General features: G+C 43.7%; 6 protein-coding genes across 12 annotated transcripts in view; all 6 read left to right on the top strand.

Moving 5' to 3' along the window:
- The first annotated feature begins 7947 nt into the window (after positions 1–7947).
- LOC115170823 (myc-associated zinc finger protein-like) lies at positions 7948–20450 on the top strand. The gene is made up of 7 exons (XM_029727146.1): positions 7948–8996; positions 9304–9454; positions 15353–15723; positions 15889–16157; positions 17884–17947; positions 18601–18772; positions 18997–20450. Exons 1-7 carry the CDS (start codon positions 8964–8966, stop codon positions 19326–19328), a joined length of 1392 nt encoding a protein of 463 aa, XP_029583006.1. The 5' UTR covers positions 7948–8963; the 3' UTR covers positions 19329–20450.
- A 252-nt stretch (positions 20451–20702) lies between these two features.
- On the top strand, positions 20703–36760 carry LOC115170822 (serine/threonine-protein kinase NLK2). The gene is made up of 11 exons (XM_029727145.1): positions 20703–22237; positions 22416–22545; positions 23010–23065; positions 23408–23514; positions 23785–23870; positions 26205–26414; positions 30968–31069; positions 34101–34187; positions 34357–34555; positions 34698–34791; positions 34903–36760. Exons 1-11 carry the CDS (start codon positions 21924–21926, stop codon positions 34949–34951), a joined length of 1434 nt encoding a protein of 477 aa, XP_029583005.1. The 5' UTR covers positions 20703–21923; the 3' UTR covers positions 34952–36760.
- A 1329-nt stretch (positions 36761–38089) lies between these two features.
- Positions 38090–60435, top strand: LOC115170824 (protein FAM57B). Of its 2 annotated transcripts, none has more exons than XM_029727147.1 (7): positions 38090–39100; positions 41358–41977; positions 42276–42359; positions 46122–46347; positions 46809–46904; positions 56862–57223; positions 57341–60435. In XM_029727147.1, exons 2-7 carry the CDS (start codon positions 41853–41855, stop codon positions 57408–57410), a joined length of 963 nt encoding a protein of 320 aa, XP_029583007.1. In that variant the 5' UTR covers positions 38090–39100; positions 41358–41852; the 3' UTR covers positions 57411–60435. The 2 variants fall into 2 exon arrangements, with proteins under 2 accessions (XP_029583007.1, XP_029583008.1); XM_029727148.1 differs by lacking the exon at positions 57341–60435 and adding an exon at positions 47277–47386 and having other exon boundaries at positions 38313–39100; positions 56862–57152.
- A 3982-nt stretch (positions 60436–64417) lies between these two features.
- Positions 64418–89637, top strand: mvp (major vault protein). 2 transcript variants are annotated; one of them, XM_029727144.1, is made up of 17 exons: positions 64418–64755; positions 67609–67778; positions 71221–71416; positions 71741–71864; positions 75911–76042; positions 76183–76277; positions 77091–77327; positions 77520–77645; positions 77856–78059; positions 85413–85648; positions 85888–86085; positions 86246–86390; positions 86582–86793; positions 87521–87637; positions 87993–88119; positions 88402–88590; positions 88937–89637. In XM_029727144.1, exons 2-17 carry the CDS (start codon positions 67609–67611, stop codon positions 89057–89059), a joined length of 2631 nt encoding a protein of 876 aa, XP_029583004.1. In that variant the 5' UTR covers positions 64418–64755; the 3' UTR covers positions 89060–89637. The 2 variants fall into 2 exon arrangements, with proteins under 2 accessions (XP_029583004.1, XP_029583003.1); XM_029727143.1 differs by having other exon boundaries at positions 77853–78059.
- Positions 89638–90742: 1105 nt separating this feature from the next.
- On the top strand, positions 90743–109760 carry LOC115170820 (proline-rich transmembrane protein 2). Of its 4 annotated transcripts, none has more exons than XM_029727138.1 (5): positions 90743–91061; positions 101010–101262; positions 103200–103486; positions 104082–104214; positions 105095–109760. In XM_029727138.1, exons 2-5 carry the CDS (start codon positions 101094–101096, stop codon positions 105109–105111), a joined length of 606 nt encoding a protein of 201 aa, XP_029582998.1. In that variant the 5' UTR covers positions 90743–91061; positions 101010–101093; the 3' UTR covers positions 105112–109760. The 4 variants fall into 4 exon arrangements, with proteins under 4 accessions (XP_029582998.1, XP_029583001.1, XP_029583000.1 ...); XM_029727141.1 differs by having other exon boundaries at positions 90792–90850; XM_029727140.1 differs by lacking the exon at positions 90743–91061 and adding an exon at positions 91826–92169.
- A 6439-nt stretch (positions 109761–116199) lies between these two features.
- The window catches only part of LOC115170819 (endothelial zinc finger protein induced by tumor necrosis factor alpha), a 9146-nt gene continuing 3449 nt past the window's right edge, over positions 116200–121896 (top strand). The window contains exons 1-3 of one of the 2 annotated variants that reach the window (XM_029727137.1): positions 116200–116474; positions 116732–117644; positions 121221–121896. The exon at positions 121221–121896 is cut by the window's right edge and continues 340 nt beyond it. In XM_029727137.1, coding sequence (XP_029582997.1) covers positions 116267–116474; positions 116732–117644; positions 121221–121425 — 1326 coding nt within the window. In that variant the 5' untranslated portion in view covers positions 116200–116266 and the 3' untranslated portion in view covers positions 121426–121896. Of the gene's footprint in view, positions 116475–116731; positions 117645–121220 lie in introns of those variants that run through there. The other variant, XM_029727136.1, reaches the window with a different exon arrangement.

Below are 121896 nucleotides of genomic sequence, written 5' to 3'. Positions count from 1 at the left end.
TTGAGATGTTTCTACAACTTGATTGAAGTCCACCTGTGGTAAATTCAATTGATTGGACATGATTTGGAAAGGCACATACCTGTCTATATAAGGTCCCACAGGCCATGTGGTCGAAGGAATTGTCCGTAGAGCTCCGAGACAGGATTGTGTCAAGGCAAACCTCTTGGGAAGGGTACCAAAGAAGTTCTTCAGCATTTGTATTTATTATGGATCCCCACTCTTCCTGGGGTCCAGCAAAGTTTAAGGCAGTTTATACAATTTTAAAATACATTCCCAGATTTCACAACACACTGTGTGCCCTCAGGCCCCTACTCCACCACACTCATATATCTACATTACTAAATCCATGTGTCTGTATAGTGCATATGTTATTGTGTGTGTATGCATGTGTCTGTGCCAATGTTTGTGGTTTTTTTTATGTTTTTTAAATCTAATTGTACTGCTTGCGTCAGTTACTTGATGTGGAATAGAGTTCCATGTAGTCATGACTCTATGTAGTACTGTGTGCCTCCCATAGTCTGTTCTGGACTTGGGGACTGTAAAGAGACCTCTTGTGGGGTATGCATGGGTGTACGTGCTGTGTGCCAGTAGTTTAGACAGACAGCTCGGTGCATTCAACATGTCAATACCTCTCATAAATGAAAGTAGTGATGAAGTCAATCTCTCCTCCACTTTCAGCCAGGAGAGATTGACATGCAAATTATTAATATTACCTCTCTGTGTACATCCAAGGGCCAGCCGTGCTGCCCTGTTCTGAACCAACTGCAATTTTCCAACTGCAAAGTCCTTTTCTGTGGCACTTGACCACACGACTGAACAGTAGTCAAGGTGCGACAAAACTATGGCCTGTAGGACCTGTCTTGTTGATAGTGTTGTTAAGAAGGCAAAGCATCACTTTATTATAGACAGACTTCTCCCCATCTTAGCTACAGCTGCATCAATATGTTTTGACCATGACAGTTTACAATCTAGTGTCACTCCAAGCAGTTTAGTCATCTCAACTTGCTCAATCTCCACATTATTTATTACAAGATTTAGTTGAGGTTTAGGGTTTGGTGAGTGTTTTGTTCCAAATACAATGCTTTTAGTTTTAGTAATATTTAAGGCTAAAGTATTCCTTGCCACCCACTTTGAAACTAACTGCAGCTCTTTGTTGAGTGATGCAGTCATTTCAGTCGCTGTAGTATCTGACGTGTATAGTGTTGAGTCAACCGCATACATAGAAACTCTGGCTTTACTCAGTCAGTGACATGTCGTCAGTAAAAAAAAGCAAGGGTCCTAAACAACTAGCCTGGGGAATTCCTTGGTTAGGGAGGTGACCAAGAATCCGATGGTGACTTTTACAGAGCTCCAGAGTTCCTCTGTGGAAATGGGAGAACCTTCCAGAAGGACCACCATCTCTGCAACAATCCACCAATGAGGCCTTTATGGTAGAGTGGCCAGACGGAAGCCACTCAGTAAAAGGCACATGACAGCCTGCTTGGAGTTTGACAAAAGGCACCTAAAGAACTCTCAGACCATGAGAAACAAGATTCTCTGGTCTGATGAAACCAAGATTGAACTCTTTGGCCTGAATGCAAGCGTCACGTCTGGAGGAAACCTGGCACCATCCCTACGGTGAAGAGTGGTGGCAGCATCATGCTGTGGGTATCAGGTTTCAGGTAAGACCCAAGTGCAGACTGTGTTGTAGTAACAATGTTTATTGCGATAACAGGGGCAGGCAGACAACAGGTCAAGGCAGGCAGCGGTCGATAATCCAGAATAGTGGGGCCAAGGTACAGGACGGCAGGCAGGTAGGTCCAGGGTCAGGTCAGGCAGAGGTCGGTAATCCAGTGTAGGGGCAAAGTCACATGACGGCAGGCAGGCTCAGTGACAGTGGGGATGGTTTTCAGCGACAGGGACTGGGAGACTAGCCAGGATCAAGGGAAAGATGAATGGAGCAAAGTACAGAGATCCTTGATGAAAACCTGCTCCAGAGCGCTCAGGACCTCAGACTGGGCCGAAGGTTCACCTTCCAACAGAACAACAATCCTAAGCACACAACCAAGACAATGCGGGGGTGGCTTCGGGACAAGTCTCTGAATTTCCTTGAGTGGCCCAGCCAGAGCCATGACTTCAACCCGATCTAACATCTTTGCAGAGACCTGAAAATAGCTTTGCAGCGACGCTCCCCATTCAACCTGACAGAGTTTGAGAGAATCTGCAAAGAAGAATGGTAGAAACTCCCCATATACAGGTGTGCCAAGCTTGTAGCGTCATACCCAAGAAGACTCGAGGCTGTAATTGCTGCCAATTGTGCTTCAACAAAGTACTGAATAAAGGGTCTGAATACTTACATAAATGTGATATTTCAGTTTTACATTTTTAATACATTTGCAAACGTTTCTAAAAAACAATTTTTGCTTTGTCATTGTGTGTAGATTAATGAGGGAAAAATTAAGCTGTAACGAAACAAAATGTGGAAAAAGTCAAGGGGTCTGAATACTTTCCGAATGCACTGTAAGCTGCCTCCAATGTCATTTTAGAGAATTTGGCAGTACATCCAACCGGCCTCACAACAGCAGACCACGTGGAACCACACCAGCGCAGGACCTCCACATCGGGCTTCTTCACCTGTGGGATCGTCTGATGGGTGTGGGTTGCTGATGAGTATTTCTGTCTTTAATAAAGCCCTTTTGTGGGGAAAAACTCATTCTGATTGGCTGGGTCTGGCTCCCCAGTGGGTTGGCCTGGATGCCAAGTGGGTGGGCCTATGCCCTCCAAGGCCCATCCACTGCTGCACCCCTGCCCAGTCATGTGAAATCCATACATTAGAGCCTAATGCATTTACTGCAACACCATCATTAAGTCTAATGACACAGCAGTGGTAGGCATGATCACGACAATGACGAGACAGCCTATAGGGAGGAGGTCAGAGACCTGGCCGTGTGGTGCCAGGACAACAACCTCTCCCTCAACGTGATCAAGACAAAGGAGATGATTGTGGCCTACCGGAAAAAGAGGACCAAGCACGCCCCCATTCTCATTGACGGGGCTGTAGTGGAGCAGGTTGAGAGCTTCAAGAACCTTGGTGTCCACATCATCAACAAACTCACATGGTCCAAGCACACCAAGACAGTCGCGAAGAGGGCACGACAACGCCTATTCAGGAGACTGAAAAAATTTGGCATGGGTCCTCAGATCCTCAAAAGGTTCTACAGCTGCACCATCGAGAGCATCCTGACTGGTTGCATCACTGCCTGGTATGGCAACTGCTCGGCCTCTGACCACAAGGCACTACAGAAAGTAGTGCGTACTGCCCAGTACATCACTGGTGCCAAGCTTCCTGCCAGCCAGGACCGCTATACCAGGGGGTGTCAGAGGAAGGCCCTAAAAATTGTCAAAGACTCCAGCCACCCTAGTCATAGACTGTTCTCTCTGCTACTGCACAGCAAGCGGTACCGGAGCGCCAAGTCTAGGTCCAAGAGGCTTCTAAACAGCTTCTACCCCCAAGCCATAAGACTCTTTAGCATCTAATCAAATGGCTAACCAGACTATTTGCACCCCCCCCCCCCCCCCCTCACCTTTTACACCACTGCTACTATCTGTTGTTATCATCTATGCATAGTCACATTAATAACTCTACCAACATGTACATATTACCTCAATGACCTCGACTAACCGGTGCCCCCGCACATTGACTCTGTACCGGTACCCCCCTGTATATAGTCTCGCTATTGTTATTTTACTGCTGCTCTTTAATTACTTGTTACTTTTATTTGTTATTCTTTCTTTTTTTAACTGCATTGTTGGTTAGGGGCTCGTAAGTAGGCATTTCACTGTAAGGTCTACACCTGTTGTATTCGATGCATGTGACAAATACAATTTGATTTATTTAAATTGACCTTATATGAACTGTAACTCAGTAAAATCTTTGAAATTATTGCATGTTCCGTTTAAATTTTTGTTCAGTAGATCTAACATCGGAAACTTTATCATAGCCAAAGAGTGTTGAATATAAAATAAAATTTCAAGTTTGGTCACTATTCAGTTTGAAATGTCAAGCAGGCAAAATGTTTCAAAGAAGTTTTACTAAACTAAACGAGCTTCACCGAAATGTTGGTAACCAGTAGTGGAGGCTGCTGAGGGGAGAACGGCTCATAATAATGGCCGGAATGGAATGGTATCAAACACATCTTTTTGGGGAGGGGGGGTTCATGTGTTTGGTATCATTCCATTCACTCCATTTCATTTCAGCCATTATTATGAGCCGTCCTCCCCTCAGCAGCCTCCACTGGTATCCAGTTTAATGTATTGATCACTTCAACTAGGCTGGATGTGTCTATTCATAAAGTATTATCACAAGTTATAACAATAATTCCAGTAAATGCATTATAATTGTATAATATAGTTTTATCATTTCATCTTTGGTCTCTGTCTAGACATGGCTACCTGCAGCTGTCTGAAGAGCAGTTCCAGTGCTCTATCTATCTGGACGTGTTCACTGAGCCAGCCACCACTTCATGTGGACACAACTTCTGCAAGACCTGCATCAGAAAGTACTTGAATAGCAATTACGTGTGCCAGTGTCCACTGTGTAAAATTACTTTTGATAGGAGACCAGATCTGTGTCCATACCTTTTATTTCTGAGATGGCCGCTCAGTTCAGGAAATCAGTTCAATGGAAAGCTACCAGCAGCCCAGGCCAGCACCCTACTAAGTCTGGAGAAGTGGCCTGTGACGTCTGCACTGGGACGAAGCGCAAGGCACTACTTTCTTTCCTGGTGTGTCTAACCTCTTTCTGTGAGACTCACCTGCAGCCCCAGCCCCAGCCCTGAAGAGACACAAGCTGATCGGCCCCGTGGAGAGCCTGGACGACAGGATGTGTAAGAAGCGTGACAGACTCCTGGAGATGTTCTGTAGGACTGACCAGGCGTATGTGTATCCGTTCTGCACTGAGACACACTACAAGGCTCACCACACCGTCCCTCTAGGAAGAGTATGGAGAAAGGAGGGCTCAGCTGGAAGCACAGGTGCAGAAGATGATTCAGGAGCGATAGCTGAAGGTTGAGGAGTTCAAACACTCCGTAGAGCTCAGCAACAGAGACACAGAACTTGACATAGCAGAGGGCGTGCAGGTGCTCACTGCTCTCGTGTGCTCCATTGAGAGAAGCCAGGCTAACTACATTTTAGAATGTTAACGAGAAGAAGAAAAGTGCAGAGAGGTGGACTGGAGTGTGTATCGAAGAGCTGGAGCAGGAAATCACTGAGCTACAGAGGAGACGCACTGAGCTGGAGCAGCTCTCACACTGAGGACCTACCGAACATGTCATCCCTGTGCCCCCCCCCCCCCCCCCCACTCACCCAGGTCCAGGACTTGTCTGAGATCAGTTTTCACAGTGCTCTGTGTGGAAGGGGTGTGAACAGAGGAGTGAGGAGCTCTTTGTCTCAGCTGGAGGAAAAAGTGAGGGGGGCTTTTTCTGAGCTTGAGGAGAAATGTCTTAACCGAATGGAGAAGTTTCCTGATTTGATGCTGAAGAAGATGCAGTGGATGTGACTCTGGACCCTGATACAGCAAATCCCAGACTCATCCTCTCTGAGGACGGCAAAACAAGTGAAAGATTAATTCACAACAAATAAACCTTTACCTTATGAACTACAATATGATCCAGAGGTGGCACCAGAGGTGTATTTTCTGGGGCATGGAGTTTTCTCCTGATCTGATGACCTGGTCAGGTAAAACTCCTATTCGTAGGCTATTCTGGAAAAATAAGTATTTTCAACTTTCATTTAGAACTGAAAATGAACCCGGTTTCAACGTCCGGAAAATACTTATTTTTCAACGTCCGGAAAGATACCTTTTCATCGTCCTGGAAGAGATGTACACTGAACAAAAATATAATCGCAACATGTAAAGTATTGGTCCCATGTTTCATGAGCTGAAATAAAATATCCCAGAAATGTTCCATATGCACAAAAGGCTTATTTCTCTCGAATTTTGTGTGCACATTTTTTTACATCCCTGTTTGTGCGTGTTTTCCCCTTTGCCAAGATAATCCATCCACCTGACAGGTGTGGCATATCAAGAATCTGGTTAAACAGCATGATCAGTACACAGGTGCACCTTGTGCTGGGGACAGTAAAAGGCTCTAAAATGTGCAGTTTTGTCACACATAATACCACAGATGTCTCAAATTTTGAGGGAGTGTGCAATTGGCATGCCGACTGCAGGAATGTCCACCAGAGCTGTTGCCAGAGAAATGTAATGTTAATTTCTCTACGATAAGCCACCTCCAACGTTGTTTTAGAGAATTTGGCAGTACGTCCAACCGGCCTCACAACCGCAGAACACATGTATGGCGTTGTGTGGGCAAGCGGTTTGCTGATGTCATCGTTGTGAACAGAGTGCCCCATGGTGGTGGTGGGGTTATGGTATGGACAGGTATAAACTATGAAAAAATAACACAATTGCAATTTGACTGCACAGAGATACCGTGACGCGATCATGAGACACATTGTCGTGCCATTCATTCACCACCATCACCTCATGTTTCAGTATGATAATGCACGGCTCCATGTCTCAAGGATCTGTACACAATTCCTGGAATCTGAAATCGTCACAGTACTTTCATGGCCTGCATACTCACCAGACATGTTATCAATTGAGCATGTTTGGGATGCTCTGAGTCGACGTGTATGACAGCGTATTCTAATTGCAGCAAATTCGCACATTCCCCCAAGTGACGAAAGCACTCCACATGGATGCTGGTCCATGTTGACTCCAATGTTTCCCACAGTTGTGTCAAGTTGGCTGGATGTCCCTTGGATTGTGTACCATTCTTGCATTCTTGATGCACACTGGAAACTGTTGAGTGTGGAAAAACCTAGAAGTGTTGCAGGTTTTGACACAAATCGGTGCACCTGGCACCTACTACCATACCCCATTCATAGGAACTTAAATATTTTGTCTTGCCCATTATTCACCATCTAAATGGCACACATACACAATCCATGTCTCAATTGTCTCAAGGCTTAAAAATCCTTCTATAACCTGTCTCCTCCCCTTCCTCTACACTGATTGAACTGGATTTAACAAGTGACATCTATAAGGGATCATAGCTTTCACCTAGATTCCCCTGGTCAGTCTATGTCATGGAAAGAACATTGTTCATAATGTTTTGTACACTCAGTGTATTTATCACAGAACCACCAAGAAATGAAGAGTGACATCAAGGCTGTCTTTTAGGGCTTTTATGTAGCTCTGCAACGATATTATGAAAAGACAGGACAGGAACACATCAGTCTTCAATGCACAAGTTGTTCTTTCTTGCTCAGTGTTTTCAAGGACTGAGAAGAAATGGGGCTACGAGTAGTACCAGGGTGCTAGCAGGGGATGTAAGCACCCAGATTAAATAAAATACATTCAATGAACTAAAAACAGAAGATGGTATCTTCCAGCTACTGTAGCTGCCTCCTAAACATCAATTGGCACTACTAGTAGCGCAACAAATGAAAATATAAACCAAAAGTTAAGTTCCTGGAGATAATAGCAATCTGATTCCCCATCCTGTCTAAACTGGGCTTGGGCCACTGACCATTAACCTAGATGTTCTGTTCTGCCTTGTGTACTGTTCCAGTAATTTGAAGTTTGATGGAATAACCATTGTAACTCTCCTACAACAGTCAAATTTGCAGCAGCATTATTTTACAGCCAGAGATGTAGATATGAGTAAGAAGTCCAGTATCTCTGGAGCATTAGCCTACCTCACTTCTAGCCTTAACAATCTATTGAAAAAAAAACACATTTTTGTCATTTTGATGTATATTCCTATTACTATGAAGCTGTTGCACCTGAAGCATGCATATTTACCTTTAAGATGCGTGTGATCTTGTTTTATTGCCTTAATACATTTCTATTGATGTCACACAGTTGGGTATTCTCAATATTATCTCACTATAAGGATGTTGTGATATGTAAGTTTGGAGTTGGGCAATCTTACGCAATTCTATTGCATTACTAGCTGTTGATAAAATATGTATTTATGTCGGCCGAACTCGCGGGGGCAAGAAGACGGATGCACAGGTCTATTGAAAACAGCGCGCGCCACGGAGGAGACGGGAACAGGGAGGAGGGTGCATAAGCTACACTAAATACGTTCCCTTTAAACAGGGGACACGGCGGCGGGGGATAGATAGAGAGGGGAGAGGAGAAGAGATTTAAAAAAATAAAAGGAAGAAAGACAGCGAGGGTGGGAGGGAGAGAGAAATAGAAAAAAAAAGAAAGATGTCGTCTTCTCGTTTGAAAAGCCGAGGCGAAGCTTTGGATTGCGGCCGATCGGGGACTCTCTAGTTAGGGACACGATTTTACGCAACACCGAGGCTTTGGAATTCACCACCGCTTTGGCCTCTCGGAGCTATCGAAATAAATAACTCTTCGTCCACGTATTTACAAACAACTGCGGACTTATTATTATTACTTTTTATACATTTTTCGTTATTTGTAATAACCACATTTTGCATGGATTTGAGAATAGGATTTCATCTTAGGCTATAATATAAATATACAATGTAAATTGCATTGTAAATGCATCATTAAAAGCATGCATCAACCATTTTGTCGCATTTTAGTTATAATATCATGTTGCATCCTTTCGTCCCACAGCATATAACAACATTTTAGTTGAACATTATCATTACTGTCATAATATTGTCATATAGCTGACAGCCTTTCAAAATGTATCATTCATCTTCAATAATAATTTATGCTATTGAATGCACCGCGATTTAAACTTTCACACTGATATATTCACCTTTGATATTTGAAACTGCAGAGAGGAACTAGGTAGACTGCAGACATTGTAGCAGGTGGAGTGATTCATCAGTTGGCCCCAGCCTATGGTTGGTTGGCCCCTAAGTCTCAGGCGGATATATATTTCTAGTTTTGACTCTTGGACTAAAAGTATCTGACATCATCCTGCTTCAAAATGGATTCTTCTTGGAGTAACTTTCTGTTTCAGGTAAGTTTGTGTGTGTCTAGGAAAGATATACATTGTGTTTAGTGTCTCACTCATTAGAGTGCTATGGATGCAGAAGTGAATGCACTTGGGATCCTGGGATCATACACATGCTTATTATGTTTGTGATGTCACATAAGTCTTAAGCTGACAATTTGCCAACTGTGCCCCTTACAGATTTGTTGTAGTATTGATTATGAGGGCAAGAGTGAGAGCTTGTGTGTGTTCTGACTGGGGTCAAAGGTGGCATGATCCCCCAATTATGTGTATTTCAAGCCTCAGCAGCTAATTCTTGCTTTCATTTCCCCAGACTCCGCCCTCACAGACCCAGTCCGAGACAGCCCTCCAATCAGAGCTGCTTCCGGACATGACTGGCTCCGCCCAGAACCCCCCTACAGAGCACATAGCCCCGCCCCCATCCACAGTGGACACAGCCGCCCTGAATGAAGAGCCTTTACCTGGTGAGCATGCAGGTTCTATATCCCAAAAAGCACCCTATTCCTTATATAGTACACCACTTTTGACCAGCAGCCATATGGCTCGGGTCAAAAGTAGTGCACTGTGTATGGAATAGGGTGGCGGTTGCCATTTGAGATACAGCCAGGATCAGGTACAATTTACTCAATTGACCAATTCTACACAGTCTATAAGGATAATATTAGAATAATAATATATGCCATTTATAAGACACTTTTAACCAAAGCGATACACATACATTTTTTGTATGCGTGGTCCCAGCGGAAATCGAATCCTGGCATTGCAAGCGTCATGCTCTACTGACAGAGACACGGAGGACCACTATGTTTATTCAATATTATTCTAATTCAATAAACACATATGGAATCCACAATAAACTATTGGATAGGAGGGGAGTGGAGGGGCAGAGAGAGTTTTTCTTGTTGTCAGGAGTCACAGCTGCTGCAGACTCAGCGGAAGCACCTTGATGTCCTCTCTTTACATATCAAAGCTGAAAACAAGCACATACAATCTGATATCTCTTCAGCCCCACCCTGAACCATGGGATTTCTTACCTCAGGAAATAATGTCCTTTTCACACTCCCTGTGTCTGTTGCATATGTTTGTGACAGACAGAGAGGGGCGGAGAGAGAGAGGAGGACGAAAGAGAGAGGTTGTGAGAGAGATGAAAAGACAAAGAAATGTAATAAAAAAATTATGATTGAATCGTCTACATCTGTGATGGTGAGAGCAGTGCAACAATGCTACATCACAATTTCTGCCCAGCACGCACATAATGTTCTGAGAACCAGACACTACCGTTCAAAAGTTTGGGGTCACTTAGAAATGTCCTTGTTTTTGAAATAAAAGTACATTTTTTACCCATTAAAATAACATCAAATTGACCAGAAATACAGTGTAGACATTGTTAATGTTGTAAATGACTATTGTAGCTGGAAACGGCAGATTTTTTTATGGATATCTATATAGGCGTACAGAGGTCCATTATCAGCAACCATCACTCCTGTGTTCCAATGGCACGTTGTGTTAGCTAATCCAAGTTCATTATTTTAAAAGGCTAATTGATCATTAGAAAACCCATTTGCAATTATGTTAGCACAGCTGAAAACTGTTGTTCTGATTAAAGAAGCAATAAAACTGGCCTTCTTTGGACTAGTTGAGTATCTGGAGCATCAGCATTTGTGTGTTCGATTACAGGCTCAAAAATGTCCAGAAACAAAGAACTTTCTTCTGAAACTTGTCAGTCTATTCTTGTTCTGAGAAATGAAGGCTATTCCATGCGAGAAATTGCCAAGAAACTGAAGATCTCGTACAACGCTGTGTACTAGTCCCTTCACAGAACAGCGCAAACTGTCTCTAACCAGAATAGAAAGAGGAGTGGGAGGCCCCGGTGCACAACTGAGCAAGAGGACAAGTACATTAGAGTGTCTAGTTTGAGAAACAGACACCTCACAAGTCCTCAACTGGCAGCTTCATTTAAGTAGTACCCGCAAAACACCAGTCTCAATGTCAACAGTGAAGAGGCGACTCTGGTATGCTGGCCTTCTAGGCAGAGTTGCAAAGAAAAAGCCATATCTCAGACTGACCAATAAAAATAAAAGATTAAGATGGGCAAAAGAACACAGACACTGGACAGAGGAACTCTGCCTAGAAGGCCAGAATCCCATTCATTATTGGTTTTGGGTGTGTTATGCCAAGGCCAGAGTGACAACCCACAGGACGGTTGACCCCCAGGGCCAGGACTGAGCAGTCCAGCACCTAGGATTGCCTAAATAGGTATCTCCCCTGATGTGGGCATGTTTTCAATACTGACTCCTTTTGTCATACTGTATTCCATATAAGGCATGCAGACCTTATGAAAGTTGCCCAGTATATACCTTTAATCTTGGATGGCAACAACAACTGCCCTCGGGATGCAGTTGATGGAGCATTACACCAGGAATGCACAATCCCTCCATCAGTGCTCAGACTGTCCACAATAGGCTGAGAGAGGCTGCACTGAGGGCTTGTAGGCCTGTTGTAAGGCAGTTCCTCACCAGACATCACCGGCAACAACGTCGCCTATGGGCACACACCCACCGTCACTGGACCAGACAGGACTGGCAAACATTGCTCTTCACTGACGAGTCATGGTTTTGTCTCACCAGGGGTGATGGTCGGATTCGCGTTTATCGTTGAAGGAATGAGCGTTACACCGAGGACTGTACTCTGGAGCGGGATCAATTTGGAGGTGGAGGGTCCGTCATGGTCTGGGGTGGTGTGTCACAGCATCATCGGAATGAGCTTGTTGTCATTGCAGGCATTCTCAACGCTGTGCGTTACAGGGAAGACATCCTCCTCCCTCATGTGGTACCCTTCCTGCAGACAATGCCACCAGCTATACTGCTCGTTCTGTGCGTGATTTCCTGCAAGACAGGAATGTCAGTGTTCTGCCATAGCCAGCGAAGAGCCCGGATCTCAATCCCATTGAGCAGGTCTGGGACCTGTTGGATCGGAGGGTGAGGGCTAGGGCCATTCCCCCCAGAAATGTCCGCGAACTTGCAGGTGCCTTGGTGTAAGAATGGGGTAACATCTCACAGCAAGAACTAGCAAATCTGGTGCAGTCCATGAGGAGGAGATGCACTGCAGTACTTAATACAATGGGTGGCCACACCAGATACTGACTGTTACTTTTGATTTTGACCCCCCTTTTTTCAGGGACACATTATTCAATTTCTGTTAGTCATATGTCTGTGGATCTTGTTCAGTTTATGTCTGTTGTTGAATCTTATGTTCATACAAATATTTACACATGTTGAGTTTGCTGAAAATAAGCACAGTTGAGTGGACGTTTCTTTTTTTGCTGAGCTTAGTACGTTCTATGGATGGTCTTAAACTGCAGTAATTTATGTCTAAGATTATATGAACATGACTGGGCATTCAAACATATTTGTATCCATGCATGATCATCAATATCTTCTACCAGGTCTTCCTCACATTGTTGTTTTACATGCTTTGTGTCATCGGGAAAAGCCTATTTTAACCCTTGTTACAGTTTGGAAATTAACTTTGGAGGTTTGTCAGACTGCCTTAAAATTGTTTCAATCTTTGAAGTATCTGGCTTGTCCATTGTTTGCTGCACAGAGAGAATAAGGTGTATCTGATAAAATTCACCTCAGCTCCGTCACAGACTGGTCTTCCCTGGCTGCCTGACCCTGCTGAGACCCATCACCATCTGATCCTCCTGAAATGAGGCATAACAAAGAATGACCTTGGTGTACATGTATACATTTTATTATACAAGAATATAATCAGTGGTTTAATAGTTGAAATGACCATTATTCCCAGATCCCAGACTGTAGCTTTAAGCTTAAGATGCTGTCCTGTAGCTATTGTAGGTCTACCCAGCAACTCAAGATGGAAATTCACAGACGTTGTGAATATACTGCAAAATTCACCTGGTCTTTCCTGGCTGTCTGCTTGGTGTGTTATAGAGCTCCCGAGTGGCGCCCCAGAGTGGCGCAGCGGTCTAAGGCACTGCATTTCAGTGCAAGAGGTGTCACTGCAGTCCCTGGTTCAAATCCAGGGTGCGTCACATCCGGCCGTGATTGGGAGTCCCATAGGGCGGCGCACAATTGGCCCTGTGTTGTCAGGGTTTGGCCAGGGTAGGCCGTCATTGTAAATAAAATTTGTTCTTAACTGACTCGCCTAGTTAAATACAAATAAAATAAAACTGTCGCCATCTGATCCTGCTAAGACATGATGATCATAGTGTTGTGTACTGACGGTGCACCATGACAGTGAAGCCTGTAGAGCTGTTTATTACTGGGTCAGTTTTAAAAATAGGGAATTAGTTCGGTAAACTGACAAATCAATAACATTACATTGCTATACTGACTCTAATAAAAACTCACATTCCACAACAACAAAAAACATCAGAATTATCAGTCTTCAATCGTTTGGCCGTTGGTTTCATCGTTTGATTCAGGTCTAATGTGAATGAGGCATATATAATACCTACTTTTGGCAAGCTCTCTCTCTGATGGTACATCAACTGGTGAAAGCTAGCTAAGTTCATTTACTTCTGTTGAAATGGGACAAAAAGGCTACAAAACATTTCCATACAAACAGCTGTTAGATATTAATAAATGGCACCTCATATCGCTATCTGACAGATAGCTACAGGCTAGAGGTGAACTGACTGTGGTAGCTACTAGCTAACTAATTCATTCACCTCAGTCAAGAGGGTATAAAACATTAGCTGAAGTTACATTTCAGTTACACTACTAGCTCAGCACTGGGAATAAACACTCGTTTTTTTCTTCTATTAAGTTAAACAGCAGTTACTTTTCCAGCTACATCAGTCAACTAAAGAGTAGCCAGTTTCTGCTCTGCTTGCTTTTACAACTCAGAGAAAGAGCTCAACACATACACACTGAGAGCAGCTGCTGCTGTTCAACTCTCCTGTGCTGGTCCAGCCAGCAATTCAAAAGCTTTGCCTTCACACAGCCTATCCACCCGCTCTCTGGTGTCCGTGTGGTCCTAAATCCAGCTGTCTGAAACCTCCAAACAGCCTACCCGACCGTTCTAAGGTGTCCGCATGGTCCTAAACATACCGACGCCGTTTTTGGTATCACAGTGCAATGATAAAACTAGGGGGGGGACAAAAATGCCATTTCTCCCAGTGAAAGTTGTGCCCCTAACTTTAACAGAACGTTTACTAAAAGTTCAAACATAGTTACATTTAATTACACATTTGATAATGTTCTCCAATTGGTTTGACTTTGAGAATGTTCTCAAATAGTTCAGAGAAGGTTAAGAAACACATTCTTCTGTGGGAATTTCAGTACTTCAGGATAACGTTTGCTACAGGTTTCCTCATGGTTCTATTTAAAGTCATGTTCTCAAATTGTTCCGAGAATATTAAGAAAACTTTCCATAAAGAAAACACAAGAAAACTTTAGTAACGTTCACAGAACGTTCTAAGAATGTTATTTAAAAACATATACATTCCGTTCTCAGAATAAACAAAACTCTTTCTATCCTCTATCTTATTAAGTGTGTTGGCCGCACCAACTAATTGGCCACACCTGATCTTAATGAGTGCTTGTTTCCTTTGAAATGGGGTCTGTTTGAAAAGACAACATTTTGAAAAAAAATGCCATTCTAGTTCATCCTGGTGGCGCAGTGGACTAATTCTATAGATAGAGAACAGAAGATCATAGGTTTGAACCTCACTGACGTTGTGCCATAATCAAAAATAAATGTGTTTGCATGTTTAATGCCTAAGCAAATTTACTTCCATGTGTCCTATCTATGTTTGGATTTCAAAACAGTTAACCCAAACTAAGTTAGCAGTGTTATTAAAAGTTTTACAGAAGCATGTTCTCAGAACGTTATTTAATTACCATCAAATGACCTATAATTTCCCTTCTCAGAACGTTAATAAAACCTTCCAGGAAAACTTTCAGGAAACCATAGTAAAATGTTCTTAGAACCTCCCTGCAATGTAAAAATTAACGTTCACAGAACAGGCAAAATGTTCACTTCTGTTCTCAAAACGTTTAGAAAGCTTTGCGTTTTACTGGTCAGGGGTCAAGAAACTTATGGCTTCATTCCCAGAACCAATGGGAAATCAAAAACGTACATTCCCACAACTTCCAAGGAACCAAATGTGCGTTCACCAGATGCTTTCATCCTAAACAACTTACAGTATACAAATGTAGAGGGACCCAATAGCTTACTTATTCAGTATGTGGGACCCATGTAGGAATCCAACCCACAAACTCTACCCTTAGTTCCCTTTCAGGAGTTACGTTCTCTCAAACTTATGTTTTCCCTCTTTCCCCTCTATCTTTCTCTCTCTCTCTTTCCGCTCTCTTTGTTTTCCATCTGTCCTTTAGAGAAGGCCGTCTCCAAGCCTGGCCGGCCGACACACATCTGCGCCACATGTAACAAGCAGTTTAAGAACAACTACAACCTCCGGCGCCATCAGTCGGTGCACACTGGCATCAAAATGAAGGACAGAGCAGCCAGAGAGAGGGAGGACGGGAGCAAGGGAGGAGGAGGAGGGGGGCGGCAAACAATCCCTCTCTCCCTCCTCCACCTCTCTCTGCCCTCTCATCCTCCTCCCGCAGAATCCCTCCCCCAACCCTCCCCACTTGGAAACCAGGAGGGCCAACCTGTTGCGGTGTCCATCGCCCCAGCGACCATCACCATGGCTGCGCCCCAGGTGCTCCAAGCTGCAGTTGTGGTTGCCGGGACAATGGTACAGGTTGGTTGGTGCCTGTTTTCTCATAATTATTGAAGAATCATTTGCTGCTCCCTATGCCGTTCTCGCTCTCTCCTCGCCTACTTTATTGTGCAATGTAGCCAGAGTAGCTATACGTACCCCACAGCCAGCACTAGCCAACTGTCCCTTTCTTCTCATCAAACCTAGAACCAGAACCAGGGGCCTCAACCCTACCCCAACCCTAGCCCCAACCAGGTGAGGAAGAACCATGCATGTGAGGCCTGTGGGAAGGCCTTCCGAGACGTGTACCACCTGAACCGCCACCGGCTTTCCCACTCGGACGAAAAGCCCTACCACTGCCCCATCTGCCAGCAGCGCTTCAAGAGGAAAGACCGCATGAGCTACCATGTACGCTCACACCAAGGAGGGGTGGAGAAACCTTACGTCTGCCCCCATTGCGCCAAGGGATTCTCACGGTGAGAAGGGGGATGACTGGGTGGTGGGGGGTTCAATTGTGAAACAAGTATACACACATGCACATATAGTACCAGTCAAAAGTTTGGACACACCTACTCATTCCAGGATTTTCTTTATTTTTTCTATTTTCTACACTGTAGAATAATAGTGAAAACATCAAAACTATGAAATAACACATATGGAATCATGTAGTCACTAAAAAAGTGTGAAACAAATAAAAATATATTTTATATTTGAGATTCTTCAAAGTAGCCACCCTCTGCCTTGTTGACAGCTTTGCACACTTGGCATTCTCTCAACCAGCTTCATGAGGTAGTCACCTGGACTGCATTTCAATTAACAGGTGTGCCTTGTTAAAAGTTAATTTGAGCCAATCAGTTGTGTTGTGACAACGTAGGGGTGGTATACAGAAGATAGCCCTATTTGGTAAAAGACCAAGTCCATATTATGGCAAGAAACAACAGTTCATCATTACTTTAGACAAGTCAGTCAATCCGGAAAATTTCAAGAACTTTGAACATTTCTTCAAGTGCAGTCGCAAAAACCATCAAGCGCTATGATAAACTGGCTCTCATGAGGACCGCCACAGGAAAGGAAGACCCAGAGTTACCTCTGCTGCAGAGAATGAGTTCATTAGAGTTACCAGCGTCAGAAATTGCAGCCCAAATAAATGCTTCACAGAGTTCAAGTAACAGACACATCTCAACATCAACTGTTCAGAGGAGACTGCGTGAATCAGGCCTTCATGGTCTAATTGCTGCAAAGAAAGCACTACTAAAAGACACCAATAAGAAGAAGAGACTTGCTAGCAATGGACATTAGACTGGTGGAAATCTGTAATTTGGTCTGATGAGATTTTTTGTTCCAACCGCCGTGTCTTTGTGAGATGCAGGTGAACGAATGATCTCCGCATGTGTGGTTCCCACCGTAAAGCATGGAGGAGGAGGTGTGATGGTGTGGGGGTGCTTTGCTGGTGACACTGTCTGTGATTTATTTAGAATTCAAGGCACACCTAACCAGCATGGCTACCACAGCATTCCGCAGCGATACGCCATCCCATCTGTTTTGCGCTTAGTGGGACTATCATTTGTTTCTTAACAGAACCATGACCCAAAACACACCTCCAGGCTGTGTAAGGGCTATTTGACCAAGATGGAGTGCTGCATCAGATGACCTGGCCTCCACAATCACCTGACCTCAACCCAATTGAAATGGTTTGGGATGAGTTGGACCGCAGAGTGAAGGAAAAGCAGCCAGCAAATGCTCAGCATATGTGGGAACTCCTTCAAGACTGTTGGAAAAGCATTCCAGGTGAAGCTGGTTGAGAGAACACCAAGAGTGTGCAAAGCTGTCATCAAGGCAAAGGGTGAAGAAACTCATTTTGAAGAAACTCATATAAAAATATATTTAGATTTGTTTAACACTTTTTTGCTTACTACATGATTCCATATGTGTTATTTCATAGTTTTGATGTCTTCACTATTATTCTACAATGTAGAAAATAGTAAAAATAAAGAAAAACCCTTGAATGAGTAGGTGTGTTCAAACTTCTGACTGGTACTGTATATGTACATGCACACATTTATGAAATTAGTCTGGAGTTCTAATAGAATTCAGTTCTAACTGACGTCTGTTGTGCAAGGGTAGATCTATCGGCGAGAAATGACCGATAAGACACAGATAAGACACACGTGGGGTTTTAATCCTTTCTCCTGTCTGTTCCAGACCCGACCACCTCAACAGTCACGTCAGACAGGTGCACTCCACTGAGAGACCCTTCAAGTGCCCGGTAATCCTCTTCTTTCTAACTCACTTTTAACTCTTTCACTCTCTCTTTTTCTACTCTCTGCATGTATTATTGACCCCCGCAATGTATCTGTCTCGGTCCATTTGTCACAGTTAATAAGTCACTTGCGATATCTCAGATGGGTCTCGCCATAAAGATCAGCTGTTTACAAAATTACAATGATTGGCCAGATGGTGGCGCTATAACAAGCGATTAAAATGCTAACTTTGAAAGGTCATGCCCCTCAACCCGTTTGACCTAAAGTCATTACATTCGGTACATAGGTCCCGGCTCACAAGGAACACCTTTTACTCAGGGACGCATAAGGTCCGTCATGATGGATTTTACGCTATTTTGGATTTTGTGAAAAACACTACTCCTCTGCCACTGAATAACCGATCTGCACGAAACTGCATCATTCGTGGGGGACAACATTTGAACTCTTGCCTTGTTCTTTCTCCCTATTTTCAAACTTGTTTCCTGTCGTATGTTCCTTGCTTCTCTGTGTACACTATATGAATTTTTTATAGGCAATTTAATGACATTGACCTGCCTAGCTTCTAAAATATAATGGCGAAGAAAAATGTCAAAATGTCCAAGATTCAATGGTTTTGTGTGTGTGTGCGGGCGCGGGCGCGGGCGCGTGTGCTACACAGACCTGCACGTCTGCCTTCGCCACTCGGGACCGTCTCCGTGCCCACCTGATTCGCCATGAGGAGAAGGTGCCGTGCCACATCTGTGGCAAGCTCCTCTCTGCCGCCTACATCACCGATCATATGAGGGTCCACAACCAATCACAGCACCACGCCTGCCACCTGTGCAACCGCAGTGAGTGGACTTCCATGTTATTTTTTACATTTGTGAAAGGGGAGGAGAATACCTGTGTAACGGAGGTGGTTACACAGGTATCCCTCTCTCATTCCTCATCTCTCATATGTCCTTCTCTTTTGTTCCTCGCCTTTTCTTATTTCTCAATGCTCTCCCTCCCTCCCTCTCCCTCCCTCTCCCTCCCTCCCTCCCTCTCCCTCCCTCTCCCTCTCGTCTCCCTCCAGGCTTCACCACCCTCACCTATCTGCGTGTCCACGCTCAGAAACATCACGGCCAGGAGTGGAAGGAGAGCGGCGGGACGCGGGGCATGTTCGGCGGGGCCGGTGCTGGCGGGGTGCTGCTGTGCCAACTGTGTGGGGTGCAGTGCAAGACACCCACCCAGCTCCAGGGCCACATGGGCACCCACGCCGTCACCCAGGTCCAGGGCGGCCCCAGCCCCAGCAGTAGCCCCGCGGGGACCGGTACCATGGCTGTGGCCGTGTCTCTGTCAGGCAGCTCAACCGTGGGCCTGCTGGTCACTGACTGCTCCAGCATCGCCCCCCAGCCTCTCAGCTAGCAGCCAGGCCCATTGGAGAGGGGGAAGGGGGAGAGGGGATGGAGGTAAATGGATGCAGTGGAGACTGCAGTCAGGACAGCTTGAAAGAGGAGTGGATGTGGCTCAGGGTGAAATTTCTCCTAAGTACAGATGTACTGTAGGATCAGTTTCCCCTCCCCCAATCCTAACCATTAATGGGGAAAATGAAATACTGGCCCCGGATCAGCATATAGGGGCATTCACCCCCCAGGGCCCCATTTGTTTTTTTTACCTTTATTTTACTAGGCAAGTCAGTTAAGAACAAAATCTTATTTTACAATGACGGCCTACCCCGACCAAACCCTAACCCAGGCAACACTGGGCCAATTGTGTGCCGCCCTATGGAACTCCCAATCACAGCTGGTTGTGATACCACCTGGAATCAAACCGGGGTCAGTAGGACTGAGATGCAGTGTCTTAGACCGCTGCGCCACTTGGGAGCCCTTTGTATTCGATCCTATTTAAGATGTTGCTGTTGTTTCCGCAACAGTCACTTTATCAACTGCCATTGGTGGACACGAGAGAGAAGAGGAAAGGAGAGATCGTGGAATCCTCTTTTTTTTAAATGAAATTCTACTGAACGAAAAATTATGTTTTCCGGTTCAATATGCCACTTTTCCATTCACATCGAACCCAAACTCCCATAACGATGTTTGGGATTTTACAAATGCATCACTATTTATTTTTCTTGGAAATATTGATTATACAGTATATGATCACCCAGACGCAGTTTGAGCTGTGGTCCTACATTGGCTTTTTGCTTTTTAAGATGCACAGTATCCCAAGAAAGGACTGTTGCCTTTTCAACAGAAACATGTCATCACCATGTAACTTTACCCTATCACTTATAGAAAGATAGCATCAAATGGTTATTTATTTGTCTGTATATTTGGCTACTGAATGCTCGTCTTTCTTTGCTTCCTATGATCTTGTTGTTATTATTCTGGATGCTCTGATTTTTAATTCTCTCAAAGTTGAATTGGTCTGAAAAGTATTTGTACTTTTGTGACACGTTTTTGTGAGATTGCATTCTAGACTGTTCTTCTGTTGATTTAGAATCTCCTCTGTTAATGTCACTGTATTAAAGCAGTAGTATGTATAACCTATATGCACTTTATCTGTGAACATGTACAGCATCTGATATCAGAGATGCAGTAGAATAGAAAATGGTTATTTCTCTGGAGAAAAATGTAAATCTTATTTAACCTTTTTTTTTGTCTCTATATAGATGTAATCATGATAATCTGAATAGAGATTCTATGAACCGTTGATCTATTGTCCATGGCATTGTTTACACCAGTGGTCTAACCCTCCCCCACCATTTCTCCTGTCCTTTGCTATCCACCCCCCAACTCCTCCTACTCACTATTCCACTATTTCAAACAGCTGATTTCCAAGAAAGAAAGGGATCATTCGGAAGACATGGTTAGCAGATGATATAGAGACGAGCGATGAAATATATCACACAGTAGCTGGTTTAATCTCTCTTGGCACTTTTCATTTTTATCATTGGGTATGATAGGGCTAGCTTGTTAGCAACCCCGGCTAACGTTATTCCGCTAACGTTAGTGATGCAAAACTGACTTTCGTTGTGTGAAATCAAAAGAGGACTTCCTCGCGCTGCGAATTACACTGGTTGGTTTTTCTTTCGTTTCGTCTACTGGAAGTGTTTTTGGTCAAAACAAAGATATAGCTCACGACAGTCTGCTAGCTAAATACCCGGCTGTCTATCTGGGCCATGGAACAGCTGGTTAGCATTCGGGCTAATGCCAGCTAGCTAACGTTCTACGAATCTGAATTTCATTGACCGACATCTCGAGCTGGAAGAACCGGGCGTTTGCTACCTTTTTTATTTAGCTACCTCTGCAACTGGTTCGCTATATAATAAGCTAGTGGAATTACTCCGCTAACTATATGCAAACACATGCGTGTGTACTTCTCGGTTTAGCTAGCTCGTTAGTTAACATCAACCAGACAAAGGTAGCTATCTGAGCCCGGGCAATAAACTCATGTAGCGCGAGCTGGTAGCCAGGTAATGTAACATAGCATTGTTAGATAAGGGGAGACTTCTTACTCATCGTAAAATTAGGCCACAAAACAGAAAGCACAAATGTGTTAACAGTGATAGGCATTGCTTTCCCCAGCCAGACTGATTGATTATGTGATCTCTGGCCAATTTACATAGCGTTTGTGTCGATATAGCTCAGGAATTTCTGGACCCGACAGTGTTTTCGATCACACTGCTGACGTTATACTTTTGGTTTTCTGTCGTGACCTAACATTACCTACCTCACTAAAGCCAATAATGGTGATTCCACGACAATAGTCTAATAGCAAGCTAAATAACACTGCTCCTGTTATTAAATAGCTAACAAGATCGCTGCTAGCCATATCAGACATGGTTTACATTCTCTGTTGCATGTTCTACAAGCAAGGAACAGAGTCGTAATCAAGCCCGCATAGAATACTGAAGTCAAGCTCTCGGTTCATGTATTTGTGATGCATGCAACGCTCAAAGCGAGTACAGTATTAGACATAGCTCCCAAACGAACCCTTCTGATAGAAGTTTGAAATAGAATGGCATTCCATGGTACAGGCCTGCAGCAGACAGTATGTGGTAACCTGTTCCCCGGATCTGAGTTGGGGCATAACAAGTATTTTTGCGCCAACACCTCAACTGGATCCACTTCCACGGGCCTCAGTGCAACACCGAGTCTAACTGGACCCACTGCCCCGGCGGGGACGCCTCGACACCCGACGTCTCTTGGGGGAAGCACCGGGGGCGGGGCCGCTGTACCACAGCATCACAGTAGTCCTGCCAGTGAAGTGCCAAGCCCTGCTGAGATGGAGCCTGATCGACCTATCGGTTATGGCGCATTTGGTGTAGTCTGGTAAGTTGTGCCATTTCAAATAAGAATGAAGCCTGATTTCCATGTGAGGTTTTTGCATCTTTTTTTCCCTTTCCAAAAAAGGGTGTGTATCTAACAAGGGAATGAGATAGACATACTGTGCACGTGCCCTCCCCATTGGTGACCAGTGCTAACAGACCCCTCCATCTTGCCCCTGCAGGTCAGTGACAGACCCTCGTGACGGGCGTAAGGTAGCCCTGAAGAAGATGCCCAATGTCTTCCAGAACCTAGTCTCCTGTAAGAGGGTCTTCAGAGAGCTGAGGATGCTCTGCTTCTTCAAACACGACAACGTAAGAATGGACAGCAATGCATCTATACACAGGACTGCGCAACGTGCACAGGCTGCGTCCTAAATGGCACCCTATTTCCTACACTCTGGAGTAAGGTGCCATTTTCATACAGTATTGCATCCATAATAGAGGCATAAGACACTGCTCATTGATATGTTTCCATACAGAGGCTAGCTCTACAAAATAGCACTGTGAAGTTAGAGGTTTGTTATAGTTTAGCCACTTAAGGACGAGAAGTGCCTTATCAAATGTCGGCTGTGAACGCTAGATCACTTGCTGAGTGTTGACAAAACGGTGGCGATTTCAACGTGAACAATCATCAGAAAATGAACACGAAATGACGGCCAACGATAGGATGGCCACTCACTGCTTTTAACCGTTGGCCTGTCTGTTTTGTCTTTTAGAGCTCTAATCATTAAAACAACGAGAAGGGTGATGATGATGATGATGATGTGTGTTTACAGGTGTTGTCAGCGCTGGACATTCTGCAGCCTCCGCAGATCGACTGCTTCGAGGAAATGTATCCTTCACATGCACATTCACGTGCGCACACACACTTGCACACATGACTTACGTGTCAGCCATTATTCACTCGTGCACTTTCTCTGTCCCAGTTTCTCTGTCTATGTATTATCATGTCCCCCTCCTTTCAAAACAGTCTGAATCTACATAATACATTCTACATCAAGATAAACCTCAACCGAGATGATGCCATTAGGGATAGTCTTTGTGTTATGATAGATAACTACATTTTGAACTTTACTATAGATAGAAGAAAGCTTAATAATCCCTCTATGTGCTCCAGCCACATCCTATAAGACGTCTGTTGTTTCCTTGACCACGGGGCAATGCCTGACTGTAGCTACGTGATCACTGAGCTGATGCAGAGTGACCTCCACAAAGTCATCGTGTCTCCCCAGCCCCTCACCACCGACCACATCAAAGTGTTCCTCTACCAGATCCTCAGAGGTGAGTGGGACAGAGGGAGGAGAAGGCGCAGTGTTGAAAAGGAGTTGGAAGTCAAGGTTAAAGGTTAACTCCTGAGCCCCAAAAAACAACCCATTTGTGAGTTTGCCCCCCTAGCCTTTCTTGGTTTGCAGGTTTAAAGGAGCCAGCTTGTTTCATGTGATGGAGCCATATTGATGGATTCATGTTGACATTGACTGCAAACGCTGAAGGGGAATTGGCAAGGGGCTATATTTGGACCGTTATGAGTAACAGTGATTCTCCTTCTCTCAGGGCTGAAGTACTTGCATTCTGCTGGCATCCTGCACAGGGACATCAAACCTGGGAACCTGTTAGTCAACAGCAACTGCCTGCTCAAGGTAACTGTGTGTGTGTACACGTTTTTTTAGGCGTGTGTCCGCATGTATGAATGTGTGAATCTGTGTGTGAACTTCCTCAAAAGACATGACAAAAAAAGCATGATGCACAGAAAAAAATGACTTAGTACAGATCAATATGGGCTGAAGAATATAATCTATGCACCTTTTGACAAACATACAAGTGTATTATGCTGTAATTACAGTGGTCAACCTACACTGGGTATATCAAACATTACAAACACCTTCCTAATATTGAGTTGCCCCCCACACATTTTGCCCTCAGAACAGCCTCAGTTCATCAGGGCATGGACTCTACAAGGTGTTGAATGCATTCCACAGCGATGCGGGCCCTTGTTGACTCCAATGCTTCCCACAGTTGGCTGGATGTCCTTAGGATGGTCGACCATTCTTGACACACATGGGAAACTGTTGAGTGTGAAAGACCCAGCATCTTTGCAGTTCTTGACACACTGAAACTGTTGCACCTGGCACCTACTACCATACCTTGTTCAAAGGCACTTAAATAGTTTGTCTTGCCCATTATTCAGCCTCTGAATGGCACAAATCAAAATATAAAATTTGTCACATACACATGGTTAGCAGGTGTTAATGCGAGTGTAGCGAAATGCTTGTGCTTCTAGTTCCGACCATGCAGTAATATCTAACAAGTAATCTACCAATTCCACAACAACTACCTTATACACACAAGTGTAAAGGAATAAATACAAATATATAAATGAGTGATGGCAAAACGGCATAGGCAAGATGCAGTAGATGGTATAGAGTACAGTATATACATATGAGATGAGTAATGTAGGGTATGAAAACATTATATGAAGTGACATTGTTTAAAGTGGCTAGTGATACATTACATCAAGATGCAGTAGATGGTATAGAGTACAGTATATACATATGAGATGAGCAATGTAGGGTATGAGAACATTATATAATATAAAGTGACTAGTGATAAATTGATTACATACATCTTACCATTATTAAAGTGGGTGGAGTTGAGTCAGTATGTTGGCAGCAGCCACTCAATGTTAGTGATGGCTGTTTAACAGTCTCTCGGTCCCCGCTTTGATGCACCTGTACTGACCTCGCCTTCTGGATGATAGCGGGGTGAACCGGCAGTGGCTCGGGTGGCTGTAGTCCTTGATGATCTTTTTGGCCTTCCTGTGACATCGGGTGGTGTAGGTGTCCTGGAGGGCAGGTAGTTTGCACCCGGTGATGCGTTGTGCAGACCTCACTACCTCTGGAGAGCCTTCCGGTTATGGGCGGAGCAGCTGCCGTACCAGGCGGTGATACAGCCTGACAGGATGCTCTCGATTGTGCATCTGTAAAAGTTTGAGTGTTTTTGGTGACAAGCTGAATTTCTTCAGCCTCCTGAGGTTGAAGAGGCGCTGCTGCGCCTTCTTCACCGCGCTGTCTGTGTGGGTGGACCATTTCAGTTTGTCCGTGATGTGTACGCCGAGGAACTTGAATCTCTCCACCCTGTCCACTACTGTCCCGTCGATGTGAATAGGGGGGTGCTCCCTCTGCTGTTTCCTGAAGTCCACGATCATCTCCTTTGTTTTGTTGACATTGAGTGTGAGGTTATTTTCCTGACACCACACTCCGAGAGCCCTCACCTCCTCCCTGTAGGCCGTCTCGTCGTTGTTGGTAATCAAGCCTACCACTGTAGTGTCGTCTGCAAACTTGATGATTGAGTTGGAGGTGTGCATGGCCACGCAATCATGAGTGAACAGGGAGTACAGTAGAGGGCTGAGAACGCACCCTTGTGGGGACCCAGTGTTGAGGATCAGCGGGGTGGAGATGCTGTTACCTACCCTCACCACATGGTGGCGGCCCGTCAGGAAGTCCAGGACCCAGTTGCACAGGGCGGGGTCGAGACCCAGGGTTTCGAGCTTAATGACGAGTTTGGAGGGTACTATGGTGTTAAATGCTGAGCTGTAATCGATGAACAGCATTCTTACATAGGTATTCCTCTTGTCCAGATGGGTTAGGGCAGTGTGATGGCGATTGCGTCGTCTGTGGACCTATTGGGGTGGTAAGCAAATTGGAGTGGGTCTAGGGTGTCAGGTAGGGTGGAGGTGATATGGTCCTTGACTAGTCTCTCACATACACAATCCATGTTTCAAGGCTTAAAAATATTCTCCATCTACACTGATTTGAAGTGGATTTAACAAGTGACATCAAAGGTAGTTTTCACCTGGTCAGTCTGTCATGGAAAGAGCAGGTGTTCTTAATGTTTTGTATACTCCGTGTATGTAACTAAATTTCCCCCTCTTCCAATCACCTCTTCCTCTCTCTCCTTCCCTCTCTCTCGCTCAGATCTGTGACTTTGGGCTGGCACGTGTGGAGGAGCCGGACCAGTCTCGTCACATGACCCAGGAGGTGGTGACTCAGTACTACCGGGCTCCTGAGGTGCTGATGGGCAGCCGCCATTATGGCTCTGCCATAGACGTCTGGTCGGTGGGCTGCATCTTCGCTGAACTACTGGGTCGACGCATCCTGTTCCAGGCCCAGAGCCCCATACAACAGGTAGAGAGGGTAGGGCTGTTGCGGTAACCGTATTACCGCCACATCGGCGGTCACGAGTCATGAAGGCAGTCGAATTCCATGTGACCGTTTAGTCACGGTAATTAGGCTTCTCCAAGCTCGGATGCTGCTGATGGTGATTAGTAGCCTACCAAACTTGCTAACTGCCTGGTACTCAGCACTCTATTGTCCCTCTAATCACTCTGACATCAATGCAAATGTAATCGAAAATCTAATCAAACACTTCATGAGAGCCCATGAGCTCGTGTTGCGCAACATTGATGGCCTGTAATAAAAAGAGGATCCCATCCGCTTTCTATAGGCTAGGCCTACTATATTATTTATTTCTCAACTTTCCTAATATTAAGCCAATTGCTTATCTTTGGTTGGCATGAAAATGAACCACGGGAAAAGTGTCCGCCATTCACTTTTTAAATGCATAGGTGACCTGTATTTTCCCCCCTGCCCCTGTTTCGATACAAACAGTACCAATCAGAAGTTTGCACTCACGTACTCATTCCAGGGTTTTTCTTTCTTTTTTTTAAACTATTTTCTACATTGTAGAATAATAAGACATCAAAACTATAACATAACATGTATGGAATCATGTAGTAACCCAAAAAGTGTTAAACAAATCAAAAATATATTTGAGATTCTTCAAAGTAGCCACCCTTTGCCTTGTTGACAGCTTTGCACACTTGGTATTCTCTCAGCCAGCTTCATGAGGAATGCTTCTTATTGGTGTCCTTTAGTAGTGGTTTCTTTGCAGCAATTTGACCATGAAGGCCTGATTCACGCAGTCTCCTCTGAACATTTGTTGAGATGCGTCTGTTACTTGAACTCTGAAGCATTTATTTGGGCTGCAATTTCTGACTCTGGTAACTCCTAATGAACTTATCCTCTGCAGCAGAGGTAACTCTGGGTCTTCCTTTCCTGTGGCGGTCCTCATGAGAGCCAGTTTCATCATAGCGCTTGATGGTTTTTGCGACTGCACTTGAAGAAACTTTCAAAGTTCTTGACATTTTCTGGAATGACTGATCTTCATGTCTTAAAGTAAAGACTACCTCATGAAGCTGGTTGAGAGAATGTGTAGTGTGCAAACCTGTCAAGGCCTAGGGTGGCTACTTTGAAGTGTCTCATATATAAAATATGTATTTAAAGAAATCTATCACTTTTTTTGGTTCCTACATGATTCCATGTGTGTTATTTAATAGTTTTGATGTCTTCACTATTATTCTACAATGTAGAAAATGGCAAAAAATAAACTCTTGAATGAGTAGGTGTTCGAACGTTTGACGGGTACTGTATATTATTTAATATATGTAAAGACAAGATTTAATTAAGAATAGTCTGATGGGTGACAATATTATCACTTGTGAGTTATATATTATCACTTGTGAATGATGCCACTTTTTCGAATCATAGTCGCACACCTCATGTTACTTAGCCCATAGGCCTGTATGTTTTGATACGGTTTATGTCACAACTAAAGTGGCTAAATAACTTCTTAAAATTAAGCACATTAATTCATTTTACAAGGGGTATGGAGCCTAACTGGCATACATAAAAGCGTTACATGCATAATCGCATTTGCGGTCACTTTTGAGAATGGTGTTTTCCCGCTAATGGAACATTCGCGCTTATAGCCTACTGCCGTGTGCGAAGAAATAGCTTAAAATGTTGATAAACTATTAGGCTAAATGTTCTGATCTGTTGTGTCAGCCACATTGAGTAAAACATGATTATTTATGTATTTCTCGCACGAATAGAATGGTTTTGTACTATGGGGGTATAGCAGATTGGCATAGGCTAGTGCTTTTGTTGTTCGTTAGGGCTACTCATCTTATTGGCTGACAAAGTAAATGTGGACAGTTCTTCCAATATCTTTAATATGCACCTCGGAATTGGATAAGGACGTGCGCAGTTGCGTCCCCGAAGTGTCGGTCTTCACTTGTAGCCTGTGAGAAAGACCCGATCACGTGATGGAGAGCAATGTGAGTGAGAAGTGCATCGGCGCAAGTAGCACTCGGGGAGAAGGGCACAACGCAGCACTCCGGGCCAAGGGCACAACGGCCACTGACCGCTAAAGGCATGGATTTTTTTAGGGTGTATTACGGCCAAACAAAGAGGATGCCGCCGTGAAATTTGAGGCATTATTAACCTCTTACATCCTAGACGTTCCGCTAGCGGAACACCACTCCAATATCCAATGATTGGGCGTGGCGCGAAATACAAACTCCTCGAAAATCCGAAAACTTCAATTTTTCAAACATATGACTATTTTACAGCATTTTAAAGACAAGACTCTCCTTTATCTAACCACACTGTCCGATTTCAAAAAGGCTTTACAACGAAAGCAAAACATTAGATTATGTCAGTAGAGTACCCAGCCAGAAATAATCAGACACCCATTTTTCAAGCTACCATATAATGTCACAAAAAACAAAATCACAGCTAAATGCAGCACTAACCTTTTATGATCTTCATCAGATGACACACCTAGGACATTATGTAATACAATACATACATGTTTTGTTCAATCAAGTTCATATTTATATCCAAAAAACAGCTTTTTACATTAGCATGTGACGTTCAGAACTAGCATTCCCACCGAACACTTCTGGTGAATTTACTAAATTACTCACCATAAACGTTCACAAAAAACATAACAATTATTTTAAGAATTATAGATGCAGAACTCCTTTATGCAATCGCGGTGTCCGATTTTAAAATAGCTTTTCGGTGAAAGCACATTTTGCAATATTCTGAGTAGATAGCTCGCCATCACGGGCTAGCTATTTTGACACCCACCATGTTTGGTACTCACCAAACTCAGATTTACTATAAGAAAAATTGGATTACCTTTGCTGTTTTTCGTCAGAATGCACTCCCAGGACTTCTACTTCAATAACAAATGTTGGTTTGGTTCCAAATAATCCATAGTTATATCCAAATAGCGGCGTTTTGTTCGTGCGTTCAAGACACTATCCGAAGGGTAACGAAGGGTGACGCGTATCGTGACAAAAAATTTCAAAATATTCCATTACCGTACTTCGAAGCATGTCAAACGCTGTTTAAAGTCAATTTTTATGCGATTTTTCTCGTAAAAAAGCGATAATATTCCGACCGGGAGACGTCCTTTCCGTTCAGACTCAATCTAAAATGGACTCTTCACGTGCACATGCGCACCCGTCTCATTGTTCTCAGATCGACCACTTACCAAATGCGCTACTGTTTTTCAGCCATGGCCTGCAGAGTCATCATTCAACGTTCTGGCGCCTTCTTAGAGCCTATGGGAGCCTCAAAGTGTCACGTTACAGCAGATATCCTTTGTTTTGGATAGAGATGACAAAGAAGGCCAAGAAATGGTCAGACAGGGTACTTCCTGTACAGAATCTTCTCAGGTTTTGGCCTGCCATTTGAGTTCTGTTATACTCAGACACCATTCAAACAGTTTTAGAAACTTTGGAGTGTTTTCTATCCAAAGCTACTAATTATATGCATATTCTAGTTTCTGGGCAGGAGTAATAACCAGATTAAATCGGGTACGTTTTTATCCGGCTGTGAAAATACTGCCCCCTATCCATAACAAGTTAAGGGCCTGTCAAATTGTGAATTAGAGACTGATGAAGTGTGTAGCCTGCGAAAAAAAACAATGGAGCGCATTCCTTTTTTCTAGCAACTTTTTTCAAATCATTATTTGCATCATGCAGCCTTGCAATGTATTAAAAATCTAAATATTTAGCCCAATGTTTGTAGAACAACTAAAGTTACATTTAATAACTCTAAATTAAACATATAGGAGTATATTGCCTTGTTAACCGCTCAACACAGAATAGCCGCATGTATGGGTACTCCCTCAAATCGTTTGGAGAAAATATCCCTTCTATTTTATTCAGCTTTGTTCAGTTGTATTCTTCATACTATAAAATACTATAAAATAATGCCACGGAATTCTAAGCAAATGTTGTCTGCTAAATGAACTAGTGTAGCCTACAGCCATTTGGCATAGCCAGATCAGGACCTAACATAAGGACAACTCAGAGTATGCTATTCTATTCTTCTGAAATAGACAAAATATCATGCTTCTTTAGACCTGTCTAAAATAAATAATGTATTTATTGTGAAGGTGTAGGCTATATTACATGGATTTATAAACGTTTTAAAATGTAGATGCTCCAAAGATCTGCATCAGTGGCTTGTGTGGAAGCCAGGAGATGCTAAATGTGTTTGTTAATTAACGGTCAATTACCGTGAGACCGACAGTTATTTGCTTGACAGTCACCGGCTGACTACATTTTGTGACCGCCACTGCCGTAGTAGAGGGGTGGGGGGCACAGAACCCTGGGAGGGAGGAAGGAGGGAAAGCCATCTAAAGGTATAATCTGTCTGGGCAATTTTCTTTTACTTTTATCTAACAATTAATAATCAAATAATGTATCACATTTTTGGCACTTGTGGATGGTCGGTTTTTATTTATTTAGGTTTGTTGTGAAATTAAATCTTCTCTCTCTCCCACCCACCCTCACTCTCTATTCTCTCCCTCTACCCCGCAGTTGGATCTGATCACTGACCTGCTGGGTACCCCTCCTCTCTCTGCCATGGCATCTGCCTGTGAGGGGGCCAGAGCTCACATCCTGAGAGGACCTCACAAACCGGTACTACCTCCTCACTGAACCTCCTCACTGCTCACTAACTGATCTGACCTTCCTTTTGTATTACTATGAGACAGATGTGGTCAAATATTGCCCTACTTGCACTTTACAAATGAAAACACCTTACTTCCAACTAGGGTTGTCACTGTGACCGTATTATCACCACACCTGCGGTCATGACTGCAATCAAATTCCACGTGACCGTATATTCACGATAACTAGGCTTCTCCAAAACTGAGCTCTGGTGCCGCTGACGGTCATCAGTAGGCTACCCAACTTGCTAACTGCCGGTCACTAATGGCCTGTCACTTATTGTTCTTCTAATCACTCTGACGTCAATGCAAATGCCATCAAAAATCAAATCGAACACTTCATGAGAGCCCATGAACATTTCTATAGGCTATGCAATTGCGTGAGGAAAAGTAGAGTTTTGAAGGCCTCTATTTAAACGACGAGGGAGGATCCCATCAGATTTCTGTAGGCTAAGCCTATTTATTTCTCAACTTTCCTAATATTAAGCACATTGCTTCACAGGAGTATGGCCTACCTGGCTGGTATGAAAATGAACCGTAGGAAAAGTGTCCTCCATTTGCTATTTGTGCATATGTACCTGTACCTGTTCCGACAGGTATGTGATGGTCATAGTCACACACCATGTAGCCTAGTCCATAGGCCTATATGTTTTAAGGTTTGTATCACAACTAAAGTGGCCAAATACCTCCAAACCTAGCCTATAGCATAGGAGCCCTGGAACACGGTTGGAGAGCCCATAGCCTACAGAGCCTAGTGTTCTTATAAGCCCGGCCGTTGCGCAATCGCGTGTGTAAAGACTTTTGACTGGCCACTATTTAAAAGAGGATCCCAGCTTTCTTGTGATGCTGTATTTCTTGCTCACTTCTTAAAATGACGCACATTAATCTGCTTGTGTAGCCTACCTGTAGCCTACCTGGCATGCATAGACGGCGTGTGAGTTAACTTTGGGGAAGATCATTTCCCCCATAAAAATGCACCTTTTATATTAAGAGCATTACATGCATAATCGCATTTGCAGACTTATGTAAGAGAGCCTACTATTCGTAATGTGATGAATAGATTGGATAGTCATAGTTTAGGCTAACAATATAACTCAAATCAGTGTTAGCAAAAAATAATGTTCAATGCATAGCAAATCAGTGCTTTGGTATCCTAGTTTTAATTATTTTATTTATTTCTCTATATAATTTTGGCAATTCAATTTACTTTCGGGAAAGCTTAGCTTCCCCTAGTCTTATGGACGCGCCACATGTTCTTGCATAATAAAACGTAACGTCCATTTGCTATTCAAGTGCAGGCAACGGATTACAAGTATTATTTTTTTGTGGGCCATTCTAAATCAAAAGTAATTCCACACATACACTATATATATACAAAAGTATGTGGACACCCTTTCAAATTAGTGGATTCGGCTATTTCAGCCAGCTGTTGCTGACAGGTGTATACAATCAAGCACACGGCCATGCAATCTCCATAGATAAACATTGGCAATAGAATGGCCTTATTGAAGTGCTCAGTGACTTTCAACGTGGAACCGTCATAGGATGCCACCTTTCCAACAAGTCAGTTCGTAAAAATTCTGCCCTGTTAGAGCTGCCCCAGTCAACTGTAAGTGCTGTAATTGTGAAGTGGAAACGTCTAGGAGCAACAATGGCTCAGCCGCGAAGTGGTTTGCCACACAAGCTCACAGAACAGTCTGTCCTCGGTTGCAACGCTCACTACCGAGTTCCAAACTGCCTCTGGAAGCAACGTCAGCACAATAACTGTTCTTCGGGAGCATCGTGAAATGGGTTTCCATGGCCGAGAAGCCGCACACAAGCCTAAGATCACCATGCGCAATGCCAAGCGTTGGCTGGAGTGGAAATGCGTACTCTGGAGTGATGAATCACGCTTCACCATCTGGCAGTCCAACGGACTAATCCAGGTTTGGCGGATGCCAGGAGAACGCTACCTGCCCCAACGCATAGTACTAACTGTAAAGTTTGGTGGAGGAGGAATAATGGTCTAGGGGTGTTTTTCATGGTTTGGGCTAGGCCCCTTCGTTCCAGTAAAGGGAAATCTTAACGCTACAGCATTGTGTCCACATACTTTTGATCATGTAGTGTATATTAGTTGGCTATATGTAAAGACCAGATTTAAATGAAGAATAGTCTGATGGGTCAGAATATTATGAAGTGCTTGTCACATTGTGAATGAGAGACTGATGAAGTATGTGCAGCCTGCGCAAGGTGCAGAGCTCATGCCTTTTCATGCAACTTTTTTCAAATCATCATCATGCAGCCTTAGGCTGTATGTTTAGATTTGTAATCCATTCAAAGTTTATCAGAACTAAAGTTGCATAAATAACTCTAAATTAAACATATAGGAGAACCCGTTTCTTTAACTGCTCAACACAGAATAGCTGCATGTGTCACTCCCTCTGAAATTGTTTGGGGGGGGGAAATATGCTTTCTATGATATTTAGCTATGTTCAATTATATTCTTCATACTATAAAATAATGCCACAGAATTCTAAGCAAATCTTGTCTGCTAAATGAGCTAGTCTAGCCCATAGCCAGATCAGGGCCTAACATAAGGACTACTCAGAATATGCTATTCTGTTCTTCTGAAGTAGGCTACATTTTCTTCATGTTTCTTTAGACTCGTCTAAAATAAATAATGGATTTATTGTGATGTACTCTATATTAAATTAATTTCTTATACTTTTTGTACTTGGATTGTAGGCTATGCGTGCAAGCCAGGAGATGCCAAAAGTGTTTCTTAATACCCCCCAAAAAATATTTTGGAAGAAATACAGATGCATGCAAGGGTGCCAAAATATTACTGTTCATGGCCCAGTTTCCCAAAAGCATCTTGAATGACTAAGTTCACTGGTGAACTTAGCCTTAAGATGCTTTTGGGAAACCGGGCCCAGATATGATCTATATCCTACCCACAATCCTTATCTAAAACTAGGTGCAACAGTTCATGAAGTAAAATCTCTCTTCCCCCCCCCCCTCAGCCGTCACTCTCTGTGTTATACATGCTGTCGGACGGGGCGACCCACGAGGCCGTGCACCTGTTGTGTCGTATGCTGGTGTTTGATCCGGTGAGTACAGACAGAAGTCTATAGAGAACTGTCACTCTAAAGGCTTCCTCCTTCATAGGGGCGTTTTTTTTAGTTTAAGCAAGAGCTGAAAAATGTAGTTAGCTACAGTAAGGGAGAAAATACAAGATTAGAGAGGGACCAACTTTCTCTCCGTGTGTGTGTGACTCAGGCCAAGCGGATCTCGGGCGGCGACGCCCTCTCCCACCCCTACCTGGACGAGGGCCGTCTGCGCTACCACACGTGCATGTGCCAGTGCTGCTACTCGGTGCCCAGTGGGCGCGTGTACACGCGGGACTTTGAACCGCCCGCCGACCGCAACTTCAGCCACAGCTACGATAACAGCCTGCTCTCTGTCTGGCAGGGCAAAGGTAGGAGCTATCTGGTGCTCTTCCCTCTACTGCTGTTTCTCGTCAGTTCTCTTCTGTTTTTTTCCCCCAACCCAGCTTGTTATTGAAGTTGTTGGCCTGCTGCGATCTCGTTCTCGCAATCTCTCCTCTCTCTCGCTCTCAGAGCTCATCCATCACTTCATAACAGAGCACCAGCAGGGGAAACGAGTGCCGCTGTGCATCAACCCCCAGAGTGCCGCCTTCAAGACCTTCATCAGGTGAGGAACACCGAGGGAGGGAGGGACTAACATACATGCAGCTTAAAATACTATTTTGCCATGTACTATGTCCCATGTCTCTCTTTGTTTATCTTTCTCGATCTCTCTCAGGTCTACTGCGTGGCATTCCTCCAAAGTCTCCAGGAAGGAGGAGAGATGAAGGGGAGTGTCGTTCATGTACAAGAGGAATCGTGGGAAATTCGGTTTGATAAAAAGAACAAGACTTGCTTTGGTCGATATAATAGAGATAGGCTTGGGTTTCTCTGGATGAAGGGGAGGTGTGAATGAAACCGCACGCCAGCCTCTCCGAGAGAAGAACAGTGTCTGTTAGGGGAAATGCTCACTTTTACTAAAGACTACATTTCCCTTCAATGAAAACTACCGTTCCCAACTATGAAAACTACTATTGACACTGGTGAAGACTTGACGACACCAACGCTATAGGCATTTCTGAAAACTAAAATGTGCTGCTGAATTAAAAAAAGGAATAAAGAAAGCGAAGAGTGGCAGAAGAGGAAAATTATTGGAAACATTTATTACTAGAAGAGTTGTAGTTGGTTGTTCTGCTCCAACGTGGTTGATGGCGGAGACAAAGGAATAGCTGTTTTATTATTTATGTTGAATAATTGTTCTGCTCTGTTAAGTCATTCCAGCCGCGTGCAATATGATGAAAAGCAACGTGCTCCTGTCGATACCATACTCTTTACCTGTGCGCTCGGTGACTTAGGCATGTTAATGTCACATTGATGACCCTACCTTTATCATTGATTCGTTCTATTGATTTGGTTTGATAGTTTCACTGGACCCATTCTCAATATCTTCGGTAAACTGGTCTTAGATCTGCGCTTCAATGCAACCTCTGGCCTTGAGCATCGCTCCGTGCTACTTTTGAATCATCCCTCCCAATCTGCCCCTGTCCATAAGACCAAACCGTTTCCAAGACAAAAATTGACCGGGTTCTTTGATTGGGTGGGGCCACAGCAGGGGAGGAGCTTCTGGGACTCGAGGTAGATGGAGCCTCGTCCGTGTTTTTAAAATCATATTATTTTATATTTTAATTTATTGTTTGATTTCGCTTCTCTGTGAGTGGCAGTTTGAGCTTGTTGTGCCCATGTACTGAGTAGTCAGCCATTTCGGTGTGTGTGCTCACGTGTGTAGAGTTTAAGGGAATGTGCAGTTTTCTACTTCAATGATCTCATTACCTCAAACAGTTAAAGTCAAAAAGGGAACCCAGAGAGTCTACTTGGTACAGTGTACATAGACCCAACTCAACTACTATGTACTGTAACGTGATGTCATTCCTTTGTACTAAATCACTGTCCTTAACCTCTGTCACTCCCCTCCTTTCTCCCTCTTGGAAGAACAGGAAGCAGGAAGAACAGCTTGTTGAAATGTATTGGTGAAATGCTGCTGTGTTTTGGGTTTTCCTTTATAGGTTGTTGGTTTATTTCCAGTTGAGTTCACGGCTCAGGTGTTCCATTGCAAATACTGTGGACCCGACCACACAAATACACACAGATATTACTCACCAATAACATTGTGCCTAAAAAAAAAAAAATGTTTTTACCCACAAAGAGGAACCGCAAAGCTCTGTGCGCTGAAGCTCTGACTGGAGCTAGTACGAACTAAAATGAGGCTCCTGAAGACGCTGTACTGTGCTTGTTGGCATTGCCGTCATGGCAGTGGTCAGGCCCTTGTCCCGCCACTTGATGGTGCTATTGGCAGTGTAGGCTAGGGGGTGATGGGGATTGCCAAAATGTTTCACTTAAACCTGCATGTGTGTATTTATGATTAAAAAAAAAAAAGGAAGATGATTTGGATGCAGTGCAATGGGAGTTGTCGCCATGGACAAATCTTCCTTGTGGTGATGTTAATTAGATTTTAGGAAATATTATTTGTTTTAATGTGTTTTTATTTAGTACTGTTTTGTGATGTGATTCATTTTAAAAAAGTTTTTTGGGTTTCACAACTTGGCTATTGTCTTTAGTGGAGAGCCCAAGCAGGCTGGGTTTTTAGAAGAGATCACCAGGGTCCGTCGCTCTCTCTCTCTCCCTTACACCCTCCTTTCTTCTCTCTATCCCCCTCGCGCTGTCCTCTCGTCTCTGTTTGCCTTTTATAGCAGGGTCATATTCACTAGTCACCAAGGAGAAAAGACTAGAACTGTGAGGGACTACTTGAACTCGTCCAATAAGAAACTTGATGCAAAATGTTTTCCTACAGTGTGGACTAAGGAATATGACCCAGCTATGTTTGAGGTAGAAGCCAATAAGGACATCTTCCTCATTTGGAGGAGCCTCCTCTGGCAGTTTAAATAGTTTTAAAGCAGCTTTTCATCCTCTCCTTTTATTGGCACTGACAGGAGAAGACTGGTTAAAGCAACGTACTAGAGAGAAGCTCAGTTGGGGATTTGCTTTTCACATGTCCAGTTCTCTTCAGGCCAGATCTAGGATCCGTCCCAAACGGGCACCCCGTTCCCTTTCCAGTGCACTACTTTTGAAGGTCTGGTCAAAAGTAGTGCACTATGTAGGGAATAGGGTGTCCGTTTTGGGACGTACCCACCCTACTGAAGGAAAGGAAGCAAGTCTGTGTCCTTCGTTTTGTGCCATCAATAGGCACGGGAGAGAGAAGACTACACCTGGGAATGTAGATGTTTAGAAAAGCGGGAGAAAAAAACTGTAACTTGTGTTTTTGATTGTTCTGAATATGAACTTGATGTCTTTTTTTTTTTGCCATATTTTAGGAAACGTCTGACTTGTGTTCCCAACAAATACTTGAATTTCTTAAGAAAACAACTAGAGTAAAGTAGTGAATGAATAAATGGATAGTCACTGGATAATATTCCTGTATGGTGTCTGTCCGCTTATCAATGGGGAGGGGGCTCAAAGGGCAACGTTACATTGTACTGTGTCAGGTTGTTGATTTAAGGGCTGCTGCCTCAAATTACTAGCTTTTGTTTTGCCTCGTGTTTTATTTTTTAAGGTTGTATTTTTCTCGCGTTCAGAAAGGTTGGTTGTAATGTTCTTTCTCTATGGCAATTTTTCAACAGGTTCAATTTCAACGTGTCTGATAACAACTGGTTATTATGCCTATTGCATTATAGCCCTAATTATATGATATTATAATCAGTTTATACATATGACAAATGTGTATTATCCTTCAGTAAAGTGTTATCCAATTTATCACACATTATTGTACAGCTTATCCGTTTCAGGTTGACCCCAACCGCAGAGGTTGTGCAAATTAGATTGCTTGTGTATTTTCTATCCATGTGCTAAAACATCATTTCCAAGATCAGACATGTTTAGGGAGCTGTAGACCTATTTAAGCGCTGTAGGCAGACTTGTTTAGCGGACCCCACTGTTTGTGGAACCTTTACAGTCTTATCTGATTGAGCACAGCTACGTTCATTCTCAAAATAGTTAAGTTAATAATTCAACCCATGGTTTGACAACTTGCAGTTTGATGTCTTATAAAAACGAAGGACTTTTTTTCCCCCCCTAGCCAGCTTGATCTGAAAAGGACTCGGGCTATTATTAGTCCGTTGCACTTGAAAAGCTAAATACTTTATCCAGGGACAGCTGGAGTCTATCACAACACGGCTTGTCCTAGGAGTCATAGCCAATGAGGCGACCTCATCCGCCAATTCCACTTGGATATTAGCCGACCATATCCCAGAGCAAGGAGGGGGGGGATAGAGGTGGTAGCGAGCTGGCTATGTAGCCGGCTTAATGGCAACACTTTAGCCACAGCGTGACTGTATCATGCATACACTGGGATTTCCCCCCCCCCCAGACTGTTTGCTGAAATTAGTTGTACGACAGGTCCTCAAATAATCTGCAGCGAAGACTTCACAGTGAATGTATCGAATAGGGTCGGTCGATATGGCGTAACGGTTCAGATATCAGTAGGTTAGTACGGCGGCCGAAGGCGAGAGGAGCGTTGCCCTCGCAATATCAATCAAAACACTCAAGCGAACCATCGACTTGAAAAGCGTTTCGCCTCTCGGAAATAAAATTGCTGAAGCAGCGAAGCGACAGGCAGCACGTCGGGCGGGAGTCATATTCTGATTCGGACCAAGACAAGAGGACCATACGCCAGAAGCGGAGAGGACACACACACACATCAATTTATCTTGCTTGACGCACGTTCTCATTTCTTGCAGATATCCCGAATACGGAATAAGACTAAACGCAAAGAGAATGTGGAACAATTCTCGACTTGAAGGCTACCACCAGGACCAAACACATTGATTTCCCCTTGATCCGACCGACCGACCGGGCCGCAGAACGGGACGCCGCAACAACCAAATGTAAATTTAGCCTATCCATCTCTTGTTTTACTCTCCCTTTTAGTACCCCCCCTCCAACACCCAACTCTTCTTCATTCTCACCAACCCTGCTCCGAGGTTAAACTAAGAAACACCATATGTCTGTAATAAATGTTGTCTGTGTGTGTGTCGCAACGGTCACGTTTTAGCCTATACAGGCCTGAATAATCTGTCATCCATCGCATGTTGGTTGGTAAGCAAGCATGCATTGTCTGTAAAAAAAACTGAAGCCAGGCTAGACAATTTATCCCTTGCGTGTGTGTGTTGTTAATAGACCAACCGCGTGCCACACAACCTGTTACAAGCTTCGATCACTCTTGTGCATGAAACGACTAAGGTAAAAATGTATCGAATGCAAATCTAGCGAGCTCGCAGTCACACTCATCGGTACATTGATTTGTCCGGTTTGTAGTCTACACTGGCCTACAGTAGCTAGCAAGCAAACATGACAAAGGTTAGCCTATGCAGATTTGGAGCCGTGCCAAAGACCGGCACAAGTCTCCCATTTTTCAAAACAATATGTTGCTTATTGTTGTTGAGTTTACTCTTTAGTGCAAAACAGACTTGTCCCGATATTTTTTAATAGAGGAGGACCCGTGTTACTTAGGCTACTTACGCGCATTGCGTATTTTGACAATTAAGTCTGAGCCACGTTTTTGCACGGGCCTGCCAGCTAGGTTTTGACGCAAACGAGCCTGTGTTTTCTGCCAAGTTAGCGATATAGCAACGTCAAGATATGCTTGGGGTTATTTAGGGGGCCAGTGGTTTTATCCCCCCCCCATGGAAATTGCTGGTTGTCTACCGTCAGGAGGTGCAGCCTATGCACAGCTGCGCTGAACAAAAAAACACAGCTAGCCAAGATAAATCTGAAAGTTTTTATATTATGCCCAGATAGGCTTTTATTAAAACGGCATGCAAAGTGCACCCATTTGTTGGTTATGGGATGAACCTGTTGTGATTGCATCACCTTCCTCTATTGTCCAACAGCCTAGGATGGAACAATAGGCCCCCGCCCCAACATCCTCTTCCACCCAACCCCTCATATCCCATCTGTACTCTAGGTACTCCCCATTGTCAACTGTCCTTCCATCACCTCTCTCTCTAATTCCCTCTCTCCCAGCTGTAATCTGTCTAAATCTCCTGCTTTTCTAATCCCTTTCTGAATCTATTTTGGTTTCAGCCACCTTTTCTCTTCTCCACCTATTTATTCATCCTGTCTCTCTCCGGTCCCTCTGCGAGTACATGCATTTACCTAGAGAGCAATGACAGTGGAAAACCTAAATGAATTCGTTCCCCAATGGAGTCGGCGCATAGCTGGTACAGCCAGCGAGCGACACATGACGCCTACAGCGTAGTCAATGGATTTGTCAGCGTTTGTGAGATTAGAGTGTAGTGTAGGGCTGTCTACACACAGGGTAATTATTTAAGTACGATTTTCAAAATGTTTTAAAGGCTGTAGGATGACGCTGAATAAATGTGACATTCATAGAAACACTACGCGGACAGTTTATATGTGCATATGTAACGATGTTAGTCGTACTATCCTTGCGTCATGTTTAGTTCATAGAAATCATCCCTGCCAGTGGTCCCAGTTGACCGTTATTTATTATCTGTGATTAAACGGGAAACGGCACGTTAGTTGTGCAGGGCTTAATGATACTGATGGCTGTTGATGGTAAAATATGTAGCACGAAAACAACTGTGTTAGCAGTGGGCTTATGTGACCACTACATCGGTGCATGCTGGCTAACGCACTTATATACAGCAATCATATACCAAAGCACATCCCAGAAAGCCCCTCAATCCCTAACAGGTACAATATACCCACACATGTATAAATCAGGAATGTACACATTGTAAAATATTATACGGTATTCAGAACGTGACCTACCCCTTGCATCACATTTTCATACTAGGGAGACCTGACATTCACGATCTCCCCCTATCTGCAAGCAGGGCCAATAACAACACGCCTTATTGTCATCGGAATTGAACCAACCAATAAGTGCTTGAACATTAAATACACATTTCTTTAGAGGCAAGTGGGAACAACCAACCCTGTTACACATACCTGATTTCTTGTACATTTACTGCACTCTTAATCAAGGTCTGTGAAACGGATTTGATTGATTTTTCTCCTTTTTTTTCTCCCTTTGTTCCTCATCCCCCCATCTCTGTCTGTTTGTTCTCTCTCTCTCTGTCTGTCTCTCTGCCTGTCCCTGTCTGTCTGTTGACCCAGAAGCCACCCAGGCCTCTGCTGGTTATGAGCAGGGGGTTGGGAGGGAGGTGTGGGGAGTTAACAAACATACCACCCACGGCTGTATCGTAGCCCTCTCTTTCCTTATGTATCTGTTTTATTAACATTGACCGTGACCACTAGCAAGTCCATTTTCATTCCCAGAATATCCCCAAAACTAGCCTGCTAAAAACAAATGCAGCATTTGACCACATACTGAATTAGCATAACATAGCATAACATTACTAGTAGCATAACATTACAAACATTTGTGTTCTATTGACAATACTTACACGCTGCCACGCATTTTAATGCTATACCTTCAGCCATCTAGCAGCAAGTGATAGTTGGAAACTCTGCTGCAATAGCTTTGAAAGTACCCTGCATAGATCAGTCATTCAACCTTTCCCACTTGTCAAGTGGTTTTAGGGCAGTAGTGAGGCACCTGTTGAGACACACACACACACACACACACACACACACACACACTCTGGGACCATGCTGAGCATCCTGGCTGCCGGCTCCATCTTCTTCCCGGGCCTGTTCCTGCTGTCTAAGAGATGCCTGAAACAGGCCCCAGGCCTGGGCTTGAGCGAGGGAGACGCCACCATCGTGTCTGCCAGGTACACACACACACACACCTACAAGTCAGATACATGAGTCAATGTGAGGACTATGCATTTTACATTACATTTTAGTCATTTAGCAGACGCTCTTATCCAGAGCGACTTACAGTAGTGACTGCATACATTCCATTAAATTTTTTTTATTTCCGTACTGGTCCCCCGTGACTATGCCTACCTATTGTACCTTTTTATCTTATGCTGTTCTGCTTTGCTTGACATTTTTAATACTATTCTGAGTTACGGGTATAAATATGTCCATTGAAACCCCACTCTCTGACCTCTCTCTCCTCACTAGGCTGGTGTCATCCATCCAAGCCATCATGGCTTCCTCAGCTGGCTACATCATCGCATCCTCCTGTGAGGACATCATCGAGGATCAGTAAGTACAAAATTATGATAAGGCAGTAGTAGTTGCTGTAAAGTTGTGTTCCAGGTGTGTGTGTGTGTGTGTGTGTGTTTGCAGGCACCTGCACAGATAGGCTCTACTTGTGCAGAGCACATGCCTCTTTGCCCTTCCAGTCTCTGAAGTGCCTTTGTTTTGGGTGTACAGTCTTTGTCATTGTTGTTCTGAACCCACTGCCCGCATGTCATTGTTAAATGTATGTCATTTAATTAGCCATTAAGATGTGGCCATCTATTGCTTTTATGTAACTAAATAATCAGTCATTGCTCAACGAGTCATTAACCGCAGTTCCGAATGTATTTATTTTTTTATTTTTTTTGAGCACTTGCCCCCCTCCCCCCCAAAAAAGTCTGTGCACGGCCCTGCGTGTGTCTGTCAGAGGTGTGACGTCTAAAATATTTGGGTCCTTAACTACACAGCAAATTCTCCAGTGTTAAAACGACACTAGCTAGGTTTCCATCCAATTGGCGACAGATTTTTCATGCGAATATTCTAAAATCTGCATAAATAAAAATATGCATGTTTTCCCACCAATAGTGTGTTTCCACCAAATGGACTTGTTGCAGATAAGTCAGTGTGTGATGACGTAGTGCACACAAAATGTGATTTTTCACTTAAGTTTTCATGTACCGAATAAGTCTAAAGTTCAATGTTTTTCCATCGTATTTTAAACTCTACGGATAGTTTTGTCACAAAAAAAGACTGGTCTTGAAACGTGCGCTCTAGCCAACAGCTTGCAGATACAGTGAGATTTATTATTTTATTTGTCAGACGGGCTCATGTCACCAGAATAAGACCCTCGATATTTATTGGGAAGGAGCATCAAGATAACCATGTACTTTCACCAACCTGTGAAGTTAAGCATAATTAATTTAATCTGAAGCTTAATAAACTGCATGATTTCCTGAGGACCACACACCATATCATCGCGTGACTCCAAGTTTACTTTGATATGATGGTTATTATATAAATATTTGCACATAAAGCAGTTTCCACCACCATTTCTCACATAATTATTTTTACCAACACAAAAAGGTTACACAATGTCCAACTAACAAATTCTGTCGGCATTTATAAAATTCTACCTAAACTACCTATTTCCGTCACAGCAATCGTAGTTTTTTGATACGGTATGACTTTACTCGCATAAACCTGTGGATGGAAACGTGGTTACTGACAGTGTTAAATTTAACACTGGACTAGTGTCTATACGGGTCTACACTTTTCAGTGTTAAATTAACACTGCTTAGTGCTGACGCTGTTACACTTTGTCAGTGTTAGGGAATTAACACTTTTAGTGTTATGCAATAACACCCCCTATAGTATTTTTAACCATTACGCAAAGAGGTCCAAATCTCTTGACAAGGTCGCTCGTGTTGGATTGACATTCCAAGTCTTTTAATGCCACATGCTCTTATGTAAGCGTTTCCAGACTTCAGGACTGGCAGCAGACATGCTCAAACTTTAACATAATCGTAGACCAGTTAAACTGGTACAACACTTCCACTCACGGGTGGCCAAAAGCAACAAATTGAAAGCTGCACCCCCACTTAGCCACTCCTCCAATATAATTTCTCAGTGTGCCTTGCCTTTTCGCGTGAGTTGTAGAGTTACACCCATGACTGTATTTGTTGGTGACAAATATGGTGGTTGAATTTGTTCATTTTCAGTCCTGTGGACTTCACCAAATGAGTTCCTACTGTAGACAAATGTTATCATTAAAATTAAGCTCTTTAGGACAATACATATATCAAAAGGCCTTAGTTTGATAGCCAAGTTTTACCCTACCACAATGGTGTTAGAAACCTCTTGGTTTACATGCCACATCAGGCCAAGTCACATTCTGCTGGCTTGCAAAGTGATATGATTCCTATTGGAATTCAGCCAGTTAGGACATCCAACAGTTGGAATTTTTATTCACCCGCAGCTGCATTCAGAATGACTGTTAGGGTTAGTGACATTGTGAAGAGACTACCTAAATCAGGGGTTCCCAAACTTTTTTGGTCCGTGACCCCATTTTGATATTAAAAATGTCTCGCAACCCCACCATGTAAGAAAGTGATGTAATCAGCGACCAATGTTAACTTCTTTAATTGGCGCTATGACAGTCTGTCAAACATTGTTTTAGACTGAAACCTTATTACAAATCAATCTGAAGTAGGGTGTAAAATGCATGCGAAATCCTCTAGAAAAGAATCATGTTTTTTTTTCACCAGTCTGATTTACTGCCTGGTCCTGTCCACTCTATTCTGAGGGACACAGAAGACACGTGTGTTTCTGAAAGTCTTATGTTTTCAGGGGTCATAATATTTTGTAGCTTCAACCATTTAAAAATTAGAGCAACATTTCTAGGAAGAAAACAGAAACTTACAACCGCATTCCCCCCCCCCCCCCCCCCCCCAGATTTTCTTTCACGACCTAACCAGTTTAAACTGGAACAACCATTTTGGTAAATTGTGCCATAATTCTAACTGATTGGATCAGTTTAGAAGAATGTATGTTATTTGTCTTTGTGTAGCATAAGATTTAATCAGTCAATGTACATGCACATTTTTTTATTAAAAACAATCCTAAAAAGGTTTACCTGCAGTAGAGCATTGTGGGAAATCTGATAGTGATTGGTGTGGTTTGATGGGAAGGTTTTACTGTCCTGAGTAAAACTGACACTCTCACACTCAACACTGGTTATACATCCCCACATTGGAGAGATTTTAAACCATTGAGTGTTAAATTAACTCTGTAAGAGTGAAATTAACTCCACAATCAACACTAGAAATGTGACATTGAAAAATCAACATTTTAACTCTGGCCAATTTACTGTGTATGTTTAACTTTCGATCCAAATAAAGTGTGTGTGTGTGTGTGTGTGTGTGTGTGTGTGTGTGTGTGTGTGTGTGTGTGTGTGTGATAATCTGTCATTCTCTCCCTGCTCACCTTGTCCTTGTTAACCAAATTAGTATTTCAACCCAATTAACCTCTATTTGTCCCAAAGCCAGCAGCACTATTTTAGTATCTGTAATGCAGTCACTCAGAAGCCAGAAACCTAGACTGCAGCGTGCTGCTATGGAATTGTAGGAGTAGCTACTCAAACTTGTCTCCACTGGTTTTACAAATGCAACTTTGTTAACGGTGGACTACAGCAAAACGATATGAAATGCACACAGTGTCAGGTTTTTGGTTAGAGGAGGGTTTGTTTTTGGTTGAAGGAAGAGGAGGATTGGAGGAGAGGAAAAGGAGAGTAAGAAAGGAAGATTCTTTAGACTAGTGAGATGCTGTGATTCTCTGAGTCAGACACTGTTGTCCTAAGAACTCACAATGTGACACAGCTGCTCTTCTTAACCCCCCCTCCCTCGCTCCTCTTCCCCCTCATCTCTCCATCAATTAGGAGGAGGAGAGAGAGGAGGGAGACACTGCCAGTCACCGACTCCCTCCCTCCGCCCTCATTTGCCAGTCAAAGTCGGGAGGTGCGAGTGCTGGCTCATTTGACTACCAAATCGCGAACCCATCCAAATCACGCACGTGCCCAGAGCGGTGCATCCTGGCCAGTCACTTAACCCCCTGATGTCTAGGCTGGAGCCTCACTGAAATAGGCAATGGTGTATTTACATGGTAGTCACACAGGCAGCTACAGTGTACACATTGTTGCGTAGAAAATAAACTGTTGCACCTTCTCTTTCTTTCGTTCTCTCCTTTCTCACTTTCTCTGTCTCACTCCCCCCTTGCGCCCCACCTTTCTAGACACTGGCTTACCAGTACCTACATCCTGTTTGCGGTGCCCTACTTTGCGTATGACATCTACGCCATGTTCCTGTGCTACTGGCACAAGCTGCAGGTCAAAGGGCACGAGGAAGAGGGCGGCAGGCCTAAGCCAATGGGCTCGGCAGTGGCCAGCTACCTGCGCAGAGAGTTCCTCATGGTGCTGCACCACGTCGTCATGGTGACCATCTGCTTTCCCGTCTCCGTGGTAACTATCCATCGCTGTAACTAGGGTGGCTTTAGCGGACTATTTTGTTAGTCTACCGTGGCATGGTGTGTCTTGTGTCTAAAGGGGGAAAAAATAACTAATTGTAAATTATATATATGTACACACACTAACCCTTTAAGTCTTGATAGAAAGACATGAACCGTTGGTGATTTGGTTTCTGATCGCTAAAATTGTCCCTAACCGGCAGCCATCTGCAGACTAGACTCTCTCTTGCTCCAATCCCCATCTGCCTCCCGTTGCTACTGGCAGCGGCATGGGCAGCCAATGTTTAACATCCCTTCTATGGACACGTGTTTTTAAGGGGAGATGAGGTGTGCGTGTTTGAGATTTTCTTTCAATGGTCTGTCTATAAACTTTATCAGCCATATCATGGCCCTCTATCTCATCTCACTCTTCCCCTCTTTCTCCCCCACTCCCCTCTTTCTCGCTCTCTTTGTTAGTTCTGGAGGCAGGGAAAGGGGGATTACTTCCAGGGTGTCATGTTCATGGCTGAACTCAGCACTCCGTCCGTCTGCCTGGGGAAAATCCTCATCCAGGTAATACTCACTCACTCACTCACTCCTCTACCTCTCCCCCTCTCTTTTAACCCCTGTTCTTTCTTCCGCTCTTTCTCTTGCTCTTTCTCTCTCCTTCCCTTGCTTTTTCTATCTCTTTCTTCCTGCTTTCTCTCTCTGCACCTCTTCTTCCTCAGTCTCTTACTCTCCTGGCAGCAGTCTAAGAACCTTGAGTCTCTCTGATTTTGAAGTGCTCACTTACTAGCTTTCATGTTAACATTCTTGTCTCCTGTGATTTTGGGTTAACATTTTACCCAAGCACTTTCTCTGTCCTTCACCCTGCTCTTGTTTTTTCCCCTCCCTTGTTCCTGCCCTCTCCCTCTCTCTCTTTCTATCTCTCTTTGTCCCCCTCAGTACAAGAAGCAGCACACTCTTCTTCATAAAGTGAATGGCGCTCTCATGCTGGTCACTTTCTTCATCTGTCGAGTTCTGCTCTTCCCCTACCTCTACTACGCCTACAGCAGGTAACATACTGAACTCTGTCTGTCTGCCTGTCTCTGTCTGCCTGTCTCTGTCTGCCTGTCTCTGTCTGCCTGCCTGTCTCTGTCTGCCTGCCTGTCTCTGTCTGCCTGCCTGTCTCTGTCTGCCTGCCTGTCTCTGTCTGCCTGCCTGTCTCTGTCTGCCTGCCTGTCTCTGTCTGCCTGTCTCTGTCTCAAATCAAACTTTATACGTTCACATAGGCCGAATACAACATATCTTTGATAAGATGGCGCCGAAGAGGATGGCTGACGTTTTACATGCTCCTAACCAAACTGCTGTTTTGTATGTTTTTCTTTTGCGTTTAACTTATTTTTTACATAATGTTGCTGTTACCGTCTCTTATGACTGAAAATATCTTCTGGACATCAGAACAGCGGTTACTCACCTCGAACTGGAAGAAACGTTTTCCTTTAACTAGTCCGACGAGAAGGATATGCTGCTTTCTCAGGAACAGGCCCAAATCAGTCATTTGCGTGACGATGGAGAAAAAGGGGGCGCAGGTCGGGCTGCCTTCTGAGAATTCGTAGGTCGAGCGAGTCAACTCCCACTGCCATCCGTTCTATTGGCTAACGTGCAATAAAATTGATGACCTACGATTTAAGATAATCCTTCCAATGGGACATTAAACTGTAATATCTTATGTTTCACCGAGTCGTGGCTGAATGACGACGCGGATAATGTAGAACAGGCGGGATTTACCATGCGCCGGCAGAGAAGCTACATCTGGTAAGACGAGGGGTGGGGTGTGTGTCTATTTGTCAATAATAGCTGTTGCGCAATGTCTAATATTAAAGAAGTCTCGTGGTATTGCTCGCCTGAGGGTAGAGTACTTCATGATAAGCTGTAGACCACACTATCTACCAAGAGTTCTCATCTATATTATTCGTAGCCGTCTATTTACCACCACAGACCGATGCTGGCACTAAGACGACACTCAACCAACTCTATAAGGCCATAAGCAAACAAGAAAATGCTCATCCAGAAGCGGCGCACCTAGTGGCCGGGGACTTTAATGCAGGCTAACTTTTTATGTTTTACCACATTTTTACCAGCATGTCACATGTGCAACCAGAGGGGGAAAAAAACTCTAGACCAACTTTACTCCACACACAGAGATGCATACAAAGTTCTCCCCCGCTCTCCATTTGGCAAATCTGACCATAATTCTATCCTCCTGATTCCTGCTTAAAAGCAAAAACTAAAGGCTGAAGTACCAGTGACTCGCTCAATATGGAAGTAGTCAGATGACGCAGACGCTACGCTACAGGACTGTTTTGCTAGCACAGATTGGAATATGTTCCGGGATTCATCCAATGGCATTGGAGTATACCACCTCAGTCATCAGCTTCATCAATAAGTCCATCGACGACGTCGCCCCAACAGTGACCGTACATACATACGCAACCAGAAGCCATGGATTACAGGCAACATCCGCATCGAGCTTAAGGCTAGAGCTTCCGCTTTCAAGGAGCGGGACACTAATCCAGACACTTATAAGAAATCCCGCTATGCCCTCAGATGAACCATCAAACAAGCAAAGCGTCAATACAGGATTAAGATTGAATCCTACTACACCGGCTCTGACGCTCGTCGGATGTGGCAGGGCTTGCAAACTATTACGGACTACAAAGGGAAACCCAGACCCGAGCTGCCCAGTGAACGAGCCTACCAGACGAGCTAAATGTCTTTTATGCTCGCCTCGATGCAAGCAACACTGAAGCATGCACAAGAGCAACAGCTGTTCTGGATAACCGTGTGATCACGCTCTCGGTAGCCATTGTGAGGAAAAAAACTTTTAAACGGCTCAACATTCACAAAGCCGCGGGGCCAGACGGATTACCAGGATGTTTATTCAAAGCATGCATGGACCAACTGGCAAGAGTCTTCACTGACATCTTCAACCTCTCCCTGACCGAGTCTAATACCTACATGTTTCAAGCAGACCACCATAGTCCCTGTGCCCAAGGAAGCAAAGGTAACCTGCCTAAATGATTACCGCCCTGTAGCACTCACGTCGGTAGCCATGAAGTGCTTTGAAAGGCTGGTCATGGCTCACGTCAACAGCATCCTCCCGGATACCCTAGACCAGGGGTGGGCAACTCCAGGCCTCAGGGGGCCTGGTTTGGTGTCACACTTTTTCTCCATCCCTAGCAAACACAGCTGATTAATGAAATTGCATTCTAAACTGAAGATCGTGATTAGAGTCAGGTGTGCTAGCTGGAGCTGGGGCAAAACTGTGACACCAATCAGGCCCTCGAGGACTGGACTTGCCCACCCCTGCCCTACTCCAATTCGCATACCGCCGCAACAGATCCACAGATGACACAATCTCAATCGCACTCCACACTGCCCTTTCCCACCTGGAGAAAAGGAACACTTGTGAGAATGCTGTTCATTGACGACAGCTCAGCGTTCAAAACCATAGTGCACACGAAGCTCATCACAAAGCCTGGGACTAAGGACCCTGGGACTAAACACCTCCCTCTGCAACTGGATCCTGGACTTCCTGACGGCCCGCCACCAGGTGGTAAGGGTAGGCAACAACAAGTCTGCCACGCTGATTCTCAACACTGGGGCCCGTCAGGGTTGTGTACTTAGTCCCCTCCTGTACTCCCTGTTCACGCACAACTGCGTGGCCAAACACGACTCCAACACCATCATTTAAGTTTGCTTAACAATGCTGACGACACAATGTGGCCTGATTGACGACAACGATGAGACCGCCTATAGGGAGGCGGTCAAGACAGTCGTGAAGAGGGCACGACAAAACCTTTTCCCCCTCAGGAGACTGAAGAGATTTGGCATGGGTCCCCTAGATCCTCAAAGTTCTACAGCTGTACCATCCTGACCGGTTACATCACCTTCTTGTACGGCAACTGCTCAACATCTGTAAGGCGCTACAGAGGATAGTGTGTATGGCCCAGTACATCACTGAGGCCAAGCTTCCTGCCATCCAGGACCTATATACCAGGCGGTGTCAGAGGAAAGCCCATAAAATTGTCAGACTCCAGTCACCCAGAGACTGTTTTCTCTGCTACCGCACAGCAAGAGGGACCGGAGCACCAAGTCTAGGGCCAAAAGGCTCCTTAGCAGCTTTTACCCCCAAGCCATAAGACTGCTGAATAATTAATCAAATGGTCACAGGACTATTTACATTGACACCACCTCCATTAGCTTTGTACACTGCTGCTACTCGCTGTTTATCATCTATGCATAGTCACTTCACCCCTACCTACATGTACAAATTACCTCAACTAACCTGTACCCCCGCACATTGACTCGGTACCGGTACCCCCTGTATATAGCCTCGTTATTGTTTTATTTTTTTACTTTAGTTTATTTGGTAAATATTTTCTTAACACTTCTTGAACTGCACTGTTGGTTAAGGGCTTGTAAGTAAGCATTTCACGGTAAGGTCTACACTTGTTGTATTCGGCGCATGTGACAAAGTTTGATTTTGGCTGTCTTTTTCTGTCTGAGTGCTTGTTTGTTCCCAACTGTAAAAACATGTGTTTTTGGAACATGAGTCGTTATGTTTCACAGTGCTTTTAACAGTGTTTTCAACTTACGGATTTGACACACTTTGACATACTGCGTGTACTAAAGATTAGGGACACCTTCCTAATATCAAGTTGCTCCCCCCCTGTTCTGAGGACAAAGGTTTAATTTGCTGGTCCATGTTGACTCCATTGCTTCCCACAGTTGTCAAGTGGGCTGGATGTCTTTTGGGTGGTGGACCATTCTTGATACACACAGAAAACTGTTGTGTGAAAAAGACACACTCAAACCGGTGCATCTGGCACCTAATACCATAACCCGTTCAAAGGCACATTTTTTAAAAATAAATCTTGCCCATTAACCCTCTGAATGGCACACATACACGATCCATGTCTCAATTGTCTGAAGGTTTAAAAATCCTTCTTTAACCTGTCTCCTCCCCTTCATCTACAGTAAGTGAAGTAGATTTAACAAGTGACATTAAGAGATCACAGCTTTCACCTGGATTCCCCTGGTCAGTCTGTCATGGAAAGAGCAGGTGTTCCTAATGTTTTGTACACTCAGTGTGCAGGACTAGATTGTGTATGTTTATTGATACAGTCATTATTATTCAATGTGTCCTAACCTGGGATTTGAACTCACAAACTCTTGGTTCACGGCATTCCGATCTTTGTGCTACGTCATTATGTCGGTGTCAACTGATTTCACCTGTATTTCTACACTTAGTGAATCTCAGCTTTGTTTAAAATACACTCAAGGAAAAACGATTATATTTAACATTTACTTTAAAACCACTAGAGCTGTCCCCAACTAAAGAGAATCTTAGTCGACCAAGAGTTCTGTTCTTTCAACCAATCCTTTGGTGTAAATTTTAAAACGTGTGTTCTTCCATATGTAGATGCATTCTATGTGTTTTAATCAAATCAACTATATTCACTGAGTTTGTCTGATGCTTTAAGCACACTGATTAAATAATTAATAAATGACTAGAGGGAGTCCGACCAGCAATTGAATTGATTTGTGCCAGGCTCAGACTTGCTGTGTTAAAAAAAGACCGAGTGACTGTGTGACTAGCAACCGTTGTCTCTCTCTCTCCTCCCTGCTGCAGTGACCACCAGTGTTTATCTGTGAAGCTGCAACACAATTACAGCCATTTCTGACTGAAAAATTCTGTTACAGAAATCCCTCCTCCGTTTAGGAGAAACATTCCCTATTACCTCAAACCTTGCTCTTGTTACGTGACACATGTATGCATCGCATGCACTGACCAATAGTGCCTGACCTATAGCATATCATAATCACATCAATAAATTGGTTAACAAACTCTGAACACGTAATAGCAAAATGGATGCAGAGGATGTGACAAACTCGAAAGGGGGATATGTTTAGACTACTGGTTGCTCAGGCGGTAAAGGGGAAGTCAGATGTGTGGAATAAATGTGACTAGTTGTGGAAAATACTGGAGATTAAGAAAAATAAGGTAAGGAGCCAGCGCTGCATAAATATTGTGTGCCAAACAGGTGTTAGATTACAATATAATTTGACTGTTTGGAGCAATGTAAAGAACACTAAATAAATTATAAGCGTACCAGAGTATTTTTTTTTTTGTTGTGTTACAGCAAAGACTAAAAACTGTCGCATTCATTCGTAAATGGAATGGTTTGTTTAAGCTAATTATTCAAGGCTTGCTTTATTTTATTTGAAAACTAAAATGCTGGGTTGCATTTTACATCATGAATGTCTCATATGCTGTCTGACATGAACAAATAAATTATTGATTGATACAGTAGGCTACATAAGTATTGAAATATAGGCCTAAGTAAGTTAGTGTTAAGACTAAACAGTGGTGGTTATACAAGGCTGCTATACTAAGCATACTAATAATAATGACAAAGCAAAGATTAAAAGGAGCTGAATTTGTGAAATTATTGTGAGGCTTGCTGCTCACGGAATCAGTAGGCTATTAAACACTCAAACGGGCAACAGAAGTAGGATCTGTCTTATTTCTGTAGATCTATTGATGATTTATAAGGCACATTTAACAGTTAGGCTATTGATTGATAGACTTAATTAAGTTGGGGTTCCTCTCTCCTCACTATTCTTAGACAATTAAGGCAAGGTCTGTTTTCTCGTCTTCTAACTCTGCTACTGCCTCAACCGCATTGTTCTCAACACCAATATGTTGGTTAACCTTTCTGGGAAGGGGGTTCCGCTAGCAGAACTCCTGGCCTACAGCCAGTGAAATTGCTGGGCGCCAAATTCAAACAACAGAAATCTCATAATTAAAATTCCTCAAACATACAAGTATTATACACCATTTTAAAGATAAACTTCTCGTTAATCCAACCACAATGTCCGATTTCAAAAAGGCTTTACGGTGAAAGCACACCATGCGATTATGTTAGGTCAGCGCCTAGCCACAAAAACTATACAGCCATTTTCCAACCAAGGAGAGGTGTCACAAAAGTCAGAAATAGCATTACAATTAATCACTTACCTTGGATCTTCATCTGATGGCACTCCCAGGTCTCCATGTTAGACAAATGTTCATTTTGTTCGATAAAGTTCATCTTTATGTCGAAATACCTCCTTTTTGTTTGCGTGTTTTGTCCAGTAATCCAAATGCACAAAGCGCGGGCACAAAGTCTAGACGAAAAGTCAAAAAAAGTTCCATTTGAGTTTATAGAAACATGTCAAACGATGTTTCTAATCAATTCTTAGGGTGCTTTTAGCATAAATATTCAATAATGTTTCAACTGGACAACACTGTTTTCATTAGAAAGGGAACAGAGCAAGCGCTCACGGCCATGCGCATGACTAAACTAAAGGCTTTCACTTGGGCCATCTGCTTGGAGTGTTCTTATTCGCTCCGCTTTCACAATAGAAGCCTGAAACAACTTCTAAAGACTGTTGACATCTAGTGGAAGCCTTAGGAAGTGCAATCTGACCCCACAGACACTGGATAGTCGATAGGCATTCACTTAAACTACAAACCTCAGAATTCCCACTTCCTGGTTGGATTTTTCTCAGGTTTTCGCCTGCCATATGAGTTCTGTTATACTCAGACATTATTTTAACAGGTTTGGAAACTTTAGAGTTTTCTATCCAAATCTACTAATTATATGCATATTCTAGCTTCTGGGCCTGAGTAACAGGCAGTTTACTCTGGGCACGCTTTTTATCCAAACTTCCCAATGCTGCCCCCTATCTCTAAAGAGTTAACTTAGCTATTATGCACATAGCAACATGGTCTAGAAAAAGGTGCCAATTCAACAGCGCACTGTGTTTTAGAACCGCGGACAGCGACCACTATCCAACGTGGGAGAAAGTGCAATAATTTTTATTAGTGTTGCACCATTGTTCTTATGTAATATACAATTTCAGTAGTACATGTCAGAGTGATGGACTCGAAGGCCTCCACAATGGATTAGTCCACTCAGACAGACACGAATCAGACGGGTGTCTTGTACACCATGAGATATACAGTTGAAGTCGGAGCAACAGTCCTGAATCTTCTCCATTTGTAGACGATTTGTCTTACCGTGGATTGATGAACACCAAGGTCTTTAGCAATGCTTTTGTAACCTTTTCCAGCTTCGTGCATCTCTATAATGCATCTAAGGTCCTGTGAAAGTTTCTGGGATCGTGGCATGGTTCACACTAACCAATCTTTCTGGAGAAGAACAGATTTGTCAGTAACCAGGCTTTGTGTGCCTTAATTTAAAGGGCAGGGCACCTGTGCAACCCACAACTCCAAACTCATCTCCTTAATTGAAACACCTGACTCCAAATATCTTTTGGAGAAGGCGTTCCGCTAGCGACTCACCTCAACAACATCCGGTGAAATTGCAGAGCGCGAAATTCAAATTACAGAAATAGTCATATTTAACATTCATTAAAATACAAGTGTCATACATCAAAATAAAGCTTAACTTCTTGTTAATCCAGCCGCTGTGTCAGATTTCAAAAAGGCTTTATGGTGAAAGCACACCATGCGATTATCTGAGGACAGCGCCCCGCACACGAAAGTCACAAGTCAGAAATAGCGATAAAATAAATGCCTTACCTTTGACGATTTTCTTCTGTTGGCACTCCAAAAGGTCCCAGCTACATCACAAATGGTCCTTTTGTTCGATGAAGTCCGACTTTATATCCCCAAAAACTCAGTTTAGCTAGCGCGCTTCATTCAATAATCCACCGGTTTCCCTCCTTCAAAATGCATACAAAATGAATCCCAAACATTACCAATACACTTCTCCAAACAAGTCAAACAACGTTTATAATCAAACCTCAGGTACCCTAATACGTAAATAAACGATACAATTTAAGACGGAGAATCGTTATTGTCTTTACCGGAGATAAACAAAGAACGCGCTCTCATCCACACGCATGAAAACGCTATAGAAAAACTACAAATTCTAGCTCATTTTTCCAAAAACAAGCCTGAAACTCTAAAGACTGTTGCCATCTAGTGGAAGCCCTAGTACCTGCAATCTGGGAGGTTTAAACATGACAGTCATTGGAAACAGTGGTAGGCTGAACATTTTTTGGGGGGGATGGTTTGTCCTTGGGTTTTCGCCTGCCATATCAGTTCTGTTATACTCACATACATACATTATTTTAACAGTTTTAGAAACTTTAGAGTGTTTTCTATCCAAATCTACCAATTATATGCACATACTAGCTTCTGGGCCTGACTAACAGGCAGTTACTTTGGGCACACTTTTCATCCAGACGTCAAAATACTGCCCCCAAGCCCAAAGAGGCGGTTCAATTACTTTTTCCAGCCTGCACTGTGAATGATTAATCAATGTCTTCAATAAAAATGTGAAAAGTACAACTGTTTGTGTTATTAGTTTAGTCAGATTGTGTTTGTATATTATTGTGACTTAGATGAAGATCAGACCACATTTTATGAGTAATCTTGCAACTGTATGTATGTTTTTTTGCTACTAAAGAGGCTGTTGGTCTACCGAGATCTATCAACCAAACAATAGACCAGTTGACTAAATGGGGTCAGCCCTAAAACAAACACCATACCATTTCATTACTTCACTTATAATGGTTGATGGTTTGCGACAATCTGTGACCATCACGTGATGTCCTGACGACTGGTAAAACAAATGCCTTACAAACGTCTTAACATGGTCCCAAAACAACTTGAATTTCACGATCTTATGTGAAGTTAATGTGACAACCTGTAAAGCAACGTGATAACATGAATCTACACATTACACCATGAGTACATGTGAAAACATGATCTCGTGAAAAAAATGTGACCCATGGGGATGCAAATATAAAACCCACACGTGACATGTCAGCACATGTGACATCATGATCTCGTGAAGTGTTCCAAAATCATGTTTTCACATGATTTCACATGTGAAATGTACATGTGAATTGTTCTAAAAACACGTTTTCCCATGTGAGATGATGTCACGTGTAGTTTGATGTTATCACATGTTGCTTCACATGTTATCACATTTGCTTAACAAAATGACGATCACAATGTGAAATGCATGTATTTTTTCTGTAAGGGAAGCATTCTTCCATGATTATTTGTATTAAATCAGATTGTTCAGTTTAAAGTCATTAGCCATAAACCAACATCCTTAAAGATAGGGGTGGCAGGTAGCCTAGTGGTTAGAGCGTTGGACTAGTAACCGAAAGCTTGCAAGATCGAATCCCCGAGCTGACGTGGTAAAAATCTGTCGTTCTGCCCTTGAACAAGGCACTGTTCCTAGGCCGTCATTAAAAATAAATAAGAATTTGTTCTTAACTGACTTGCCTAGTTAAATAAAGGTAAAAAAATAAATTGCTAGCTTGAGACCAGGTGTCTTGTTTTAGAACTTGTTCAAATGAACAAGTTTGCACTAAGTACATTTTAAAAATCTGGGTAAGCTTGTTAGCTAGCAACATTTAAGTGAACATTAACCCTCATTCCTCCTCCTCCTTCTGCAGGTATGCCTCCATCCCCCTCTACACAGTGCCCTTTGGGGCTCCCTGGCAGTACAACGTGGGGGCCTTCTGTCTCATGGCTCCACAGGTCTACTGGTTCACCCTCATCTGCAGGGGCGCCTTCCGCCTCTTCACCGGGGCCTCGCGCTCCCGGCCCCCGGCTGCACTCAACAAGCCAGATGGGGGCTGCTGCCCCGGCCAGGGAGCCCCTTTACCTCCCCCAGCCAACGGCTACAGTCCCGTCCCCCACCAGGCAGACAGAGAGACCGACACGCACTGAGAAAGAGGGAGGCAGAGATGGAGAGGAAGAGAGATCACTGTGGGGACGGGGCCAGCCAGACCAAGCCGGGGGAGGGAAGACCAAGGTCTGTCAAGGGAATCTATTGTATTGTATTGCAATGACACTGTAACCTAGGAGAGAGGGAGAGAGAGATTGTTTCTCATCCTCTACCACTCTCTCCCTCCCTCCATTGTCCCTTTAGAGTTACACGGACCTCCGGAGGAAGAGAGAGACAGATTGAAAGAGGAGAGGGTAAAGAAAGAAATGAATAAGAGAGAGATGGAAGCATAGACAGGAGAAAGACTTGTGAAAGGGCAAGTATTTAAATATTACGTGTCTGTACACACTGATTTCAAACAATGGGGGGAAATGAATGGATTGAAAAGCAAAAGGATGAGAGAACACATTGAAGAGCAATAGTGATAGAGTGATGCAGAGAAGAATACAGGCGGATTAAGCAAGAGTGATAATCTTATTTGACTGAGTTAAAGGAATAGATAGAAAGTATTTCTTCTCTTGAAAGAGATTCAACTGCTGTTCTAGATTAGGGAAGGATACAAAATGAATATCAATGTATAGAAATGTAGTAAATTATTATTTGGTGACCAGTTGATTTTGGTGACTGCAAAAAGGGGGACAAAGACAATACCAGTATTTCAACTTGTGATCCTGGTACTGTATTATTTGTCCACCAAGATGATCCACTCTGGATCGATTTGAGTGGGTCTTGGGAAATGACAGATGGACACGCAACAGCGCCTCTGGTATCGCTTCGTTCAGCCTTCTCTCCCCTCTGAAATTGTCTTTCTCCCTTTTCTCCTGTTAGAAAACTAATGTGGGACTAGGGGAAGGGGGTTTATAATAGTAGATGAGTAAATGTCATTTTAGGTTTTTATATTGCTCTCATTCAAAGCATTTATTTATTTATTAATGTTGATCGTTTTTTTTTATTTATGTATGGTGATTTCCTCTTGTACTCTCTCCCCACTTCAATCAAGAGGAGAGGAAGAGAGAGAGAGATTGAATGTTGGAGAGATTCATAGAGGGGGAGAGAAGGGGGGAGTAGTAGACTCAAATGAGACAATGATGCAGCTACGCTGTCCCAGTCAGCCACCCAAGTTGAGTAACGCTGGAAGGCAGTCTTCAATACACAACTGGGTGGGTCTGTGCAGCTTACCAGATCTTTGCATTACCTGGAGAGGTGTTTAATGTCTCAGAACCCCCCCCCCCATCAACATGATATAATGATCGGAAACACTGCTATCATCACCCATGGGTCTGTAATGTTAGGGAAGGCTGTTGTGGAATAAGGTCTCCTGCAGGCTAAACAAGGTAACCACATTTGAGAATCTAGATGCGTTCTACAGTCCGCTGATGTAAGGGATTCCTAGATGATCTGAAGCAGTATTGTGAAGGATTTAGAGAAAGTAAGTTGTTGTAGTGTGTTCAACGGTATGGATGGAATTTGAAGTAGATTGCACTGGCAACTGTGGTACTCTCTCTTTTATGCATTGAGGGATTTGTGTGATAGGACCGAAGAAGAAACACGTTGACAATGCACTGAGAGAAGGGACTGATAAGGTTGGATGGATGGATGGGGGGGGGGGCAAATACAGGTTCCAAGTTCTCATTTTTCACCACTATTTCAACCACTATTTTGTTTTACTTGGGATTTTAATTCTGTTTTGGTGCCGTTTACTCATGTTGTGCAATGGCACCAATGTAGCTATCTACTGTATCTAAGGTTGTTTCATAAACGCCATTTGGGACGAAGCCTAAGTCAAGAGGGTTGAAATGTGGTCCTTGAAGCTCAATCCCAAGGTGAACAGACCTTGAACACTTGACCACTGCCTTGGGTTGTGACTTGGAGTTGGTTGACATTGGGACTCTACTAGCCTGGTCCCAGATCTCTCTACCGGTACATGGAAGAAAAGTGAACATAGGGACTACTGTATAATACGCTGGACTATACTTATTGCATCAGGCTGTTTTCTGCTGTATAGCTGCATGATAGGAATGAGAGAATGGCTTTTTGACCATTGGCCAATATTAACCTGGGAACACTGTAACACTTAACTTAGTTACTATTTACAATGGTCAGTTATGGTACTGTTTAAAATGGCTTATTGAGGACTTATTCATCTCCGCACCCAGAACCAAATCAGTTACTCGATTTTTTTACATTTTGTTATGTTTTATGATGGATATTTTTTAAATGTTCATTCATGCTTTATAACTAATTTAAAGGCACTGATTTAAAGGTACATTGGCAAATTGTATGATCAACATTATTTTCCATGCCAAAAAGTAGACCTAAGCGTCCGGCAAGGGGTATAAACTGTGAAGTTGATCATACAAATCAAATGATATTCCTCCAAAATGAATTATGTTCACAAATGTCAGTTGTAACAAAGATTAGGGTCGAAGTTCAGCTTTTCCAGCGTGATTGAAATGTAAAGGCAGTGTTCCTCTTCTGACTGAAAGAGGTCGCTGAAACTGCCACGGAATATAATTTGCACTCGATTGCAAAGTTTAGTTCCAGAAGATGCGCGTTGAGGGAGTGAGATGGGTGTTGGAGTTCAAAGACAAGATGGTGGTGATTTAAGCCAAAACTGTATCTTCTAGTGTCTGTTGCAACTGACCCCCTCTAGTCTATTATAAATGATGCCTTCATGTTAAACCCTATGAGCAAAAAAAATGTATTTTCACCAATTTTGCTCACTGGGACGTGTTAACTCCCAAAAGAAGAAAACATTCCTTTTACCAGTTTACATGTCCTCTGTCATGAAACGTATTACAAAAACAAATCTTCCATATTGTTTGTTTATTTTATTAATTTATTTTAATGTGTCTCTATTTATTGAATGGGTTTGAATGTACATACGAACACATGTATAAATTTATATATATCCTGTACGTATGGGATTGTTGACTGCTGCCTGACTAACCGTGGGCTCTACTGTGTAAACTCCTGTGTGTATCTGAAATGGCAACCTGTTCCCTACATCGTGCACTACTTTTGACCAGAGCCTTGTTAAAGTAGTACACTACACTACAGTATGTAGGGAACACTGGGGTGCCGTTTTGGACGCAGAACTGTTCTGTTGGCTGACATATACTCTGCTCTCCTCTTCTGCTCTGACTACCAACATGACATCATGACTCTACCGTTCTAGCACCACTGCACTGCTTTTCAAAATAAGCACCAGTCTCATCGTGGTGAAGAACTTTGAGGGAAGTTTTGCTTTACATGCAACAGATTGACCAATAAAATCCTCCCCATTGTTTGTGCATAAAGGAGATTCCTGGAGTCCATTTATTTAATTCAAGAATCACTATACTTTGAACAATGATATCCATTTAAATGGTATTCATTGATCAATTCTCTCAAGATTGCGGTTGGGTATACTTCCTACTGTCCATGGCCCACATTCATAGAGTAAGTGCTGATCTAGGATCAGGTCCCCCCCCCCCCCCCCCCCCCCCTCCCTGTCCATGGAATCGTATTCATTATGATCTCAAAAGCTAAACTGATCAGAGATCAGCACTTTCTCTGAGACACTTTATGAATATGTACCCAGGGCTCTGCAATTCTGTTTCTCAAGGGTCAAAGTAGGACTACTGCTGGTTGTTAAATACTGCCAATCCTGTCTGAAATGCATGTCATGTCTGTACCTATATTTAGAAAATGATGATTTCATTTTTATTATAGCTCAATTTGAGGGTAGGCTAGTCTGAAACTTGAGTGGGATTCTATAAATGGAAAATATTCTAGGCTACTGTATTATATTTTCATATTGTATTTTAGTTGAACATGGACTAATTCCTTTTAGCAGATAGAAATATAACATATTAGTTTGTGGAGAATTGTGTACAGTGCCAATAGTAAGTCTACACCCCCTTGAACTTCTTTCTCATTTTGCTGTCTTAAAATCCAATCTAAAAAGGGATTCAATTAGATTTTGTTCTACAATTCTACACAACCTACTCCAGATATTCAAAGTGAAAGAGTTCTAGAACATTTTCCAAATTAAGAAAAAAGAACTCTCCATCCCCTTGAGTTAATACTTGGTGGAAGCACCTTTGGCAGCCATTACAGCTGTGAATCATTTTCATTAAGATTATACCAACTTTGCACAACTCTTAGGGCATTATATATCCATATTTTTGGTCAAATTTGCTCAGGCTCAGTACATTTGGTTGAGCATCATTGATGGACAGCTTTATTTAAACCTGATTTTTTTTTTTTTTTTTAAGCAGGACTGAGACTAGACCACTCAGGAACACTTACCACCTCTTGGAAAGCAATTCTGGTGTGTATTTGGCATTACATTTTGTGATATTGTCTCGCTGAAAAATAAACCTCTATCCCAGGTTTAGGTTTTCAGAAGACTAAGGCAGTTTTCCTCTAACTTTTCACCTGGCCTTTGCTCCTTTCATATTTATTTTGATCCTGACAAACTCCCCAGTCCCTGCCGATGACAAGCATACCCATAACATGATACTGCCAACACAATACTTGGCTTCTTATATAAATAGTCTGGAAGCTGCTGAAAAGGCCAGATATTTAAACAAACTGGATTAAGTGGGCCTTGAAATGTGTCCCTTTGCTATGGGAGACGCCGACTGGACAAACGATCTGAGTCACCATTATCTCACATAACGGTATCATCCAATGATTTATATATGCACTAGATGACAGACGGGGCGCTGTTTTGACGCCACCGCGCCTCCATCTTTGCACTCCCCCACCGTTGTAAATCAAATATACTGCTCAAAAAAATAAAGGGAACACTTAAACAACACAATGTAACTCCAAGTTAATCACACTTCTGTGAAATCCAACTGTCCACTTAGGAAGCAACACTGATTGACAATAAATTTCACATGCAGTTGTGAAAATGGAATAGACAACAGGTGGAAATTATAGGCAATTAGCAAGACACCCCCAATAAAGGAGTGGTTCTGCAGGTGGTGACCACAGACCACTTCTCAGTTCCTATGCTTCCTGGCTGATGTTTTGGTCACTTTTGAATGCTGGCGGTGCTTTCACTCTAGTGGTAGCATGAGACGGAGTCTACAACCCACACAAGTGGCTCGGGTAGTGCAGCTCATCCAGGATGGCACATCAATGCGAGCTGTGGCAAGAAGGTTTGCTGTGTCTGTCGGCGTAGTGTCCAGAGCATGGAGGCGCTACCAGGAGACAGGCCAGTACATCAGGAGACGTGGAGGAGGCCGTAGGACGGCAACAACCCAGCAGCAGGACCGCTACTTCCGCCTTTGTGCAAGGAGGAGCACTGCCAGAGCCCTGCAAAATGACCTCTAGCAGGCCACAAATGTGCATGTGTCTGCTCAAACGGTCAGAAATAGACTCCATGAGGGTGGTATGAGGGCCCGACGTCCACAGGTGGGGGTTGTGCTTACAGCCCAACACCGTGCAGGACGTTTGGCATTTGCCAGAGAACACCTAGATTGGCAAATTTGCCACTGGCGCCCTGTGCTCTTCACAGATGAAAGCAGGTTCACACTGAGCACATGTGACAGACGTGACAGTCTGGAGACGCCGTGGAGAACGTTCTGCTGCCTGCAACATCCTCCAGCATGACCGGTTTGGCGGTGGGTCAGTCATGGTGTGGGGTGGCATTTCTTTGGGGGGCCGCACAGCCCCCCATGTGCTCGCCAGAGGTAGGCTGACTAGCTAAAGGGCTCTCTAGTTAATAGACCCTATGTGACATGAGATGTACTTTTATAGAATGTTCATTAGGACTATAACTTTTCCCAAAGTTGGTTTAAAATCCTTATTCGGAGCAAGGTTAGTTTTTGAATGCGCCTGTGGGATTCTGGCAGCCCGGTGGAGAATGTTTTTTATTTATTTTTATTTCGCCTTTATTTAACCAGGTAGGCAAGTTGAGAACAAGTTCACATTTACAACTGCGAGCTGGCCAAGATAAAGCAAAGCAGTTCGACACATATAACAACACAGAGTTGCACATGGAGTAAAACAAACATATGGTCAATAATACAGTAGAAAAATAAGTCTATATACAATGTGAGCAAATGAGGTGAGATAAGGGAGATAAAGGCAATAAATAGGCCATGGTGGCGAAGTAAATACAATACAGCAATTAAAACACTGGAATGGTAGATTTGACAGTAGATGAGTGTGCAAAGTAGAAATACTGGGGTGCAAAGGAGCTAAATAAATACAGTAGGGGAAGAGGTAGCTGTTTGGGCTATTTATAGATGCGCTATGTACAGGTGCAGTGATCGGAGAGTGCTTGGTCTCAGCCCCTCAAATGTCGATGCCTGCGTGAAGTTCTCCACAACTACCTGCAGAGGTCATTCCAGGAGCCGCTCCGGATGGAGACGGGCACGCCAATGGTTACCTACCTGATGTCACCAGAGCAGGTGCCAACACCCCCAGACTGGCACTCCAGGTGAGAGAAGCTGACCACCTACTTCTCATCGCCAGCAGGTGAAATCCCATGGCAGCATGCCGTGGAGTGAAACGTCTCTTTTAAAGTCCCCTAACACCAAGGTTATTTTAAGAACCATCCACCATTGTACATAACATTTTATTTTTTCCCCCAGATTATTTATGTCTCCTTGTCTCTCTTCATTTGGAAGTTATATTTAAGTGAAATTTGGGAGTAAAGACCACACCTTAACCCCTTCCCTCTCCCATTAACATCAGGTGAGCAGGACCTCTAATTACGGTTATACGACATACAGTTAGTTAGTATGATAACAATGGGAAAAGGTAACCTAGGGCCCATATGTGTCCAACCGCATGCGACCGTCTGCAAAAGATACCTGCATCAGTATAGTTGCCTAGCTGTGCAAAATGTTATGCAGCGTTGATGCAATGACGCAATCGGTGTGTTCGAAGCGACTGATGACGTGAAAGAAACCGAGCGATGGTAGCCTACCACAGGGTTATGCCGCGTTCATGTCCCAGTCGGAACTTGGAAACTCGGATATTTCAGACTTGTTAACTGTTTAAAGTAATATACGTACCGCGTTCACCAGTCGGACATTTCTACGTTTCCTAGTTCCGACTAGCACTTGAACGCAGCATTTGTTATAAAAAAATACATTTTTCAGTACTGCGTCAATAGGCTCCTAGAGCAAAGGAACTAGATACTACAATGGGTTTCGTACTATCAAACGTATCTAGTACATTTATGAATATCTACAGTCGTCCAGTAAATCACGTTACTCGTAATCGTTCTTCCGGGATTGCTTCCGCATGGTTTCCACTAGATAGCCCAGCCACAAAGTCAAAATGGTCTATATCGTAAAAATTCATGAAGACAAAAAAGTGCTTTTTGGTCTTAATTTAAGGTGCGTGTTGGGCATGAGGTTGGCAGTGTGGTTAAGGTTAAAATCACATTTTAAAGAAGAGAAATTGTAGAAATAGGCTGGGTTTATGACTTTGTGTTTGTGGTAACTAGTGACGACTCTTCTGGATAGCCTAGCCAGGCACGCCCACCAACCCACTCAAAACACAAAAGCGTAATAAAAGCTGTTCAAAAAAACAGAGGCGCATTGACCATCTGACTACAGACGTTTGCCAAGCTAGGATAAGTGAAGAATCTGCTCAGTTAGTCAACAAAGGTAAGAAACTCTCATAGCTACTCTAGATTAGTTAGTAGCCATTCTCACGAGTGGCGCAGCGGTCAAAGACACTAGAGGTGTCACCACAGACCCAGGTTCGATCCTGGGCTGTATTTATAACCGGCCGTGATTGGGAGTCCCATAGGGTCGTGGGGTTAGGGTTTGGCCGGGGTAGACCGTCATTGTAAATAAGAATTTGTTCTTAACTGACTTGCCCAGTTAAATGAAGAAAGTCATGTTCTAGTAGTGGATAAGTAAACTAATACAACGTGTTTGTGAAACAGATTATTCAGATTGCTCTTTCAATTTAAAAAAATAACATTTACACCTCAACTTGGTCCAATGCATTAAGCTTACATTCAGAACTTTTGGAATCTGCTCTCAAGGCATTTCAAAAGTTGCTAATAAAACGCCTAGAACAGAACTTTTCTTCCAAATGAAAATGCGTCATCCTTCCTTGGAGTTGACTCGTCACAGCAATAAAAGGGATACACAGTTCCCGGTTTCCCAAAAATATCTTAAGGCTACAGTCACCCTCCCTCCCTCTAAGCAGCAGAGATTAACGTTATGCTCTTTGACTCATTCTGGAACCATTTATTTTCCACTGTGGTGTTCAATGTAGGGCGAGCTAACTCTTCTGAGATTTGGAAGTTGAATGTCATAAGTTGAAAAGGGAGATTTATTTTGTAGACACATGCACACTTACATCTGCATTTTCTTACATCTGCATTTATGCTCTGAACACAGAGCATTATCAATGTAAAACATGTTGCTGTGGAGACAACAAACTTCACATGCCAGATGAGTTTAAGACCATAAGCATGACTGGTCATTGCAATTTGAAATTAGGACAGAATTTATGTGTCCACTGCTGTCTGCAAATATCACTGCCCCCCCCCCCCCCCCCCCCAAAAAAAAAAATAAATAAATAAATGAAAGCACTTGACATTTTGTTGTGTACCATATGTGCTTTTGGTGTCATGGATGGGATTGTTTCTGTGAGATGGTGTGGGTGACGATGGTTACTGTACCTTCACACCTAGTAGAGTACACAGCGCACACCTTATGAGCTCAATGTACACATTATAGTACATGAGGTGTGTGTACTGTCCCTCTTGCTTGATAGTTCTTGAGTGGGTGGAGGCACTGGAATGTACAATGAAATAGCAATAGTTTTGGCTGTGCCAGTTTAAAAGGTGTGTGTGTGTGTGTGTGTGTGTGTGTGTGAGACTTGTCATGTGTTTGGCACAGATGTGTGTACATGGTGGGAGTGTCCATAGTTTTGTCTTGTATAAAGAGACCTGTATGTTTGTTCTGTCAAGCCCCTCTGTGTAACTATTACCAGGTCCAGCCAGTTTGCTTCAGTTGCTCAGTAGTGTTATTGTCAGGTGTATTTGCTCTCACAATTCAGGAGCGCTCCCACAAATGTATGAGCATGTCGGTTAAAGGACACTGTCCAATGGGAATATTTTTCTCTTGAGTTACAGCATACACTCTAGTATAAAGAATAAGTCCCTAAGGGCAGACAGTGGTGGAAAAAGTACCCAATTGTCATACTTGAGTAAAAATAAAGATGCCTTCATAGACAATTATTCAAGTAAAAGTGAAAATCACCCAGTAAAATACTACTTGAGTTTAAGTTTAAAAGTATTTGGTTTAAAATATACTTAAGTATCAAAAGTAAATGTAATTGCTCAAATATACTTAAGTAAAAGTATACATTATTTCAAATTCCATATTAAGCAAACCAGACGGCACCATTTTATTTAAATGTTCGTTTTTGGATAGCCATGGGCACACTCCAACATCATTTACAAACGGAGCATGTGTGTTGAGTGAGTCCACCAGATCAGAGGCAGTAGGGATGACCAGGGATGTTCTCTTGATAAGTGTGTGAATTGGACCATTTTCCTGGCATGTTAAGCATTCAAAAAGTGTCAGGGGAAAATGTATGGTGTAAGAAGTACATTATTTTCTTTAGGAATGTAGTGAAGTAAAAGTATTATAAAAATGTATACCCCCTCCCCCCCACACACACAAATCTGATAACCCCCCAAAAACAACTTGTATTTTTACTTAAGTACTTTACACCACTTAGCGCAGGTAACAGTAAGCCTTGTCCTGGACTGAAAGACACTTCTATCTTGGACATCTTTTTAGTCCAGCAGTAGGCTTGAAGCCAATAGAATTTTGGCAAATTTTCTTACACGTGTTTCAAAATACAAAATGGCAGAGCGAGAAGCTGCTTGAGAGGAGAGCTAGATAATGTCCTAATGGAGGGGGGGGGAGGAATCATCTTTCACCTGGTCAGCACCTTCAGATCAGAACCACTGAACGAAAAGAGGCAACAAGGGGAGAGACATTTTGGACATTTAACAGACTCATCTAGAGGGACTTGCAGTCAGTGCATTCCACTTACGGTAAGAAGGCTACAGTCAGGGGAGGAGGAGATTGAGATCCACACAATGAGTCAGGAGGTCAGTGGGTGTGTTAGACATTGCAGCTGACTTTAAAGGCGGGTCGAGACGGACTGATCTACAAATCACCTTGCATCATCAATAACTACTCAGTATTATTTGTAGGTCAGTCTGTCACAATTGACCTATGATACATCATGGTTTTGATGCTCTTGAACATGGCCAGCGTTGCCTTTAGGCAGTAGGGCAGGCTACTTCAGGGGCCTGTTCTGGAGGATATAACATTACAGCACTTTTCAGATAATCATATATCTGTTCTATAATCTATATCTTGTCTCTGTCAGAATAGGAAATTGTGTCAGCTCTATTCATATTTTGGTACGTTTCACATCACTGAATAGACCCCTGTTAACTCTTTCCACTCCGACCGTTCCAGATGACATTCAAGAATGGCGGGAGCAGAGGCGGGATGGAGTTTATGGGGCTGGTGGATGAGTCAATCATCCGTATTCCGCCCCACCACTACATCCATGTCCTTGACCAAAACACCAATATTGCCCGTGTGGAGATAGGACCACTCACCTACATCAGACAGGACAATGAGAGGTGAGGAGTGTGTTTGTGTGTGTTTGTCTGATAAGGTCTGCATGTAGTTTCCTAATTACTAGTGCGATTGGTTGTTTTCAGTTTCTTCTAAGCCTCCTGATGCCAAACAAGCCGTTTCTCTCTGTGGTTACAGCATCACACACTATTTGACAGCACACTTCGAACGTTACCAAATATCACGTTTTTAATGGCACCTTTTAGGCGTTTCTTTACAGGTTTAGGTTAGTCAACATATGACTTGTACAAACACATTTACACTCAGTTCTGGATGACTGTGTGATCACGCTCTCTGTAGCTGATGAAAGACCTTAAACAGGTCAACATTCACAAGGCCGCAGGGCCAGACGGATTACCAGGACGTGTACTCCGAGCAGGCGTTGACCAACTGGCAAATGTCTTCACTGACATTTTCAACCTGTCCCTGACTGAGTGTGTAATACACACATGTTTCAAGCAGACCACCATAGTCCCTGTGCCCAAGAACACCAACCCGTAGTACTCACGTCTGTAGTCATGAAGTGCTTTGAAAGGCAGGTCATGGCTCACATCAACACCATTATCCCAGAAACCCAAGACCCACTCCAATTTGCATACTGCCCCAACAGGTCCACAGATGATGCAATCTTTATTGCACTCCACACTGCCCTTTCACACTTGGACAAAAGTGAAGACATATGTGAGAATGCTATTCATTGACTACAGCTCAGCGTTCAACACCATAGTACCCTCAAAGCTCATCACTAAGCTAAGGATCCTGGGACTAAACACCTCCCTCTGTAACTGGATCCTGGACTTCCCGATGTGCCGCCCCCAGGTGGTAAGGGCAGGTAACAACACATCTGCCACGCTGATCCTCAACACGGGGGCCTCTCCTTTACTCCCTGTTCAATCATGACTGCATGGCCAGGCACGACTCCATCACCGTCATTAAGTTTGCCGATGACGCAACAGTGGTAAGCCTGATCACTGACAACGATGAGACAGCCTATAGGGAGGAGGTCAGAGACCTGGCCATGTAGTGCCAGGATAACAACCTCTCCCTCAACGTGATCAAGACAAATGAGATGATTGTGGACTACAGGAAAAGGAGGACCGAGCACACCCCCATTCTCATTGATGGGGCTGTAGTGGAGCAGGTTGAGAGCTTCAAATTCCTTGGTGTCCACATCACCAACAAACTGTCATGGTCCAAACACACCAAGAGTCATGAAGAGGGCACGACAAAGCCTATTCCCCCTTAGGAGACTGAAAAGATTTGGCATGGGTCCTCAGATCCCTAAGTTCTACAGCTGCACCATCAAGAGCATCCTGACTGATTGCATCACTACCTGGTATGGCAACTGCTTGGCCTCCGACCGCAAGGCACTACAGAGGATAGTGCGTACCGCCCAGTACATCACTGGGGCCAAGCTTCCTGCCATCCAGGACCTCTAAACCATGCGGTGTCAGAGGAAGGCCCTAAAAATTGTCAGACTCCAGCCACCCTAGTCATAAACTGTTCTCTCTGCTACCACACGGGAAGCGGTACCGGAGCGCCAAGTCTAGGTCCAAGAGGCTTCTAAACAGCTTCTATCCCCCCAAGCCATAAGACTCCTGAACAGCTAATCAAATGGCTTCCCAGACTATTTGCATCCCCCCCTTTTCCGCTGCTGCTACTCTGTTTATTATCTATGCATAGTCACTTTAACTCTACCTACATGTACATATTACCTCAATACCGGTGCCCCCGCACATTGACTCTGTACCGGTACCCCCTGTATATAGCCTCGCTACTGTTATTTTACTGCTGCTCTTTAATTATTAGTAATTTTTTTACTTATCTATTTTTTTTTTTCTTAACAAACCTGTTGGTTGCTAAGGGGCAGTATTTGCATGGCCAGATAAAAAACGTACCCGATTTTAAACTGGTTACTACTCTTGCCCAGAAACGAGAATATGCATATAATTAGTAGATTTGGATAGAAAACACTCTAAAGTTTCTAAAACTGTTTGAATGGTGTCTGTGAGTATAACAGAACTCATATGGCAGGCCAAAACCTGAGAAGATTCCATACAGGAAGTGCCTTGTCTGACAATTTGTTCTCCTTCTGTGGCATCTCTATCGAAAATACAGCATCTCTGCTGTAACGTGACATTTTCTAAGGCTTCCATTGGCTCTCAGAAGGCGCCAGAAAGTGGAATGACGTCTCTCCTGTCTCTGGGCGAAAAACAGCAGGAGATTTTGTGAGTGGTCAGGCTGGGAACAGTGACACTGGAGATGCGCATTCATGAGAATTCTCCATTTTTTTTCTTTCAGCCTTTGAATGAATACAACGTCGCCCGGTTGGAATATTATCGCTATTTTACGAGAAAAATGGCATAAAAATTGATTTTGAACAGCGTTTGACATGCTTCGAAGTACGGTAATGGAATATTTTGAATCTTTTTGTCACGAAATGCGCTCGCGCGTCACCCTTCGGATACTGACCTGAACGCACGAACAAAACGGAGGTATTTGAATATAACTGGATTATTTGGAACCAAAACAACTTTTGTTGTTGAAGTAGAAGTCCTGGGAGTGCATTCTGACGAAGAACAGCAAAGGTAATCCAATTTTTCTTATAGTAAATCTGAGTTTGGTGAGGGCCAAACTTGGTGGGTGTCAAATTAGCTAGCCGTGATGGCCGGGCTATGTACTCAGAATATTGCAAAATGTGCTTTCGCCGAAAAGCTATTTTAAAATCTGACACCGCGATTGCATAAAGGAGTTCTGTATCTATAATTCTTAAAATAATTTATGTATTTTGTGAACGTTAATCGTGAGTAATTTAGTAAATTCACCGGAAGTTTGCGGTGGGTATGCTAGTTCTGAACATCACATGCTAATGTAAAAAGCTGGTTTTTGATATAAATATGAACTTGATTGAACAAAACATGCATGTATTGTATAACATAATGTCCTAGGAGTGTCATCTGATGAAGATCATCAAAGGTTAGTGCTGCATTTAGCTGTGGTTTTGGTTTTTGTGACATATATGCTTGCTTTGAAAATGGCTGTGTGATTATTTTTGGCAGGGTACTCTCCTGACATAATCTAATGTTTTGCTTTCGCTGTAAAGCCTTTTTGAAATCGGACAATGTGGTTAGATAAACGAGAGTCTTGTCTTTAAAATGGTGTAAAATAGTCATATGTTTGAGAAATTGAAGTTATAGCATTTTTTAGGTATTTGTATTTCACGCCACGCGATTCCACTGGCTGTTGACTAGGTGGGACGCAAACGCAGGGAGGTTGCCCAGGGAGGTTAAAACATTGTTGGTTAAGGGCTGTAAGTAAGCATTTCACTGTAAGGTCTACCTACACCTGTTGTATTCGGGTGCATGTAACAAATACAATTTGATGTACAGTATCAGTGTAGATTAGTGTGTCAGTCATTAGGTGACTGTATTGTCCCCTCCTTCCCAGAGTGCTGTTCTCCCCCACGCGAATGACCATGGTCCCTCCTCGCCACTACTGCGTGGTGCTCAACCCCGTCGCTCGCGACGACAACAGACAGGTGCTCTTCGACCAATCGGGACAGGCCAAGCTTCGCCATGCTGACCTGGAGATCCGGCTCACCCAAGACCCTTTCCCCCTCTACCCCGGAGAGGGGATCCAGCAGGTACTGTCTGTCTGTTAGACGTCAGCGCTAAAGCCTAGGTGTTAGCAGTGCAGGGTGCTAATGCAAGTCTTCAGGTGTCCGAGCAGAGGTTGCTCAGCACACAAGTGTGGTTCACTGAAACCCCTCCATTATGATCACATTTAGCTAAAGCTTAGGCATTCACTTGGATAGATAATATAACTGTCTGGGATCTGGGTGCTAGCCCTGTTCTCCTGCATGCCACAACGGTGTTAGCCTGCAGAGTTAAAGCCTAGGAATTAGAAGTTTGGAGAGTTAAAGCTATTTTTTTATTTATTTTTTATCTCTATCCCCACCCACTCCCAGAACGTGACAGCACTGCAGATCGTCTACCCAGACACTGCTCTGCGCCTGCAGGCTTTGCTGGACTTTGAGGACGTGGGAGGAGAGAAGAGGGTTGCTGGAGATCAGTGGCTGTTTGAAGGGCCAGGTGAGTTCTCTGGGTTCAACTCCTAACACATCCATTACAACTTTCCTTGGGTCCTTACATGCATTCGTATTGATAAATGCATTCTTTTTTTAACCAAATCAGAGCATCATTTTAACGAGATAGCTAGTGCTCTTTCAATTTGTTTCTAATTTGACTGGCTGAAGTCAAATCCAATTTTATTCATCATGTGCACAGTTTACAGCAGGTATAAAAGGTGCAGTGAAATACTTTATTGCAAGCTCCCTCGACAATTTAATCAAAGTCAAGTAAAAAAATAACAAGTAGTAGACACGTAGTACATTCCAAACTGTATGTAGTACCCGATTCCAAACACAGCCTGGTTGTAAGAGGTGCGTGACTGGTTGCAGGGAAGTCAGATGCAGAAGAGCAGAACTGGGAAATAACCGGAGCAGTTTACATGCATGTTTTGTTCAATCAAGTTCATATTTATATCCAAAAACAGCTTTTTACATTAGCATGTGATGTTCAGAACATGCATTCCCACCCAAAACTTCCGGTGAATTTACTAAATTACTCATCATAAACGTTGACAAAATACATAACAATTATTTTAAGAATTATAGATACAGAACTCCTTTATGCAATCGCTATGTCAGATTTTAAAATAGCTTTTCGGCAAAAGCACATTTTGCAATATTCTGAGTACATAGCTCAGCCATCACGGCTAGCTATTTTGACACCTGCCAAGTTCGGGCTCACTAAACTCAGAATTGCTATAAGAAAAATTGTATTACCTTTGCTGATCTTCGTCAGAATACACTCCCAGGACTGCTACTTCCACAAGAAATGTTTTTGTTCCAAATAATCCATAGTTCTGTCCAAATGTCTTCGAGACAAAAAAAATCAAAATGTTCCTTTACCGTAACTTAGAAGCCTGTCAAACGCTGTTTAAAATCCATTTTTATGGTATTTTTCTCGTAAAATAGCGATTAATATTCCAACCGGACAAAAGTGTATTCATTCAAAGAGGAAAAGAAAAAACAGCGTGGTCTCATGAAGGCGCATATCCAATCTCTTAGTCACCAGGCAGACCACTGACAAACTGAGCTACAAAACTCTGCCCAGAGACAGGAGACGCCTCAATCCACTTTCTGAAGGCTTTAGAGAGACAATGGAAGCCTTAGAAAGTGCTACGTAACAGCACAGATACTGTATTTTCGATAGAGAACCAAAAGAAGAACTACACATTCTCAGACAGGCCACTTCCTGCTTGGAATTTTCTCAGGTTTTTGCCATCACGGCCTTACCTCGGGTGAAAACCCGAGGTAAGGCTGATCGAGACCCCCAGACGTTCCATGAACGCCCTCCAGACCCTCGAAGAGAACTAGGGACCCCGATCAGACACTATATCCTCAGGCACCCTGTAGTGCCGCAAGACGTGTGTAAACAAGGCCTCCGCAGTCTGTAGGGCCGTAGGGAGACCGGGCAAAGGGAGGAGACGGCAGGACTTGGAAAACTGTCCACAAGGACCAGGATCGTGGTGTTACCCTGTGAGGGAGGAAGATCGTTAAGGAAATCTACCGACAGGTGCGACCAAGGCTGTTGTGGAACGGGTAAGGGGTGTAGCTTACCTCTGGGCAGGTGCCGAGGAGCCTTACACTGGGCGCATACCGAGCAGGAGGAAACATAAACCCTCACGTCCTTAGCCAAAGTGGGCCACCAGTACTACCCACTCAGACAGCGCACCGTCTGACCGATGCCTGGATGACCAGAGGAGGGTGACGTGTGGGCCCAATAGATCAGCCGGTCACGGACAGCAGACGGAACGTACAGACGCCCAGTTGGACACTGGACGGGAGCGGGCTCTGCACGTGACGCCTGCTCAATGTCCGCGTCCAGCTCCCACACTACCGGCGCCACCAGAGAGGAGGCCGGGAGTATGGGGATGGGATCCATGGGTCGCTCCTCTGTGTCATAGAGCCGGGACAGTGCGTCTGCCTTCACGTTCTGGGAACCTGGTCTGTAAGAGAGGGTGAAAACAAAACGAGTGAAAAACATGGCCCACCTTGCCTGGCGAGGGTTTAGTCTCCTCGCTGCCCGGATGTACTCCAGATTGCGGTGGTCAGTCCAGATGAGAAAAGGGTGTTTAGCCCCCTCAAGCCAATGTCTCCACGCCTTCAACACCTTGACAACAGCCAACAACTCCTGGTCCCCCACGTCATAGTTTCACTCCGCCGGGCTGAGCTTCCTCGAAGAAGGCACACGGGTGGAACTTCGGTGGCGTACCCGAGCGCTGAGAGAGCACGGCTCCTATCCCAGCCTCGGACGCGTCCACCTCCACTATGAATGCCAAAGAGGGATCCGGATGGGCCAGCACGGGAGCCGAGGTAAACAGAGCCCTCAGGTGACCAAAGGCCCTGTCCGCCTCAGCCGACCACTGCAAACGTACCGGCCCCCCCCTTCAGCAGTGAGGTAATGGGAGCCGCTACCTGACCAAAACCCCGGATAAACCTCCGGTAGTAATTGGCAAACCCTAGAAACTGCTGCACCTCCTTTACCATGGTGGGAGTCGGCCAATTACGCACGGCTGAAATGCGGTCACTCTCCATCTCCACCCCTGAGGTGGAAATGCGGTACCCTAGGAAGGAGACGGACTGCTGGAAGAACAGGCATTTCTCAGCCTTGACGTACAGGTCATGCTCCAACAGTCGACCAAGCACCCTGCACACCAGGGACACATGCTCGGCACGTGTAGCGGAGTATATCAGAATGTCATCAATATCCACCACTACACCCTGCCCATGCAGGTCCCTGAAAATCTCGTCTACAAAGGCTTGGAAGACTGATGGAGCATTCATCAACCCGTACGGCATGACGAGGTACTCATAATGCCCTGAGTAGTACTGAATGTCGTCTTCCACTCGTCTGCCTCCCGGATACGCACCAGGTTGTAAGTGCTCCTGAGATCTAGTTTGGTGAAGAAGCGCGCCCGTGCATTGACTCAATCGCTGTGGCTATGAGAGGTAGCGGGTAACTGTACCTCACAATGATCTGGTTTAGGCCTCGATAGTCAATACACGGGCGCAGACCTCCCTCCTTTTTCTTCACAAAAAAGAAACTCAAGGAGGCGGGTGAAGTAGAGGACCGAATGAACCCCTGACGCAGGGAATCGGAGATATATGTTTCGAAGACTGCCCGGAAGCGGCGAGTGAAATCCTCTAAATGGTCCAGCGCCGCATCGCCTTCTCCCCACAGGGTGTTGGCCCACTCCAGGGCTTTCCCCGAGAGGCACGAGACGAGGGCGGACACCCTCTCACGGCCCGAAGGAGCCGGGTTGACGGTTGCCAGGTAAAGATCCAGCTGCAACAGGAAACCCTGGCAACGTGCAGCCGTCCCACAGTACTCCCGGGGAAGGGCGAGATGAATCCCACTGGGACCGGGTGCAGGGGGGGGTGAGTAGTGGAGACCCCGGTTGTGCTGGTGGAGGCGCTAGAGGAACTCCCTGTCTCTCCCAGCGGTCCATGGTTTGGACGATGCGGTCCATGGCGGCGCCGAGATGGTGGAGCATCGCCGCGTGCTCCCGGACGCGCTCCTCGACACCCTATACCAGGGGCACTTGCTCCTGCTGACTCCATATTCAGGTGTGGAATTCTGTAAGAGGGGTGTGACTGGTTGCAGGGAAGTCAGACGCAGGAGAGCAGAACTGGGAAATAACCGGAGCAGTTTAATATGCAAGACCAACGGCATCCAGAACAACAAAATATGGGTACAAAGAACCCATCGCGAACCAGTCAGAAGTGCACAATCATTTAACAACAAACAATTCCACACACAGACATGGGGGAGAACAGAGGGTTATATACACGACAAGTAATGAGGGAATGTAAACCATGTGTGTGGGAGAACAAGACAAAACAAATGGAAAATTAAAGGTGGATCGGCGATGGCTAAAAGACCGGTGACGTCGACTGCCGAACGCCGCCCGAACAAGGAGAGGAACCGACTTTGGCGGAAGTCGTGACACTGGTTGCCTAATAATGCTTTTTTTAACCCCTGACCCCCTAACCTTTTCCCCCCCCCCATAGGGACGTACATCCCCAGGAAGGAGGTGGCGGTACTGGAAACCATCAAGGCCACGGTGATCAGAGAGAACCAGGCCATTCGCCTCCGAGCGCGCAAGGAGGGAGTGGACAGGAGCGGAGTCCGCAGGGTCACTGGTGAGACACTTGTATTGTATTTTATATTTTTATTGTACATATAATGTATGTACACAAGTAGCAGATGTTGTATCACTATCATACACAGACGTGCGCACACACCTACCTAGCTGAGTGATTCCCTGTATGTGTGTGTCCAGGTGAGGAGTGGCAGGTGAGAAAGGTGGGGGCGTATCTACCAGGGGCTCATGAGGAGGTCCTCGACATCGTCAACGCTTTCATCCTCACCGACAAGGTAACACCTCTCTCCTCTCTCGCCCTCACTTTATCCAGAACTCCCCACCTCCCTCCTTCTCTCTTACACTTTACCTATCACTTACTCCCTCGCTTCTCTCTCCCTCCTTCACTCTCTCCCTCTCTTTACCAAGCACTCCTCCTCTCTCTCGTCACCATTTACTTCCCCACCCACCCTCCTTCTTTCTCTCCCTCTCTTTGACCTATCACTCACCTTCCTTCTCTCTCCTATATCTTGCATTAATGCCAAAATGTGGGGCTCAAAACGGGTGGGGCAGCCCTGAATGACGGGTCGCCACTGAGCATGCAATAATGTAGCCTAAATCAAGAGTAGGCCTATTATTTTGCTTGCGTATAGCCAACTCCAAAAACCCGCGGAGGTAGTGAAATATGAATGACACTCGCATGCTTTTGAAAATAGGATTGGTATTATTTTCTATCGGTATCATGATGAAGATAAGATCCTATGCCTTCTCCCTAACGAGGGGGAGTGAGGTTAGGAAAGGGCTGAAATGTGGATAAAAAATGATTGTTTCAAAATATAACTTTTTTTAAAGATATAACAGCAGTTCCACACATCCCTGTGGGAAAAATGTTATTTGTATTTTATTCTGTTATATTCTTACTATAAAATAGGTGGGTCTTGTCTGTTTTAATAAACAAAACAACGGACTATTGATTTGAATGGCCCGTAACATAGGCCTAATTTAAACTCAATATGCTCTTCTATTCTTTTGAAAATACATTTTATTAGTCTTATGATGTTTCTTAGGACCTGCCTAAATTAATGAATGTATTTTTTTTTCACTCTCAGAAAGCACTGCACGTGCGAGCAATACGCCCATTCCGTGACGCCGGGGGGCGGGACCGGCGCACTGGGGAAGAGTGGCTCGTTACCATGGCGGAGCGGGAGGCACACATCCCGTCTGTTGCCGAGGAAGTGGTGGGAGTGGTCAATGTGACCACGCTGAGCAGCCGTCAGTACTGTGTGATCCTGGACCCGGTGGGACCAGACGGTAAACCGCAGCTGGGTCAGAAGAGGGTGGTCAAGGTGAGACTGAAAGAGAGCTCGGTCTTTCACTCCTTTGTTTGGTCAATTGTTTGTTTAGTCACTCGTTGGCGTTTTACACACTGGTGAGGAAGTTCAGTGACTTCTGTTTGTTCATTAATTTGCCTTTGTAGCTTTTAGTCACTTCCCCAATGAGCTTTAATTTAACACTGCTCTCTCTCCTCCTCCTCCCAGGGTGAGCGTTCGTTCTTCCTGCAGCCCGGGGAGCACTTAGAGGAGGGCATCCAGGACGTCTATATTCTCTCTGAGGAGGAGGGCCTGGTGCTGAGGGCCGTAGAGGCCTTCAACGATACACAGGAGGTGAGGGAAGGGTGGAATAATTTAAATGCAGATGGGAGGGGAAACAAATGGACCTTAGTCAAATACAACGACGATCCTAAACAGGACTGTCTGGTTTGGCTGGTACACAATCCATTCAATGTACATTCGGTCCTTTCACACTGTCTCACTCTTTCCCTCCCTCTCCTTATCTCTCTGTCCCTTCTCTCTCTCCCTCCTCTCTGCTAGCAGGAGGAAGAGGAGGATGAGGGGGAGGAGGAGAGGGCCAAGCTCTCCCGGAGGGGTGGAGTCCAACGTCGCCCCGGTGATCGCTGGATGCTACGCGGACCAATCGAGTACGTCCCCCCGGTTTCCGTGGAGGTGATGTTACGGCGACAGGCCATCCCATTGGACGAGAATGAAGGGATCTATGTTCGAGACATCAAAACAGGAAAGGTGAGTTTTTACCCAGCGGAATGTTTGAAGACAGGGGCCACGTCCCAAATGGCAACTTGACTGTTAAGTTTAGGCAATAATTTTGCCTGATAAGGTTTGGGATAGGGTTAAACTGAACATGACAGTACGTTTTTTCACATTAATTCCGACTGGTTAAGGTAATGGTTAAGGTAATGGTTAAGGTTTGAGATGTGCCTAGCACTGGGATTGAACCGACCATCTTCAGAGCCGTTGCTCACATTGCCCCTAGTGGACAGTATCCCTCCATGTCTTGGGGACCAGGGGCCTCATTTATAAACTGTGTGTACGTACAAAATACACCCCGACATGTGCGTGCTCCAATTTTCACGCAAAAGTTGGCATTTTATATTTCAAAAATCTTGATGTTGAGACTGTGCTCACCTCCCCGCAAACGTTAGACCATGAGTATGCACATCTGCTAGTGGTTGCAATATTGTATTGCAGGTGACTAGGCTATTTTGTGCAAATGTGGAATATGATGAAAATTAAAAGCAGGAAAGCACAAACAAGAATTCAGCCATTTGCCGTTAGTAAATCTAAAATAATTAAGAACTAGAAATAATTTTATCTTCATAACCATTGCAATATAAATTACTCATCTTTTCTGGCCGTGCTGAGTTCATATTCCCGACGTAGCCATACAACAAATTACCATGCGCATCTCTCACTTAATTGGACCTAGTAAATTAGATATAGCCTATATGTATATCAAGTTTTGCAATCCCATAGGCACCACAGTTTATAATATACAGGTAAACCGTTTATCTTTTGCATTGAAGTAGGTCTACTGTATGCTTCTGTAATTGAATTTTTGTTTTAGTAGCCAGGCGTAGACACTGTTTCAGAATTCGCAGGCAGTCCATGTTTAGGTTGGGGGGAAAAGTCGATGCAAAACATTGTTGAGTTCAAACGTTCTGCTGACAGGTCCACAACAATTTTGACACCGTCCTTTGCCAGATACAGCGTAAGTTACACAGGTTGACATTTTGTAATGAGTCTGGCCCTGGAAACAGAACTGAGTAGTTTACGCTAGATAGGTCAGCTGCATAGTCAAAATGGACTATTGTTCAAATTCATTAAAACAAAAATGTACTTTTTGGTCTTTCATTTAAGGTATTGGGGTTAGCAGTGTGGTTAAGGTTAGAGTTGGGTTTAAAATCAGATTTTATGACTGGCTTTGCCAGCTAGTGACCATTCTGCAGAGCTGCTTCCAGTACAACTCAAAAATGCCAACCTACAGTTTAAGTGGGAGGTTTACATACAGTGGGGGGGAAAAAGTATTTGATCCCCTGCTGATTTAGTACGTTTGCCCACTTACAAAGAAATGATCAGTCTATAATTTTAATGGTAGGTTTATTTGAACTGTGAGAGACAGAATAACAACAAAAAATCAAGAAAAACACATGTCAAAAATATTATAAAATTATTTGCATTTTAATGAGGGAAATAAGTATTTGACCCCTCTGCAAAACATGACTTAGTACTTGGTGGCAAAACCCTTGTTGGCAATCACAGAGGTCAGACGTTTCTTGTAGTTGGCCACCAGGTTTGTAAACATCTCAGGAGGGATTTTGTCCCACTCCTCTTTGCAGATATTCTCCAACTCATTAAGGTTTCGAGGCTGACGTTTGGCAACTCGAACCTTCAGCTCCCTCCACAGATTTTCTATGGGATTAAGGTCTGGAGACTGGCTAGGCCACTCCAGGACCTTAATGTGCTTCTTCTTGAGCCACTCCTTTGCAGCCTTGGCCGTGTGTTTTGGGTCATTGTCATGCTGGAATACCCATCCACGACCCATTTTCAATGACCTGGCTGAGGGAAGGATGTTCTCACCCAAGATTTGACGGTACATGGCCCCGTCCATCGTCCCTTTGATGCGGTGAAGTTGTCCTGTCCCCTTAGCAGAAAAACACCCCCAAAGCATAATGTTTCCACCTCCATGTTTGACGGTGGAGATGGTGTTCTTGGGGTCATAGGCAGCATTCCTCCTCCTCCAAACACGGCGAGTTGAGTTGATGCCAAAGAGCTCCATTTTGGTCTCATCTGACCACAACTTTCACCAGTTGTCCTCTGAATCATTCAGATGTTCATTGGCAAACTTCAGACGGGCATGTATATGTATTCTTGAGCAGGGGGACCTTGCGGTGCTGCAGGATTTCAGTCCTTCACGGCGTAGTGTTACCAATTGTTTTCTTGGTGATTATGGTCCCAGCTGCCTTGAGATCATTGACAAGATCCTCCCGTGTAGTTCTGGGCTGATTCCTCACCGTTCTCATGATCATTGCAACCCCACGAGGTGAGATCTTGCATGGAGCCCCAGGCCGAGGGAGATTGACAGTTCTTTTGTGTTTCTTCCATTTGCGAATAATCGCACCAAATGTTGTCACCTTCTCACCAAGCTGCTTGGCGATGGTCTTGTAGCCCATTCCAGCCTTGTGTAGGTCTACAATCTTGTCCCTGACATCCTTGGAGAGCTCTTTGGTCTTGGCCATGGTGGAGAGTTTGGAATCTGATTGATTGCTTCTGTGGACAGGTGTCTTTTATACAGGTAACAAGTTGCGGTTAGGATCACTCCCTTTAAGAGTGTGCTCCTAATCTCAGCTCGTTACCTGTATAAAAGACACCTGGGAGCCAGACATCTTTCTGATTGAGAAGGGGTCAAATACTTATTTCCCCTCATTAAAATAAAAATCAATTTATATCATTTCTGACATGTGTTTTTCTGGATATTTTTGTTGTTATTATATCTCTCACTGTTCACATAAACCTACCATTAAAATTATAGACTGATCCTTTCTTTATCAGTGGGCAAATGTACAAAATCAGCAGGGGATCAAATACTTTTTTCACTCACTGTACACTCAGGTTGGAGTCATTAAAACTTGTTTTTCAACCACTCCACAAATTTCTTGTTAACAAACTGTTGTTTTGGCACGTCGGTTAGGACATCTACTTTGTGCATGACACAAGTAATTTTTCCAACAATTGTTTACAGACAGATTATTTCACTTATAATTCACTGTATCACAATGCCAGTGGGTCAGAAGTTTACATACACCAAGTTGACTGTGCCTTTTAAAGAGCTTGGAAATTTCCAGAAAATAATGTAATGGCTTTAGAAGCTTCTGATCGGCTAATTGACATCATTTGAGTCAATTGAAGGTGTACCTGTGGATGTATTTCAAGGCCTACCTTCAAACTCAGTGCCTCTTTGCTTGGCATCATGGGAAAATCAAACAAAATCAGCCAAGACCTCAGAGAAAAAATTGAAGACCTCCACAAGTCTGGTTCATCCTTGGGAGCAATTTACAAACGCTTGAAGGTACCATGTTCATCTGTACAAACAATAGTACGCAAGTATAAACAACAGGGGACCACGCAGCCGTCATACCGCTCAGGAAGAAGATGCATTCTGTCTCCTAGAGATGAACGTACTTTGGTGTGAAAAGTGCAAATCAATCCCAGAACAACAGCAAAGGACCTTGTGAAGATGCTGGAGGAAACCGGTAGAAAAGTATCTATAGCCACAGTAAAATGAGTCCTATATCGACATAATCTGAAAGGCCGCTCAGCAAGGAAGAAGCCACTGCTCCAAAACCAACATTAAAAAAGCCAGACTACGGTTTGCAACTGCACATGGGGACTAAGATACAAGATACTTTTTGGAGAAAGGTCTTCTGGTCTGATGAAACAAAAATAGAACTGTTTGGCCTTAAGGACCATCGTTATGTTTGGAGGAAATAGGGAGAGGCTTGTGAGCCAAAGAACACCATCCAACCGTGAAGCACGGTGGTGGCAGCATCATGTTGTGGGGGTGCTTTGCTGCAGGAGGGACTGATGCACTTCACAAAGCCCTGACCTCAATCCTATAGAAAATATGTGGGCAGAACTGAAAAAGCGTGTGCGAGCAAGGAGGCCTAGAAACTTCACTCCGTTACACCAGCTCTGTCAGGAGGAATGGGCCAAAATTCACCCAACTTATTGTAGGAAGCTTGTGGATAGCTTCCCAAAATGTTTGACCCAAGTTAAACAATTTAAAGGCAATGTTACCAAATACTAATTGAGTGTATATACGCTTCTGACCCACTGGGAATGTGATGAAAGAAATAAAAGATGAAATAAATCATTCCCTCTACTATTATTCTGACATTTCACATTCTTAAAATAAAGTGGGGATCCTAACTGAGCTAAGACAGGGAATTTTTACTAGGAGTAAATGTCAGGAATTGTGAAACTAAGTTTAAATGTATTTGGCTAAGGTGTATGTACATTTCCGACTTCAACTGTATATAAATTACTGCAAAATATTAACTTTCTTCCAACACAGTAAATATACCGGTAACTTATGTAAAATATTTGACAGTAGGCCTATGGATAGGCTATTGCTGTGCGATATGACCACAGCATCGTTTCCTATTAATCTCAGAGCCTATAACATAATCATTTATTATGTTATAGGCTTTTGCGTTTAGCGTACTTTTAAATTGTTTCGAATATACAATCAATCTTGCTGAATGCACAGACAGGCACTCGCCATAAGCAGCATGCATGTTTAATTTGAAAAAGTCTGCAATATATCAAAACATTTTGCCCACACCGCTACAGAAATGTGATCCTAGTTGCCATTGCTCTTTTATAAACTGCCATGGCTTAATTCCAATTTATACTGTAAATAACGGCCGTTATTTTCAACATCAAAGCTTGAAACGGAGGGCGTTTTCCAGGCTGAGTTTTAATGCTTGTTCACGCACGCAGAGTTTTATAACGAGAAACATGCATATTTATAGTACGGTGTACGCCAAGTACAACATTTTTTTGTATGTGCGCCAATTTTTTTAAAATAATATCATTTTTAATTTGTTTTCAGAAATGGCACACGCAAACATTTTGTTTGACATTTTTAAGCAATGATTATAAATGAGGCCCCTGGACAAATGTCTAATACAGCAGTGGATCTGGTGTGACCTGGCTGAGTCTCTGTAGTGCTTGGGCACCTGACTGTCAAACATTTTTTTTTAAAACAAAAAAACAATGTAAACCATTTCCTGCAATTCCACACTGTTCTTCAAAAGGGGAATCCATATGAACAGAATACAACTATTTATTAGGTTCTGCCACAAGAAATGTATATTGAACTCGAGTACTCAAATTATTAGAATTTATTTTTAAACAAGGCCAGAAGAAAAAAAAGTGTGCATATATCTATATGCCAACAGTGCGCAACAATGGCTAATTTATCATAACATTACAGATAACCAATCCTAACGGCTAAATTGCCCCATATACAGTATTCAGTCAATTACAATTTTAAAAACGGCCATTTTAAGATGAATTTATTGAAACCGTAATATATCAACTGGATATATTATGGAACACAATCTTCAAAAGGCATTAGCCTCAGCAGTTGCGCTTGCTTGTAGAAGCCTGTGGCTGTTCAATGGCATAGCCTTTTTTGTTAATTTAGCAGACGAGATGCTCTTATTTCCCGAGCCCTTATCACAGTCAAGATGCACCTATTTTATAGTAATTTAACAGAATAAAATAGAACAATGCCACCGCATACAATCTCATTCTAGATGATTCTGGGCTTCCAACTTTGTGGCAACAGTTTGGGGAAGGCCCTTTCCTGTTTCAGCATGACAATGCCCCGTGCACAAAGCGAGGTCTGTACATAAATGGTTTGTCGAGATCGCTGTGGAAGAACTTGACTGACCTCAAATCCACCGAACACCTTTGGGATAAATAGGAACGGCGACTGCGAGCCAGACCTAATCGCCCAACATCAGCGCCCGACCTCAATAATGCTCGTGGCTGAATGGAAGCAAGTCCCCGCAGCAATGTTTCAACATCTAGTGGAAAGCCTTCCTAGAAGAGTGGAGGCTGTTATAGCAGCAGAAAGGGACCAACTCCATATTAATGCCCATGATTTTGCAATGAGATGTTCAGCTAGCAGGTGTCCACATACTTTTGGTCATGTAGTGTATTTGATGCAATGACGGTAGAAATTGTTTATTTGGACGATTATTACTTACAAAGCAGAACTGTTTCATCGAGCTACAAATATCCTGTGTTTTTTCCATTTTGCGTGTACAGACAGCTTGGCCACTTTTGTAACTGAATGAAAACAACATTTTAACTGATTTTAATGTTGGGAAAATATATGGTGCAAATGCAGAATGGTGTTAAATGCCTCTAAACAGCTTGGAGAAATTATTTCAGATTTAATCATGTAATATTAGGCTTACTGATTATTTCTCAGTATCTTCTTGCAAACTGCTCATTGCGAGCCGCCGAACATGCAGTTTTCTGCAAAGGTGCAATCTTTTTTCGGCTGGTGGAAGGTTACTTTGAGTCAGTGGGAGAATCTCAATTGCATACGCCTTCTCAAAACCCATTGGATGAGAAAGCCAGCGATGCCTAATCAGACATGCCTGTGCTCACCATGGTTCTTACAGGCAACATGAACTGGTGGACACCGCAATTGATATGTAACAACAGAGTGCATCGGACATGAAACAATGATACATTTGTAACGGCACAACGAAATGGATACATCATTTTATTTTGCAGGTGCCTTTTTTAATTGTAAACACCAGTGGTGCAACTATTGCTTTCTAACGGCACTGAACCAAAACATTCATCTTGAGGTGACGTGGAGCGTGTGCAAAATGCAATCTGTTAAAGGTGCAATATGTAGAAATCGCTCCACTGTTTCCTGGTTGCTAAAATTCTAATAGGTCTCCTAATTTTTGTTTGGCAAAACAAGCATTATTGTACTATCTCTAAACCACTGAAATATCTTTTCAGTTACCAAAAATATTTAATTTTTCTGTTTTAGAAGCTGTTTCACAAAATCGAAAGTCAAAGATGCAAAAATTAAACTTAACAGGAAGCGTAGAAATGGCACACAGAACAGATCTACCGCTTCTTAGACTTGCTTTCAGTGAGAATGACCGATCTATCTATAACTCCCACTTTTGCCAGGTCGCCCAAAAAGCTACATATTGCAGCTTTAATTATTATATAAAACAGACCTGTATTTTAATATAGACTAGCTAAAAAACATTACTAATCATTGAAAATGACATGGATACTTTTCTGGTAAAAAAGTGTGATTGCACCAGCTCCATTGCACGATTTACCAGGGCCCACAGGGCCCACAGGACTCTGGTCAAAAGTAGTGCACCATGTACTGTAGGGGGGCCATTTGGGACATACACTAAAACACCTGATTCAAATGATCCAGGGAATCCATTTGCCTGTTTATTTAACAACCTTAAATCCCCACCCACCTCTCACCATCCCTCTCCCCCATTGGCTGCCTGGCTCTAGGTCCGTGCTGTGATTGGCCACACTTACATGCTGACGCAGGACGAGGAGCTGTGGGCGAAGAATCTGCCTCAGAATGTTGAGACCCTCCTGACCTCCACAAAGGATCCCCTGGCTGACCGCTCTGACCGCAGAAAGGAAGTGGAGATGAAGGACCGGGACAAGACCAAGGTGGTGTCCTACAGGGTTCCCCACAATGCTGCTGTGCAGGTCTACGACTACAGGGAGAAGAAGGCCAGGTAAACATGGCTGAAAGGCAGACAGACGTGGAGGGACAATGACACTGGACCTGTCCAGAAACAACCCATAAAACTAGTCTGCTTTCCAAATGGCACCCTATTCCCTATATAGTGCACTACTTTTAACCAGAGCAACATTGGGCCCCTAGTGTTAACTTTTCCCTTTCGCCCTCCCTCTCTCTTCCCATCCCTTCTCCTTTCTTGCCCTCTCTTCTCCCTCCCTCCCTCCCCTCTCTCAGGGTGGTGTTTGGGCCAGAGATGGTAATGTTGGGTCCTGATGAGCAGTTCACCGTGCTTTCCCTGTCGGGGGACAAGCCCAAGAGGACCAATGTCATCAAGGCCGTGTGTCTGCTGCTGGGGCCGGACTTCTTCACTGACATCATCACCATAGAGACGGCCGACCACGCACGCCTGCAGCTGCAGCTCAGCTACAACTGGTAGGGTTTGTTGGTGGGGGGGGTGGGGGGTGGCGTGGCGTATGTGCTTGAGAATCCTCTGCGATTTGGTCTGTCTCTCTGTCTCCCTAGTCTAGTCTGTAGGCCAGCTGATGTATTTCATATCTCTCGCTCTCTCGCTCTCTCGCTCTCTCTCTCTCAGGCACTTTGACCTGAAGTCTCCTGCGGACCCGTCCCAGGCTGCGGCTCTGTTCTCGGTGCCAGACTTTGTGGGGGATGCCTGTAAAGCCATCGCCTCCCGCGTCAGAGGAGCCGTCGCCTCCGTGCAGTTTGACGACTTTCACAAGGTCCTTCCACACCTCAGTCATCTAAATCTGCACTGTTCTGCCTTTTCAACACACTTTTTAATTCTACATGGCCTCCAGCCCTTAGCGTTTTGTAGTTTAGGTAGTCCTATGGAAAACGTAAGCCAATTGATCCAAAGACAACAATAACACCCCATGCTTTAACCTCTTCTTTAACCCCCTCCACTCTACAGAACTCCAACCGGATCATCTGCTCCTCTGTGTTTGGCTTTGACGACAAGCTGGCAGTGCGTCCAAGCCTGCGCTTCCACCAGAACAGTCTGGTCATCAGCAGTGTTGACATCCAGTCAGTGGAGCCGGTGGACCAGAGGACCAGAGACTCCCTGCAGAAGAGTGTCCAGCTGGCCATCGAGATCACCACCAACTCCCAGGAGGCTGCTGCACGGTAGGACACAAGACGCGCGTGTGCGCACATGGAGGGGGGGGGGGGGAGATTTCCCCCTCTGAAGCCATCGAAGTTCAAAGGTTTACTGTGGTACTGCAGGAAATGTTAGCATAAAACAGGACCCCCCCCCAATTATAGTGAATGGAAAAACGTCTATCTTTGTATACAAAATTTGAAGACAATCATGATTTCTAATAGACTAGATATATTTACTTGAAGCGATTTTATTTTAAAATCTCATTACAGAAGCTATAAGAATAATTTGTTTGCTAATGGCAGCCTGCAGTACACCTGTCTGCCTTCAACTTTAGTTATTTAACGACAGTTGGCACCACTGAGCTAGCCTGCAACTCACTTCTTGGAGTTGCACATGTTATGTCTCCCTGAGACACCATCTTAAGACTTCATTTGGCTTCAATGCGCCTTCACATAGGAATGAATGGTGTCACGTGATCGATGGCTTTGTCCATATGTCATTGACAAACACGCATGTACACACACACTTACAGGAGCAATTAGGGTTAAGTGCCTTGCTTAAGGGCACATTGACAGATTTTTCACCTAGTTCGGCTAAGGGATTTGAACTAGTGACCTTTTGATTACTGGCCAACCCACTCAATTGCTAGGCTACCTGCCACCAGACAGACACACACTGTTCATCTTCAGATTGGGTTGTTTTTGCCTCTTGGGTAAGCGTTAACTTCTCTCTCCCCTTCCCTCCCTGCAGCCATGAGGCAGAGCGTCTCGAGCAGGAGGCACGTGGTCGTCTGGAGAGGCAGAGGATCACAGACCAGGCGGAGGCAGAGAGGACCAGGAAAGAGCTGTTGGAGCTGGAGGCCCTCAGGTGACAATTAATGCTGTGCTGCTAACACTAACGAATGTTAGCATCACTTATGGGAAATGTAATGGCAGGTGGGATTGCATTAGCATAACGCTAACACATGTTAGCATTGCTGATGGGGAAAATGTTATGGCAAGAGACTAGAATTAGCATGGCTAGCGTTAGCATCATGCTGTTCTTAGTAGTGTGACTGTGAAGTTGTACCGAGGTAAGATTTTTAGATCAGAGATCCAAACATAATGCTATTGTGAGTTGTGTGAATGCGGAGGTTAGATATGTGGCGTGAAGAAGTTTCCCCAAGGTACAGCTCTAGGATCAGTTTTCCCAACCTTAACCAGCGTGTCGTTGTGTGTTGCAGTGCAGCGGTGGAGAGTACAGGGGCAGCCAAGGCAGAGGCCCAGGCCAGAGCAGAGGCAGCCCGTATCCAGGGAGAGGCAGCAGTCAATGAGGCTAAACTGAAGGATGAGGCCCAGAGGATTGAGGCTGTACGTATCCTCTACATTGTGTAATTCTGAAACAACCAGTAGTTCACCTGTAATTGCTGACCTGTGTTTATTTATTTTTTTTACCTTTATTTAACTAGGCAAGTCAGTTAAGAACAAATTCTTATTTTCAATGACGGCCTAGGAACAGTGGGTTAACTGCCTGTTCAGGGTCAGAACGACAGATTTGTACCTTGTCAGCTCAGGGATTTGAACTTGCAACCTTTCGGTTACTAGTCCAACGCTCTAACTGTGTGTGTGTGTGACCTGTCATTGTGTGTGCAGGAGGGCGAGCTGAACCGTCTGTCCAAGGCGAGGGAGCAAGAGCTAAACTATAAGTCGGAGATGGATCGTTTGGAAGTGGAGAAACGGCAGAAGCTGGCTGAGATAGAGAGCAAACGCTTTAAACAGCTGGTGGACAGCATCGGCGCCAACACCCTGCAGGAGATGGCCAGAGCCGGCCCCGAGCTACAGGTATATAACTCCTGACATACCGTAACACCGTCATATTTGTGCTACACAATCCATTTTGTCTGAATAAAAATGGCACCTGGAGAATCCTTAAGCTCTTGCTCAGGTCAGAATCGTTCTGTAATGTTTTACTTTACTGTAACGTTTCACAGAGCAGGTCTGTCTTTCTCCCACCCAATCTCAATTTAAATAAATTAGCTATATTAGCGTGACAAGACATTATCAGGATGTATAAGATATTGGAACTGGAACACGGGATCTTATTCAATCAGTTAAAACGGAAAGGAACAATTATCATATTAAATGTATCATCTCTCTCGACTTTCTGTCCTTCCCTACCCTCCCCCAGGTCAAGCTGCTCCAGTCTCTGGGTTTGAAGTCCACCCTGATCACAGACGGCTCTTCTCCCATCAACCTCTTCAGCACGGCCAACGGCCTTCTGGGAGCTCTATCTCAGAGCCCGGGCCAGTGAGAGGAGGAAGAGAATAGGAAAAGGAGGAGAATGCCCAGTCTGAAAACATCCCCTACAGATGTAGGATTTCTGGTTGTTTATCAATTTTGTCTGATGTAGTAACTGACCATTTTAAGGATATGATATGGATGACGTTGTGTGTACACATCGCTGTGTGTCTGACTAAAGACGTCCAAGTGAACATTCCCTTGGTTTACATGCCTTTTTTTTGTTTTTAACTCATCTGTTTGGTGTTGTTGATGCCCTATAAAGTGCTGTCCAACTCATGTGTTGCATATCTCTACTAACCGGAATGCTGGATAGTAGGGAATCTTTCCTTGTTTGAGTTCTTTGCAAATTTCTTTCATTCATTTCTTGGTCCATTTATCAAAGAAATGAAAGCGTGAATTTTCCCCAAAACATTAATAAGTGCCAATTCTTCTATTTGTATCCATGTTCTTTCTGTACACACAATGGATAATGTGTCTCAATCTATTTGAATAAATCATATTTTTGCAATTACCACCATGCATCAAACTCTTAATCTACAGCTTATGTGTTTAGTTTACTCAGTAGTAACTAATAAAAACATTAAGCTACATGCTCTGGCCTGACTTATTTATTACAGAGCTTAAAATCTATTGACTCTCAAATTGTATCATATCATTAATTGAAATGACCATTGGACAACATTACAAATCTTACTGATTGCACCTTTAATCAATGATTTGATACTGATTACGTTTTTATTAGAAGACCACTGGATATTTTAGAACAGATTTTGTTCCTCAACTTGATAGCCTATTTTTCGACAATCCCAATGCATATTTGACCATGTAAAATACGTACAACAAAATGTGGTTCAGTTGAAGATAACGTGATCAAATGTATTGTTTGTCCAAAGAGCAAACAGACCCACTATAACATGGCCTACACTCCCGAGTGGCGCATCGGTCTAAGGCACTGCATCACAGTGTTAGAGGCGTCACTACAGACCCTGGTTCGGCAATGATCGGGAGTCCCATAGGGTTGCGCACAATTGGCCCATCGTCTCCCGGCTTAGAGGAGGGTTTGGCCGTGGTAGGCCGTCATTGTAAATAACAATTTGTTCTTAACCGACTAGCCGGGTTAAAGGTTAAATAACATTAAAATAAACATACAGGAGGGAGGTCCCTTGTGTAACTCTATTGTATTTTTGATGTTTAGGCTGTGTGTACAATTTCTGTCCACAGGACGTCGCTAGCATACAACACTAAAGTATCCCTCATGGCTCGGCCTGGCTGGTACTGTATATCTCCACTTCAGGTGCGATGAGCAAAGTTGGGCCAGACATTACCAAATAATAGCCAAGCATGCACTGTATTTTCAATTGCTGGTGAACACTTGTCAACAATATTGACCACATGATTATATGAATAAATATAGGCTAACATAAGTCGGTCAGTGCCCCAGCGACAAAGGAACGCTGGAGGGCGTATGACTAGCTAAATTGGTATGTGGACGGCGCAAGTGGCGCGTTGGTAAACTATTTGCCCCATCAGCGAAATAGAGCCAGAGAGAGAAAAAAAAATTAAGGAAAGCAGGGCAAGAGAGATAAGCGAGCGAAACCATCCTATTACATGTGCTGCGTCGACTTCTCCCTCTCACCCCTCCTCTCTACCCGCCTCCGGGCACAGGAGTTTCCTGCCTCCCCTTCCCAGCCTCCCCCTCCCTCTCCTCAATCTTGCAGCGCCGTTGAACAAAAGAGAGAGAGAGAGAGATGAGGTAGCAACATAGCAAGCACAAGAGCGCAATTTGACATCCCACGGCGTGGTCTGTAGCCTAATTTTACCGTTACCGTTTACTATAGCTTGTATCAAAAGAAAAATACAATTTGGCGAATTCTGGGTGGAGATTTTAATCGTAGCTTACTGAACTTGTGTTCTCTTTTTTACTACACGTTGCATTTTCTGTAATATTTGGAATCGTGATCAAGAAAAGCAAAATGTTAAGGATAATGTTTCATGTCACTCAATAAGATCAGGTAGGCCTAGGTGGATAGCATGCGGTTTCTATGTGATTTTGTTCATATTTTGCTATCTGTAGTGTACAGTAGCCAATTTGTAGTGTACAGTATGCACTGCATGTGCGGTCTAAAGTGGGTGTGTCTTCATTGTGTGTGCATGCAGACTATGGTGCGCGCGCGTGTGTCTGAGAGAATGCACCAGTCATTTGTTCATTCTGCAATTTACTCCTGAACATGAGAGAAAGAGCGAGGGAGGGCGTGGAGAGGGTGCATGTGTATTTATGCTTCTCTTTTTCTCTCTCTCTCTCTGTGTGTGTGTCTGTTTGTGTCCCGGTGTGTGTGTGCGTGTGTGCGTGTGTGTAAGGCAGGCAGGCGGGCAGGCATGCATGTATCTGTGTCTGTAGGCATCTTTATTATGCATTCAGTGGTTTTCCAAACAGATATATGTTAGCCTGCATAAGTCGTTGATCATCTTTACATAGAATTTGCTAGAATTTACAGTGTTCCTGCTTTTTTTGATGAATTACATGTGCAATCCACCGCAAGTCCCTCTCCATCTTCCTTCTCCCCCCCTTTCCTCCGTCCCTTCTCTCCTCCATCCCCTCTTCATTCTACCCACATCTCCTCTAGTATGTCAGTCTCACTCCCTGCATTAATTGCAGATAATTATTCTATGCAAATGTCATCATAATATACAATATTTATTATAATAACTATTACATTTCCCATATATGTTTATATTTTCACAACATTCATCTTTGTAAAGTGGGTTGGGTGGTACTTAGATTTGATTTTATGACTCAACAACGCCTCTTAGCGAAGCCGAACACTTTTTATAAATGACATGTACATCCTTAATTCGTTTTTCAGCCAAACAGCAGACCAGCCAATTGGTTTTTCGATCAAGCTGAGGGATGGAGCTGGAGTAATGTAACCGCTCTCAGATTCGTAGATGGAGCTATGTTGAGCCCAAATGGATACACACAGTATACTCTAACAACCTTGTAAATGGAATGACAGTATTTACAGGACAGAGAATATCCAGATGTCAAGTTGTAGAGGAAGTAAGGCCGGGAGTCAGTCAAAGGCACCTTATCGGCAAACGCATTGCACCTGACTTTTAAAGGTAAATTATGTTAGATAGCAGTATTCCCCTTTTGTTGGGCTTTCGAGATCAAGTGCGCTTATATGTGGTGTCTCAATTAAATAGCCTGTAGGCTAAATGCATGGGGGGAAAAGCCCGAGGCAGTTGTCTTTCCAAGGACATTAACTTCTGAAGTATGACAGGCGATAGTTTCGGGCTCCTACATTGACTAGATATTAAGTCTTGATAACACATTTATTTGTCTCTGCCTGCTAAAAGTTATGCAAAACGTAGTTCAAGTTAAGTGCAAGTGCCTACTCTCCTATTCTATTTCAACCCAACTCTGGCTGTCTTTTAAACTACGTCTAGCCTATTGGCTCATATAGCCCAATAATACTGATAGCCTAAGCAATTAACCGAAATGTCGTTTTTTTCCCCCGAAACAACTAATTGACCAACTTCGGTTAAATTACTTAGTTCCTTTTTTTATGAGCTCAACGCGCTGTTTCTCTAGAGATAAATCCTATCAAACGCGAAAGACATCAAATCAAAAACGCTGCAGGGAATTTAGTTTTCTATAGGCAAATATTAAACCTAGTAATTTGGTAATTCACTACAATGACCAGAATCCATTGCGCATATTTTTCCCGGCAGACCCGCACAGGCCGCTTGAGAGAGGAATGTACTCAACGCAGCAATGAGAGAGATAGAGAAAGTTTGGGAGGCATAGTTATACTACCCGATTGACAGTTGAAAGCATGCCATATCCACTTTGAAGAACTACTAAAATAGGGATTTCGTCAGCTCTTCAACATGGGCAGATGTGGCAACCCAATGATCACGTCTAGCCTTTTCGCTAGCCAAGGAGAACTTGGCTCGTTGGGGAGAACATAAATAACATTAGATGGTTCTCTGGCTGTTGCTGCCTGAGCAGAGATGAGATGATGGAATTAAATAATAGAGTAATATACACAACTGAAATATTTGATTTAAATAAAGTAATGTGAATAAATGATGGTTAATAATAAGTGATAAGCAGTAATGGGCCGTCACTACTATCATGGGGCTCTTATGAATTGCTTTATTCTGAGTTGTTAGAGACAATGGAATGTTTTTAATGTTTTGGCAATTGAATGTTCTCAATATGTGGCTTTGGAATTTAAATTTAAAAAGCTGTAAATAATTTAAAGGTCATATTTCATAATGCATTTAATGAATTTTTTTTAAATATAAATGTCGAAACCGAAAACCGTTAATATAATTTTTTTTAATATAAATTAAAAAACGAACTGACCTCAAAAAAGTACTAATCGCTCAGCACTAGGCCCAAAATCAATGGTACTTTATCCTCATATTTCTTAGGCTATTTTCGCGCATTTTGATCTTGCCTAGGCCGGCAAAATTGCTGGGACCGGGGCTGCAAAGCAAGCTGTGTAACACACACCTAAAATAACATTGCAGGACTGTGGTCAGGTTCGGGACCAGTTCTTGCAGGAGCGGGTGGGAGTCAGACAAGAAGCCAGTGGGAGTGGGATGAAGAAATCAGTCTTGCGCAAACCTCTTATTTAAGCTTAAACCGAAAATCCAAAGTGTTTACAATGAACGTGATCTCCACAAGCGACGGGAACATTGCCTTTAAGAGGTGCATTGTCGACAGTGCAATGCGCTTGTCTACAACGCACATTTAATCCATTTACTGCAGTGGGCAAAATCGGCCACACAGTTTCTTGGTAGTCTTAATCAAATCTACTTTGGAAAAAAAGCATATACCTCACACAAATGGTTATGAGCTTAAAAAAAGAAGATACCTGTAACATGTCAGATATAGAGTTTAAATGTATTCAATTGGATTTTGCATTCCAATATTACACTTTATATACTGTACATCACAGAATACTGAAATATAACAGAACCGTTTGACATAGAAACACCAGATTTAAGGTGTAAAAAAATAAATAATGTTTATTAATTATGAAATTATTAAAATATTAATAACATTCCACCCATGAGGCCACTCGGTCATTTGATTGCAGGAAAGGGCAACTTAAATCCCTGTCTAAGTAAGGAAGTGAGGGAAGGGGTGTAAGTTTGTCTTGCAGACAATATGTAAGAACCAGGTAAGGTTGATTGCTTGGGGAATTCAAACCGTCCCCACCCTAAACCGTGTTTATAATAATTATAATTTCATTAACACTTTGGACTCAATTCAATAAAACCCGCATTGCAGTATTTATGCAGTAGCTCTTTTTCCAATGGTCAAATTGTCTAACCAACTACTACCAGCTCACTGGACACAGACATCAATTTAATGTCTATTCCATGTTGGTTCAACGTAATTTAATTGAAATGACGTGGAAACAACATTGATTCAACCAGTGGGAGCCAGGCCCAGCCAATCAGAATGAGTTTTTCCCCACAAAAGGGCTTTATTACAGACAGAAATACTCCTCAGTTTCCTCAGCTGTCCTGGTGGCTGGTCTCAGACGATCCCACAGGTGAAGAAGCTGGATGTGGAGGTCCTGGGCTGGCGTGGTTACACGTGGTCTGTGGTTGTGAGGCCGGTTGGACGCGGCTTATGGTAGAGAAAGGAATATTCAATTCTCTGGCAACAGCTCTGGTGGACATTCCTGCAGTCAGCATGGCAATTGCTCACTCCCTCAAAGCTTGAGACATCTGTGGCATTGTGTTGTGTGACAAAATTGCACATTTTAGTGTCCCCAGCACAAGGTGCACCTGTGTAATGATCATTCTGTTTAATCAGCTTCTTGATATGCCACACCTGTCAGATGGATGGAGTACCTCGAAAACTAATAAATGCTCACTAATAGGGATGTTAACACATTTGTGCACGATATATGAGAGAAATACGTTTTTTGTGCATATGAAACATTTCTGGGATCTTTTATTTCAGCTCATGAAACAAGGGACCAACACTTTACATGTTCGGTGTATATTTTTGTTCAATATATATTATTGATCGATTGACTATGACTTTTCAAATCACCTAGCAGTGCTATTTGCAGAGTTAGCTCCAAGTAAATGTTCCAATTCTTCAGCCATTCCTGAACCTGCGACCAAAAACCAAAACAAGTGATCCAATGATTCTGTCTCTATGGCAGGTTTGAATGTATCCCAGCCTTACTATTCGATACGGACTAATCCTTATTAACTCTAATCCTCACTCTAACTCTTAATCAAAATGATAAGAGGGTTGACAGAATTGTCTTATGTCAGATTTGGTTGGTCAAGTCACTGTGATATGTGGTTGTCTAACTTAGCTAACTTAGGTTGTGTAACTTATGTAAGGAAATAGCGCCACGTAAGTGTGACGTCACCTGTCGGAAGACTTTGGTCGCTTACCAGGTCGACTACATTGCAGACTTTACGTTTCACCAACCAATGGCTGAGTACCACATCATCGACTGCGGAGTCAGGCATCAGATTGTTCTATCATATGATGTAGTTAGCAGACATTTAAAACACCTATCAAGGTGTTGTGAGATCTGTTAGGCGTCTGAAATGTAGTCAGCCTGGAACACGACCAAAGGCTGAGAGGTGTGCAGATAGGAGGGGTGTGGCATAAAGGTTAGAGGGGTGGGGCTTGATGGGTGTGGCTTATCTTAAGGAGGAGTCAGGTACAGCTCAGCGTTCAACACCATAGTGCCCACAAAATTCATCATTAAGCTAAGGACCCAGGAACTAAACACCTTCGTCTGCAACTGGATCCTGGACTTTCTGACGGGCCGCCCCCTGGTGGTAAAGGTAGGTAACAATACGTCTGCCATGCTGATCCTCAACACTGGGGCCCCTCAGGGGTGCGTGCTTAGTCCCCTCCTGTACTCCATGTTCACCCACGACTGCGTGGACAAACACGACTCCAACACCATCATTAAGTTTGCTGACGACACAACAGTGGTAGTCCTGATTACCCACAACGATGAGACAGCCTATAGGGAGGAGGTCAGAGACCTGGCAGTGTGGTGCCAGGACAACAACCTCTCCCTCCAATGTGAGCAAGACAAAGGAGCTGATCGTGGACTACAGGAAAAGGAGGGCCGAACAGGCCCCCATTAACATCGACGGGGATGTAGTGGAGCGTGTCGAGAGTTTCAAGTTCCTTGGTGTCCACATCACCAACGAACTATAATGGTCCAAACACACCAAGACAGTTGTGAAGAGGGCACGACAACACCTTTTCCCCCTCAGGAGACTGAAAAGATTTGGCATGGGTCCCCAGATCTTCAAAAAGTTTTACAGCTGCACCATCAAGAGCATAATGACCGGTTGCATCACCGCCTGGTATGGCAACTGCTCGGCATCTGATCATAAGGCGCTACAGAGGGTAGTGCATACGGCCTAGTACATCACTGGGGCCAAGCTTCCTGTCATCCAGGACCTATATACTAGGCAGTGTCAGAGGAAGGCCCAAAAAGTATAGGACCAAAAGGCTCCTTAACACCTTCTACCCCCAAGCCATGAGACTCTTTATTATCTATGCATAGTCACTTTACCCCTACCTACATGTACAAATTACCTTGACTAACCTGTACCCTCGCACATTGACTCGGTACCAGTACCCCCTGTATATAGCCTTGTTATTGTTATTTTATTGTGTTACTTTTTATTATTTTTTACTTTAGTTTATTTGGTAAATATTTTTTTAACTCTTTCTTGAACTGCATTGTTGGTTAAGGGCTTGTAAGTAAGCATTTCACGGTAAGGTAATACCTGTTGTATTCGGCGCATGTAACAAATAAAGTTTTATTTGATTTGATACTTCATGACATCCTACAAGGGAACCGATGTTGGTCAACAGCTAGATATTAAGGCATAACCAGGGGTTGGAATCAATTTTTTCCCGAATCGTTTCGTTCTGAACAGAACCATTCTTTTTTTGGTTCCGTTCCAATGTTCTGACCAGCAAAATAAAGTTCTGAACCGGTTCGAACACCAAAAAAGTATGGGTTTATATCGTTCCTTTCTGTTCCTTTTTAAACCTCAGAAATATATACAGTACCAGTCCAAAGTTTGGACACACCTACTCATTAAAGGGTTTTTCTTTATTTTTACTATTTTCTACATCATAGAATAATATTGAAGACAACAAAACAATGAAATAACACATATGGAATCATGTAGTAACCAAAAAAGTGTTAAACAAATTCAAATGTATTTTATATTTGAGATCCTTCAAAGTAGCCACCCTTTACCTTGATGACAGCTTTGCTGAGTCTTGGCATTCTCTCGACCAGCTTCATGAGGTAGTCACCTAGAATGCATTTCAATTAACAGGTGTGCCTTGTTAAAAGTTAATTTGTTGAATTTCTTTCCTTCTTAATGCGTTTGAGCCAATCAGTTGTGTTGTGACAAGGTAGGGGTGGTATACAGAAGATAGCCCTATTTGGTAAAAGGCCAAGTCCATATTATGGCAAGAACAGCTGAAATATGCAAAGAGAAACAACAGTCCATCATTACTTTAAGACATGAAGGTCAGTCAATTCGGAACATTTCAAGAACTTTGAAAGTTTCTTCAAGTGCAGTCGTTATGATGAAACTGGCTCTCATGAGAACTGCCACAACAAAGGAAGACCCAGAGGTACCTCTGCTGCAGAGGATAAGTTCATTAGAGTTACCAGCCTCAGATTGCAGCCCAAATATATGTTTCACAGAGTTAAAGTAACAGACACATCTCAACATCAACTGTTCAGAGGCGATAGTGTGAATCAGGCCTTCATGGTCGAATTGCTGCAAAGAAACCACTACAAAAGGACACCAATAAGAATAAGAGACTTGCTTTGGCCAAGAAACACGAGCAATAGACATTAGACCGGTGGAAATCTGCCCTTTGGTCTGATGAGTCCAAATTTGAGATTTTTGTTTCCAACCGCCGTGTCTTTGTGAGACGCAGAGTAGGTGAACGGATGATCTCCGCATGTGTGGTTCCCACCATGAAACATGGAGGAGGAGGTGTGATGGTGTGTGGGTGCTTTGCTGGTGACACTGTCAGTGATTTATTTAGAATTCAAGGCACACCTAACCAGCATGGCTACCACAGCTTTCTGCAGTGATACGCCATCCCATCTGGTTTGCGCTTAGTGGGACTATCATTTGTTTTTCAACAGGACAATGATCCAACACACCTCCAGGCTGTGTAAGGGCTATTTGACCAAGAAGGAGAGTGATGAAGTGCTGCATCAGATGATCTGGTCTCTACTATCACCTGACCTCAACCCAATTGAGATGGTTTGGGATGAGTTGAACTGCAGAATGAAGGAAAAGCACCCAACAAGTGCTCAGCATATTTGGGTACTCATTCAGGACTATTGGAAAAGCATTCCAGGTGAAGCTGGTTGAGAGAATGCCAAGAGTGTGCAAAGTTGTCATCAAGGCAAAGGGTGGCTACTTTGAAGAATCACAAATATAAACCATTTTGATTTGTTTAACACTTTTTAGTTACTACATGATTCTATATGTGTTATTTTATAGTTTTGATGTCTCCATTATTATTCTACATTATAGAAAATAGTCAAAATAAAGAAAAACCCTTGAATGAGTAGGTGTATCCAAACTTTTGAATGGTACTTTATGTATTTTAAATTTTAGCTCAACACTAAATTACTTTACCGGATAGAGCAGCTTTTCTGGAGTGGGTAAGTCATTTAATCTATATAGGAAAGTCGTTAAGAGCAAATTTTATTTTGCCGTAAAAGCATGGTTTAATCATAATGAAAGACAAACACACACATTGTGCTGCCTGCCACAATGTAGAGCGAGATGCAACTGCAATTTTAAGAGTGAGAGAGGATGGAGGCTTGCCTCGAAGCGCTGGGCATCTTGTTATGACATGCATAATCTTAATTAGTTCCACAGAATCACATCATTGTGGATGTGGCGGAGCCGGTTCCTGGGACTGAAAGATTTTTCAGCGGAGTAGTTGTCACAAGCCGTATCACCCTCTCAAGCCCATGAGCCTGAGAAGGGAGATTTGAAGGAAGGAAGAAGTAGGAGTTTTGTTTTGGTTTTGTCAATGTACAATTTTTTTGGGGGGGTAAATCAAGTTAGTTTTCCCTATCATGTATGGATTTTCTTTTTACCCTGTTTTTTCAACCCGTCCAGTTGGTGGCGGCAATACACCTGGAATAAGTTTCTGAGTGACAGAGTGTGGGCTTTGCATAGGCAGTTTGTTGCGATTTTTGTGGGACTGGAAAAAAAATCCCGGAGCCTAATATAACGTTATTAACCATTTACCATGCATTTAAAATAACGGTTCTGTTTCGGAACAGAATAGATCACTTTCGTTTTTGGTTTGGGTTCTGTTCCTCAAATAATTTCCTTTATTTTCCGGTTTTCGGTTCTGTTCCCTAAACCGGTTCCAACTAGTTATAAGAGAAGTGCCTTTTCCTCTGCCATTTACTCTGTCTAACATTGCAGGTCTTTAGTCATAGCCTACTCCTTGCTGTTTTATTGCTTTATTGTTTTGCATAGTTGTAAAAAACATGTTATTTTCCAAACATTTCCTCTCTTTGAAGAACATCTATTACATTCCCAGAGACTGTCATATCTATGTGGAAAGATATTCTCATTGGTCAGTCAGTTGGTTGCTACTGGCAACAGTGCATTATTAACAGAGCAGGTACAATGTTTAATGGCAGTAGTCTCTGACAGAAACTCTCGTTTCTATGGACATACTGGCTATGTCCCAAATAGCACCCTATTCCCAACAGTATATGCCTTCAGAAAGTATTCATACCCCTTGACTTATTACACATTTTGTTGTGTTACAGCCTGAATTTAGAATTTAAAATGTATCCATCTACACACAATACCTGTGTGAATACTCATTAACATAAGTATTCACACCCCTGAGTCAATACTTTGTAGACGCACCTTTTGCAGCGATTACAGCTGTGAGTCTATCTGGGTAAGTCTCTAAGAGCTTTCCACACCTGTTCAAGCTCTGTCAAATTGGTTGTTGATCATTGCCATAGATTTTCTAGTAGATTTAAGTCAAAACTGTAACTCAGCCACTCAGGAACATTCACTGTCTTCTTGGTAAGCAACTCCAGTGTAGATTTGGCCTTGTGTTTTAGGTTATTGTCCTGCTGACATGTGAATTCCTCTCTCAGTGTCTAGTGAAAAGCAGATTAAACCAGGTTTTCCTCTAGGATTTTGCCTGTGCTTAGCTCCATTCCGTCATTTTTTTATCCTGAAAAACTCCCCAGTACTTAACAATTACAAGCATACCCATAACATCCACCACTATGCTTGAAAGTATGGAGAGTGGTACTCTGCAATGTGTTATATTGGATTTGCCCCAAACATAACACTTTGTCTTCAGGACAAAAAGTGAATTGCTTTGCCAAATTTTTGTAGTATTACTTTAGTGCCTTGTTACAAACAGTATGCATGTTTTGGAATATTTGTAATCTGTACAGTCTTCCATCATTTCACTCTGTCAATTAGGTTAGTATTGTGGAGTAACTACAATGTTGATCCATCCTCATTCCTTTATCATAGCCAATAAACTCTGTAACTATTTTAAAGTCAACATTGGCCTCATGGTGAAATCTCTGAGTAGTTTCCTTCCTATATGGTCCCCGGATGTTGCTTACCCGCCCCTCAGATGGTTAGCTGACTACGATTTGGTAAAATGTCAAGTTTAATCTAAGCAGTCCCAATGAAGAAAGCCATTGCTTGCTGGCTGGTCCCTGGTATACCTGTATAAAATGTTTAGAAACGCTAGACTATAGTATACTGTATGGTTGATTAGAACATTGCAGGAGCTCTAAGACTTCCATGCTAACAAACTGGTAATTCGATAACACCACAATGCAAGTAACTGTCAAATGAATTATGTTCTCTATTTCCCCTGTTCATTTCAGTTGAAGAAGATCAAAAGTCCAATCAAGACCAATCATCAAACAGGCCCAAACTACCAGTGAAAACAACATCGTCCGCATTCTGCCATGGCTTCCAACACCAATGCTGCCCCCAGTGGAGCGGAGGGAGAACAGCAGCCGAAGCAGACTATCACCTCCCAGCCAACCAGCGCTGAGCACAAAGAGACAGCCCCTGACTCCAGCCAATCGGAACCCAAAGACCACTTGGCAGTAATTAGCGAGAAGATGGAGACCAGTAAATAAATATTCAACCTCCCCCTATCATCCTCCACCCCACCCCCCCTTCTCCTCCACCCTACCCACCCCAACTTCAAATTAACACCCCTCTCAACACTTTGAGCTCATCTCTGTTGTTGTGATCTACGACTCTACGAATGTTTGTGTTCTAGAGATGTCCCTTCACTTCCCCTTCACATTACCCTGAGTGTCTGTCCCTGTCCGTCCGGGAATCACTTAAGACAGATGCATGATTTACAGATAGCAACCTTCTCTTCTCTTCAGCACCCTTTCTTTTTTCAATGACTCAATCCCCCCCTCCCTTCACTAGTCTTTCAATTAAACACTTTCTTTCTATTCCTTTTCCAAACAAAAAGTAAATGTAGGTCATTGGCTTGACCAGACCATACGTTAATTACTTGTGCCCTTCATAAAAAAGATTTAAGGTTTTGAAACTGCAGCTTAAGGGCATTAATTGCAGTCAACTGTGGTACTTTGGATGCAGTTTTTGCAGCATATAGCAATTATACTGCACTCTGAATGCAATATTTTTTCAGAAGGGGTTTCAGAGCCATTTGAGAATTGTACAAATATATTGATGTGAACCACAAAAAATGCCTCTGTCTAGGCCTACCTGCACTCACCTGCTCTATCTAGACTGCCTCATGAATTACTGTTGTTGTCAGGTTGTGCAGCATAATTCAACAAGTGTGTCAATAACAGGATACCCTCGGATTAAAAATCAACACGCTCTAGAACAGTTTTGAACAAATTAATTTCTTCCAAAATGAAGGTGAAGCAAGAGAGAGAGCTCTAGATTACACCTATCTATACATCAGTGGTGGTCAGTGCCATTTAAGATGATGGAGGACGATTTTTCATGAGCATGGCCTTATTTCTATTACATTCTATTGTCATTCATATTCCATTCACCCAGTTCAATGTAACAGTGATAGGTTTAGGCTACTACATGATACTCAAATTTTCCTTATACCCATCATGAGGTTGCTATAACCTAGACTATGAATGAAAGTTTACAATGTAGGTGCACACAGGTTGAGAGAAAAATTTGAGGAGTCAGACAGAGACACATTCACATGGACAGACAGTGACACATTCAATACCGCCTTGCACACTCTTGCCTGCATCTAGCTGATATAGGGTTTAATCATTAGTCCAACAGTTGCAAACAAAAGTTTCTATTGGACAATGTTTGTCCCCATTTTGTTCCGTTTGCTTCCGTTTAAGAAATGTTTTTCAACAGAATTTGCGGAATGAATATACCCCTAATCATGCGTAAACACAGTTCACTTTCATAGCAGCCTCATTCTATTCCTTCTCACATCTATTCACTCTCCTCTCACCTTTTCCCTTCGCTTGTGGACTTCAATGCACAACACATCAGCTGTATGTGACCAGGCGAAAAAACCTTTCCAAGCCGAACCATAACCGCTACACCGTTGTCACCATATTAGCTAAAGTAACATCATAGTCAACATAGCTAATAGAACTAACGCGTTAGTAAACCTGCTACAATCATGCAGTAACGTTACAGTGTACAGTCAGTAAGCAGTTACGCTGGCAGGCCCCGGTGGCAATACATTTGTAAAACCAAAAGCTTACCTTGACTTGGAAGAGTTCCAGTGTTGTGTTGGATAGTCATAGCCAGCTAGCTAACATAGCATCCCTCTGTTTGAGCAGGCTAAACTAGCTAGCACATTGGCTTCTTGTCATTGTTGCTAGTTATCTGACTGTTCAGAATCATAACAACACACACCTTCCGGGCACATTTATACACGCGCATAGTTTTCGTGACGTTGTCAGCCAACCCGTCTATAGATGTTGAATCATGTCTGGATTCCCGATTTTGGTGACGAAACTATGAGGACATTCTCTCGTTCCTTCTTTGTCCCTCCTTTTCACCCTCCTTGCCTCCCTCTACCCACTCTACTACAGGTAATGGAATGTGTGCTGCCGACTCCTCGCCCACATCTTCCATCTCGTCCCCCAAGCGACTGCAACACGCAAAACCAACCAACGGCCGGGTGCGGAAAGGAAGCCGCTCTGGGTCCCTGCTGGGTCATGGGGCAGGGTCTCCCAGGCCTTCCATCAGCCGTCAGCCCAGCACCGTGACAGAGGAGGACAACGGCAAGCCCCCTAGAGACTACCTGATCCTGGCCATCCTGTCCTGCTTCTGCCCCTTGTGGCCCATCAACATCGTGGCTCTCGTCTTCTCTGTTATGGCGAGTGGAACTTTTAAGTATTTGACATGTGGTTTGTAAGTGTTGTCTGTGAAGGAATGTGTGTGTGTGCATGAATGCGTGTGATATCTAAGAAACACCACAAAGATGAACAGCTAAAAGCAGTGGGAGGCTGTGATGTGTTAGTGATCACCTGCTGGGAAATGAACAGAAAATGATGGCCAATGTTCTGGTCAGAAGAGATAGGACTGCCACCCACTGCTTTTAACCTTTTGTCTTCACAGTGAGTTTTGCCTGTGTGTCTGTCCCTCCGTCTGTCTGTCTGTCTGTCTGTCTGCCTGCATGCATGGGTATATTTGTGTGTGTATGTTGAAGCATGGGTATGTGAATGACTGTGTGTATTTATTTACATGTCATATCTGTGTTCTTCATGCAGTGGTCCCTTTATATACACCAACTAGGGTCCCAAAATTCCCAGGTTTTCCAGAAATCCCAGATTATGGATTCCTGGATTTCCTGCTTAATTCCCTCCTGATTCTAGGAATCTTCCAACCAGGATTTCTGGACAACCTGGGAATTTTGGTAAACTTACAATCATTTTGTAACCTAATCAATAACATGTCTCCCTATTCTCCAGTCGAGGAACAGCCTGCAGCTGGGGAACGTTGACGGGGCGCGGCGTCTGGGCCGGAACGCAATGGTGCTGTCCATCGTCTCGCTAGTTGGCGGGGTCATCATCATCATCGCAGCCATCGTCTTAAACTGGGGAAGTGAGTGGCCAAAGTGGCTGAGCTCTGGAGTTCTTGTTGCGGTGCTGTTTTGTGTCTGTCGTTACGTGCAGCTTTTGTTTGTTTGTTTGTGTGTGTTCTATCCTGCTTTGGTCATGTCTGTGTTTGTGTTTGTGCTTGATTTTTGGTGCTGGGTTAGGTTAGTGCCCGATGTTGTACCTTTTTGTTAGTTTTTTTCCCTATCTTGGCCAGGATTCAATCTGATTGCGTTGTCAACAATGCGCCATTTAAAGGTAATTTCCTATTGAGTCGACATATGCAGCGTTTACCGTGAATGCGAACGTGGGATCATTGCCTTTAAAATTTGCTTTGTCTACAAACACGATCAGATTGAATCCTGGACTTTGTAGCTCTGTTAACATCTGTTTTTGATTTTCTGTTTGTTGTGTAGGTTGAGGTTTATTGGGAGGAATCTTGTCCTGGAGGCAGAGCTGAGCGGTTTCTGCTTTATGGGTCAGCCGCAAAGTCAAAATTGTCTATATCGTAAAAAAGTAATGACTTTTTTTTAAGTTAGTCTTAGGCATGAGGTTAAGGTTAGGGTTAAGGTTAGGGCAGGGCCAGTTTACAGAATGGGCACACAGGGCACGTGCCCCGTGGCCCCCAACCTCCAGGGTTGGGAGGGGTGCCCTGGAGGTTGGTGCCCAGGGGCCACTTTGTGGCTTGGCCAGCTAGTGACCACCCTGCAGAGCTGCCTCCAGGACAAGATTCATCCCAATAAATGCCAACCTGCGTTTGATGTGTCTGGTTCTTTATTTGCGTCTATCTGTGGCTGGTTTGAGTCAAACCGTTTTCAGTGTTTGTACTTTATAACATTATTGATGACATCTTTGCAAACACCCTTGTGTTTTCTCTTTATTATTAGGTATAATAAAATCCTGAGGGTCACCGTGGTAACCAGGAGCAAGATCGCAAGACAGCACACAAACAACCATCCCAACCAGACTTTTCCCCTTCCCTACGATCAAAACACTATTCTACAAAAGCACCTGCAACCTTCAGTATAGTCCCTCGTCCCCTTTTTTGCTGCACGAGCATGTATGGCCTGTAATATGTTCTCTGAAACAGATAGACAAGTCCCTCATCTCTACCTCCTACACCACGGACCCCAACGCTGCCACCAGTGGTGTAGTGCAGGGTAAATGTATGTAAACGCCGTTTACGCACATTTTTTATTTTGCTCATGTGTTTATCCACCTTTTGCAGACAAATGCATTCTTGACCGTGAACAGTGATCGGGAGTTACCCACCTATTTTTTTTGACCACTCGTCACTGGCTGCCGCCATCACTCAGAAAGTGGAAGGCGTCATGTAGAACAACACTGAGGTAGGATAGGCAGTGACAACCAGACTGGTTCCTCTGAATGAGACACGTCTAACAAGTCTAACTCTGGTCAACGATGCCATGATCCCCTGCAATGGTTGCATGAGTCTCTCAGACTGCATTTAAAGTCTCTGCATAGTTTTCCAGGACCAGGCTTCTCCTCCCAGGCTGCTCCTCCCAGGCTGCTCCTCCCGAGCTGCTCCGAATGTGACAAAACACGGTGTCGCCGGAAAGGACATCTGCTTTTCTCTGTACTGGGATTATTTTCTTCCACTGTACCATTCATCTCCAGTCAGTCCACACCACTGTAACACAACCAAGGGATCCTTTTAACTGTGACGTCAAAACCATCTCACACTATGGGAGCATGTTACAGAAGTCAAAGGAAGAGTTAGGGAGGGAGGGAGGGAGGTGACAGGGATTGGAATTGATATTTGATCAATGTGATGATGTTGATGGGGGGGGGGCTTTTTTGTTCTGAATTTGTTCCATATCGTTCTTTTCTGTGAAGGGAGGGAGGAGTTAGAGACAGATGGGACCATCTGTAGTTTGATTTAGGGAAAAACCTATCTTTGCTTCATCGTCTTCGTTTAAAAATACCTGGAATCTGGGGAGAATGAGCCACTCTGGGTTGGGGATTGAGGCAGGGCTGGTAACACGCATGCACTCTGAAGCACACTTGCTTACCCCCCCCCCCCCCCTGCACACACGCACAAACATCCATACACACAGAGTGGACGAGAAGACAGATGTACGCAGTTACACACAAAGACACAGGCAGGCACACCCATACGGCGGAATGACATTCTCATTGGCTGAGAGAAAGAGGGAGATAAAGAACAGGAGAGGAGAAGAGGGAGGGGAGGATTGGGGATAGCTGCATGGGCTTCAGTCCTTTGTTTGGCACAGATAGAGTCAAAGAGGATGTGTGTGTGTGCGTGTGTGTGTGTGTGAGAGAGACAGAGAGAAAGAGAGATGGTGTGGTGCTTGATACTGATGCAGGATAAAAAGTCTGAGAATATAGTAGACTGGAAAAACAGACTGAGCAGAGCTGGTTCTAGAATAAACACAAAAGACAGGCAGTCATTTTTATTTTGTTGCTTACTCCTCATTTCCCCCGCTTCTGTCCAGTGTATACCTCCATATCATCTATTCCTTATTGGTAACTTGTTTATTCATTTTACCTTTACTTTAACAGGGTGTCCTATTGAGACCAGGGTCTCTTTTGCAAGGGAGCCATGCATCTTCCAATTCCACAACAACTGCTTGACAGTATTTACACAATTCTAAACATAGTCTACCATCTCTGGTCAGTTTGAATCCATTCCTCTCACTTCAGTATTGCAAATGTATTGCCCACTTTACCTCTCACCTCTCTAAGTATGTATTCATTATCTTTCATGGTTGCCTCTTTTGTTCAAATTCTATACAAATGCCTCACTGGGGTGTTTTGTCAGTTGTTACTCTCTCTCCTCCCTGGTCAGTATCAGCTCCTATGTGCTTAGTGTTTGCCCTTGTCTGGTTGTTATTCACAGAGCAGAATGACCTCTTCTCCCTCTGGGAGTCAGTCAGTGTGTCACTGTGTGCCAAAGCCTGGAATGTGAGCCAAGCCACATACAGTAGGGGCAAGGCAGTCTTTGGCTTGACTCTGGCTAAGTGCTCTGTGTGTGTGTGTGTGTGTGTGTGTGTGTGTGTGTGTGTGTGCGTGCGTGCGTGCGTGCGTGCGTGCGTGCGTGCGTGTGTGTAAGATAGTCTTTAAGAGTGTGCGTGTGCGTGTGTGTCTGCCCCCGGATGCTGTTTTTAGGGAGAAGCAGTTGAGTCAGTCCCCTCCCACTCAGTTTAAAGGTATCATATTCTACTTGGCACCCACACTCCCTTCACTTCCTGAGCCCGGTCCCCTGTGCATGTTTACAGTATCGTTTACAGTGCGTTTATACTTAAGAGTTTTTAATGGAGGCTGGGTTAACTCTAATGCTTTTACACCAAGGACATCTTTATGTAGCTGAGAGGCTCGTTGACCAGTACAGCGCGTTGTAAATAAATCACATGCCTATTTATTTGTCATGACGACACATGATATTCACGTCCAAAGTTGACTTTTTCCACTGCGATTTGTTTGGTAGTCCAGAATAATCTATGCCAATTTGTTATTTTGAGACTCTGCTCCACCCGACCGTTTGGAGCACTTCCTCAGAACCACCCTTGAGGTCTACGCTAGCTACCGTAGAAAGGCTAGAATATGGTTGAAAACCAAAGGAGAAGGTTTCCCATGAGTGAGAATGTTCCACTCTGACAGTGCCAGAGCTTGATGTTTAGAAGGTTAGTGAGGGGTGTGTCCCAATAATATATCCTTTCTACTGAAGTGTACACTCGTTCACTACTTCCCACAAATCTAAAAGCATTGGATTAGTGGAGGCATGCAGGGTGGGAAATTCTGTTTTTAGGCCACCAGCCGTGGATGCCCAAATTTGACCAGCCACAAAAAAAATGAAGATAAATCACAGAAAACGCATGCACAAATATGTTTTTTTCCCAAAAATGTTTTACATTGTGGGCTTTGGATTGAACAAAAATAAAACTGCATCCAAATGCTCTGTGTGATCACCCGCCAATGTGGCCGGTAAGAATAGACATTCTACCAGCCAATGCCAAAATCTACCAGCATTTGGCTGGTGACTGGTTTTCATTTCCCACCCTGGAGGCATTGGCTAGAGGGAGTTTCTACAGTATTTATTGTACCAGTTATTTATTTTCAAATCAGTGAAGGGAAGTTAACAAGTGCACACTTTGGGAGGAAGGAGAGATAATTAGGACATTGCCCATGTCTCCTGTAACCCCATTCACGCCAAAGTGTAGCATGTCAGTTCGTACTAACCACATAAGCAAAGATATTTTCAGCTGAAAGTGAATGCTGACTTTTGGCTTCTTTTATTTCCAATGGTTGTGCACAACTATGGATATTTAACCTGCTTGCACTATATTGTAGATGTATGTATATATTTATTTATATACCTGATTATGCCTTTGGTTTGATATTGACTGTTATTGAGCTATTAGTGCTATTATTTGTATTATTCCATTATTATCATCACTAGTATTACTATTGTCATTATTATGGTTCTATTTCACTGTTATTTCTACTAGCGTTGTTGTTCTCTTTATGACAGTAGAGCAACACAACACAAAGAAAACAATATTCTACAATGGCCTTCGCTTGTTATTCAGCTGGTTGATTTTGAGCTTCCTTGACAAGAAAACGGTGAAAAAAAAGCATGTTTACAGTTAGTTACACAATTCGTATGCTTCGAAGATAGATACCTTATGTGCTTACAACGATGATGACCAACCAGTTCATGAGATAATTTACACACACACACACATAAATGTCTTGAGTAATGTCCATCTTTTCTTCTTAGTAATTTCCTATCAATCTCTCAGGTCTTTCTTTCTCCCACCAATTCATTCATTCCTTAATTCAGAACATAATTATTCCCAACTAATTCATGTTCTTCTTCTCCTTCTATTTTCTATAGTTCATTATTATTTTATTATATACTATTTAGCATACACTTTTATCCAAAGCGACATACAGTCATGTGTGCGTACATTTTTACATATGGTTGGTCGTGGGAATTGAACCCACATTCCTGGCATTGCAAGCACCATACTCTACCAACTGAGCCATACAGGATCACTTTACAATTATCTATTTGATCCCCTTTCCTATTTGTTATAAACTACATCCTGTCCAATATAATCTATATCCTGTTTGATATATTATCTTTTTGGAGGAGAGTTCTTGGTTGACTCCCAAATGGAACCCTACTCCCTTTCTAGTCCCATAGGGCTCTGGTCAAAAGTAGTGCACTATATAGGGAATATGGTGCCATTTGGGAGGTGACCACAGACTGCAGCACCGGTGGTACCAGACTCTCGGCCCACTTAGTTAATCAGTGTTGTTGTTCTTATTGTCGTTGATTACAGATCTATACTATAATCCTGAATCAGACATCTGTGCAGGCTTGCCTGACTGTGCATGCCTTAATTGACTGCTTTATAAACATACAGTATGAGTATGTATGTACACTACTATGTTAATCCAATATATTGATAAAGCACTCTGTATTGATCTTGATCCTGTTTGATTATTAATGATTATTGATCAAGTTTGAAAGGAACCTTGTGAATAAACCCTAGTTGAGAATGGGCTCTGTTTCACACGGTACATTGCTACACCGAACAAAAAATGTAAACGCAACATGCCACAATTTCTACGATTTACAGTTCATATAAGGAAATCAGTAAATTTAAATAAATTCATTAGGCACTAATCTGTGGATTTCACATGACTGGGAAAACAGATAAGCATCCGTTAGTCACAGATACCTAAAAAAAAGGCAGGGTGGATCAGAAAACCAATCCGTATCTGATGTGACCACCATTTGCCTCATGCGGCGCAACACTTCTCCTTTGCATAGAGTTGGATGGCGGCGGATGAATGGCACGACAATGGGCCTTAGGATCTCGTCACGGTATCTCTGTGCATTCAAATTAACATTGATAAAACGCAACTGTGTTCGTTGTCCGTAGCTTATGCCTGCCCATACCATAACCCCACCACCTCCATGGGGCACTCTGTTTACAATATTGACAGCAGCAAACTGCTCGCCCACACGACGCCATACACGCTGTCTGCCATCTGCCCGGTACAGTTGAAACCGGGATTAATCCGTGAAGAGCACACTTTTCCAGCGTGCCAGAGGCCATCGAAGGTGAGCATTTGCCCACTGAAGTTGGTTACGACACCAAACTGCAGGCAGGTCAAGACCCTGGTGAGGATGATGAGCACGCAGATGAGCTTCCCTGAGATGGTTTTTGACAATTTGTGCAGAAATTCTTCGGTTGTGCAAACCCACAGTTTCATCAGCTGTCCAGGTGGCTGGTCTCAGACGATCCCGCAGGTGAAGAAACCGGATGCTCCCTCAAATTGCATGCTCCCTCAAAACTTGAGACATCTGTGGCATTGTGTTGTGTGACAAAACTGCACATTTTAGAGTGGCCTTTTATTGCCCCCAGCACAAGGTGCACCTATGTAATGATCACGCTGTTTAATCAGCTTCTTGATATGCCACACCTGTCAGGTGAATGGATTATCTTGTCAAAGGCAAAATGCTCACTAACTGGTAAACAAATTTGTGCACAGAATTTGAGAGAAATACGCTTTTTGTGCGTATAGAACATTTCTGGGACCTTTTATTTCATCTCATGAAACATGGGACCAACAATTTACATGTTGCGTTTATATTTATGTTCAATAATACATCTCGCTACATGTTAGTCCTGTACTGCGTCAGACTTGCTCTCCTTCCATCGTTTTCCCTACCTTAAGAATGTGCTTGAGATAGGGTATCCGAGAAACCCACTCTTGTCTTGTGTGTGTGAATTTCTGTTACGTGTTTCCAGGATGTTGCGGTTGTCAAGGCAACAGTTGGCAGGGAGGGAGAGCAACCGGAGAAGCGGGGATGGAGCAGGGAGGGAGTGAGGTCTGACTTCTCAGTGTTAATAAAAATTCTATCTCATTTACATTTGAAATCCATATGAATTATTAAAAGCTTCTGCCTCTGTGGCTGGAAATAAGGAGAGAGGAAACATGATAGGGGAAAGAGAGGGGGCTGCAGAGAAAGAGGGATAGGCTGGATAGAGAAAGAGCGGTGTACGGAGTAGAGAGAAAGAAAAGGGAGGGAGAAAGGGGTAGAGGGGGGGAGCACGACGGTTTGGGGAGGACAGCTACTGGAGATGGCAGTAGAGAGAAAGAAAAGGTGATGGAGGTAAACTAAAATAAATGGGGTAGATACAAATCACGGGAAAAAACAAGGCATTATCAGACAGATAATGAGATGGATAGACTTGTTCTGTTTGTAAGGAGTGGTGGGGGTGGGGAGGCAGAGAGCAGAGTGGGAGTACAGATGGCGAGAGAGAGAGAGAGAAAGAGGGAGATAGAAAAACCCAGGTAGAACGACACAAAAGCAGAAAAGGAAGGAACTAGAGAGACAGATAGAGGAAAAGATAAAGGTAGACATGTCGAGCTAAGGGAGAGAAAGAAAAAAAATCTGGACTATCATAATGCAGTTGAGCGCATAGAGGAAAGGGGGAGAGGGCGGGGTCTGACCCAAAGGTAAAAAAGAGAGCTGTAAAAGAAGGAGAGAATGAGAGAGGAAAACTAAACAAGAAATAGCATACTGTATGTGCTGTGCCTTTGATGTTCTGAACCAAGAGCCATGAAACAAACACACACACACACACACACGTCTTAGTAGAGTTCAAAGGAGGGTGTGTGTATGTAGGGCACAGGATCCGAGCAACACTAAGAAGGGATTGGTGTGTCTACAGACTAAACTCTGTGAGAAGATACATTCTGACTTGCCGGTTTTAGCAGATGGAGAGAAAGAATGCAGTGTGCTGCAGAGGACAGGGGAAAGGAAGGGAGAGGAGATCTCTTGGGAGACACCATTTGGGACTGTTACACCGGCTGCTACACTCCATATTCTCTAAGAGGATTTTTCCCCCATTAAATGCAACGTTTTATCGAAACCCCCCCCCCCCCCCGGATTCCATCCCACTTCAACCACACTGTGCTCCAGAAGCTAGCGTGCTAACTTCCCAATGCACATTGTCAAATGTTAAATGGTCCAAATCCAAATGATTCCAGGTAAATTACTATTTCAAAATTGTTCTGAAATGACTGATTCAAAGAGTCTTTCAGTTCAGGCTGATGATGCAGTATGTAGCCGTTTAACCTCCTAGGAGAACCAGTATTCAATTAATTGCAGACAGTGGCCTTCCAGAAAGTCAGATATTTCATATTTTAAAAGTGTGTGTTGATTTGTACAGCAGCTTGACCTTGGATGGAGGGAGTCAATTCAATCCCATTCAACTCAAAAAAATGTATTTATCCAACAGGGGCCAATAATGTTAACGGTAGCGTAGATACGTAAAACCCACATAACATTAACATACGACATGATCACAGCAACAACAACACCACCAAAATGACATGGAAAGGGGCAGACCTGCGGTGGCGTGACCCGTTCAGCTCTGATGACCACCATATCTATAACCTTTCTATATAGAGGGTCAACTCTCTTCATCACCCAGGACACATTGCTGTGCGAAATAAATGCACTTCTGAGAGGGCGCCATAGATCCGGAAATCCACTCTCTGCAATCTGACTCCTGGAGTTGTATCATTTTTTACTACCTAACGTTTTCCTCCGACTTTTTCTACTGTTCATGCTCTTGACATTAACATGCTTGGGCAATATTGCGTACAAATGCAATGAAAAGAAACAGCGAGGAAGTGAGAGAGAGACTATGGGAAGATCTCAATTGCATACTCCTCACGTCTTCTCTCCTCATCTCCTTCTCAAAACCAATTGGATGAGAAAGCAAAATGTCCCGCCCCTCTGGTCTTCTCCTCCAATCGGGTTTGAGAAGGAGACGAGGAGAGAGGACGTGAGGAGTATGCAATTGAGATCTTCCCAGAGAGAAGGCGAGAAGTAAAGGGAGAGAGTGACAGAGAGAGGGAAGTCAAGCGAGTGGGAGAGAGTTAAAGAGAGTAAAGGAGACATTTAGAGACGGTTACAGATAACCTTCAGGGATTTAATTAGCTTCTCTGACTGAATTATCATCGATAAATCTGACTGAATTATCTAATCAATAAATCCGATTAAGGGACTGCAAGCTCTCCCACACAATCTGCATCTCCTCTCCTGCATGGAGGATGGCAGTGGGCAGTCCAGTCCAGAGGGTCATGCACCGCTTCGTCTCCCGATAAAGCCCTGATGTTGATACCACAGGAAGATTAGAGGCAGACCTGGGATGCGCCCCAAATGGCACCCTATTCCCTATATGGTGCCATTGGGCCCTGGTCAAAAGCAGTGAATATGGAATAGGGTAGCATTTGGGATGCAAACCCAGACGACCAATCCCAGTCCAAAAGGGTTTGGTGGAGGGCCTAGGCTGGCAGTGGCTCACTCTGTCCAGTTACCAGTGTCTGAATTCTCTTGGGTGTTTTTCTTAAAATGTAGCTACTGTTATTAACCTTTCTTAGACACTCAGGTGACACTAGACACTTTCTTTTGTACTTACCTGCAATTTCCTAGGAGAGCCACCGCTTGCAATGACCCGGGGAAGAGTTGCAGAGGAGTAGAGAGTTGATGTCGATGTCGATATAGCCCCCTGCTACGTGGCAAAGATAAGGAGTTATATTTGAAGAAAGGAAATATTCTGTAAGTCTAAATGACTTATATTTTAGCAGCAGTGATCAAAACAAACAGATGCATTTCTTTCTTCCAGTATAAGCCTTTTGAACCCAGCATCCAAATCATTTTTTGGACTGCAAAACGTTGGAGCTGAGCACGCCAATTTCTCTTTCAAAGATAAAGAGATCCCCTCTTTAATCACCTTGACCTGTAATTCAATTGAGTTTCATTAAATATGCCCACTACGCCAGTGTGATGAGTAACCTTTCCTGAGACCTGAAGCCTTACTGACAAGCTCTTAACCAACAATGCAGTTTTAAGCCATTTTTTTTAAAGAAAAAATGTAACAAAAGTAACACAATAAAATAACAATAACAAGGCCATATACAAGGGGTAGAGTCAATGTGCGGAGGGTAGAGGTCAGTCGAGGTAATTTATACATGTAGGTAGGGGTAAAGTGACAATGCATAGATAATAAACAGCGAGTAGCAGCAGTGTAAAAACAAAGGGGGGGGGGTCAATGCAAATAGTCCGGGTCGCCATTTGATTAAATTGTTCAGCAGTCTTATGGCTTGGGGGTAGAAGCTGTTAAGGAACCTTTTGGACCTAGACTTGGCGCTTCGGTACCACTTGCCGCACGGTAGCAGAGAGAAAAGTTTATGACTTGTGTGACTGAAGTCTTTGAAAAAATGTTGGGCCTTCCTCTGACACCGCCTAGTATATAGGTCCTGGATGGCAGGAAGCTTGGCCCCAGTGATGTACTGGGCCGTACACACTACCATCTGTATCGCCTTACGGTCGGATGCCGAGCAGTTGCCATACCAGGCAGTGATGCAACAGGTCAGGATGCTCTCGATGGTGCAGCTGTAGAACTTTTTGAGGATCTTGGGACCCATGCCAAATGTTTTCAGTCTCCTGAGGGGGAAAAGGCGTTGTCGTGCCCTCTTTACGACTGTTGTGGTGTGTTTGGACCATAATAGTTTGTTGGTGATGTGGACATCAAGGAACTACAGCCCCGTTGATGTGAATGGGGGCGTGTTCGGCCTTTCTTTTCCTGTAGTCCACAATCATCTCCTTTGTCTTGCTCACAATTAGGGAGAGGTTGTTGTCCTGGCACCACACGGCCAGATCTCTGACCTCCTCCCTGTATGCTGTCTCATCGTTGTGGGTGATCAGGCCTACCACTGTTGTGTCGTCAGTAAACTTAATGATGGTGTTGGAGTTGTGCTTGGCCACGCAGTCGTGAGTGAACAGGGAGTATAAGAGGAGACTAAGCACGCACCCCTGAGGGGCCCCCTTGTTGAGGATCAGCGTGGCAGATATGTTGTTGCATACCCTTACCACCTGGGAGCAGCACATCAGGAAGTCTAGTATCCAGTTGCAGAGGGAGGTGTTTAGTCCCAGGGTCCTTAGCTTAGTGATGAACTTTATGGGCACTATGGAGTTGAACACTGAACTGTAGTCAATGAACAGCATTCTCACATAGGTGTTCCTTTTGTCCAGGTGGGAAAGAGCAGTGTGGAGTGCAATTGAGATTGCGTCATCTTCGGATCTGTTGAGGCGGCATGCGAATCGGAATGGGTCTAGGGTTTCCGGGATGATTGTGTTGATGTGAACCATGACCAGCCTTTCAAAGCACTTTATGGCTACTGACGCGAGTGCTACAGGGCGGTAGTCATTTAGGCAGGTTACCTTCGCTTTCTTGGGCACAGGGACTATGGTGGTGTGCTTGAAACATGTAGGTATTAGAGACTCTGCCAGGGAGAGGTTGAAGATGTCAGTGATGACTCTTGTCAGTTGGTCCACGCATGCTCTGAGTACACGTCCTGCTAATCCGTCTGGCCCCGCGGCCTTGTGAATGTTCACCTGTATAAAGGTCTTGCTCAGCTCTAGCCTTTAGCTCAGTGCGAATGCCTGTAATCCATGGCTTCTGGTTGGGATATGTACGTACGGTCACTGTTGGGACGATGTCGTTTATGCACTTATTGATAAAGCCGGTGACTGAGGTGGTATACTCCTCAATGCCATTGGATGAATCCCAGAACACATTCTAGTCTGTGCTGGCAAAACAGTCCTGTAGCGTATCTGCTGGCTTCACTAGGTCTGTCTGTTTAGTCTTATTTGTGTTTGGGCTTCTGTTCATAGGCCTACCTTTTTGATTAAGGGCTGAATGATAAGTTAGTTGAGTAGTTGAATCAGATGTTGTTGGGATGGACCAGGATTGAGGGCTCATGTTATAAAACTACTGATTCAGAGGAAAATATAAATGGTTGCACTTCCCCCTTGTGGCTAAACATAAACAAGACAGACATTTCACTTCCCAAACAGCAGGTGGCGATAAAACAACATACACACTTCCTAGTCACCCAACTACCAACAAACGAAGAGTAAAATCACAACATCCGCTGAGAGAGAGACGAGACATTATTCTGCACTATTTTACGTCTTTAAAATGACCAAACTGCAGCTGTTGAATGCTTACCTGACAGAACGTTTAACGGTAGTGGTGCGGGAGATTCTGGACGTGGTCGGGGACACAGTGGCCGAGTACCGAGAAGAGACGGCTAGGACGAAGAGAGAGAATGAAAGCGCGAAGAGACAAAATGAAAGCCTGCGGCGACAGCTCCGGGACATCCTACTCTTGGCGGAGACAGACTGGCGTAAGAACATTTTGTTGGATAATGCTAATTTAATGATCACGAATGAATTGGCAACCTGTCAACTAGTTAGCTACTTTGGGTGACGTCTGTCTGTTGACGATTGACACTAACGTTACGTTGGCTCGCGAGAAGTGCCCGAATTCCGAATATCCCTTAACTAATAGTAGTGCATGATTAATTACAATGTCATAAATATTTACTAAATGTCTTACTTATTTAATGACAGCACTTTGTCTTTGCACCCTCTTTCTATGCAGGATCCAACAGCCTTTCTCTCTCTGGGCAGCAGCAGCTCTGCGAGCAAGAGTGGAGCTCCAGTCATGAACATGACCCAGAGCCCCTGCAGCAGAGACAGGTCAACAGACGAGGGCTACAGAGCCAGGTAGCGTTGGGTAAGGATGGGGGTCTCACAGGACCAAACCAGGGACACACTGAAACAGTCAGAGTAGAAGAGAAGCCCAGTCCAGGGGAGACAATCCCAAAGACCGAGCACAACTCAGACCCAGAACCCAAGAGTTTTGGAAACACCTCGTCCTTGGCCCCATCTCCGTTCTCCTCCAATGCCAACTGTGCCACAACAACTGGAGCAGCCAACACTGAAATGCCAGTCCTTAGGACAGAGGGAAAAACGTCCTCTCCCATCAACCCAATCCAGGGACGGATCAAAATGGAACCCAAGGAATGTGATGTCACAGTGAACCTCACCAACCATGAACCTCAATCCAGTTCAGACTACACAGGTCGTCCTATAACACTACTACCCCACAACCATGAACTCTCAGGCGACACTGGCTTCAAAGACCTTCCAGATATGGACATCTCAGAGCTCCATAACACACCCGTACATGACCAGCAAACATATGAAACAGAGCCTGGGCCCAAGGACGGGGTGTTGCCATACAACGAGAGTAACAACTTCACCCCCACCGACCACCAGGAGGGACGCCCACACCGCTGCACCCGCTGTCGGGAGAGTTTCAGCCAGGCGGCCAGCCTCCACCTCCACCTCCAGTACAAGAAGCCCTACGCCTGTGACTGGTGCTGTAAGTCCTTCGCCCAGTCGGCTGACCTGCGGCGCCACCACCGCATCCACACGGGGGAGAGGCCCCACCGCTGCTCCTGGTGCTCCAAAAGCTTTACCCAGAGAGGCAACCTGAGGCGGCACCTGAGGTTGGAATACATTATTATATTGTATTATTATACAGTGGGCTCCAAAAGTATTGGGACAGTGACACATTTAGTTGTTTTGGCTCTGTGCTGCAGCACTTAGTGATTCAATCACTATGATGTTAGACTGCAGACTGTCAGCTTTAATTGGGTGAACCATTTAGAAATTACAGCACTTTTTGTACATAGTCCCCATTTTTAGGGGACCAAAAGTATTGGGACAAATTCACTTATGTGTATTAACGTAGTCAAAAGCTTAGTATTTAGTCCCATATTTCTAGCAGGCAATGATTACATCAAGCTTGTGACTCTACAAACTTGTTGGATGAATTTGTTGTTTGTTTTCATTTTTGTTTCAGATTATTTTGTGCCCAATAGAATAGCCGTCGATCTTTACATAAAAGCTAAGTGCTGACAATGTGGCTGGGTCATGGGCCTGGGCACTGGGCAGGTATGGTAGTATGGGCTATATAGGTTGGAGGCCTGTGACAACTTGTCCTCCACTGAATGTTGATTACCTGGTTCATCCCTATCACCAGGGCCCGGCTCCAGGCATAAGCAACATAAGCACCGCAGTTGTGGTCTCAACTTACTATTGTGAGTTAGAATAGTAGAACACACAAGGTGCAAGTTCGAAATTTGGACGTGCATCAGCGATTTAAAAAAAATAAAAATTCCTCTTATGTCATCACTGACAGTCACTCAATGTCGGCTAACTGTTTTAAATGAGTCTAGCAAGCTATCTAAACTTGTAGTAATCATGGCCGACTACTGACCGTGGGCGCAGGGCACGTGCCCAGGGGTCCTGACCTCCAGGTGGCCCCCATTGATTTTGTTAGTCACTCTCTCTCAGATATCATTAACATTGCATAAGTCATGGCAAAATGTGTAGAATTGCAGGAAATGTACTTTAAAACTGAAAACAATTATCTCCCATCACATGGCAAAAAGGGTAGAATTGAAGAAAATTAGCTGTAAAACTAGAAAAAAAAAAGATCTTTGCCCCATGGCAAAAAGGAGTAGAAGTAATGTGAATGCTGCCATGATTACGGATAATCCTGAATGAATCGTGAATGATGATGACGATATTTATGCATCTGTAACTTCCTCACTCACCATTATTCACGATTCATTCAGGACTATCCGTAGTCATGGTAGCATCCACATGAATGTAGAAGTGTTTAGAAACATATTCTATTCTTATTTACAATAAAAGTGACTCCAAAACAACACATTACATTACCATTCATTTCTATTGGGCACAAAATAATCTGAAACAACTTCCCTGTAGCTCAGTTGGTAGAGCATGGTGTTTGCAACACCAGGGTTGTGGGTTCGATTCCCACGGGGGGCCAGCACAGAAAAAAAAAAAAAAAAATGTATGAAATTGTATGAAATGTATGCATTCACTACTGTAAGTCACTCTGGATAAGAGTGTCTGCTAAATGACTAAAATGTAAAATGTAAATGTAAAAAACAAACAGCAAATGCATCCAAGAAGTTTGTAAAGTCACAAGCTTGCTGTAATCATTGAATGCTAGGAATAGGGGCACAAATACTAAACTTTTGACTACTTTAATACTCATTTTAGTCAATTAGTCCCAATACTTTTGGTCCCCTAAAATGGGGGGGACTATGTACAAAAAGTGCTGTAATTTCTAAACGGTTCACTCGATTATGGATGAAAATACCCTCTAATTAAAAACTGACAGTCTACACTAACCTCAGTCATTGTATCATTTCAAATCAAATCAAATTCTATTGGTCACATACACATGGTTAGCAAATGTTAATGCAAGTTTAGTGAAATGCTTGTGCTTCTAGTTCCAACAGTGCAGTAATATCTAACAAGTAATCTAACAATTCCCCAACAACTACCTAATACACACAAATCTAAAGGGGTGATTGAGAATATGTACATGTGAGTATATGGATGAGCTGTGGCCGAGCGGCATAGGCAAGGTGCAATAGATGGTATAAAATACAGTGTTGAGAACCAATCACTGGACACTTTAATAAATGGATCACTAGTCACTTTAAACAATTCCACAATTTACATATCTTACATTACTCCTATCACATGTATATACTGTATTTTATATGTGATATGAGTAATGTAAGATATGTAAACATTATTAAAGAGGCATTATTTAAAGTGCCATTGTTTAAAATGACTAGAGATCCATTTATTAAAGTGGCCAGTGATTGGGTCTCAATGTAGGCAGCAGCCTCTGAGTTAGTGATTGCTGTTTAGCAGTCTGATGGCCTTGAGATAGAAGCTGTTTTTCAGTCTCTCGGTCACAGCTTTGATGCACCTGTACTGACCTCGCCTTCTGGATGGTAGTGGGGTGAATAGGCAGTGGCTCGGGTGGTTATTGTCCTTGATGATCTTTTTGCCTTCCTGTGACATCGGGTGCTGTAGGTGTCCTGGAGGGCAGGTAGTTTGTCCCCGGTGATGTGTTGTGCAGACCGCACCACCCTCTGGAGAGCCTTGCGGTTGTGGGAGGAGCAGTTACCGTACCAGGCTGTGATACAGCCCGACAGGATGCTCTCAATTGTGCATCTGTAAAAGTTTGTCAGGGTTTTGGGTTACAAGCCAAATTTCTTCAGCCCCTTGAGGTTGAAGAGGCGCTGTTGCGCCTTCTTCACCACACTGTCTGTAGGTGGACCATTTCAGTTTGTCTGTGATGTGTACACCCAGGAACTTAAAACTTTCCACCTTCTCCACTGCCGTCCCTTCGACGTGGATGGGGGCTCCCTCTGCTGTTTCCTGAAGTCCATGATCATCTCCTTTGTTTTGTTGACGTTGAGTGAGAGGTTGTTTTCCTGACACCACACTCCGAGTGCCCTCACCTCCTCCCTGTAGGCTGTCTCGTCGTTGTTGGTGATCAAGCCCACTACTGTTGTGTCGTCTACAAACTTGATGATTGAGTTGGAGGCGTGCATGGCCACGCAGTCGTGGGTGAACAGGGAGTACTGGAGAGGGCTGAGCACACACCCTTGTAGGGCCCCAGTGTTGAGGGTCAGCGAAGTGGAGATGTTGCTTCCTACCTTCACCACCTGGGGGCGACCCGTCAGAAAGTCAATGACCCAGATACACAGGGAGGGCTTGAGACCCAGGGCCTCCAGCTTGATGATGAGCTTGGAGGGTACTATGGTGTTGAATGCTGAGCTGTAGTCAATGAACAGCATTCTTACATATGTATTGTTTTTGTCCAGATGGGATAGGGCAGTGTGATGGCTATTGCGTCATCTGTGGACCTGTTTGGGCGGTATGCAAACTGAAATGGGTCTAGGGTGGCCGGTAAGGTGGCGGCGATTTCAAATCCCAAGTGCTGGAGTTCAGAGCCAAAACAACAAATAATGTGTCACTGTCCCAATAGTTTTGTAGCTCACTGTATATTGTAGCGAATTTAGGCGGTAGCTCTGACCAGCGACTGTCAATCCAACACCTTTGCCGTTACGCCCAGAAATCCAAACCTCTTGACGAGGTTGCTAGGTGTTGGGTTAAAGTCGCTTCACTCCATTTATATACTATTATTTTTAGGTATATTTTTTATACTTATTTATATATTATAGGATCCACACCGGTGAGAGACCCTACAGCTGCCCCTACTGCCACAGGACCTTCAGCGACGGAGACACCATGAAGAAGCACAAACGGACTCACTCTGGGGAGAAACCCTATCGCTGTGTCCAGTGTCCCAAGAGCTTCACTGTGGCCAGCGGCCTGCGGGTACACCTGAACACACACCTGACAGATGCAGGGCAGCTCATCACATGAGGAGGTCAATGTGCTAACTTATCAGCTAATACTGAATCGGCTGCACCATTTCAAACACAGGACGACATGAAGGGATTGTGAAACGTTGAGGTGTTTTAGGCATAGGAATATTTCCTAAATGTATTTATTGGGATTAATAAAAACAGTGCAGTAGAAAACTAATGGATAATGTCATCGTGGCTGATGTTTCCAACTTGATTGAAGAGTGTGTGTCTGTGAAAATGAATTAAATCAGTCCATCATTTAATTATTAAAATCACATTTCTGAATCTGTTTTTCTTTTGTATTAAAGTTGAACCATCTTTCAGGTTGTTTATTTCCAAAAGGAAGATGCCAGATGCTTGACTCACGTTACCGTCACTCAATATATTTATTAATATACTCAGTAATAAGGCTGCAAACCTAACGTATTTAAGTGTAAAATCCCGTTAATAAAATTATTTCCTCCCCTTTTTCATGAATTACGGTAGC

The sequence above is a fragment of the Salmo trutta genome, chromosome 32 (assembly GCF_901001165.1).
Source record: "Salmo trutta chromosome 32, fSalTru1.1, whole genome shotgun sequence".
In the NCBI taxonomy this organism is placed as follows: Eukaryota; Metazoa; Chordata; class Actinopteri; order Salmoniformes; family Salmonidae; genus Salmo; species Salmo trutta.
Note: the sequence above shows the minus strand (reverse complement) of the source record. Positions and strands in the feature narration are given on the sequence as shown.

Bases quoted from the DNA above. Each gene is read 5' to 3' on its own strand.
- LOC115170820 (XM_029727138.1), top strand. From the start codon at position 101,094: ATGGCTTCCAACACCAATGCTGCCCCCAGTGGAGCGGAGGGAGAACAG. The intron at 101,263-103,199 runs GTAAATAAATAT...ACTCTACTACAG, and splicing joins TAGCGAGAAGATGGAGACCA to GTAATGGAATGTGTGCTGCC. The intron at 103,487-104,081 runs GCGAGTGGAACT...CCTATTCTCCAG, and splicing joins CTCTCGTCTTCTCTGTTATG to TCGAGGAACAGCCTGCAGCT.
- LOC115170823 (XM_029727146.1), top strand. From the start codon at position 8,964: ATGGATTCTTCTTGGAGTAACTTTCTGTTTCAG. The intron at 16,158-17,883 runs GTGAGAAGGGGG...TGTCTGTTCCAG, and splicing joins TGCGCCAAGGGATTCTCACG to ACCCGACCACCTCAACAGTC. The intron at 17,948-18,600 runs GTAATCCTCTTC...TGTGCTACACAG, and splicing joins AGAGACCCTTCAAGTGCCCG to ACCTGCACGTCTGCCTTCGC.
- LOC115170824 (XM_029727147.1), top strand. From the start codon at position 41,853: ATGCTGAGCATCCTGGCTGCCGGCTCCATCTTCTTCCCGGGCCTGTTC. The intron at 41,978-42,275 runs GTACACACACAC...TCTCCTCACTAG, and splicing joins GCCACCATCGTGTCTGCCAG to GCTGGTGTCATCCATCCAAG. The intron at 46,348-46,808 runs GTAACTATCCAT...TCTCTTTGTTAG, and splicing joins TCTGCTTTCCCGTCTCCGTG to TTCTGGAGGCAGGGAAAGGG.
- mvp (XM_029727143.1), top strand. From the start codon at position 67,609: ATGACATTCAAGAATGGCGGGAGCAGAGGCGGGATGGAGTTTATGGGG. The intron at 67,779-71,220 runs GTGAGGAGTGTG...CCTCCTTCCCAG, and splicing joins ATCAGACAGGACAATGAGAG to AGTGCTGTTCTCCCCCACGC. The intron at 86,794-87,520 runs GTAGGACACAAG...CCCTCCCTGCAG, and splicing joins TCCCAGGAGGCTGCTGCACG to CCATGAGGCAGAGCGTCTCG.
- LOC115170822 (XM_029727145.1), top strand. From the start codon at position 21,924: ATGGCATTCCATGGTACAGGCCTGCAGCAGACAGTATGTGGTAACCTG. The intron at 22,546-23,009 runs GTAAGAATGGAC...GTGTGTTTACAG, and splicing joins GCTTCTTCAAACACGACAAC to GTGTTGTCAGCGCTGGACAT. The intron at 26,415-30,967 runs GTAGAGAGGGTA...TCTACCCCGCAG, and splicing joins CCCAGAGCCCCATACAACAG to TTGGATCTGATCACTGACCT.